This window comes from Adiantum capillus-veneris, chromosome 15 (assembly GCF_014529385.1).
Source record: "Adiantum capillus-veneris isolate H3 chromosome 15, ASM1452938v2, whole genome shotgun sequence".
Classification (NCBI taxonomy): Eukaryota; Viridiplantae; Streptophyta; class Polypodiopsida; order Polypodiales; family Pteridaceae; genus Adiantum; species Adiantum capillus-veneris.
The window spans coordinates 64,179,648-64,323,826 of NC_140945.1; the positions used below are offsets into that span (position 1 = coordinate 64,179,648).

At 42.0% G+C, this 144,179-nt stretch overlaps 1 protein-coding gene across 2 annotated transcripts; it reads right to left on the reverse strand.

Annotated features, from left to right (window-relative positions):
• Positions 1 to 18,076: 18,076 nt before the first annotated feature.
• On the reverse strand, positions 18,077 to 79,203 carry LOC147440791 (uncharacterized). Of its 2 annotated transcripts, none has more exons than XM_086482635.1 (7): positions 78,350 to 79,203; positions 20,735 to 20,923; positions 20,562 to 20,653; positions 20,318 to 20,377; positions 19,942 to 20,011; positions 19,568 to 19,708; positions 18,077 to 18,706 (listed from the first exon to the last, which is right to left on the reverse strand). In XM_086482635.1, exons 1-7 carry the CDS (start codon positions 79,178 to 79,180, stop codon positions 18,317 to 18,319), a joined length of 1,773 nt encoding a protein of 590 aa, XP_086338761.1. In that variant the 5' UTR covers positions 79,181 to 79,203; the 3' UTR covers positions 18,077 to 18,316. The 2 variants fall into 2 exon arrangements, with proteins under 2 accessions (XP_086338761.1, XP_086338760.1); XM_086482634.1 differs by having other exon boundaries at positions 19,505 to 19,708; positions 78,350 to 79,199.
• Positions 79,204 to 144,179: the final 64,976 nt, after the last annotated feature.

Below are 144,179 nucleotides of genomic sequence, written 5' to 3' on the forward strand. Positions count from 1 at the left end.
GATTTAGTTAATTAATTAATGCAACTAAACCCTCATTGGACCCCTTTGTCTCCTGGCCAATAGGAATCAGGCAAGGCATTGGGCTGCTGAATGCTCATTGGACCCCTTGGAGACTATCCAATAGTCTTCTAGAGAGCTTAATTCTTATTGGTTCTTTTATTAAGTGTTTCTAAATTAATTAAACTAGATTTACTCTAGCCTAATTCTCATTGGTCCACCTCTATGGCCATCCAATAGGATTTGATCTTGTGGGCATCTGGGCTAGGGAGCTGACATGTATCTCTCATTCCCTTTGTGTAGAGGAGCTTGTGAGTATGTGTTTGTGTTTCTCTCTCATCTCCTACTTCTAGGGCTTGCCCCCTCCTATGTAGGGATGCATGAAGACTTTTTTCGTACACACATAAAGCATCCAATTTCCCTAGTGATGACCTTTGGACACAACATTTGAATTTTGGAACCTTAGCATTTTGGAAGTCTTAATGGGCTGAACCTTAGGGTCTTTTAAGCCCATTGTTGCACCTTGGTCTTTTGTAGATGGCCCCCCCTTTGGATCCCTATTTTCCTCCTTTGGATCCCTACAGTGGCTGATCTGCGAGCTTAACCAATATTCTAGCTTTTTCTCCCCTGGCACTTCTCCATAATAAATGATCGGTTTAACATGAGAAAAGCATTTAGGAGAATTAGATATTAGTCAATATGACACCTCACTAGTCCAATTTCTTGTTCAGGATTTCAAGAAACTTACATGAATCGCGATCCATGTTGGGAAGACAAATTGTCTTTTCTTTGTACCATTAGGATCAACATGTTTACTCGATGCAATGGTATCAAAAGTTTTGGATTTGAACTAGTTTTTGTCAGCCAAAAGTGAATTCTCAAGTATATTCTGATGATTTTTGACAATCTTTTTTTTTGCCTTTTTCAGTACTTTAGTAAATTTTTTTGCCAATGGCTCTTTTGGAAAAAAGTGTTTCAAGTTTTATTTGTTACCCACTTGTCAATTTTCAGCACAGGATCATGATGAGGTACATGGATCGCGATCCATGTTTGACCTCATTTAGACATGAAACTTGGTCAAATTATAGTCCTTGTTATGGTGACACTCTTCCCCAAATCCTTTTGAATTTGAATCACTTTTGCCCAACCAAAAGAAACATTTTGTGTCTGCTTTGTAGTTTTTGGCTATTTGACAAAATTTTGGTGTTTTGATCAACTTTTTTTACTTTTTTGTTGTGGTCCCTTTTGCCAAGGTTGTTCCACTAGTTATCAGGAATGTATTGGTCTAATAATAGTCCCAAATGTCAAATAGGTACATGGATTGCGATTGTAACATTTAATGGCCAAGTAACTTGTGTGTAGTGAAAAATAGCATAAACATAGTGAGCATTTCATTAGAATAGATTCCTAATGAGCATAGCAAGAGTGCTGGATGGAGAGAGCAACAAAAAGCATAACACCTAGTTAGATAGGCATGAACAATACTTCAAAAGAGAGATAAATTAAGCTATTGACAACAATTGAGGACCGGATTTGCATGGAGCCGGTCCCCCCTCCAAAAGGCTTTGTATTATAGGTTTTCCCCATCAATGGAGACATTTTACAATACAATACTTTGTGTTCCTTCAATAACTTGCTGGTGCAATGAAGATGGGAGCTTCAAGCACCATGCACACACTTATAAAACACAACATCAATTCCCTCACGGTCTCATACCCAAGACCTCACACACCTTCGAAGATGGTGAGAGCTAGCGGGATATGAGAGTAGAGGAAGAAGAAGTATTCTTACGAGAAATAAGTATATCTCCTCACATAATCACTCATAAAAGCTTAGTATAGCTTAGTAATTAACATGGTAGAGGAGATGAGCATGCATTGAAGCTTGGCTCTTGGTTGGATTTGCATCACAAAGCCAAGAGTTGTTGGTGTAGGCCTCCCTTCTCACAAGCTTGGAGTAGATGATGAGCTTTTCATTAAAGCTGAGAAGGAGAGAGAGTCTTCTTTGCTTCACACATGAGATTGTGTGAGTGTGTAAATGATAATGCCTTGCCAAAATCAGCCCCCTCTCTCTCTTGGTCGACCCCTCTTGCATTTTACTCATGCTGGTACCCATTGGACCCTGCAAAGCTTAGCCAATGATAATCAAGAAGCATAAGTGATAGCCTTGTGACATGTGTCCCCCTTTCCCCTTTTTCAAGAGCTTTAGGTAATTAAATAATGCAATTAAACTCTCATTGGACCCCTTAGTCTTCTGGCCAATAGGAATGAGGCAAGCCATTGGGCTGTTGAATCCTCATTGGACCCCTTGGGAGACTGTCCAATAGTCTTCTAGAGAGCTTAATTTTTATTGGTTATTTTATTAAGTGTTTTAGAATTAAACTAAATGTACTGTAGCCTAATTCTCATTGGTCCACCTCTATGGCCATCCAATAGGAATTGAACGCATCTTGGGGGCAACTGGCCGAGGGAGCTGACATGTGTTCCTATTCCCTTTGTGTAAAGGGAGATGTGTGTGTGTGTGTGTTTTTTTTCTCTCTCATCCCCTACTAAAAGGGCTCGCCCCCTCCTATCTAGGGATGTGGGAAGACTTTTGAGTCTCCCCACAAGCATCCAATTTTGCCCTAGGTTTTGACCATTGGATCTAACCTTTGAATTTTGGAACCTTAGCATTTTAGAAGTCCTAATGGGCTGAACCTTAGGGTCTTTGAAGACCATTGTTTGCATGTTGCTCTTTTGCAGATGGCCCCTCCTTTGGATCCCTACTATGGCCGGTCTGTCAGCTGAACCAATATTCTAGCTTTTTCTCCCTTGGGACTTCCCCATATTAAATGATCAGTTTAACATGAGAAAATCATTTAGGAGAATTAGATATTAGTTATTATGACATTACCTCTCTCTTGAATCATAGTCGTCCTCGACTATGGGGTAGAAAAGATAAAGCCTTTTCATTAGTGTTTTTTTCTAGCGGGTAGAGGATCCCTATCTTACCCTACGACATCGTTCCAGAATGAATGACTAATCTATGTGGCGCTTGAGAGCCTAAGCTGCAGCAAGCATATCTGCGCATTAGTCCTATCAATCTTCCATAGTAGAATGACAAGCTCTTCTTGGTGTTTGGGAGACGTCGTCTCCGCAAATAAGCATGCATACTTCTTAACATTTGTGCACAACAAAGGAAAAAAGAGTCTTATAAGACAAAAGCTTTGTTCATTTTAAACATTTGTACATTTGCTTACTCGAGGGAAGCATTGTAAGCATTGACAAGGTTTATGTTATGCATCCATCTAGGATCTTCAAAAGAATAGTTCTTAAACTTAATAAGATACCGTCGGATAATCTTACCGTCTCTCAATACCTTGTCTTCATGTTGGAGAATGGACTCGGACTGCAACGCCTCTTCGTGGTCCTCAATCTTCAGTGGGTCTTCAATAGTTGGTTCTTGAGGTGGCTCTCCTTTGTAAGGCTTTAGTAGGCTCACATGGAAAGCATTGTGTATGAGCCAATGACTGGGCAACTTAAGTTGATAGGCCATCTCATTGATTGGTCTAAGAATCTGGAAGGGACCATAGTACCTTTTTGCTAACTTAGCATAGTACTTTTGGTGTCCAGTAGGATTCTTTCCTGTCGTGTGCCTTAATCGAGCCTTGGGACATTTAAGCAAGACCCAATCATTTTCTTTAAAGGCTTGGGCTCTTCTGTGCTTATCAGCAGCAGCCTTTTGCCTTTGTTGTGAGATAGAAATAGCATCCTTAATCTTTTGGAAAGATTCTTGTAGGTCTCGGCTATACTCATCTACAGGGAAGATCTTCCTGTGTACCTTAAGTAGCAGGGGACTTTTTCACCTTCCCTCAATTACCTTGAAAGGTGATTTTTCCATTGAGGTATGTACAATATTATTGTAGGCATACTCCACCAAGGGTCAGTACTTCTCCCATTAGGACCTTTGATCTACTTCCATTACGTAGGATTTTAGTAGATCAAGAATTGTTAGGTTAGCTATTTCACTTTGGCCATCCATTTGCGGGTGATAGGCCGAAGAGCAGTTTAGCCTTGTCCCTAAATTCTCAAAGAGACCCTTCCAGACATTAATGGTCATTCTAGGATCTCTATCAGACACTATGGACATCGGAAAGCCATGGTACTTGAAGATTTTTGATATGAAGAGGGTTGCCATTTGATAGTCTTTTTGACAGGTAGTATAAAATGATCTTGTTTGGTGAACCTGTCTACTATTGGCCATATTCCCGTATTCCAATGGATAGACTTGGGCAATCCAAAGATAAAATCCATGGATATGCTCTCCCATGGGGAATTAGGGATTGGCAAAGGTTGAAGCAATCCAGGTTGCTTCCCTCTATCAAACTTCGTCTTTTGGCATACCAAACATTTAGAAACATACAATTGTATGTTTGCTTTCATGGCAGGCCAATAGAAATATGTTTCTATCTCTTTTAGGGTACACTGAATCCCTCTATGCCCTGCATAAGGAGGAGCATGGGATTCATACATTACTTTCTCACGTAGTGAGTTAGTAACGGATAGTCTATTGCCATAGAGAAGATAACCATCTTGTAAAGTAAATGGTTCCTCTTTCTTCCCTAATGCAAGGGCTGAAATCACATCTCTAAAATCGGGATCAATAGTATACTCATCTATCATCTTCCCTAATGCAAGGGCTGAAATCACATCTCTAAAATCGGGATCAATAGTATACTCATCTATCATAGAAGATAGATCATTGTAAGTTGCTATGGAAACCGCATTCACTCTCGACCATCTTGAGAGTGCATCGACTACTTGATTATGCTTGCTAGCGATGTGAAGAATATGAAAATGACATTGCAAAAGGAAAATTTTCCACCTCATTTGTTTATCGGAGAGCCTGGTCTGCGTCATGAAGTACTTAAGGCTTTGGTGATCCGTCCACAGAATGAAAGGAGTTCCCAGTAAATAGTGCTTCCACAAGTCTAAGGCATGTAGAACTGCGAGTAGTTCCTTTTCATATATACCTAGAGCTTGCTCAGCAGGGTCGAGCCTTTGACTTTCATAGGCTATGGCGTGCCCTTCTTGAAGCAAAACAGCTTCAAGGAAATCGCCACAAGCATCACATTGGGTCTCAAATGGCTTTGAGAGATCCAACAGTGTAAGCACAGGTTGAGAGATAAGCTTTTCTTTAAGCTTTTCAAAAGCATTGTTCTCCTTGGCAAACCATGTATACCTAACGTTTTTCTTTGTTAGGTCATGTAATGGTTCCACAATTTGTGAGAACTTTTCTATGAAGCGTCTATAGTATACACACATACCTATAAAGCTTCTTAGTTCATGAAGATTCCATGGATTAGGCCATCCTTTTATTCCTCTAGCTTTGATGAATCCATTTGGATGCCATCTTCAGAGATAATGTGACCTAAATACTGAATCTCTTGTAAGAAAAACTCACTTTTCTTTTGATTAATATAAAGTTTAAATTCTCTCATAGACTTGAAATATTACATGGAGGTGTTGCTTGTGTTCGTCTAGTGAATTAGAGTAGATGAAGATATCACCAAAGAACACTCAAGTAAAGGTTCAGTGAGGCGTGAATAGCTTCTCTATCAAGCGATTAAATGTGGCTGGTGCATTGGTCAAGCCAAAAGGCATGACAATATGTTCGTAAAGGCCAAACGTAGCGCGAAATACGATCTTTACAATGTCTTGATCAACTATCCTTATTTGATGGTAGCTACTTTTTAGGTCAATCCTACTAAAGTAGGTCGACCCTTACAGCTTATCAAATAGGTCTTCTACCCGTTGAACGGGAAACCTATTTTTGATAGTGAACCTATTTAGTGCTCTATAGTCGACACACATACGATATGTGCCGTCTTTCTTTTCCACTAATAATACGGGTGAACAAAATGGAGATGAGCTAAACCTAACCATGCCCTTCTCAACTAACTCATGCACTTGCCGCATAATCTCCTTTTGTTGAGCTTGAGAAACTCTATAAGGAGGTTTATTAGGCGGTGAACTTCCTAGAAGAAGTTCAATTGCATGGTCATCATTGCCTCGTTTACGAAGTAGTTCACAAGGGATGTTATCAATAAAAACATCTTGAAATCCCTTGAGGAAATTGGATAACTCTAATTACTTGTGATTATTTATGTTTTCTTTTGCTCAAGTATTAGGTTTATTTTGAGAATCTTTAACAAAAATCATGTACACGGAAATAGAGCTCTTTATTGACTTATTGAAAGCTTGCGTATGTACAATGGGGATGTTGTTACCCAACTCCTGAACATCTATGTACATATCTTTTTCCAGGAACCTAAAGTAGATTTGCCTTTCAAGAAATTTAACATTGGCAACCATGCGATAAAACCATGGAGCCCCTAGGATTACATCCTCATGCTTGAGAGGAGAGATAAAGAAGTCCTCTTTGTCCACATAGCTTTGGACATGGAGCCTCAATTTCCCAATTAATGGAGTGACTGAAGCTTCTTGCCCCTTGAAAGCACCATCGGCGAGTAGGACATCTCCCATCTCATAGGCTTGGATGCCTAGCTTGGTGGCCAACTCTATGGATATGAAATTGTGAGTAGAACCAGGGTCAAAGAGAATAAAAGCATCATGTTATCTTACCTTTCCCCAAGCATGGCATAGAGGAGATCCTTTGTGGTGAGCTTCGTCTTCTTGGATTTCGACCAAGATAGCTCTAGGAGGCTCATTTCGTGAATTCTTGTGGGGGCAAGCACGATAAGCATGCCCTTGCTCCCCACACTTGAAACAATGGTTATATTTATGATAACGCTCAAGCTCTTAAGGAGAGCGTTTATTTTTGCCTTTATAAACTCCCTTCCCCTTAGCTTTGTTGTTGTTGGCATTGCTTTTAGGAGACTTTTGGACATTGTCCTTCCCCTTAGGCTCATTGTTATGGTCCTTGTTCTCCGTGGGCTTAAGATTTCTCTTAGCCCCTTGTTGGAAATTGATTTGTGAAGCCACCATGGTATGGTGTATGACCGCAGATATGGTGCGTGGCCTTTAAGAGTTGACATACTCCGCCATATCTTCAGTTAGATCCGCACAAAATTGTTGTTTTTGCTCTCCAAAATCCATCTCTTTGAAGACAGTGGCTTTGAGATGTAAGTCCCAAAACTTGTTTATACATTTGTGAATATATTCGTAGGGAGAGAGCTTCAAGCTTCGCCATTTGGTGAGTACTTTGTCTTTGGCATCGGTAGCCAAAAACTACTTCATGATGGAAGATCTTAAAGCTTTCCATGTTCGTGGGGCTTCACCGTTTTCCCGTAGGCTAGACCACCATTGCCTAGAAGAATTTTGAAAATGCATAGCTACATGGCGTAGCTTATAGGACTCCGTAAATCCCTCATCTCCAAACGCCGCATCGAATTGTTGAATGAAGGCCAAGACTTTGCCCGTAGCACCAAAGGTGCCATTGTAGGTAAGGAAGAGATGCTCTTTCCTTCCTTTTTGAACTTCTTGAGCTTGGACAATCTCTTCCACGCGGCATAGGATTTCCTATGGCCTCTTCTTTTCGGTGGTTCGAAAGTTGCACCATCACTTTCTTCAGAGGAGAAAGAATTTGCGGAGGATAGAGAAGAGGGTGACCTCTTTCTCACCCTTTTCTTCCCTTGTTCCTCCTTGTCTGCACCATCACTTTCTTCATAAGAGGAAGAGGATGAAGAAGATGGAGAAGAGGGTGACCTCTTTCTCGCCTTTTTCTTCTCTTGTTTTTTATCATCCCTCTTTGAACTATGGTGTGGAGAGGTGTGCGATGGTCTTCTCCGTTTAGGAGGTGATGGAGAGCATTTTGTCTGCCGTCTTCGTGGAGCCATCTCCAATGAGGTGGCAAGAGACTCACTTATTCTCATTCTTTTGGTGGGGGCTCTTGAGTTCTCCTTTGGGAAGGAGATGCGTCGTCAAGTAGTAGATTTTTGAGCCCTTCGTATGGATCCTCTTCTTCTTCCCAAATCGAAGAGAGGCCTCTTTTGGAAGTCTCACAAGAAAGCTTCCTAGGTACTCTCTCTTCTTGGTGGGGAGTTTGGAGAATCCCATGAGCACGAAGCTACCGTTGCACTTCACTTTGGAGGGATGGATTGCCCATGGCTTGTTGAAGTCTAGAAACAAGGTAGTTAACAAGCATAGGGGCATCATTAGTAGCCTGCTCATTAGAAAAAGCAAAGCTATCAACATTAATTTCACTCTCTTTACTATTGTCGGCCATTCTAACAACTTTTAGGTGTACTTTGGCACTTCAAACCCTAGTTGCTACTCCACTTTACCCCTTTAGAAAAGCACTCAATCTCCTATACGCGTGGCTTGAATATCATTAATTGCAAGAAATAGAATAGAGGGTCTTTCAACACCAATGTAACATTTAATGTCCTAGTAACTTGTGTGTAGCGAACAATAGCATAAACATAGTGAGCATTTCATTATAATAGATTCCTAATGAGCATAGCAAGAGTGCTTGGATGGAGAGAGCAACAAAAATCATAACACCTAGTTAGATAGGCATGAACAATACTTCAAAAGAGAGAGAAATTAAGCTATTGACAACAGTTGAGGACCGGGTTTGCATGGAGCCGATCCCCCCTCTAAAAGGCTTTGTATTATAGGTTTCCCCCATCAAGGGAGACATTTTACAATACAATACTTTGTGTTCCTTTAATAACTTGCTGGTGCAACGAAGATGGGAGCTTCAAGCACCATGCACACACTTATAAAACACAACATCAATTCCCTCACGGTCCTAGACCCAAGACCCCACACACCTTCGAAGATGGTGAGAGCTAGCGGGATATGAGAGTAGATTGAGAGGAGGAAGGAGTATTCTTCCGAGAAAGAAGTATATCTCCTCACATAATCACTCATAAAATCTTAGCATAGCTTAGTAATTAGCATGGTAGAGGAGATGAGCATGCATTGAAGCTTGGCTCTTGGTTGGATTTTCATCACAAAGCCAAGAGTTGTTGGTGTAGGCCTCCCTTCTCACAAGCTTGGAGTAGATGTGATGAGCTTTCCATTAAAGCTTGAGAAGGAGAGAGAGAGAGAGTCTTCTTTGCTTTACACATGAGATTGTGTGAGTGTGTAAGTGATAATTCCCTGCCAAAATCAGTCCCCTCTCTCTCTCTTGGTTGACCCCTCTTGCAATTTACTCATGTTGGCATCCCATTGGACCCTGCAAAGCTTAGCCAATGATAATTAAGAAGCATACGTGATAGCCTTGTGACATGTGTCCCCCTTTCCCCTTTTGTGAGAGATTTAGGTAATTAAATAATGCAATTAAACTCTCAGTGGACCCCTTAGTCTTCTCGTGAATAGGAATCAGGCAAGCCATTGGGCTACTGAATGCTCATTGGACCCCTTGGGAGACTGTCCAATAGTCTTCTAGAGAGCTTAATTTCTATTGGTTCTTTTATCAAGTGGTTTAGAATGAATTAAAATAAATGTACTCTAGCCTAATTCTCATTGGTCCACCTCTATGGCCATCCAATAGGAATTGAATGCATCTTGGGGGCAACTGGCTTAGGAAGCTGACATGTGTGCCCTATTCCCTTTGTGTAAAGGGAGCCTGTGAGTATGTGTGTGTATTTATCTCTCATCCCCTACTAAAAGGGCTCACCCCCTCCTATCTAGGGATGTGGGAAGACTTTTGAGTCTTTCCCACAAGCATCCAATTTGTCTTAGGTTTTGGCCATTGGACCTAACCTTTAAATTTTGGAACCTTAGCATTTTGGAAGTCCTAATGGGCTGAACCTTATGGTCTTTGAAGCCCATTGTTTGCAAATTGCTCTTTTGCAGATGCCCCCCCCTTTGGATCCCTATTTTTCCTCCTTTGGATCCCTACTGTGGTCGGTTTGCAAGCTTAACCAATATTCTAGCTTTTTCTCCCCTGGCACTTCCCCATATTAAATGATCAATTTAACATGAGAAAATCATTTAGGAGAATTAGATATTAGTTATTATAACAACGATCCATGTTTAAAAGCACTTTGTCATGAATTTTGTCATGTTGGTTCTCTATTCCCTGAAGAAGCCAAATCTCGTCCCTTTTTGAATTTGGAATAATTTTTCAATTCCCCCAAATTTTACTAGATTTTCAAGGTTTTATGCAAATTTGTCCAATTTCTTGATTTTGGATGTACTTTCGCAGCTATTTATAGTCACACTCAAGATTCTGATATTTGAGAGCAAGCTTTATCAATGGATGACAATTTCTAGTCAGTTGGTCACAAAGGTACATGGATCGCGATCCATGTTCCTACAAGCTTGTTTATCTCCTTTTACAAGGTATTTTTGAGATTGAATCAGCTTTGATGCTTTGACCATCAAATTTTTGATTTTGCAGAGTTATGGTCTTTTGTACCAAAGACAGTATTTACCATGATTCCTTTAGCCCCATTTAATGGTTGAAGTTGTTATTTAACCTACTCCTATGAACTTAAATGAATCTATGATCGAATGATAATGAATAAAAGAGTGCAAAAATAACAATGAAATGGATAGTGAAACAGTGATTGTCACGCATAGAGAAAAACAAATAATAATATGCATTTTGTATCTCACTACATGTCTCTTTGCTCATAAAGAGTAGACATGACTCCTAAATGCATCTCTCTTTGCTCATAGAGAGTAGAACTAACTCACTCACACTCCTAAAAGTTGCCTTTGTAGAAACTTTGAATTGTAGACCATACTACATCCAATATTTCTCAGTCGTGAACTGTGAACACATCACGTCCAAAATATAAAACTCCAAGATAATGAATTGTTGGAACACATCCTGCCCATGATCTGACCAACAACAATGAATTGGCTAGCCCATCCATAGTGTTTTAGACGTCTGATTGGTTCCCTGCTAGATGCATGTGCAGTGAACTCTGACCTACAAGTCCAAACACCAATAACTTGAACTCCAACACAAGGGTCCAAATTAATTATAGGGAGCATACTCACAAGCCTCTCTCTGGTTGAAGCTAATGGTGATACCTGCCATTTGTCTAGAAATCTGACATCGAGGCCACTATGGCCATCACCACGAGTGCCATGCCGATCTCCTCTGTCAAATCTTTATTTTTGTAATCTCTGTCCAGCTTGCCTTTGACTTTGTCTTCAAGTGAATTCCTCCTTTTGCCTTTGGCTTCAAACTCCCGAGCCAAACAAAGCGTCGAATCCCAATCATGATTGTGGTCGTACCTCGTGGGTACCAAGGCAGCTAACTGAGTACTGGTTTTGCCATCCTTGTCCAACTGACCTTTGCCATTGTCCTCTAGCAAACTCCGTCATTTTCTTTTGACTTCACAAACTTGAGCCAAACAAATTATCGGGTTCCTTGAGAATAGTTCCGGTGTACACGCCGCTAAATGGATGGTTGACAATCTGTTATCCATAGCTTTTGGTCATTGTTGTTGCGGGTCTCGTGCAAGGGGATGCCTCATTGAAGTTGCAAAACTTGGTATTTTGTACCTTCTTGCACTCCAATAGGCCACAAAAAATCCCAAGCCGGAAGTAACTCCCAAGCTGCACGAACCACTCCTTTGCACTAAAACCAAGCTGCTCCGCACCCTTTGCAATCCCTCCCTTCAACTCCAGTTTACCCGCTCCATAAGGCTTTGCTCCCAAGGTGCAAATCTCCAAGACAATCCAATCTAATTGCCTCCAAGTTGCCCCTCACGACACTGGCCAACACTGCCCTTGTTAGATTTCCAAGCCTCTATCTTGCTTTCCACTGGCCGCATTTTAAAACGCTGGCCAAGGAGGACTTGTCGTTCTCTTCAAAGTGGGGAAGGGGGAGCGTTTCAAAACGTAGGAATCCAGGGAGGGGAGGCGCCTAGAGCTTGCTACAGTGTGTGTTTCGAAACGCAGGGAGAGAGAGAACCGTCGAGACATGAGCATAAGTGGAAGGGCATGTCGCTGTTGGCCAAGCGTCTCAAAACGCAGGTAAGGAAAGAGGGGTCACCAAGACACTGTCAACATTTTAAAACGCTAGGTGGAAAGCTCTCGGCGCTGCTGTACACAACAACGTTTTATAACACAAGCAGGGAAGGGGGGGAGTCTTCGACGTTCTTCTCCGGACTTCTCCTCTACGTCAAGGGCTTCAAGCCGCTTGCTCTGATACCATGTCAAAGTCGATGATGCAGAAGCGTAGAGACAAAGGGGACGAGAGAGAGAGAGAGAGAGAGAGAGAGAGAGAGAGAGAGAGAGTCTCATGAACCAATCAACCTTGGCAATGAATAACTGAATGTATATACAATGGAAGCAAGGGGTTGCTTATATAGCACCCTCAATAAATTGCCCTGCCCAAGACTTTGACAAATAAGTAAAATAATACTTAAAAGCCAAACTAAATAATGGGATCACCATGGGCAGTTCACTTGAGATGCCAAAACTTTAATAGTTCTATGGTCACCTGAGAAGGTACCAAAATCACGATCCATCCCAAAAAATGTGCAAAAGAGTGCAACAGAACTATTGAAAAAGATAACTCTATGACTGAGAAACACTCTTCCAATGTCAAAACATCAAAAAATAACCATTTTAGCACTCAAATCTATGTAATTATCTCACAAACAGACTGTCTCGAACCATTGCAAAATTGAGAATGGTTACGTTTAGATTCAAGAGAAAGAGACAAGGAACACAATGCACTAATTGGAATCGATTTTTGATTACCAAACAAAGAGAAAGACATCCAAAAACTCCTTATAGATAATAATGTTACTCTAAAAATCTAGGGGTTTTGACCCAAAGACTTGGGACCCTTTCCCACGACCATTGGCCACTTTACAAAGCTTGTAGGTTTTGAACGAAAAATAGAGAATAATAGGCTTTGTGAATACACTTAAAGAATCATTACTTTCTAATCACAAGTCTTCTTTGGAAAAGAGAGTACATGAAGTGTGACTTGTAGCAGCTCTTTGGGTGCCCATCCGCTGCATCCTCCAAACATACAATTTTAGCTTGTACGGAGCTTGAGGTCTTTTGATAGATTTGAATAAAGAAAAAGCAGTGGCAATGAAGGCACGACGATTCGAGATCGACATCAACACCACTCTGTTGTGCTCTCAGGTTGGAGCATGGAGACGTTTACACACCCTTGCAGCGATCTCTTGAGAGGTACGATTTCTCACGCACACACTTGCTAAGAGACTAAGCCTTCTACATCTACAATACAGGTGGAGAACGTTGGAGTTTCGACTAAGGATCATTTTTTAGCTAAGATTTTCTACTCACAAAACGTGCATTTTTTTAGTGAAAATTATGATGCACAGGTTATGTACTCATGTATGAATGTGTGGGTTACTTTAGAGAGTTTTTTAGCATGGTTTTGTGCAGTTTTTTTGCTATGTATGCATATGCAGATACCAAGTGAGCTAGTTACAACTCGCAAATGATAGGTTTACAAAGATTTTGGACATATATAATTGTTCATGGAACTGCTCATTCAGGAGGTAGTTAGATTACTAGGATTTTGACAGTTTATGTATAGCATATGTGGATTTTCTATTGTGTCGATTTTTTCTTGGATTCTTGCCATGCTTTGTGTATATCTACAACTTACTCTTTAATGCTTTAATGGTCGATACATACTCCCTTACAATGATCGTGTTTTTACTCACTTTAACAGGATTTGTCAGTTTTCGACACAGATTGGTGTTCATGTAGTAGTCACAGGTTTTGGTTCTACAAATTACAGGTATAGGTTATGAGCACTTGCCAGATTGTGCATGCAATTTTATGGGATGCATCTTGAGCATCATGGTTATACATTTTATGCTCTAGTAAGAGCTGTTTATCCCACTCTAGTCTTTGCTACTCATTGTGCCTGCATTATCAAGTGGGGCTTGTTTATGCATTGACTTTGCTTGATTTCAAGCTAAGGTTGGACTTTACACTGTATGTCTATTATAGTCATTTTACGCATATGTGAGCATCGACTTTTATGCGGTTGATCATGATTATGATTGCGTAGTGGTTGAGTGATCTCCCATTTTATTTCCATTTTGACATGGTTTATGGTTAAGATTTTGCTCAGTTTACAACGAAGACTTTGTCAAATTTCTCCTAGGATTTTTTTGCCATAGTTTTGGTTCCTTGACACAAATATGTGCAACATTTCAATGTCTACAGGCATGACTCGTGAGAGATGGCGGTCTTGTAGTTACCGATATATGTGATGTTGGCATTGTGGTCACACAGGACACCTTAGACATCGCTGCTTCAACATATGATGCAACAACATAGATGTATGCGAGATGCAAAAGTGGTTTTGATACATGCTAAAGAAGTGGTTTCATATGCTGCTGACGAGGATGTCACATTCACCTTTAGCATCCTCTTACTTACATCTCTTTGAGGGCTAGCATTTATTCCCGTTGGTTGCTAAATGAAGATACAATTTTTCATGCCACACCACATCGTAAGTCGTTTAACACTCTCTAATGGGAGCTTTGGTCGTGTACACTTGATCGATGGTTCGACCTTCAATATTGCAGATGTAGGAGATATTTGTCTGTCATTAGCTAGTGGTGCATCCTATACACTAACATATGTAATATGTTTCTCAGCTGAGACAAGAGTTTCATCGCCATGAGATAAATAGTAGATTTGTGGGTGTCAAATAGTGCTTAAAGAGCATTCTTTTAAAATGCATTGCAAATCACTAGTGATTGACAACGGAGCACGAATGGCTTGGCCTACCTTATACATCTATCTGAGATGGAAGAAATCACGGTCTTGATTTCGCTACTTGCATGCAATGAGCGAGACGAGTCGTCTCCTTCGCGAGTGAGCTTCACCATGCTCACTAGACAAACCTTTTAGCTGTGCAAAACATGCCAGTCAACTCTATAGACACAATGGTATAACAACAGTGCTCCAGTGAGACAAGTGTCAAAGTTTGTGCAGACAAAGATAGAGCGGTTCTGCTCCCTAAAGAGACAAATAGAGATGACAGACATGGAATTCTTTGATATGCTTATGGTAGAAACTGATGAGTTGATACTAGGACACATAGTTACAATGGCTTGGCCTACCCTATACAAGTACCGGAGGTACAAGGTATCACAGTCTTGATTTTGTTACTGGCATGCAATTAGCGAGACGAAACAACTCCACCATGCTCACGAGACAGTGCTTTTAGCTGTGCAAGACATGTCAGTAAACTCTATAGAAACAAAGATACATCAACAATGCTCTATTGAGACAAAACAAGTGTCATCAAAATTAGTGCAGACAAAGATAGAGCAAGTCTGCTCCCTAAAGACACAAATAGAGATGACAAACATGGAATTCTTTGATATACTTATGCTAGAAACTGATGAGTTGATACAAGGACACATAGTTTCATGGATAGATAAGAAAGACATAGCCGTCCTAGTGCCAATAATGATACATCCATACATGATGAGTAGTCCTGATGATGGAGTGCATGCAGCTAGCGTTGGAGGCTAGTTTTGTGTAGATTCTGTCAACATTCGAGTATCGCATGTATGACCTACTAATGTACCCAACCTAATAGCTGCAATGACAGTAGGGAGTGTCAATCGTATGATGCTGACATTGCTATGATACATTGTGGAGCTATGCATATCATACCAAGATGCTTGTGGGATTCACATGCAACCTCTAGCATGGATACTCTCTCTCTCTCTCTCTCTCTCTCTCTCTCTCTCTGCACACGCACTACGTTTACGCTAGCCAAAGTCACTCTACACAACCCTGAGACACCACAAAAAGGCTCCTTAACAACCCTCAACACTCTGAATAGGTCCCTACATAACCTCAAAACAATATAACATGCCTTTAAATCCACCCCAAAAAGCCCTGAAACGCCCCTAAGAGGCCAAAGCCAACCACCCCCAAAGGACCCAAAGTTTCCTCCCCATAGGAAAGGGAGAACTGGACACTTTAAAAAACGACATTTTTTTCTTCTCCCACTTTAGCATGCTCTTTTGCTATTTAGAAGAACTTCAACTAGCTCATAAGAGTTTTGTAGTTAAGTGCCCTCCCGAGAGAGAAAAATTGGGACTGGTGACTTTTTGAAAAAGCTGGTATTTTAAAATTGTGGGGCTAGTTATGCCTCAAACAAAGCAACAGACACCCCAAACATATGAAATAGATTTGTTATATTACCAAAACACAAGCTCGGATGGGTGGCATCCCAAGAAAGTTGATATTTTGAAATTGTGGAGCTAGTTTTGCTTTGAAACTCCCCAAACATATAAAATAGGTTAAAAACCTTGTGTCAAGTTAACTGAACAGAATATTCTTATTATACTACCAAAATACACACTAGAATGGGTGACCTTCTATGAAGGCCGGTGTTCTAAACTTGTGAAGCTAATTCTGCCTCAAACAAAGCAATGGACTCCGCAAACATTTTTAAAAAAAGTTAAAATCTGACATTAAGTAAATAAAACATCAGATTTCACTTGTTACACTACCACAACATAGGCTAAGATGGGTGACCTCTCGTTGGAAGGCTTATATTTTAAACTTTTACAGCTAGCTTTCCCTCAAACAAAGCAAGAGACTCCCCAAACATATACAACAGGTTTAAAATCTTACTTAAAATTAATTAAACATGAGATTTACTTGTTATACCTTGTAGGCATAATCCATCGATTTGTGTGAGCATTTAGAGAGTTATGTGCACACAATCCCTTGTGAATGTTAAAGCTTGATGCTTATGTGCTGATTGCCTTGGAGGCTTCTTGGTCAAAAAAATTGCTTGAGCTGGTAGTTGACAATGAAGAAAGCAAGGTGCACTGAATAGGTTGTGGTGTGTGAATTTATGCTTTTTGAATGTTAAGGCTTTGAGGGCACCTTAAGGACGTGTCATATGCACAATTCAGTGTCAAACCACCGAGGGTAAATGTGAGCACCTTTCAAGGAGGAAAGACGGTTGAGAATGCCAATTCGTCTAAAAGGACCAAGTTTTTAAAAATTGGAAGAGGCTAGTAGCCTGCACTGATAATACTAATGGAAGCTATGGGCAACAGAAGCATGAAGGCTTTGAAAGCTGCTGACAGCCCGAGGGAGACAGTAGTGCAACCCTGATGGGGTAGGGAATGGACCTTAGGAGGGCGCCACGATAGTAGAGAATCTTTTCTGGAGTAAGGAAAAGTGAGAGGTTGGGGATCTAATACGGAAATTCCGCCAGTTGCAGGAGTGGATGACTAGCGATGGCTGGTGGTGGAAAAGGCTGACCAGCAATTGTGGCGAGGTAAGAAATGGTTATGTTGGTGACCATTCCCTGTGATGCAGGCAACTCCATGATGACCGGCGGAGGTCAGGAGACATGCAGGAGCATGCATTACAAGGAAATGGTCACCAACTGACCATACCCAGCCGTCACAGTCGAGGGTCGTGGGAAGTGGATCAACCCCGTCCATTCAGGTGCTATTCTGCTGCGGAGTTTCTACATGCAGCCGACCAACCGTTGCCACCTCAGCCTCGGAAAGCTTCAGCAGCTCAGCCCAATCAGTTGGTACCAAGTCGGCAGACGTCAACCATAGGCAGTCTGAAAAATTTAGCAGCTGCTGCGATGAAAAAGCTCCAACTCAGCGCTGGGAATTTCCGCAGAGCGCTGGCTAGTGCCCCCCCCCCCGGACTGTAACGGCCAGGAATGGTTTTTCAGGGACAATTTCCGCTTAATATGTGCTCCCACCATGGCTCTCGACCATTCCCCAAAAGACCATTCCCTACCTAATGAGTCGGCAGGGGGCGGGCCGGCCTACAGCAGTGCATGCAGCAACTGCTCACGTGACAAGTGGCAGCTCGTAATTGCAGGGGATTCCAACACTGACCTGGCAGACATCAAGCCACCTTCTGCTGACTTGATGGAGATCAGCCAGCTGTTACAATATGTCAAGGTGGGACGCTCTGATTAGGTGCTGACAAGGCATCGCAGGGTTGGCAAGCCCTGCAACTACTTTCCGTGGGCTGAGCTGGTGAAAGTCAGTCGGCTACTGGCTGGGATTTTGGGTAGGGAACGCTCGTCAAAAGACGGCAGTGATTAGCTGCCCCTCGACCCCCGAATTCGACGGAGATGGGCAGGTGGGTCCTGGGCACTCGGTAGAAAACTTTGAGATTTCTTTGCTTGTTATTACAATTTACACCCAACAAAATGGATGTACATCTCTCAAGTTTTACTACACATTTTGATGACTCAACTCAGTTAAGTGAATGCCCCCAAACCTAAACTGGTCAATTAAGCAGATTCCACAAATGCTTGACAACTTTGGCACAATTTTATAGAAGAAAGGGGCTTTTGATCAAAAACCTTGCGACCTTTCTTGAATTTGATCGCCTCACACAATGAGCACATAGTCGAAGTCATCCAGCTGCGGATTCTGCGTATGTTCATGTTCAGGTGGCAAAAACGAGCCTGTGCTACGAACCTTAGCATGCTGTTCAGCTGCCTGCTGAAAGGAATTCACCAATTGTTGCAACTCCAGCTTCCTTGCTGCCAGCTGTCTCTCAGTTATTGGTCTCCTCAATCCTAGGCATAAAAATCCAGCTCCCACTAACAAAATGCCAAGAACAAGCAGGCAGGCAGAGAATATAGAGAATGTATAGGGAGCTCCCGAGCTTCCCGGAATTCCATCCACGTTTATACCAAATAAACCGGTAATTATGGAGAGTATGAGCCCACAGCCTCCAAAAACCGTGAGATTGTGCGTAATCCGTACGCTTTTGTCCTACACACAAAACAAAATGAAATGAGATCAAACACATTATTATTGCAGAGATTCCTTTGTACGACTCTTAATTTACTAAAAATACATGAAACAGCTTAGAGTTCACAGATTGACTCTTAAGACCCCCCAGACCCCCACCCCACCCAAAAAAGGGAAAAAAAACTCTTCCCCTTCCCACTCGTCACTACCACTGATAAGTCAGCTCCTCTTAGGAAAAACTCGTTGAGATTTAACCCCCATCCACTTCCAACCTTCATTCTCCTCGACCTTTATTGTACCTATATTACATACTAAAGCATGCTCATTTTCGCAAGATGTTGCCCTCTCTTTCCTCTTAATGTGAGAGATTTACATGCTATACTTTTTTTGATATGAAGCTCTCTCTGGCTCGAGCCGATACACACACTGAGAAGGTAGTAGTACGAGCACCCAAGGCAGCTCAGACAGCATAAAAGACCGCACCAGGCATTTACTAGTTTAAGGCGGCTACGACCTCTTTCATGGTGATAGGTCTTCACTGGCACTACAAGCCACCTGTTTGGGTTTACCCCCCTGTCCACCCATTCTCTGATGTAGCCATTGTATATTCTTTGCCACTCATCTTGGGAGAGTCACCCAACATACACTTCACTCTCAAGGTAGGAGTGATACTGTCTGTTGGACAGATTTTGAAACTTAAAGAAGGACCATCTTTGCGACCCCTCAATTAAGTTTCTTTCTCTCTCTGCAGTTTTCTGGCTATTACCCACCCGCAAAAACACGTATCATCACAAGCACACAAAACCACTTATCACCCACCTGCAAGACAGACCGCACTGCATTTTGCATGGCATCTTGGACTGTAAAAATCCGATCACGCACCGCTTCTTGTTCGGCAATCATCTCTCTTGTGCCCCTCCTTATAGTTGTGAGTATCTCATGGGTACAGCTGCCTTTCAAATGTTGTGCTAGTTCAAATAAGATTTCCTCCCGAGCATGTAGAGACCACTTAACTCTTATTACCTGCATACCAAATTTACAGTATTCACGTAAGTGCGAGTTTCAAGCATGCAGTTGTGATGTCTTTCATCCAGAAACTTTAAGATATGATACCAATTACTGAGTCCTGAATGAGTACTATTTTGTGCTACCAAATAATTGCACGTGCGCGTGCACACACATGTGTGCACATTGCATAACAAGGTGACTGGCACTAAATCTGTAGAAAAGACAAGGTACAGCATCCCAAGTTATACCTGTGTAGACAATCTTCTGATCTCTTGATTCATGATCATGCTCAATAAAGCCAAATCCTCATTTGCCCGCCTACATAACAAAGGCCAAATTATCATGAAGAAAACGTGAAGTGTTCAGCTGCATGTACAGTAAATAATACATAAAGCATGTGGCATGCCCTTTCTACTGTAGGTACGCATGCACAGTTGCATGTAGGACGCATATGTATGCGCGCGTGTGTACATACATGCATAGCTGCATGCCCTTTCTGCTATTTAGCACACAAGCATGATGACCTTGTGAACATCCCAATACAACAATACAACCTGATGTATAATGCGGCAAAACGTAAGCAGCCATATTCTCAAGTGTCATATTATGTATCAAAATGCCCACCTGTTGACAAATTTCAGTTCAACTTCATCTGCTGCCCCAAAGACGTTCTTTCGAAATAGTCTACAAGTTCAAAAGCCTTCATTAAGCAAATCATATGTTTGCATGACAATGAAATAGCCAGTAACTTTTTAGTTATTTGTGCTTGGCTTGCCTAACATTTAGTGAAAACCAAAACACTCTAATAAATTATAGGGACAACACATAAGGTAAAAAACAGGACTAGACATAAGTAAAAAACCAAAACCTGTCATCCCATCTTGCAAGGCGATTAGCAAGGTGCGCTATCACCTCATAAATTGATTTGGGAGCCTCAGCTCCTCCAGCTCCAATTAATTCCTATAGCAAGAGGAAAAACCATATTTTCAAAACCAATAAAGCTTTGCAAATAGGACTTATCGCTAACCCCAGCTTTCATACCTGTACCTCCTCAATTCCAAGAACGTTTAGATTTTGAACTGTCCCTTTCACATGTAAGGATGTGACTAGAAACTTTTGTGCTTGCCAAGAACGAACCACCACAGGAACATCCTCTTCATTGTGATGTGGATCACCAACAGATTGCCCTAGCAACTCGAAGAGCAGACCACCTGCCACTCGAGTGGGAACCTATGTTTTAAAGATATAGGTTTAGCTGTACACACATAATAGTAACGTGTGTCGCAACTACAAATAAGAGGCAGGTGAGTCCATCATATACGAACAGAAACACAGCAATGAAACTACATTCTATTCTCAAATAGTAAGCGCACGCCCACATGCACGCACATGCGCCTAGTGCATCGGCGCGTGCGCACGCATTATGAGGTAAAAGTTCAGAAATATGACTTTACCATGTAGCTAATGTGTATGCTAGAAAAAATAATATGGTCCATACACAAATGACAATACTTGTGGCAAACCTCCTAGAGTGAGAAGAAATTGCATATGTTTAGCTGTCATTAAGGCAATGATAGAATAGCTGGTGAGAATAACGCCAGATGTGGTTCATGGGCACCCCTCCCCCTTAAAACTCTTGAACGACAACTACACCCCTAAGCCTTGTTTTGTGTCCCCCAAGTTATCATAGAGTCTTGCACAGCCAAGTGACCTGTGTTCCTAAACATTACGATGGGTTCCAAAGCAGTGTCTAGTAAGTGCAATGGCTCTCCATGTAAACACAACTTTAAAGTTAAAAAGGGCAGTTAAGGAATCCTATAAATAGGATCCTAGCCTCATTTGTGAGCTATCTTGTGTGATGACCACAAATAGACTATAGACCCTTGGAGGTCCTTGCACGGACAGTGTGGGCCAATCACGGTGACTCACCACTAGAGCTCATCGGATCGTCGTGGGTTTACTCCTAAATAGAAGGTGGTGGGAATCTATGGCGTGTCTTTTTCTTGTTCTTTGTTTCCATGAATTCTTGTGCATAGTGGTTGATGTGGGCAGGAGTCTCATGCTGATGGAGACCGGCTGTGCTAGCACCCCTAATGGCACAGCTAGGTTCTTACGGTTGGAGCACGTGATGACGAAGTAGCCCATCATCATTGGTTCTTGAAATATCAACCTCAACATTAGAGTCACTATACCTAGCTCCAAATTATGGGAAACCTCTCTTGCATGGCTTATTCTATGATATCATTGATTGGATCAGCATTGCTTATGCAGTAGACCCTTGTACATTGGCTATATAAGCCGCCTCTCTTTTCTCATAATCAACAACTAGAGACTTCTGCTGAGGATGTGTTCATTGTCTTGAATCTAGTGTAACAAACTGTTGACGTGTCAAAGCCTAAAGAATGGAGCCAACTTACAGATGTGGCTGAGGAGCCTAAACCCTAAGAAGAACAAGTAACAGAAGAAGTGTCACGAAGTGATGACGTGGTTGCCCGAGAGCAGAAAACCCTAACCCTAATTTCTGCCAGAAACCCTAACTGCTGAAACCCTAATTCTGGAAACCCTAACCCTAAAACCTGCAAACCCTAATTCTGGAAACCCTAACCCTAAAACCTGCAAACCCTAATTCTGAAAATCCTAACCCTAAAACCTGCAAACCCTAATTCTGGAAACCCTAACCCTAAAACTGCAACAGAGTGACTGATTTCCGAAAATTGCGCTGGCATGATGACGTGGCAGGCTGTACGGATTTCCGTGATTTACGCTTGCAGCTTTTGGCATTGCTTTTGGACCAGAAGCTTTTGAGTTTGAAAGCTTTTCATGAAAACTGCTTTTTGGACCAGAAGCTTTTGATTTTGAAAGCTTTTCATGTAAACTGCTTTTTAGGCCAAGGGCCTTTAAATATGAGGCTAGGCCTCATTCTTTGGCATGCTTCCTAGTGAAGGTGCAGAGTCTAGAGTACCGGCTTGTACTGTGTTGATACAATATAAAGAAATACCGAAAGGGGCGCCAAGGTTTGGGGCCAATACTCTCTGGGGTGGAATTCCGCCACTCCGTGTCGCGTGTCGTCTCTCTCTTTCAGTTCAGTTGTTATTGAAGTGTTAAAAGTCTGTTCAGTCTGTTCTTTTCTATTGGCACGTGGTGCCCGCCTTGTGACAGTGGTATCAGAGCATCAAGCGTGTGCTTTTTTGAAAGCATACCGGTCCTACAAAAGAGCAGACAGAGCAATTGGAATTTTATTTGAGGTATCTTCGCCCTCCGAGGCTGGACCTGTTAGCCACTCCCACCCTTCTTCATCGCGCACCGGGCGTGCTTCTATCTTCACCAGTTTGAAGGCTTTTCATGTAAACTGCTTTTCATAGGCCAAGGGCCTTTAAATATGTGCTCAGGGCTCATTCTCTGGCATGCTTCCTGAAGAAGGTGCAGAGTCTGGAGTACCAGCTCGTACTATGTGATGCAATATAAAGAAATACCAAAAGGGGCGTCAAGGTTTGGGGCCAATACTCTCTGGGGTGGAATTCGCCACTCCGTGTCGCATCTCGTCTCTCTTTCAGTTGTTGTTATTGAAGTGCTAAAAGTCTGTTCAGTCCGTTCTTTTCTATTGGCACGTGGTGCCCGTCTTGTGACAAGCCGTGTCGAATCAAGTGTGAATTGTGAACTGTTTTGAAGTGAATCTCCGCTATGTCGCGGTAGAATCTTGACTTGGAGTGTCCAAGTTTGTTACCGTGGTATCAAGATTCAGAGCGCGGCCAATTTCTCTTCTACCGGGAAATCCGATCCTTTTCTCACGACACTTATGGATTCCAACAAAGAACAGTCGACTTTTTCTGCATTTGGGGATGCGGGAAAAGATCACGAAGAAGATTCGCATGAAGAGTACAGCCCACCTCGGCCTACTCTGGCAGAGATTGAAGCGACAAAGATGATGATCAACATTGCGAAGGATCAAAAATATGTAAAATTTTTTACTCAGACATCCTTCGAAGAAGTGCACACCCAGTGGCAGAACGCCACAGAGCCACCCATCAAACCGGCACTCAAGAAACCTCCTACTCCAAGGATGTTTACAGAACAAGAATTAGAAGAGATGGTTGATGCACGGATTAGTCAACTTTTTCACGCGAACAACAAAGCCAAAAAGCACGGCAAAAAGCAGAAGAAAGGAACCGACGTCCCGGGTTATTTGGTTCGTCAATCTACTTTTGCCTCGGCAAGAAAGCAGAAGAAACGTGTGCGATTTGAAGGAGTATCTAGTTCTTCTTCTTCTTCTTCTTCTAACAGTTCTTCTAGCTCTTCTGACTCGAGCAAAGAAAACAAAAAAAAGGGAAAAAGCGAAGCAAAAAGCAAAGCTTCGGAAAGGGCAAGAAGGCAAAGAAGCCTAAGTTCCGCCTAGTTTTTGACAGTCCTACAGAGGACTCATCCTCAGATAGTTCGAACTCCGATGATCATAGATTTTACGCAAAGAAGAAGCATTTCTATAACGCCAACCAGTATGACTTCCTTGAAGATAAAAGCAAGAGAGTTAGAGAATTTAAAGAAGGTGGACAGTCAATTAAGTTTGACACTTTTTTTGGATTCCGAGATGCTTCGAGGGCTTTGGCCTTCATACAGCAGTTTAACATAGCTTTCTCTAGAGGGCATTACTAAGAGCACTCCAAGATTCGGAGGGCTACCTCTTTCTTCAAGGGAAATGCTCGAACATGGTGGTCCACCCTTCTACTGAACAAGAAAGCGCTAGTTAAATGGCTGAAATTCAAAAGGCTTTTTATTTCTTCTTGGCTAACTCGAGAGTACGAGCGAGATATACGAACTGCTTGGAATCATCTTCGGATGGCCAAGAGAGATTCTCTGGACGCATGTTGCGAGAAATTTTGGAGCTCTTTTCTACCAGCTTCTTCATTTAAGAAGATCTCGTTTACATAACAAATTGAGCCGTTTTGTTGCGGACTTCCTACAGAGATCCTAGTGTTACCATATACATGTGGTAGTGATGTGTGTGAACACACTAGGACTGCCGAGGCATTTTTTCCCTCTTTAGGAGGTTTCTTCCCCCGTGTAACGCCCATCACTCTAGGGCTATCTATCTTTCCATTGCATACTAAGAAACACACTCTCTATTGTGTGCCTTGAGCTTCCTTCGTCTTCTCCAAGCTGTATGTGTCTCTCTGAAACCCTAATTCCAACAATTGGTATCAAAGCAGGTTGCGTCCTCCCGGGCTTAGTCGCCAGCTGCTCCAACATACGCCTGCTCACTTTCTCCGATTTCAGTAAGATTTGCGAGCGTTCACAGGTCGACAAATATTTCGGGATAGCTCATTTCGGCCTCCGTTTCCACTACAGGCAGTACTGCACAGGCTATTTCGTCATTTTGTGCAGAATTTTTGTCAGTGCCGTTTTCTGCATAACATGTGCCTTATAGTCTTCTACGGTTTGTGCTCTATAGCACGTGTTGTTCCCGCTCTGTTTCTCCTATTTTCGGACAGTTTTCACATCAGGTGCAACATTTACCATGGCTGACAACAACAACACAGATGTGTTCAAGATGTTTGCTGCTAAGGACAGGTTGGATGGGGACAATTACCCTATGTGGGCTTATATGATGCAACATGTTCTTGTGTCAAAAGGTGTCAAAGAGGCTAAGAAGAAAGAGGGTGGTTCCACTGCAAATGCTAGTTCCACTACAAATGCAGCCATTGTTGAGTCTTCTGTGAAAGGAGACTATATTGCTGATGTTGATGCAGAATGGGCTTTTAGCGCAGAGTGCACTTACAATCCTGCTATCCATGATGCATGCTTGTCGGTTGCTGCAGATTCACGTGTGTGTGGTATTTCGACAGTGGTGCTACAAAGCACATTACCTCACATCGTGAATTGTTCACCTCTCTCGAGTCTGTCCCTCATGGGAATTCAATCACTTGTGCCAACAATGCCTCTTATCCGGTTCAGGGAGTTGGAAAGATGGTGCTTACTGCTGCAAATGGCAGTTCCTTCACACTTGTTGATGCACTTTATGTACCTGGGACCAAGAAGAATCTCTTGTCTGTATCCGCACTTGCTAGACTTGGACTTGTAGTCAAATTTGTGGACGACAGATGTACAATTCATGATCTCAGTTTTGGTGATGAAACTTTTGCATCTGGCCTCTTGTGCCGTGGGCTGTATAAGCTCACTTTGTATGACAAGTGTGGACAAAATTTTGCAAATGCTGTTGCAGATTCAAGGGCCATTTCAGATGCAAAACTTTGGCATGCACGTTTTGCTCATCTGAATTTTGCCAGTTTGCTGCGTTTGCAGAAATATGATATGGTTGCTTCTTTGCCGCCTCTTGAAACACTTGTCAAACATGTTTGTGAAGGCTGTATTTTGGGTAAGATGCAGTGTTCTAAGTTTCCAAAGGATGGTTCAGTTCGGGCCACATGCAGGTTGTAGCTTGTGCATAGTGATGTTTGTGGGTCCATGCAAACTCCATCCTTGGGCAATTATCTGTACTTCGTGACTTTCATTGATGATTACTCCAGGCATGCATGGGTATTCCCGCTTAAAGCGAAGTCCGAAGTTTTTATGTGCTTCAAACAATTTCTGGCTATGGCTAAAAATGTCTCGAAATGTACTATGGGCACCCTCCGTTCCGATCGAGGGGGGGAGTATATGTCGCATGAATTTAATGCATTTCTGGCTAGTCGTGGGATAAAACACCAATGTACAATGCCTTATACACCTCAGCAAAATGGTGTTGCTGAGAGGAAAAACAGGTCATTGACGGAAATGGCACGATGTATGCTCAAAAGTCAAGCTTTGCCGCATTCTTTTTAGCTTGAGGCCATCATGTGTGCCACTTATGTACTTAACAGGTGTCCTACGAAAGCTTTGCAATCTATTACTCCATATGAAGCATGGCATGATAGAAAGCCTTCTATTGAGCACATGCGTGTTTTTGGCTGTTTGGCATATGCTTTGGTGCCACAAACACAGCGCAGAAAATTGGATGATAAGGCTGTCAAATGTATATTTGTTGGTTATAGTGCTAAAAGCAAAGGTTACAGGTTGTATCATCCGCAAACAAAACGTATTTTGGTTTCACGGGATGTAGTGTTTGTGGAAGATTCTATTCAGCCCTTGCTGTCATGTACTAGAGACAGTAATGTAAGCTCACAGGACATTTATGACACTTTCTTGCCTCTTTTCAGTGGTGGAAATACGAATGTAATTTCCAATGAGGCAAATGTACAACCTATGGGGGTTTCTGAAAATGTTACAGATCAGCCTATTACTGATGCAGATGTACATGATGTACTTGATGAGGAAAGAGCTGAAAATGAGCACGCTAGAGGTATGCCAAAATGGCTGGTGCACACTTTGCGTGACAGTAAATTGGATGCACCTTTGTCTAGTCGTACTCGTTCAAGCTCTCGCCATGCATCTTATCCATCAGATTGTTATGCTTTGGCTGTGTCTAGCTTACATGATGTTGAGGAGCCTCTGTCTTTTGATGAAGCACAGAATTCAAAAAATTGGATGGCTGCCATGCAATCAGAATATGATGCACTTATAGAAAATGACACATGGACTTTATGTAATTTGCCTCCTGGCAAAAAGGCCATTGGTACGAAGTGGGTTTACAAGTTGAAACGCAAACCAAATGGTGAGATCGATCGCCATAAGGCTCGACTTGTTGCAAAGGGTTATGCATAGCAAAAAGGCATAGATTATGAAGAGACTTTTGCTCCCACTTGTCATATGACTACTGTGCATTTTCTATGTGCATTGGCAGCTCATTTTGGTTGGGATGTACATCAATCAGACATTGTTACTGCTTTCTTGAATGGTGACATATTTGAGGAAGTTTATGTAACGCAGCCTCGCGGTTTTGTCATAAAAGGACAAGAGGACAAAGTGTGCAGATGTAAAAAGGCTTTGTATGGGTTGAAGCAATCTCCTCGTGCTTGGTATGAGAAAGCTGACACTCATTTGGTTAAACGAGGCTTTCGTAACAGTCCAACAGAAAGCACATTGTATGTAAAGCGTGAGGATGATGTACTTCTCATTGTGGTTCTTTATGTCGATGATTTGTTGATGTCACTGGACTAAATGAGAGACATATTGTTGAATTTAAGGCTGATTTGAATGCTACTTTCAAGATGAAAGATTTGGCGATCCTGCTGATGTCACTCTTTACCAAACTGCTGTTGGTTGCCTCATATATGTATGCAACAAGGCCAGATATTCAGTTTGCAGTCTCACAAGTCAGCAGATTTATGCATAGCCCAGGGTCTAAGCATTGGCAGGCTGTCAAGAGGATTTTCCGCTACCTTAGTGGCACTTTACATCTTGGCTTGTTTTATCCCAAGAGGGGATCATTGCCGCCAGACTTACATGCTTTTTCGGACTCAGATTGGGCTGGTTGTTTTGACACGCGAGTGTCCACAAGTGGTTTTTGTTTCATGCTTGGCAGTTCATGTATATCATGGTTGAGCAAGAAGCAACCTATTGTGGCCACTTCGAGTTGTGAGGCTGAGTACAGGGCAGTCTTCACAACTATGATTGAGTGTGTATGGCTCAGACGCCTTATGGCTGATTTGGGTGTTGGACAGGACACTGCCAACACTATCTACGCTGACAGTCAGAGCGGAATAACAATTGCGAGGAACCCAGTTTTTCATGCTCGCACAAAGCACATTGAGGTGCATTACCACTATGTCAGGGAGAGGCTCTCAGTAGGAGAGATCAGCTTGGCTTATGTGCCAACACAGGACAACCTTGCAGATCTTTTCACAAAGGCATTGTCTCGTGAGAATCTTGAAGCTTTCCGAAAATCTTTGGGCTTACTCCCCTTTGTGGACTGATCATGTCCTTAGGGCATGGCACTTCCCTTTACTCATGTGCCAGCTCTCGTTCACCGCATCACTCCAAGGGGGATTTGTTACCATATACATGTGGTAGTGATGTGTGTGAACACACTAGGACCGCCGGGGCATTTTTTCCCTCTTTAGGAGGTTTTTTCCCCTGTGCATTGTATATACGCCCATCACTCTAGGGCCATCTATCTTTCCATTGCATACAAAGAAACACACTCTGTATTGTGTGCCTTGAGCTTCCTTCGTCTTCTCCAAGCTGTGTGCGTCTCTGTGCAACCCTAATTCCAACACCTAGATCATTGCTTAGAACAAAAGTCAAATTCTATTCAAGAATTGATGGGTCATGCGAAACGGGGTTTTGCCATACATTTAGGTAATTTGACTTACCCCACATATGAGATCATGACTCAGAGAACCGAACAGACTTCTAATAATGAAAGTAGAAAGAAGAAGAGTCCCTAAGAAAAGAAAGATAAGGATTCACGACCCCGGCTCACTCTTCCAGAGAGGGCCAACTACATCAAAGAAGGGAAGTGTTTTGGATGCGGGGAACATGGGCACATCTCCGCGAAGTGCCTTAAAAAGGCACAACAAGAATAGAATGAAGAAAGGCCATAGAGTTCGAAAGCAACTAAGGAACGTGGACGAAAAGGCAAGATGAACGCAGGACTGGTTCCAGATTGCATGGGTACTGACCTAAGCACGATTGATGAAAGTACACAACTTTGCCAAGCTTGGGGCAAAGTGAAAGATCAAGAAGCCCTGATTTTCTTTGATGGAGGAGCCAAGGCCAACTTCATTTCACCTAAATTGGCGGCGCGGCTCGAGATTACACCCGATCGGATGGGACCACAAGCAGAGGCAGTTCTACCTGCACCCGACAGGGACATGGCCATTACACCTGTCATTGGCAAACTTCGGTTGCATTGTCAAGGGTATTTAAGGCACGAGGACTTTTACATAATACCCTTGGAAGGTTGTGATGTTGTCTTGGGAGTTCCTTGGTACCATAAGAACAACGCCATGATGTGAAACTGAAGGGCGAGTCTGTCCCTATTGTATCGGCTTCGGTCGTTCCGAAATTAATGGAAATCCAGTTTGTTTGTTTACTCGATCTTTTTGAAAGAGTTGAATGATGAACATAGGACAAATATGTTTGAACTTGATAAAGAACGGCATGATTTTCTCCACACTAATGCCAATTGCTTTTTTGAGGGCCTGCTAGGCGAGTTGCCACCAGCTCGTCCTAAGGATCATACCATTGATCTGATACTTGGAAGCACACCACCGAACCCGCCACCTTACCGTGTGAGCCGAGCCCAGAGTGAAGAGATTATGAACCAAGTGAAAATCTCTTCGAAAAGGGTCTTATCCAACCGAGTACTTCACCTTACTCCTCTCTAGTGTTGTTGGTTTTGAAGAAAGACGGATCTTGGAGAATGTGCATTGATTATAGAGCTCTCAATAAAATCACCATCAAGAACAGATTTTCGATTCCGAGGATCAATGATATTCTTGACCGACTACAGGGATCCTCTTGTTTCAGTAGGGTCAATTTGAAGAGCAGACATCATCAGATCCGAATCGCGTCGAGAGATGTCTACAAGACAGCTTTTCGGACGACCTTCGATTTATTCGAGTTTTTGGTGATGCCTTTTGGCCTTACCAATGCTCCAGCGACCTTTAACCGAATGATGGACAGGATTTTCCAAGATTACAGATTTTTTGTCGGCACTTTCTTTGATGGCATTATTGTCAAATGTGTAACAAACTGACGTGTCGACCTACTGAAGAACGGAGCTACCGGCCGAGGGGCCTAAACCCTAAGAACAACAAGTAACAGAAGAAGTGCCGCAAAGTGATGACCTGGTTACCCAAGAGCAGAAAACCTAACCCTAATTTCTGCCAAAAACCCTAACTGCTGAAACCCTAATTCTGGAAACCCTAACCCTAAAACCTGCAAACCCTAATTCAGCTGCCAAAAACCCTAAAACTGCAGAAAACCCTAACCCTAACCCTAAGGGCAGATTTCTGCGTTTTGCGCTAGCTGATGACGTGGCAGGCTGTACGGATTTCCGTGATTTACGCTGGCAGTTTTTGGCTTTGCTTTTGGACCAGAAGCTTTTGAGTTTTGAAGGCTTTTTATTGTAACTGCTTTTCAAGCCAAGGGCCTTTAAATATGACGCTAGGGCTCATTCTCTGGCATGCTTCCTGGAGAAGGTGCAAAGTCTGGGGTACCGGCTTGTACTATGTTGATGCAATATAAAGAAATGCCGAAAGGGGCGCCAAAGTTTGGCGCCAATACTCTCTGGGGTGGAATTCCGCCACTCCGTGTCGCGTGTCGTCTCTCTCTTTCAGTTGAATTGTTATTGAAGTGCTAAAAGTCTGTTCAGTCTGTTCTTTTCTATTGGCACGTGGTGCCCGCCTTGTGACAGATGAGGTGGTACATAGAGAACATCTACTACAGGTCTTTCAGGCATTGCGAGATCACAAGTTGGTGATCAATGTGAATTTTTCTTATCAGAGACACTTTTTGGAACACATCGTCTCAGTAGCAGGAGTGCAGATAGACCCGGCCAAGATTGTGACTATACGTGATTGGCCCGATTTGAAGAATGTCCATGAAGTTAGAAGCTTCTTGGGCTTATGTTCTTACTACCGGCAGTTCATTAGAAAGTTTGCAGAGGTTGCTTCCCCTTCGCATATTTTGACACAAAAAGGAGTCCCTTTCTCGTGGGGACCCACAGAGGTGACTGCCTTTTAGACATTGAAAGAGAAATTAACTACAGGACCAGTTTTGACTTTGCCGGATTTGCAGAAGTCATTTGAAGTATATTGTGATGCTTGTGGTCGTAGTTTGGGTGTAGTCTTAGTGCAAGAAGGCCATGTGTAACAAATTGTTGATGTGTCAAAGCCTAAAGAATGGAGCCAACTTGCAGATGTCGGCCGAGGGGCCTAAACCCTAAGAAGAACAAGTAACACAAGAAGTCCTACCAACTTATGGGAAACCCGTTCGATGGGGCCCCAAGTGACATAAAGGAAACCTAAGAAGAACAAGTAATAGAAGAAGAAGTCCTACCAACTTCTGCGGACCCCGTCCGATGGGGTCCCAAGTGACATAAAGGATTAAAATAAAGCAAGACCCACACACACACAAAGAAAGACTTGCGCCAAAAATTGACGACGTGGCAGTTGTATGGCAGTTTCTGCATTTTGCGCTGACAGTGCTGACATGGCAGTTGTACGGAATTCTGTGATTACGTTGACAGCTTTTTGGCATTGCTTTTGGACCAGAAGCTTTTGAGTTTGAAGGCTTCTCATGTAAACTGCCGAAATACCGAAAGGGACGCCAAGGTTTGGGGTCAATACTCTTTGGGTGGAATTCCACCACTCCGTCTCGCGTGTCGTCTCTCTCTCTCTCAGTTCAGTTGTTATTGAAGTGCTAAAAGTTTGTTCAGTATGTTCTTTTCTATTGGCACGTGGTGCCCGTCTTGTGACACCGCGGCATTGATACCACCAAGAAAGGTGTAGAGAGATACTTCTTTTGGCCGAGACTCAAGAAGGACGTGGACGATTTTGTACGCAGTTGCTTGCCAGAAGGTCAAGTCTGACATGCATAAAGCACGGGGATTGTTACAGCCTTTACTCATTCCCACCCGCCCCTGGGAAAGTATTGCTATGGATTTCATTTTTGATCTCCCGAAGACACTGAGTGGGCACGATGGTATCTAGATTGTTACTGATACATTTAGCAAGCAAGCTCATTTCATTCCAGTGAAGAAAACAGTCAAGCCGGATCTTTTAGCGAGATTGTTCATTGCTCGAATATTCAGATTACATGGCATGCTTGAAACAATTGTCTCCGACAGAGATCCCCGATTCACGAGTTTGTTTTGGAAGGCTATTTGGGAGAACATTGGCACACGGTTGCAGTTCTCATCATCTTTCCACCCACAGACAGATGGACAATCTGAGATTTCAAATTCAGTCGTACTGGATTTATTGAAGTCTTACATTTCGGATTAGAAGACTCAATGGGAAAAGTTTTTACCTTTGATGGAATTTGCCTACGATAACACGATTCACTCTTCGACGGGGAAGGAACCATTTGAGATTATTGAAGGTGCTACGAAGGTTCCACTCTTCTTAAGCACGAAAGATAAGATTCTTGAAGCCGACCAATTCACGTGGAACTTGGACTTTGTCCGGGAGGCTTTAGAGAAATCTCAAGATAGACATAAGAAGGCAGCAGATCGACATGGTCGCGATTTGAAATTAAAAAAGAACGATTGGGTGCTCTTATGTTTTGAGAAGGCACGCCTAAGAAAACGAAAAGGAAAGGAGCGGCTTTTTCCAAAACTTCGCATGAGATGCACCTTTCCAGATAAAAGAAAAGATAATCCTTTAGACTGAAGCTGCCCGATACTTGGAGAATTCACAATGCTTTTCATGCGAGTCTCTTGAAGCCTTTTAAAGGCGATGTGCCCGATGATGGGGAGCCAGATGAGCAACCCATAGTGGAGGAAAGCGAGGAGATACTCGTTCCATAACAGATACTGGCACATAAAGATGGAAAGATTAAAGGTATAGTGATGAGGCGGTTCTTGGTTAAATTCAAGAACTATCCCGCATTGGATGCGAAGTGGATGGAGGAGGAGGACCTTGCAGATACTCCTCAGATTGTGAACCTTTACCTTGAAGCATTCGGTTTAAGCATAGTCTACTCCGATAGAACCCCGATTTCACCATGGGAGTGCAGCGGGTTTGCACAAGAGGGGAGTCACTCCACTCCTTTGTCAACAGATTGCTCCGATATTTTGATATAGAGTCACTGATGTCCCTTTGGGTTTCAAGGATACTGCTGAGCTGACAATATTGTGTTGTATGACTTTATGAACTAGAATTCCCGATAATGAAAATGATACCGATTGATTTGTACTCGACTTGTTGAAGTGCAGGAATTGATAGACGAAATGACTGCAACATTTCGGTCTCATAAATCTCTATAGACATGATTGCACCATGGATTAGTTGATCGGGCATCTGTGAGGTCTCGACTCGATCTAGATGCCATTGCTAAATACGTTGCCGATTAATCATGGTTTGAGATTTGGAATGAATTTTGAACATGATTTGTCATGTGATGTCCAATAATGTCATGCGATGTCTTGTGATGTGACTGTCGATTGGTACATGTGCTAGGTGTGTTGTGCCTAGTGCGTCGGTACTAATAGTCAGCGTCTGCTAAGACAGTTTATGGTCTCTGTCTGTTTTGCAGGCGTAATCTAGGGCAACTACAATGCTTTCAAGAGGGGGGTATGTCACAAACCGGTGACGTGGCATGCCCGGAGGCAGCACCATAAAACGGGGAGACAGGCTGACGTGGCAGTCTCAGAAATTCCGGCGCCATTTCCGCTGAAAGGCCGCACGGAAGGTCCCGCTTTTTGCGCTGAGTTGCTAACGTGGCAAAGCGTACAGATTTGTTGCTTTTGCGCTACTGAAATCCTACGCTGGTCTGATTTTGAAGCTTTTGGATCAATTGCTTTATTTTAAAGAGCTTTTAAAAGAGAGTGCTTTTGGGGCTCTGCTTTTGGGCATCCCTTGTAACCTATAAATAAGTGGGCAGGGCCTCACTTCTCAGGGCATCTGGACGCAGAGTCTGAGAGTGAGCACCCTCCCACTCTCTTGTACTTTGAACACAGATCAATACAAAAAGAAATATCGAAAGGGACGCTAGTCTTTGGGGCCAATATCTCTAGGCACAGAACTACGCCGGGCTGTGTCAAATCAAGTGTGAATTGTGAACTGTTCTGAAGTGAATCTCTGCTGTGTCGCGGTAGAATCTTTGAGTTTGTTACAGGTGTGGTTCCAAGATCAGATCAATAGTGTGGTCTTCAAGACGAGATGGAGGTAACTCGCCTGGTAGGCCTTCCGAGAAACAGTCAGCATGTGTGTGCAAAAATTCTTGTCGTTCTTTGTCCAATTCAAACATGTTCGTTCGTTGTTCATCATTCAATTCTTTCAAATAGATCAAGTAAACAAAAACACTAGATTTCATTAATTTTGAAATGGTCGAAGACAATACAATAGGGACGGACTCGCCCTTCAATTTTACATCAAGTACAATTTTTCTGCTGTTCTCATTGGTCAAAGTCTCTTTCTTGGCCCGATAGTCGACCACGGCATTGTTCTTATGGTACCGAGGGATTCCTAGGAGGACGTCACACCCTTCCAAAAGCATGATGTAAAAGTGCTCGTACCCTAAATACCCTTGACAATGCAAACAAAGTTTGCCAATGACAAGTGTAATGGCTACATCCCCTCCGGACGTAGCTAGAACTGCCTCCGCCGGTGGCCCCATCCTATCAGGCGTAATCTCAAGTCGAGCCGCCAATTCAGGTGAAATGAAGTTGGCCGGCCTTGGCTCCTCCATCAAAGAAGATGAGGGCTTCCTGATCTTTTACTTTTTTTGCAACATGCGCGGCAAAGTTCCATACTTTCATCCATCTAACTTGGGTCGGTTCCCATGCAATCCGGTACCAGTCCTGCTTTCATCTTGCCTTTTCTGCCACGTTCTTCCGCTCCTCTAGAACTATCAGGCCTTTCTTCAGTTTGTCCTTGTTGTGCCTTTTAGGGGCACTTTGCGAAGATGCGCATTTCTTCCCCGCAACCAAAACACTTCCCCTCTTTGAGATGGTAAGCTCTCTATTCCGCAGTCAAACGGGGTCGTGCATCGTTCTTTTTCTGGGAGTTTTTCTTTCTTGTCATTTGCCAAGGTTTGTTTGGTCCTCTGAGTCAAAACTTCATCAGTGAGGTAGGTCAAGTTACCTGAATGTATCGAGAATCCCCGCTTAGCATGTCCCATTAGTTGTTGTATGGACTCAGACTTTTGCTCAAGGCAGCAATCTCGAACCTCTGTAGGGAGTCCGTAGCAAAACCATTCAATTTGTTCTTTGAAAGTGACCTTCTTAAACGAGGAGATCAGTAGAAAGGAATCCCAAAATCTTTCACAATATGCGTCCAAAGTGTCACCCTTGGTCATCCGAAGATGGTTCCAAGAAATTCTCACATCTTGTTCGTACTGCTGGTCAACCAAGAAGAAATAAAGAGTCGTTTGAACTCCAACCACTTGGTCGCGGCTTCTGTCACAAGACGGGCACCACATGCCAATAGAAAAGAACAGACTAAACAACTAGAGTCAAACATTTCAAATCGGCACCAAGACAGGTTCAAAACAGGTACCATCCATTTCAAACAAAGTTTAAAACAATACTTTCTTTAACAAAGTTCAAAAGTATCTAACTATAAAAAATGTCACGACACATCCAACCCTATGTGTCCGTGGACAAGCTACAGCATGATCAAGGTTCAGTCAGTCCAGTCAGTCTAGATTAGAAGTGATCTGGCACTTTTGTGAGTCTATTCGTAGACCGTGCATGCCCAGTCACTTAGTATAGATGCATATCCTCTGGTTGCACACAGCATAATCATCAGTATTCCCTTCAGAATCCATCAGATTCCATTAGGGGAATTTTCCATTGCATTTAGCCTATTTTTCCTATTTTTGACATTTTTCACTTAATAATTTAAGTGACTTCCCAACAAAAGTAGGTAGAGCAATTTTGCTAAGTTAATATATAAGCAACCCTAGACTAGCACTCTTGGGCAGATGAGCAAGGAGCACAACAAGCCCTCACGCAGCAGCCCTCACGCAGCAGGTACTCCCTCTCTCTCAGCAAGAACCCCTCAACACCCACAAGACTTGGCGTTTTCAGCTTTGCCGTCATCGCCAAACATCAAGCCTAGCGTTTTGGTGTCGCCCACAGTCCCCCTAGCCTGGCGTTTCAGCCCTGCTATCATCGCCACAGTCCCAGCCAGCCAGCGTTTTAACTAACGCTACCAGATCTGCCAACGTTTTCATTTTCAGCCTTAAATGAAGCATTTGCAGCACCGTTTTCAGCATTCCATACAGCAGTAGATTCAGCCCTAGAGACTTGCAGAGTATCGTCATTTTCAGCCTTCAAAAACGCAGCCAAAACAGCGTTTTTCAGCCACTTGAAACAGTCCCACATTTTCAGCCATAGCGTCTTTATGGACAGCAGATAGAAGACCGCAGATTTCAGCCCTAAAGTCGTCGTCGTCGTCCTCGTCCTCGTCACCGACATAGTTCCCAAGTTGAATCAATTTCCATGCATAGTCATTGTACCACTTTGTGCAATCAATAAGTAGACCACTCTCGCCGACGAGAGTGGGGCCTTCGGAGGAGGGTTTTACAACGTCTCTGGTGTCGTATCTCTCTATCTCTCAGTCTCATACACTTGCACGCACAGTATCCATTCACTTTGTTTGTGATCATAGCATTCTCTCATTAAGAACGGAAGGCTCTACCTTCCATAAGAACAAAAGGAACCTTGAGCACAGTTCGGAGCACTCATCTTGAGCAAAGCGCAAACATTCATTCCGCTGCACCTTACATTGGTATCAAAGCTTTGGCAGTGTTGTGTATCATTCAAGGAAAGAACCACGAGAATCACAAGAATTTTTTTTGCTTGTTGCGGTCGCACGAACCCAAGTTCGCTTGGGCGTGTCAATTCCTAATCGTGTTTTTAATGAGTGACAGGAATCCCAAGAAAGAAGGGCTTGTCCAGCCTCCCCTTGTGTCTCTTTTCACTCATTGAGAGCGGATCGTGCACTTAGCGGCCGGCCAATCGACGTGAGGTGGGAAAAAGCAACCTTGGTGTGAGCGCAAGGCCGCTAAGGGGTGCGCCCGCGGAAAGGAGTAGAACTACGGGTGAAGAGAAGATCCTTCTCAAACACGGTTTGCAAGCGAAAGAAAACCTCAAGAACCTCAAGACCCGCAAGAACCTCAAGAACTCATGAACCTTAAGAACCCAAGACCCACAAGAACCCACGACTTCAGTGGATGGTCATCACTCGAAGCGGAATGGATACTTCGCTTGGAGGTGATGAGCATGAGAGAGGCGAAGAAGAATTTTCCCCACCAGGAGGTTTTTCCAACTCTCCCCCTTCCCCATCTACGTCAAGGATTACACTAACTCCTATGGAGGAGTCGAAGCAATTGTTTAAGGAAAGACACTTAGAACGCGCAGAAAGAGAATCAGAAAGAAAGACCTACGAAGAACGAAGGGCAGCCATAGATCGTGACTACAAAGAAGGAATGGCAGCCATACAGCGTCAGTACGACTTGGAAGAAAAGGAAAGTCAAGCCAAATTTGATCGCGAGAACAAAGAAAGATAAGCAGAGAATCAAGCAATACAAGAACAGAGCGACCGACAAAACAAAGAGTTCTGGCGACTCTATTCACGTTCATGCACAGATGCACGAGATTTGGGGAAAGGAGACTCTCTCAGTCTCTTCTTCTTTCAAGCATGACACAGGATTTGCATGATTGTGTGAAGCATGATGATGATTTGATTGACAATGACTTGCATGATGATTTGGATGCCAATGACAAGCATGATGATTTGCATGATCAAGATGTGATTTCTCACAAGCATGATGAGTTGCATGAAGATGACGTGATTGTTCACAAGGATGATGTGTTAGTGGATGCTTTTTCTAGCGAACCTAACCTCGTTGTAGATTAGATCAATCACGAAGAACCGATCTTGGCTTTCGAGTCGAGGTCCAAAGAACCCCCACAGGACGATTCAGTCATTCAGGAAGAACCGATCTTGGCTCTCAAGCCTAGGTCCAAAGAACCCTCACAGGAAGTGTTATGTGTTCGCATGATTGATACGCACGCATTGTTCGAATGTTTCATTCGTGATCGTTTCCTGTATTTTAGTCACCATCTTTATGTGATCCCTTTTCCTAGGCATGACATATTGTATGTTGAGCACGTTTCTCTCATGGATAAGCACGAATGTATACGGATTTTTCATGAAAAGCTGAAAAGTATGTATGTAAGGAAGTCACATTCCATGTCTCTTCCTTGGCATGACACAGTTTCTGAACGAGCACATGAAAGTATGTGCACCGAGCGTGGGCATGTCCACTGTGTTTTGCCACAGTTGCTTGCTCCAGATCATAAGAGAAAGATTCGATCTCATTGTTTGCATGTGTTTGATGGACGGGTTGTCACTCCGTCTCTATGTTCATCTACATTGCATACACAGTCTTTAGCGAAGATAAGATTTTTTCCACTCACTTTACATGGAATGGGTATGTTCATGTTTTTGTGTTGGAAATGGTTTCAAGAATTTTCAGCCATAGAGATTCTTGAAGAAGAAAGAAGCAGGAGTCTCGACGAAGTTGAAGCATCGAAGGAGCCACAAAAGACTTTGTGTCGCTTTCGGCGCGGCCCAAAGAAGCAAGCGTTGCAGACCTTTATGAAGTTCAAGTACCGCACGACCCACACATCAGAGTAGGCCGACGAAGCGTCCCTTTCAGGATTCCGCATGCTATTGGCGATCTCCCTGGATGCCATACAGTTCGGTACCAGTACCTCGCTTTGAAAAGGAGGGGATGTCACGTGACACATCCAACCCTATGTGTCCGTGGACAAGCTACAACATGATCAAGGTTCAGTCTAGATTAGAAGTGATCTGACACTTTTGTGAGTCTATTCGTAGACCGTGCATGCCCAGTCACTTAGTGTAGATGCATATCACACAGCATGATCATCAGTATTCCCTTCAGAATCCATCAGATTCCTTAGGGAAATTTTCCAGTGCATTTAGCCTATTTTTCCTATTTTTGACATTTTTCACTTATTAATTTAAGTGACTTCCCAACAAAAGTAGGTAGGGCAATTTTGCTAAGTTAATATATAAGCAACCCTAGACTAGCACTCTTGGGCAGATGAGCAAGGAGCACAACAAGCCCTCACGCAGCAGGTACTCCCTCTCTCTCAGCAAGAACCCCTCAGCACCCACAAGACTTGGCGTTTTCAGCTTTGCCGTCATCGCCAAACATCAAGCCTAGCGTTTTGGTGTCGCCCACAGTCCCCCTAGCCTTGCGTTTCAGCCCTGCTATCATCGCCACAGTCCCAGCCAGCCAGCGTTTTTACTAACGCTACCAGATCTGCCAGCGTTTTCATTTTCAGCCTTAAATGAAGCATTTGCAGCAGCGTTTTCAGCATTCCATACAGCAGCAGATTCAGCCCTAGAGACTTGCAGAGTATCGTCATTTTCAGCCTTCAAAAACGCAGCCAAAACAGCATTTTTCAGCCACCCAAAACAGTCCCACATTTTCAGCCATAGCATTTTTATGGACAGCAGATAGAAGACCGCAGATTTCAGCCCTACAGTCGTCGTCGTCACCGACATAGTTCCCAAGTTGCATCAGTTTCCATGCATCGTCATTGTACCACTTTGTGCAATCAATAAGTAGACCACTCTCGCCGACGAGAGTGGGGCCTTCGGAGGAAGGTTTTACGACGTCTCTGGTGTCGTATCTCTCTTCTCTCTCTATCTCTCAGTCTCATACACTTGCACGCACAGTGTCCATTCACTTTGTTTGTGATCATAGCACTCTCTCATTAAGAACGGAAGGCTCTACCTTCCATAAGAACAAAAGGAACCTTGAGCACAGTTCGGAGCACTCATCTTGAGCAAAGCGCAAACATTCATTCCGCTGCACCTTACAAAATAACTAGAGAGTTCATTCAGGATTTTGTTCGGACAACCGAACTTTGAGGACGACTGGCTTGCCCTTCTGCATCACGGTGATAGTTCGATTCCGGACTTGGAGAGTCACATCATTCTTGTCATGCCAAGGCATGCCTAATAGAACGTCACAATTGCCCAACTTCATGATGTGGAAATTAGCTTTTCCATGATAATCTTGAAGTCACTGGAAGAGCACCAATGAGCGGTACTACTTTCTGAGTTTGCCCTATGGCTAGCTCAGCTTCAATTTCTCCACCCTCTGCATCATCATCAAAGTGCATCTGCTTTAAGAATTCTGGATGGATGAAGTTCTCTATAGCTCCGGTGTCAAAGATAATAAGGGCTTTGAAGCCATTGACTTTGCCATATGCTCGACACAACTCATTTGTACTCTCAAGGCGTATGCCATAAATATCAGGTAGTCCAATAGCGGGTCTAGCTCTCTTAGCAGGAGGTGGCGCTGGGGTTCTGTCGACCGTTGGTGCGGGCATCGGCTCCTCTGGTCTACCAGTGCGTTTGGGACAATTAGAATGATTATGCCCTGTTTGAAAGCATCCAAAGCATCGGCCTTCTTGTAGTAAGGTTTCTAGTTGTTGAGGCGTCAAACGAGGCCTTTGCGGTTGATTCTCACGAGACTCTCGAGAATTTGTTCGTTGTTGCCGAGAGTTGTGGTTAGTGGCCGGAGATTCTTCTGTGGTAAACTCTAGCTTTCCCTTCATCAGTTTGTAGCCGACCGCGGCATGGTCCATAAGTTCTTGCATGGTAGAGACTTGCTTAGATAGACAATATTCTTGTAATGGTGATGGTAGTCCAATGGTGTATCGCTCGCATTGGGCCTCCACGGAAACAGACCTAAAGAAGGACACCGGAAGGTACACGTCGAGAAACCTTTGGTTATATTCGTCCATGGTTTCAGTGACAAGCATTTTCAAGTTGCCCCACTCTGCCAAAATTTGGACTTCGAACATAGAAGTCATGTAACTACATGCAAAAACTGTCTTGAAAGCTTGCCAGGTCCTTGGAGCATGTGGTTGTGTCGCGATTGAACTCCACCACTGCATAGCATTATCTTTAAGAAATCCCGCTGCTCGAGAAATCTTGGATTCTTCTGTACAATTCCCTAAAGCATAGATATTGTCGAATTGCTGTAGGACTCCAATGCTTTCTTGCGATCTTTCACCCCCGGAAAAGGTGAAAATTTGACTGTCGTTGTAACAGACTTGGACACTCCAAGTCAAGAATCGACCGCAACAACACCAAATAACCACTTCAAAACAGTTCACAGTTTACAATAGATTTACAATGGCCCGGCAGAGTTCCGTGCCTAGAGATATTGGCCCCAAAGACTGGCGCCCCTTTCGGTATTTCTTTTTGTATTAATCTGAGTTCAAAGTACAAGAGTGGTTGGGTCTCACTCTCAGACTCTGCGTCCAGATGCTTTGCAGAGTGGGAGCCCAAACCACTTATTTATTTGTTTACAAGGGATGCCAAAAGCAGAGCCCCAAAAGCTTAAAGTCAAAAGCCTAAAAATAAAAGCAAAAGCTCTTTCTCTCACAAGCTCTCTTGAGCTTCCAAAATAAAGCAAAAGGATCTTCTCTCTCTTTCAATTAGCGTAGAAAAAGCATGTCAAAAAGCTACCGTAAATAGCCCGCAAATTCCACCGCAAAATCCGGGATCTGCCGTACGGTGCCACGTCATCATGTCTGCGCATTTTCCGGGATCTTCCCCTACTGCCTTTAGGGTTAGGGCAAGGTTAGGGTTAGGGTTTTTGGCAAAAATTAGGGTTTTTGCAGTCGGACAACCACGTCATCACTTTGTGACATACCCCCCTCTTGAAAGCATTGTAATCGCCCTCGATTACGCATGCAAAACAGACAGAGGCCATAAACCGTCTTGCAGACACTGACTGTTAGTACCTACGCACTAGGAACACACATCTAGCACATGTACCAATCGACAGTCACATCACACGACATCACAGGACATCACTCGACATGTCACCAGGAGGTGTATTTTTCTCGCTGCTTTCCGTAAATAAGTATTAGATATATTTATTTTATTTTTACTTGTTTGTCCCGGAACCCTTGAAAAGGTGCAAGTGGACATTGCATGGCCAGTGTGAAACGGCTGCAGCCAAATGGGTTTCTCACATCGGGGATCTAGGTCGGTCAGACAGGGACTGCCCGGGCCAGTTAGCACTAAATTCTGATGAGTATGGAAGCTCGTGTGCGCCAAACTGGAATTTGGGCCACTCGTCAAGTCACTGCAACTTTATAAGTTGAAAGGGGCCAATAAATTAACCCACATTGTAGATGTTGGTCAAATGGTAGTCTTCAATGATGGTCAGGAGACCGATAGGGACGCCATGGAAGCATCTCCTAAAATTTAGGGAACTGCTATTTTTGACCGGAAAATGTGTTCGCGTCATTAGCTCTGGAATGACAAGGGGAACATTTTATTGCTCTGCTGCCAAGTCAACTGACGCACCAGTTGAGATATTTTTAGCAGGGAAAGCCCAAACTCGGAAATTGGGCGACGTGTCAGTCTGTGAGAGATTCTGCCACTCTGGGAGGCAAAAACGAGCTGCATATCAACAAAGGGAGCGCCATTTTCAGCCTCAGGCGGATTGTAGCAGGTACAGAAGCTATGGAATGCTTACCTTGCCCTCTATGCACAGTATGGTGACGGGAGTGACGCCCCGCACGCTACATACTGCTCTCTTTCTCCCCTACGTACAGTATGTTATGCCCCACTAGTGGGCTTCTCATTTGACCTATGTACAGCTGTGGGGAAATATGCTTTCATGCCGAGGCAAGAGCCTCTTTGCACAGGAACCGGTGTAGCTAGCTGCTGCACCAAAGCAGGTCCACGAGAGGGTGATAACCTCTCGATTGCGCAGTAAATTCAGCACTGTTTGCTTGCTGTTTTTACTCTGTTTTGAGACTGTTTTGTGCCCGGGATGCTTCCAGAATCAAGGGGCACCAAGCCCAAGGTGCAGGGAACAGTGTAGGGACCGTCGTGTGCCCAAATCAGGTCAAAAACAGGACTGAACCAGAAATTACAGCGACCTGGAATTTACTGTTTTGTGCTCCCGACTGAGGGATAACGCTAGTCGGAAAGAGTCCTGAGCTTGGAAACTGATTCGGATTAATTTCGGTACCATTATGCTGCCGAAATTCTGCCGAAACTGGAGCGTACTAGCTGGATGCAGGTGTTATCTTCCAAGAACTCTCTTTTTGTAATTCTCTCTCTCTAAATTAAAGAAATACCGAAAGGGGCGCCAGTCTTTGGGGCCTACAGGGTGTCGGTCTCGTGTGCGCAGTGACATTCTAGTCGCTGGACGCAACTGTGCTCTCTTCCCTTCTCAGTGCTCTGTGTAAAGTTAACAGGTAATTGAAATAGTACCGCCCTCTACGTTGTATAGGCCGGTTATATGGTTCCATCGACGGGATAGTCACTTTTTCTTCAAAAAGTGCAGCGTGGATTGTTGTGGGTGAAAGCAACACAGAGCTTGTCGATATGGCAGAGAAGAGAGACCAAGTACCTGAAGTGGGATCTTCCTCACATGGCACAGAGAAAATTCCTTCAACTCTTCAAGAAGAGGACAGGTTGTTTAGAACTCAACTGTGTTGTTGCATGGACATGTTTCAGCAGTTGGCTAACAACCCAAGGATGCAGGAATTCTTACAGGCTCCGACACAGGGTTTTCAGCCTCCTACACAGGGCATGACTGAGCCGTTGCAGGAAAAGGAGATTTCCAATGCGCAGAGGACTCATGATGCTCGAGGGAAAGCCCATGTGGTTGAGCAACTAGCGGTGTCCAATGATCCAAAGCAACTTGCTTTAGCTGGACAAGAACCGTTTGTGAATGGTCAAGGGAGCAATGAACAGGCTATGCGTCAGACCCTTCCATTACCTAATACTTATCCTGGTTATTTTGGAGGTGGTTCAGTGTTTCAAGCTATGGCTGGACCTTCCACAGGTTATATGCCAGGGAATGTGTTCGGGACAATGCAAACAGGCATGGGGTAACCCTATGTATGTGAACATGGGTGTCCAACCAGGCTTTCAGGGTGCCTATGGCCACTTTCGAGTGCCTGGAACACAATTTGGTATGGCTGGTTTTTCGCAGCCATACGTACAAAATGCAGATATGACAGGGAAAACAGTTGATGCGAGTGCTGGAATGAACACTCATGGAGCACCACTGTTACAGGCACCTGTTTATGATAATGTGGCTCCTTTGAGTCAGCCTAAGGATTACAAGGAAGGTAGATAGGGAGTGAAGTTTGAAACTTTCAGAGGAACTGAGGACCAATTAAAGGCTTTGACCTTCATACAGCAATTCGATGCAGCTTATGCTGGAGGCAACTTCACGGAATCTTCAAAGATACACAAGGTTGCCACTTTCTTGAAAGGGAATGCGCTTCAATGGTGGACCGCATTGTTGAACCAAGGTCAAGCCCTAACAACGTGGGTCCAATTCAAACAACTTTTTGCGCCTGCATGGTTGACAAACACTTTTGAAGTGGATGTGATGACGGAATGGCACGAGTTGAATGCTAAACAGTGTGCGGATCTGGAAGAGTACAATAAACGGTTTTGGGCCGCACTGTTGCCAGTCACCTCTTACAGGTTTGTGCCTTTGTCAGAACAAATTGAGAAGTACTGTTGCGGATTGCCCAAGAAAATCAAGGACTACTGCACAAAGACTACTGTCATGAATATGTTTCAATTGATAGAGAATGCAAGAGTGGCTAACAATCTGTCGAAGGGAGATTCCGATGGATTTAATAGCCACAAGAAAGGGTCCCAGGGCAAACAGTTTTCAGCCAAGGGCAATGTTGCAGCAAAGCCTTCTGAGCCTCCCGCAAAGAAGCCCTCCACTAAAGAAGGTGATACGTCCAAGAAGCAGTTTAATCTTCTTTGGGACGAGGACAAGGACAAAAAAGGCATTTCTCTGGCAAAACTTTTGAAGAAAGGAAAGCTCTTAGGGAGGCCAAGAAATGCTACATTTGTGAACAGGAAGGACACTTTGCAAATGAGTGCCCATAGAAGAAGTCACAGGATAAGGATGACAAGTCAGACCATAAAGGGAAGAAGCCAAAGCCGAGTGCAGGACTTGTTCCAGATTTGGTTGGAGATCAGCCAAACACAGATGCCACGGAGCTGTGCAGAGCTTGGGGCAAAGTTAGAGACCAGACAGTGCTGGTTTTCTTTGATCTAGGAGCCCGTGCAAATTTCATATCACCAGAATTGGCATCAAAGTTGGGCATTCGTGCAAAGGAGATGGGTATGACAGGGGAAGCAGGTTTGGCATGCCCAGGACATTCAGAGCCTGTTACTCCCATTCTGGGAAAGCTTTGTCTGCACATTCAGAGCTATGTGAATGCGGAAGAATTTCATATTATGCCGCTTGAGTGGTGTGATGTGTTATTGGGTATCCCATGGTGTTACAGGTTGCATGCTATGGTGGATACTTACAACAAAAAGATTACCCTTGTACATAGAGGAAAGACTCATGTCCTTGATGTAAAGCTTAAAGGCGAGTCTGTTCCAGTTGTTTCTGCTTCTGCTATTTCATCTGTAATAAAGAATCATCTTTCTACGTACTTGATCTTTGCAAAAGAAGTACCTCAAGTTGTATCTAATTTGTCTACCTTAGATAAAGACAGGTCAACTTTTTTGAGTGGTTTCAGTGATTGTTTTTCGGACTCTTTGCCAGGGGAGTTACCTCCTGAGAGACCTGAGGATCATACCATAGATCTTGTGCCAGGTTCTAGTCCACCGAATAGACCACCATACAGGGTTAGTGCAGCCCAGCAGAAAGAGATTATGAGTCAGGTCAACGAGCTTTTAGAGAAGGGGCTGATTCAGCCCAGTTCATCCCCTTTTTGTTCGCCTGTACTCTTAGTGCAGAAGAAGGATGGTTCATGGCGCATGTGCATTGACTATCGCGCCTTGAATAAGAATACCATCAAGAACAGGTTTCCCATACCGAGGATAGATGACATTCTTGATCGGCTTGAGGGAGCGTCATTGTTTACAAGAATAGACCTAAAGAGCGGGTATCATCAGATACGCATTAGACCAAAAGATGTCCATATGACTGCGTTCAGGACAACATTTGGTCTCTATGAGTTTCTTGTCATGCCATTTGGTCTCACAAATGCTCCTGCCACATTTAATAGAATGATGGACAGAATTTTTAGACCACATAGAAACTTCGTGGGTACCTTCTTTGATGACATGATTGTCTACTCAAAGTCTGAAGAGGAGCATAGGGATCACTTGACCGCAGTTTTCAATGAGCTACGCAAGAATAGGCTACTCATTAATGCGAAGAAAAGTGAGTTCTTTTTGCAAGAGATTCACTTCCTTGGGCACATTGTTTCAAAGGATGGGGTACGCATGGATCCCGCTAAAGTGGAAGCAATTAGGTCATGGCCAGACTTGAAGTCCGTACAGGACATTCGAAGCTTTCTAGGCTTATGTTCCTACTACAGGAGGTTCATCCGAAATTTTGCTGAGATTGCTTCTCCACTCCATGCACTACAAGGAAAAGGAGTTACTTTCAAGTGGACAGCCAAGGAAATTTTAGCGTTCAAACACTTGATCCGGTAATTATTTTGCCAGATCTTTCTAAACCTTTTGTGGTTCAATGTGATGCGTGTGGCATAGTCTTGGTGCAGTTCTAATGCAGAATGGCCAAGTAGTCGCATATGAGAGCAGAATTCTTTTGAAGACTGAAAGAAACTTGCAAGTCTATGAGAAAGAACTGCTGGCAGTAATTCATGCTCTCACTAGTTGGAAACACTATCTGCTAGGGGCTGATTTTGTTGTCCAAACGGATCATCAAACCTTACGATATTTTCTTACACAGATGAAGTTGTCTGAGAAGCACATGCGATGGGCAAACATCTTGTCAATGTTCCATTTTCAGATTGTGCATGTGCAAAGGAAAAAGAACGTGGTGGCTGATGCGTTGTCACAAAAGCCCCAAATTTCAGCAGTGTCAATTCCGTGCCATTGTGAACTAGACGAAATGAAGACACAATATGCTGAAGATTCAGATTTTGCAAGGATCTATGACCAGCTTGTTGATGGGCAACATCATGAGCACTATATGCTTAAGAATGACTTTCTCATGATGCATGGAAAGTTATGCGTTACTAAACAATTACGGCCAAAGATTTTGATGGAAAGTCATGCTCCACCTTATGCTGGGCATCGTGGAATTGATGCGACAGTGAAAGGGGTTGAGGCATTCTTCTATTGGCCAGCTTTGCGTCAAGATGTTGACACATTTGTAAGATCATGCTTATTATGCCAAAAAGTCAAATTTGACAGACAAAAGCAACCGGGATTGTTGCAGCCATTGCCGATCCCTGATAGGCCATGGGAAAGTATAACAATGGACTTTATCTTTGATCTTCCAAGGACGCAAACAGGAAATGATGGGATTTGGACTATCATTTGTAGGTTCAGTAAGCAGACCCATTTCATTCCTGTTAGGAAGAAGATAAAGTCAGAACACATGGTCAAGATATTCATGAGCAATATCTTTAAATATCATGGGATGCCTCAGTCAATTGTCAATGACAGGGATCCACGTATGACGAGTCTTTTCTGGAAGGTATTGTTTGAGAACATGGGCACTACGCTCAAGTTCTCTTCTTCGTTTCATCCGCAAACTGATGGACAGTCAGAAGAGGCAAATTCTACTGTCTTGGACCTGCTCAAATGTTATGTCTCAGAGCACAAGGCAACTTGGGAACACCATCTCCCATTGGTTGAATATGCTTACAATAACACTGTGCATACGTCAACAGGTAAGGCACCATTTGAAATAGTGGAAGGAGGAAAGAAAGTCCCGCCCATTTTGCAGACTAAGGACAAGATATTTGAGGCAGACAAGTATGTGCAAGATATGGATGAAACATACAGGAAGATAAAGATTGCTCTTGTGAAGACTCAAGCTAAGCAAAAGAAAGCTGCTGATCGTCACCGTCGTGAACTTGTATTTTCACTTGGTGATTGGGTACTTTTGCGCTTTGAAAAGGCCAGGATAAGGAAAAGGAAAGGCAAGGAACGCTTGTTTCCTAAGCTCAGTATGCGATATTATGGTCCTTTTCAGATTTCAGAAAAGATCAGCAATGTAGCTTACAAGTTGAAGCTACCCGAAGACTGGAAAATACATAATGCTTTTCATGTCAGCCTTCTAAGACCCTTTGTTGGTGATGTGCCAGAGAATATGCTTGATGAGGAACAACCCGAAGTGGAAGAATTGGATGAAATCCTTGTTCCTGAACAGATATTGGCACATAAAGAAAGAAAGGTTAGAGGAAAAGTTGCAAGACGCTATTTGGTAAAGTTCAAGAACTATCCACTGTTAGATGCCAAATGGATGGAAGAGTCTGAATTGGTTGATTCACCTCAGCTATTGCAATTGTATCTTGAACCCTTTCAGATGGAACCCACAGTGACTTGATGCAGCCTTTTTGGAGCAAGGCAAGAGCATGGTTCATGATGCTCAAGAGAGTAGTTAAGCAATTGTATCTACTCTTTCCATACAAAATTTAGCTAGAGAAGTTTGTGCTCAAGAGTACACTAGAAGACTTCTATGCTTGATATATGTGTCGTAGCCAGGTTGGTGGGATTGTTTAATCATCCAACGCTACATTTCCGGAACCATGTATATCTTGGATTCCCATCATAGAATATATGTGATATCAGGAGATATCCGCATGTATTATTGGCATGCAAGCGAGGTCGCTTGTAGTATTTCAAGGGTGGGGTGTGTCACCAGGAGGTGTATTTTTCCTGTTGCTTTCCGTAAATAAGTATTAGATATATTTATTTTATTTTTACTTGTTTGTCCCAGAACCCTTGAAAAGGTGCAAGTGGACATTGCATGGCCAGTGTGAAACGGCTGCAGCCAAATGGGTTTCTCACATCGGGGATCTAGGTCGGTCAGACAGGGACTGCCCGGGCCAGTTAGCACTAAATTCTGATGAGTATGGAAGCTCGTGTGCGCCAAACTGGAATTTGGGCCACTCGTCAAGTCACTGCAACTTTATAAGTTGAAAGGGGCCAATAAATTAACCCACATTGTAGATGTTGGTCAAATGGTAGTCTTCAATGATGGTCAGGAGACCGATAGGGACGCCATGAAGCATCTCCTAAAATTTAGGGAACTGCTACTTTTGACCGGAAAATGTGTTCGCGTCATTAGCTCTGGAATGACAAGGGGAACATTTTATTGCTCTGCTGCCAAGTCAACTGACGCACCAGTTGAGATATTTTTAGCAGGGAAAGCCCAAACTCGGAAATTGGGCGACGTGTCAGCCTGTGAGAGATTCTGCCACTCTAGGAGGCAAAAACGAGCTGCATATCAACAAAGGGGGCGCCATTTTCAGCCTCAGGCAGATTGTAGCAGGTACAGAAGCTATGGAATGCTTACCTTGCCCTCTATGCACAGTATGGTGACGGGAGTGATGCCCCGCACGCTACATACTGCTCTCTTTCTCCCCTACGTACAGTATGTTATGCCCCACTAGTGGGCTTCTCATTTGACCTATGTACAGCTGTGGGGAAATATGCTTTCATGCCGAGGCAAGAGCCTCTTTGCACAGGAACCGGTGTAGCTAGCTGCTGCACCAAAGCAGGTCCACGAGAGGGTGATAACCTCTCGATTGCGCAGTAAATTCAGCACTGTTTGCTTGCTGTTTTTACTCTGTTTTGAGACTGTTTTGTGCTCGGGATGCTTCCAGAATCAAGGGGCACCAAGCCCAAGGTGCAGGGAACAGTGTAGGGACCGTCGTGTGCCCAAATCAGGTCAAAAATAGGACTGAACCAGAAATTACAGCGACCTGGAATTTACTGTTTTGTGCTCCTGACTGAGGGATAACGCCAGTGGGATAGAGTCCTGAGCTTGGAAACTGATTCGGATTAATTTCGGTACCGTTATGCTGCCGAAATTCTGCCGAATCTGGAGCGTACTAGCTGGATGCAGGTGTTATCTTCCAGGGACTCTCTTTTTGTAATTCTCTCTCTCTAAATTAAAGAAATACCGAAAGGGGCGCCAGTCTTTGGGGCCTACAGGGTGTCGGTCTCGTGTGCGCAGTGACATTCTAGTCGCTGGACGCAACTGTGTTCTCTTCCCTTCTCAGTGCTCTGTGTAAAGTTAACAGGTAATTGAAATAGTACCGCCCTCTACGTTGTATAGGCCGGTTATACGACATCACATGACATTCAACATTCATTCGAAAGTTTGCAGAGGTTGCTTCCGCTTTGCATATCTTCACACCCCTTTCTCGTGGGGACCCATAGAGGTGACTGCCTTTCAGACATTGAAAGAGAAATTGACTACGGGACTAGTTTTGACTTTGTCGGACTTGCAGAAGTCATTTGAAGTATATTGTGATGCTTGTGGTCGTAGTCTGGGTGCGGTCTTAATGCAAGAAGGCCATGTCATTGCTTACGAGAGCCGATTGTTCTCAAGGCCGGAGATGACAGCACATATTTATGAGAAAGAGCTTTTGGCGGTTACCCATGCTCTTACTCGGTGGCGGCATTACCTACTCGGAGCGGATTTTACTGTCTTTACAGACCATCAAAGTTTGCGCTACTTCTTGTCACAGAAGCAACTATCGGAAAAGCAGATGCGGTGGGCGAACATCGTGTCACAGTTTCACTTCCAGATTGTCCATGTTCAAGGACATAAGAATGTGGTGGTAGATGCTTTGTCTCGGAAGCCGTTGGTTCTTGCTATTTCCGCGATACATCATAGAAGCTTCGAGGATATGGTCGACAGTATGCCACAGATACAGATTTTGCTGACGTTTTCACACGGATACGGGATGGGGAGACAGTAGCGGGATATTCCATTCGAGATGGCTCTGATACCACTGTAACAGACTTGGACACTCCAAGTCAAGAATCGACCACGACAGCACCAAATAACCAATTCAAAACAATTCACAGTTCACAATAGATTTACACTGGCCCGGCGGAGTTATGTGCCTAGAGATATTGGCCCCAAAGACTGCGCCCCTTTCGGTATTTCTTTTGTATTAATATGAGTTCAAAGTACAAGAGTGGTTGGGTCTCACTCTCAGACTCTGCGTCCAGATGCTCTGCAGAGTGGGAGCCCAAACCACTTATTTATTTGTTTACAAGGGATGCCAAAAGCAGAGCCCCAAAAGCTTAAAGTCAAAAGCCTAAAAATAAAAGCAAAAGCTCTTTCTCTCACAAGCTCTCTTGAGCTTCCAAAATAAAGCAAAAGGATCTTTTCTCTCTTTCAATTAGCATAGAAAAAGCATGTCAAAAAGCTGCCCGTAAACAGCCCGCAAATTCCGCTACAAAATCAGAGATCTACCGTACAGTGCTACGTCATCATGTCTGCGCATTTTCCGGGATCTTCCCGTGTTGCCTTTAGGGTTACGGCAGGATTAGGGTTAGGGTTAGGGTTAGGGTAAGGGTTAGGGTTTCTAGCAAAAATTAGGGCTTGGCAAAAATTAGGGTTTCTGCAGTCGAGCAGCCACGTCATCACTTTATGACAGTCATGCCACCATCTTTGAAATCTTTGGGTTGGTTTGGCGCATATCCCGGGTATAGATAATAAGGGTATCCATATGGGATCCAACCATTGTAGCCTGGTGGCGGCGGTGGTGGAGGTGGGGGCAATGGCGGTGGCAAAGGCGGTTGCACTGGATCAGGGTCAGATGGTTGCACCATATTCCTGAAGACTCCCCCCATAGGAACAGACGATTGAGAGGGTTGCCGGTTGGAAGCTCTAGTACTTTCTGGTGCCGGAGGAGCAGGTACCACCTGGGGCATCAGAGGGGGTAACATGTAGTTCAAAAATTGTTGAAAACTTTGCAGCATCGGAAGATTCTGCTGAGGATGCCGCGAAAGAATGTCGTGGAGTTCGCTGAGCAAAAACTCCAAATATTCTGCTAAATCCATGAATTCCAAGTCTTGGGTTCTTTATGGCTTATGCCCTGTAAGACATGAGCGGTGAAGACAGGAGCGCGCCCAATGCGCGATGAAGTAAGAGTGGGAGTGGCTAATAAGTCCGGGTTGGAGGGAGAAGATACCTTAGATAAAAATTCCAATAGCTCTGTCTGCTCTTTTGTAAAACCGGTATGCTTTCAGAAAAGCACACGCCTGATGCTCTGATACCACTGTCACAAGACGGAACCACGTGCCAATAGAAAAGAACAGACTGAATAACTTTAAGCACTTCAAATAACAATTGAAAGAGAGAGAGACAACACGTGACACGGAGTGGCGGAATTCCACCCCAGAGAGTATTGGCCCCAAACCTTGGCGCCCCTTTCGGTATTTCTTTATATTGCATCAACACAGTACAAGCTGGTACTCCAGACTCTGCACCCTCTCCAAGAAGCATGCCAGAGAATGAGCCCTAGCCTCATATTTGAAGTCCCTTGGCCTGAAAAGAAGTTACAGTAAAAAGCCTTTAAAACTCAAAAGCTTCTGGTCCAAAAGCAAAGCCAAAAAGCTACCAACACAATTTACGAAAATCCGTACAGCCCGCCACGTCATTAGCCAGCACAAAACGCGGAAATCCGTACAGCTTGCCATGTCATCGCAATTTTCGAAAATGTGCCATGTCATCAGCTTTTGCATGTGTGTGTGGGTCCTGCTTTATTTTAATCCCTTTATGTCACTGGGGCCCCATCGGACGGGATCCCCATAAGTTGGTAGGACTTCGTCTTCTTCTGCTACTTGTTCTTCTTAGGGTTTAGGCCTCTCGGCCGCCATATGTAAGTTGGCCCCATTCTTTAGGCTTTGATACGTCAGCAGTTTGTGACAGCTTCTTTCCTCAAAAGAAGAGTGGACCACCATGTTCGTGCATTTCTCTTCAAAAACGATGTTGCTCTCCAGATCTTGGAGTGCTGTAAGTAGTGTCCTTTAAATTTCACTGACTATCCACCCTCTTTAAATTCCTTTGTCTTTTTTGTTCTTGTCTTTGAGGAAATCATATTGGTTGGCTCTGTAAAAGTGTTTCTTCTTTGCATAAAACATGTGATCGTCGCAGTCCGAACTGTCAGAGGATGACTCCTCCGTAGAACTGTCAGAAACTGGTCGGAATTTTTCATCTTCTTTGCCTTTTTCTTGTTCTCTCCAAAACTTTGTTTCTTGCTTCGCTTCTTGCCCTTTCTGTCCTCCTTACTCGAGTCGGAAGAGGAAGAGCTAGAAGAACTGTCTGAAGAAGAGGAAGAAGAACTGGGTAGTCCTTCCAGAAGCACATGCTTCTTGCTTCTTTTATTTTCATGCAGTTGCAAAAGAAGTGACGGCCCAAGTAACCAAGGTAGTCTGTCCCCTTGTTGCGCTTCTTCAATTACTTCTTCGATGATTTCTTCAATGGCTTCTTCGTGTCTAGATCGTGAAGTTCTTCTTCAATGACCATCCTCGAAGTAGGAGGTTTCTTGATTGCCGGTTTGATTGGTGTCTCAATGGCTTTCTTCCACTAAGTATGCACTTCATCCATCGAGTACTGGGTCAAAAAATTTGCATACTCGGGATCCTTGGCAAACTAAAGCATCGGCTTTGCACACTCGTCAACCTGCTGTTGACGTTGCATCTCCATGAGGGCCAAATTCACTTGAATTCGCTTGGTAGAGGAGCCAGTAGGGGGACGGGTAACTTGGGGAGCTTGAATCTCTCTCCTCCGAGCTTGAATCTCTCTCTACCCTAGCTCATTTTAATCGCCTTTTCACAAGCTTTCAGGAGAAATAATTTGGGATTGGTCGGGTTTGAGAACCGGTAGTCGCGGCGCGATTTCCGAAATCCAGTGTATCAAAAATTGGCATGAATAAGAACACCAACCAGGGCCAAAAGAGGTAAAATGCACCCACGGAGGCTTGAGCCCATGCACTGGCCAATGGAATGGCGTAACTTCAAATCAGCTAGCCGTTTGGGCTTTCTCTTTTTCGTGCCTTTTTTGGTCATCAAGCATAATATAAAAGGGCCTTATTTGTCCTGTTTCTGGGGGCCGTACCACAACTGGTCCCTCTACCCTACTACCTCTCGTCTCAAGGGTGGCAGATGGAGTCGTCTGATTCTCTTCGGAATCCGTAGGTGCCACGAGAAGAAGGATCGGATTTCCCAATAGAAGAGAAACCGATCGTGCTTTGATACCACTGTAACAAACTTGGGCACCCCAAGTCTCGGTTCTGTCACAACACGAGATTCACTTAAAACACTTCACAATTATTGAATCGACACGACCCGACGTAGTTCCGTGCCAAGAGAGATTGGCCCCAAAGACTGGCACCCATTTTGATATTTCTTTTTTGTATTAATCTTTGAGCAAAGTACAACTTCCGAAGGTCCTCAACTCTGAGACTCTGCGTCAATATGCTCTGAGAACCGAGGCCCCAAGGGCTCCTTATAAACTTACAAAGGATGCCAAAAGCAGAGCCCCAAAAGCAGGTAAACTCAAAAGCATTACCCCAAAAGCACCTGCCCTCACAAAAAAACAGCCAACGCAAATTGCGGAAATCCGTACGGCCTGCCACGTCAGCATGTCAACGCGGTTTACGATCGTCCGTACAGCTCTCAGCGTGATTCGCGGCCGTCTGTACAGTGCCACAGCATCAGCTCGCTAATCATCTTTGTGTCCTCTTGGGCCCTCGGCAAGGGTACCATAAGTTGGTACACCTTGCAAGCTTTAAAATCCTTTAAAAATAGGCCTTTCGGATAGGTTTTTAAAAAATGGTAAATCTTTATCTGTCCTTTTATTCAAGAGTTGGCTCTCCTTCTGTCTGGTGGTAATGCCACGTCATCGCTTTGTGACAATCTTGAAAATCTCTATAGACATGATCACAATAAGGATTAGTTAATCTGGCATCAGTGAGGTCCAGGATGGATCTAGATGCGATTACTAAATACGTTGCTGGCAGTCATGGTCTGAGATTTGGGATGAAATTTTAGGTGATTGATTTGATCTGTCATGTGATGTGATGTGACTGTCGTCTTTGTACAGGTACTCGATGTGTCTTGTCTAGTGCATCGGTACTTGGAGTCAGTGTCTACTACATTAGTGTCTACTAAATTAGTTTATGGCCTCTGTCTGTTTTGCAGGCGTAATCGAGGGCGAAAACCATTCTTTCAAGAGGGGGGTATGTCACAAACTGATTACGTGGCATACCAACTAATGGAAAAATGTCGAGGGGACACCTAATAAGTTGTCCCAACTTATGGATAATTGCCGAGAGGCCCAAAGGGACACTAGCATTACAAAAATGCGAACGAACTGGTGACGTGGCTGGCTGTACGGACGTTCGCGAATTACGCTGCTGACGTGGCATCCGTACGGATTTCCGCAAATTGCGTTGGTGAATTTGGGCACTAGCTTATGGCACCAGATGCTTTTGGAACATAAGCTTTTCATGTAAACTACTTTTCCCAGGCTAAGGACCATTAAATAAGACCCAAGGCTCTCCCTCTGGCTCATTCAAAGCTGACGAGCCGGTGAGCAGAGGAGTGTCACGATTGTGACTATGTTGCAGTAGTACACACACTCCTAGTTGCAGATACACAAAGTGCCATGCCAAGGAGATCCCCTACGCTTATGGTCACGACCCTTCGCGCAAGAGACGTGCCTCTTCACCAAAAGCCACACTCGTTTGACAACTGGTCACACCCCTTCGCTCTACGAGTGTGACTCTTCGCCCAATGGTTGTAGCTCTTCGCCGAAAGGATATGTCTTTACGTCTAAAGTCGTGTCTCTTCACCAGGAGACGTGTCTTTTCATTTGTCTCTTCATCTCCTATATAAGGAGCCCTTGTATCACACATTCAATCAATCAAACACAGAGTCTTCTAAGTCTTGTTTCTGAGTACAGCTCAAGTTTCTTAAGTCTTAATCATGAGTTTAAGTAATTAATGAAGGTTAGCAACTAGAATCCTTACAGAGGTATCACAGCAAATTTTTTTCCCCGGACCCGAAGGCTGTGAGCCTCTCACCCTCGCCGCTACACTCTACCCCCCCTCTCTCGGAGTTGCATGGAAGCAGAAGAAAGATGGTACATATGACCACATGAGGTAACTCTTACCTGTTCTAATTAATTCTATGAACATCATAGGAAAATAAAGAGGGCAGACAACAGTGTATGAGTGTGTGTATCCGGAGAGTTGCGCATTGCGTGTACCCGGAGGCTCGTGTGCACAGTAAGTACTTGGAGCATTGTGCCCCTTCGCCGCACCTCTTCCCAAGCGGTAGAGCAGCACTCACCAAGCGTCTGAAGAATTTCCCAAGCGGCAGCAACGTTTGACATTTTCTCGCGCTGGTTGAGTTTTTACGCTGGCAACGCTGATGTTTTCTTTTAACGCTGGCTGACCTTTATAAGCCTTATTAGTTAATTATAAGTGACCAGCCCGCCCCAAACTTGGGTGACCGGCCAAAGAACACAAATTTTTTAAACCTATGTGAACTCACTCACTTGACCATATAAATCCCCAAATAAACTAACTTAAAAAAAAACAAAGAGAAAACCCACGAGATCAACATAAATTTACACATTCGTTTATTGTTGGCGTCACTCTCTCTTCCTCTCAGCAACGTTGGCCTTGGGTGCCTCTCCTGCGCGCGGTCCACTTCTCAGCCATGGACAACGATGATTTTCGTGTGCTGATGCCGTTTCTCTCGTACATAGACAAGATTTCGGGCACTGTTCTCATGGAAAATTCTCCTGCACCTGAAGTAATAATTATTCTGGAGCCAGAACCAATCCCAAAGCCAGAACCCGTTCAGAATAGAGTTTCCGCTCCCAGAATACCTGTCCCAGCACCTGCTCCTGCATCTGGTCGAGAGTTCCCTTTGAGGCGTAACCATGCCGAATTCTCAGGACGGAGGTGGTCAATCTGACGATGCCCTTACTCTCATTAAGGAGCAGATAGCCACACTTTCCACAAGCCTCGCATCACTACACGCTCCCTTGGATCAGATGCAGACGCAAAACACTTCTCGAAGTCGTCCTGCTGCTTCTCGGACTACACATGCAACATCTTCCACACCATCGTCTAAAGCTTCAGTGGACGAACCAAACGAGCCAGATCCAACTAAAGAGGTAGACAATCGCGACCTTCAATTACTTTATAAAATTTTAATGCTGCACAAAAGACGAAGCTTGATGTTAAACTGCCTAAACCTTGTAATGGTCGCCGCGATAAGCGCGTGCTGGACCAATGGCTATTCAAAATGGAGGTCTACTTGTCCAACACGGACTTAGTAGAGAGTAAAAAAGGATACAGCATTTCTTTAGTGGCAGCGACGAGTTGTTGATGGTAAACACACACCTTCTTGGGATAAATTCCAGCGTGCTATTCACAAGCGTACGAACCTGCCAATGCCGATTTTCATGCCCGGTCCTCTCTTCGCCGCGTGAGCCAAACAGGTTCCTTGGCCGCGTACATCACAAAGTTCCAAAAGCTAACTCTGGAGATAGAGACCCTTAGTCCCTCGGATAAACTTCACAGTTTTATCGACGGACTCGAACCCAACCCGAAGGACGATGTGCACAAATACAACCCTATCACCTTGGATGTTGCAATAGCCTATGTGGAGCGTCTTGGAGATAATCGGCGCCTTACACGGAATTTTCTCCCTGGTGACAGATCTTCAATAGTGCTCGCTTTTCACAGCGTGATCGCAGAGAAAGCTATAGCCGAAGTCAACAGCAACAATCTGTTAGCCCTCACGCACATTCCTATCACCTATGATAGACGCCGTATTATTTATTTGGTAGAGTCAGGTACCGAGCTTGTCGGTTTAATAGGAAAAGGGTAAGAGTGATCACCGATGAGAGGCGCACTCTAATAGGAACATTCAAGGGTTAGTTGGCTAAGTATGGGCGCCCAAGTGTGAATGGAGCGAGCTCATATAAAAGTCACTTAAACCTAAAAAATCATTTATTCTCTCATTTGTGCAATTGAAAAGTGCTCTTGCTCCATCTCCCTCTTCTTCTTCTTCATCTCCTTGTGTGTGTGTGTGTGTGCGCGCGCGCGTGAGAGAGAGAGTATGTGTGCGATCAAGCATTGCGACGACGGCACGGCGGCGGCGATGCGGTTGAGCGCGGCACGGCGGTAGCTCCTTCTTCGCGGCGAGGAATCCTCCACGAAGGCGAGCGTAGGGCGGTGAGTGACATACCCTTGCTCTCTTGAGCTTGCTAGTTTAGTCTAGTTGTGTGCTTGGAGCCATTTATGGCTCGCACACAATGTATCGGCAAGTCCCTTGCATTGACACGTGCGACAGACGCGCACATTCTTGGCGCCGCTGCTGAGGAATGCCCTGCATTAAGCTCGAGTAGCACCCTATGCTACTTTATGGTGCATTTGCAAATGTAGGAAAGGTAGAGGAGGAAGGTGTGTGTGTTGAAAAGGAGTTTGTTTTGCTGCTGTGTATTGTTTTGTTAATAAGGTATTGAAAGGTACTGTGTTTTTTCTGTTCATGGTGTTTTCTCTGCGATAAGGTGTTAGGATTAAGATAGTAGATCCATAATGTTAGTTCTGTGTAAAGTACAGTAAGTAGTTCTGTTAGCTAATGAGTTGTTGTAGTAGTATGTTAGTGTGTAACAGTAGCTCTATTAGTTGTAAATAGGTAGATTAAAGATGTATGTGCTCGCGGGCACAGCGCGGCCGCGGCGACCTTATCCACAAAAAAAAAAATTTAAAGAAAAACTTTAAAATTTTTAAAGAAGGCCCAGGCTCGGGCTCGGGCTCGGGCTCGGGCTCGGGCTCGGGCTCGGGCTCGGGCTCAGGCTCAGGCTCAGGCTCAGGCTCAGGCTCAGGCTCAGGCCTCAATCCCCCTTTAAAATTACGTATTTTAGCTTCACGTATAGGTAAAAATCAACCTTTTTGAGGACCAACGGAGCTTCGGGTAACCGAACGCTGTGCTGTAAAGTACACCACGACCCCTTGAGTGATACGCTCGTTTCGAGCTATCACACACTCTAATCCAAAAACCGATCATTAAAAAACATCAAAAAACAAGTGAAAACGAACGCCTAAAAAAATAAGCGATTAACCTTCGAGATTATTCGCCGACGCTTGTAGGGTGCCAAAGGCACATGCATCTGCGCTCTGGTCGTATGCTAGAGGCAGAGCAACTAGCGAGCATTTCGACTTACGCGAGTTCTCATTATTCCTCTACCTTATGCTCTAGGCCCTCAGCAGGAACCCAAGGTAGTACCACTCAGGACCAGTCACAAGATCCACTCGAATGACAGAATCTTGGACCTGCAAGTAGACATGGTTTTTAGACCAGTCATGCACCATTTTTGCTTCCCTCATGAAAGGACGTCCTAAGATCATCTCCGATGCCATAGTGTGCTTGGAGAAATCCGTAACAATGAAGGTAATTCTTACTTTATGTCCAAAGATCTTGATCTTGAGATCTTCTAACATCCCAATAGGTTTAACAATAGACACATTGGCCATTTTCACTACTATGATTGTGGTCGCAAGGTGAGGTCTTCCCATAGTTTTCCAGCAATTTTTAGTCACAATGCTAACCCCAGCGCCACCATCAAGGATTTCCTTCACAGTTAATCCCTTAGTAGTAATTGGTATGGTCGCATTGGATTCATCACCCTCAAACTATTGTCCCAACTTGTTAACAGGTATTTCTACCACAAGGTTCTCATCTAGGTTGGATTGTGGATCTAAGTGTTCCTCCTCTATTGGCATCTCCCCAACTCCATCCATCTGTGCAAATTGTGGTACTCCAAACTTTAGTTCTCCGTTGAGGAAGGCTCGAAGAGCTGAGACTAGCTCAGGGTCTTTATATAGTTTGGACATGATGGTGGTTCTAACTTCTGAAGACATGAAATCCATCAATTTGACAATATTTAACGGCACCTTTTGGACTTCAGTCCCTTGACGTAGGGAAGATGGGATCTCCATTTCTTCGATAGGATCAGGTAGTCCCTCTGTAAACATTCTTTCCATCAAGAAGTGAGTACGCCCACTTTCCCATGACTTTAAGTCACTTTCTTCTTGGATGACACTTTCTTCTTGGATGACACTAGGTATGGCTAAGGGTCTATGGACTTGGTGAGGTTGTTGTGGTGTAGGGAACACGGTGTCTGTAATCTGAATCTGCCTAGGTGCTGGTTCTAGATCCCTTTGGGTATCTTCTACCAAACTCCTTAATTGCTTGACTCGCTCGATCTCCTCTATAGGGTTTGGATAAGTGCTTATCTTCTTCTTGGATCCTGGCCATTATGGCTCATGAAGATCTTCCTTGTTGGTTTCTATCTTAGTGGTCGTTTTGGTCTCCATGGTTTCACCTGAATCAAAATCCTCTTCAGTGTTGTTCATATATACGGGGTCGTCACCAGTCCCTATGTTGGTCTTTAAACTGGGGTCTGACTTAGCTGCTTTTTGCGATCTCTTCCTTCGTGTTTTCTTCTTTTTCTGAGATTGGGCAATTCATGCCGTGTCTCTTTTCTCAAGAATATAATTTTTGTTTTGAAGCATCAATCGTGTGAGTACGTTTACTGGTACCACAGGTGTACTTTGTGATGGCTCCTCGGTAACCTCAATCAAGTTTAATAACGTGATCTTCAGTGCATTTGGATTATTTGGACATTGGGCAATCAAATGATCTCTGCCACATCGATTACACATGAGTATCGACATTGTAGACGTGCTCGCTTGATTGGTATGCATTAGTGTGGCGTTCCTTTGTAGCCTAATAGGACACTCGGCCACATGATGTGGACCTCCACACTCATAGCATTGAAGAGGTGGCCTCTTAGCAGTATAACTGATATTTTGGCCTCTTGCAACAAGAGCAGCTACTTGATAGACAGGTTTGACTTGTCCCCAATAGTCCTCCATGTAGTATTGTGGACTTTCTTCAAGCGCATCCATCCCATAGGCAATATTAGGGTCTATATCTTCCTCACAACCTTTCAAACAAGCAATAGATGACTCACAACCCACTTGATTCACTGAAGTGATTCTCGGATGTGGTGGTTGCGGTCCTAGCACTAGAGGTGGTAGAACAACATTTTGGGCCCTAAGGACCATGTGTTCTGACTTTTGTTAAGAGGTGGGGCCGGCATCAATGCAGGCACTCGAGGTGTGTCTGTCCATGCTAAGGTAGATCTATTGGCCATAGCGCGCTTGAATACTATGCAATCCTTAGCTTGATGACCATACCTCCCACGGACATTGCAGTTTCCATTGAATTTTATTCTAAAAGTAGAGCATTCACTGGTACTATGCGGTCCATAGCATATTGAGCACCATTGTTGCTCCCTTCTTGGATACATATGATTGTTTTGCGGAGCACGATTGTCTCTTAAGACTCTTTTGAATGGCCTTGGTGAGATCTGCTAAAGTAATCTCAGATATCTTTGACTCCTTAGCAATAGGCTTTAGGGTCATTGGTTGATGCCCACATACTTGCAAGCTAATAGATTTAGGCTCAGCAGACACTCTTTCTCCTTGAATCATTAAATTGTCCTCCAATTGGATCGCATTGGTGGTGACTGCTTCCCAAGTGGTGATAGTAGATACCTCTAATGACTAGGCCATTGTAGATATCCTCATGTCATAATCCCCTAATGAATTTATCAAGCAATTGATTATTATTGAAGTGCCCATTTGGATTACAACGAGAATTCAAATGCTTCAAGCGACTAATAAAGTCTCTCACCGACTCTCCTTCCTCTCGTTAGGCTTTTTGGAGCTGAGAGGCTACACCCCAAAGCACTCCCTCTCGTATGTATTCTTTTAAGAACAGTCTCCTAAGAGTAGGGTAATTTGTTTTTCTTCCACCCTTAGGGTTCTATACCAAACCCCAACCTTTCCACTTAAGGTTAGGCTTAAAGTATTACTCTTATGCAGGTCATTGTGTTCTCCTAGAGAATCGCATATTTGTTCAAACACTTCGATATGCTTTCTCACATCTCCGTCTCCACTAAATTTCTGTGTGAGCTTGGCTATTTGTATTGCCTTACTTCTACGTTCTCTATCAGCTGTGTTACGCATATTCTCAGCAATAGATCGACTGATAGCTTGAGCAAATGTTGCCAAGTCACCTAAGTGAGCAGGAACCGTGGGTGGAGGTGCTCCAGAGACTACATGTGGAGTAGGTATTGGCATTGGGCTTGGCGCGTAAGAAGCCCTTCGGCTCCACGTTTGGTACGGTGTTGTGTCATGTGGCGGTCCAAAGTTCATATGTGTGGCCCTAGGCATAGCAGATGTCGTATGTGACATGCTAATGCTAGCTGGTATGGTCCCATGGAAATAAGAGCTTGGGTGTTGTGGTTGTGGAGCATAGGTTGTTGAAACAATGGGAGCGGTAGGGGCTACATGAGTGCGAGGACCTATAGGTGTATACGATTGGTACACACTTGTAGGTTCTGTTGCAGGCATTGAGCTACTATATAGCGGTGCTTTACTAACAAATGAGATCCATGGCGTGTTTCTTGGCATGCCCATCATTGGGGTAGGCATGGTAGCTGTGGCGTCATCAAGGGAAAGATGAGCTAGACTTGGAAAAGTAAAGCTATCACTCGTAGACTCAGATTGCACTGAGACCCCTGGCGAAACAACATATGGGGGATCCATCGGACTTACCGAGGGAGTCTCCATTTGCGATAAGGTTGATTGTTTAGCCTTCCCTGTATCCAAGAATCTCATGAGACCGTTGAAGGCATGTGGATCCCCTTGTTCTCTCTCTCTAGCTCAATAACCCTATGGATGACCTCACAAACTCTTTGTTGTTGATCCTCCACACTACTAGCACCCGTTGTGGATTGTAAGACATCTAACCAGCCCATGTGATAGGTGTGACCTATGTATAGGTCGGTTACAGTTTCCGTTTGTAGTTCGTACTCCCAGTTAGGAACGCTCCATCTAAGCTTGAGGTGCTAGGGATATCCTTTGAACTAGATGCAATGTGGCTCTCTATGGATTGACCCTTAGTGGTTGCTAAGTCAGCAGCACTAGATTGCTCTCCTAGCAAGGATATTGACATAAGAACTTTCGCTTTTAACTCTCTTCGTTGCTCCGCCTTACGTAAGCTCTCAATTTCCTTTTCCCTAGCCGCAATGATATATCACTCAACCTCTTGCACTGTGGCAAGGCTTCTACCATCAGGTAATATAACATCGGAGGGAAATAGCTCTGAAGAGTCAGGGGGTGCAGTGAATGGAGTATTCACGTGCACACTCTTTAATACCATAGGGTCTACGTTGGTCATGAATGGCGAATTTACTTCCCCACCCCCCTCATTTACATCGTTAGCTCCATGTTCGGAGCGAGTGGCTCTACTAAAGGTTTCCTTCAAGTGGCTAAGCACGCTCGGCCCAGACCGTGGACCCATGGCATGCATGTTTTGGTTGAGCTATCGGGATTAGGCATCGGGAAACCCTCCATGACATCGTAGTCAGGGGAAGAGTCACTAGCCGCTATGTTTGGGTCTTGGTTTGTACTACTTTAAGTCCCCGTCGAGGACCCGGAACCTAAGGTAGGTGGATATTGAGAACTTGCGCAAGTCGAAATGCTCTCTAGTTGCTCGGCCTCTAACATACGACCAGAGCGCGGATACATGTGCCTTTGGCACCATACAAGCGTCGGCGAATAACTTCGAAGATTAACCGCTTACCTTTTCAGGCGTCCGTTTTCACTCGTTTTTTAATTTTTTTTAATGATCGATTTTTGAATTAGAGCGTGTGATAGCTCGAAACGAGTGTATCGCTCAGAGGATCGTGGTGTGCTTTATAGCACAGCATTCGGTTACCCGAAGCTCCGTTGGTCCTCAAAAAGGTCGATTTTTACATACACGTGAGGCTAAAATACGTAATTTTAAAGGGGGACTGAGGCTTGAACCTGAGCGTGGGCTTGTGCTTGGGTTTGGGGGATATTCCCGATCCCAGTCCTACCTTTAAATTTTTTTTATTTTTTTAATTTTTTGTGGGATAAAGTCGCCGCGGTCACGCTGTGCGCACGAGCACACACACACCTAATCTACCTACTTACAACTAATACAACTACTGTTACACTCTAACACACTACTACAGCAACTCATTAGCTAACAGATCTACTTACTGTACTTTACACAGAACTAACATTATGAATCTACTATCTTAATTCTAACACCTTATCGCATAGAAACACCTTATAAACAGAAAAAACACAGTACCTTTCAATACTTTATTAACAAAACAATACACAGCAGCAAAACAAACTCCTTCTCAATACACACACCTTCCTTCTCTAACTTTCCTACATTTCAAAATGCACCACAAAGTAGCATAGAGTGCTACTCGAGCTTAGTGTAAGGCATTTCCCCGGCAGCGACGCCAAAAATGTGTGCATCTGTCGCACGTGTCAATGCAAGGGACTTGCCGATACACTGTGTGCGAGCCACAATATGGCTCTAAACACACAACTATACTAACCTAGTAAGCTCAAGAGAGCAAGGGTGTGTCACTCACCGCCCTACGCTGGCCTTCGTGGAGGATTCCTCGCCGCGAAGAAGAAAGAGCCGCCGCTGCGCCGCACTCAACCGCTTCGTCGCCACCGTGCCGTTGTCGCAATGCTCGATCGCTCTCTCTCTCTCTCTCTCTCTCTCTCTCTCTCTCTCTCTCTCTCTCTCTCTCTCTCTCATACACACCCACAGAAGGAGATGAAGAAGAAGAAGATGGAGATGGAGCAAGAGCACTCTTCAATCGCACAAATGAAAGAATGAATGATTTTTAGGTTTAGGTGACTTTTATATGAGCTCGGCCCATTCACACTTGGACGCCCATACTTAGCCAACTAACCCTTGAGAGTGCGCCTCTCATCGGCGATCACTCTTACGCTTTTCCTATTGAACCGACAAGCCCGGTACCTGACTCTACCAAATAAATAATACGGTGTCTATCGTAGGTGATAGGAATGTGCGCGTCTGTCGCACGTGTCAATGCAAGGGACTTGCCGATACACTATGTGCGAGCCACAAATGACTCCAAGCACACAACTAGACTAATCTAGCAAACTCAAGAGAGCAAGGGTGTGTCACTCACCGCCCTATGCTCGCCTTCGTGAAAGATTCCTCGCCGCGAAGGAGCTACCACCATGTCGCGCTCAACCGCCTCGCCGTCGCCGTGCCGTCGTCGCAATGCTTGATCGCACTCTTTCTCTCTCTCTCTCTCTCTCTCTCTCTCTCTCTCTCTCTCTCTCTCTCTCACACACACACACACACACACACAAAGAGATGAAGAAGAAGAAGATGGAGATGGAGCAAGAGCACTCTTCAATTGCACAAATGAGAGAATGAATGATTTTTAAGTTTAGGTGACTTTTATATAAGCTCGCCCCATTCACACTTGGGCGCCCATGCTTAGCCAACTAACCCTTGAATGTTCCCGTTAGAGTGCGCCTTTCATCGGCGATCACTCTTACCCTTTTTCTATTGGACCGACATCTCCATCTCCATCTTCTTCATCTTCATCTCCTTGTGTGTGTGTGTGTGCGTGAGAGAGAGAGAGAGAGAGAGAGAGAGAGAGAGAGAGAGAGAGAGAGCGGTCGAGCATTGCGACGACAGCAGGTAGCTCCTTCTTCATCTTCATCTCCTTGTGTGTGTGTGTGTGTATGCGTGAGAGAGAGAGAGTGCGATCGAGCATTGCGACGACAGCAAGTAGCTCCTTCTTCTTCGCGGCAAGGAATCCTCCACGAAGGCGAGCGTAGGGCAGTGAGTGACACACCCTTACTCTCTTGAGCTTGCTAGATTAGTCTAGTTGTGTGCTTGGAGCCATTTATGGCTCGCACACAGTGTATCGGCAAGTCCCTTGCATTGACACGTGCGACAGACACGCACACAATCTCAGTTCAGACACCAAGCAACGAAGCCTTATTCAACTTCAAGGTTCTATTCTCAAGATCGACAATCTCAAAGCAGATCTTCTTCAAATGTTCTTGATCGTGGTAAAGGACGTGATTTTTCTCAAAATCGGCATTCCAATTCTCAGCAAGGCTCTTCGTCAAATGCATCTTCGACTTCAAAGAAGGAAGGATTATGTACAATTTGCGGTGGTGACCATAGATGGTATCAATGTCAATACATCTTGCACACAGGAGAGATTCCTGACAGCATGAGTGAGGGTCTGATCTACCTCATTTCCAAGGAGGGTGGCTCCTTGGATGAGATTCGATAGTGGCGCCCCATCACCATCCTCAACTCAGCCTACAAAATTCTTGCCAAGGCTCTGAGTTTGAGGATTCGGCCACTTCTACAGAGCCTTATACATCGGACTCAGACAGGTTTTGTCAAGGAGCGTAGTATCCTTGACAACATTTTTGCTTTTTGGGAGGCTTCTGCCCTAGCGCGGCTCCGTGGTGAGGACCTGGTGATTCTTTTTCTCGATTTTGAGAAGGCCTACGAGAGAGTTGACTGGGACTTTCTGGAGGGCACTCTACGCAGGATGGGTTTCTCAGATGCTTGGATCAAAGGGGTGAGCTTTGTACAAACAGGCACACAGTCAGGTACTTTTGTCAGGAGGTAGAGGTGATCGTTTCATACTCACACATTCGGATAGACAAGGCTGCCCTCTTGCCCCTTCCTCTTTCTGTTCTATGTTGAGGCGATGAGCAGGTTTTTGGTGTCACAACAGGTTGGTTTGCGTGGCTTAGCACTTCCTATTTGGGGAGATGAGCTACTGGACGCTAAGTTTGCAGGCGACTTAGCATTGTACTTGGATGGCCAAGAGGTTAACCTTCACACGTGTGAGCAGGATTTTGAGACCTTCTATTGTGCATCTGGCGCACTGATCAACTGGAGAAAGACAGTGGCTTTCTCGGTTTGTAGTGCTCCTATACCCGATTGGATGCCAGTTGAGGGTTTCAGGTGGATTCCCCCAGGGACAGCGGCTTCGTGCTAGGGTGCCTCAGGTTGGAGGCCCCTGGCGACCTTCAACCAAATGGATCTTCACAGAGATGCGCAGAGTTGGCTTGAGTAGGAGACTGGAGGACCGCGTTGCTGTGAGTTTGCTTCGATCTTGGGAGCATCTGCGGCGAGGCCTGGAGCAGCATCAGCCTACTTGCACGGAGGAGCGCCCGAGACAGCCCCCTGTTTGGAACCTCATGGTTAGCACTCAGAGAGGCCACTTGGTTGATAGTCGGCCTCATGTTTCCTAGGGTCCATGGCAAAGGGTCCAGCACGTTCTTTAGGTGACTAGTTACAGTTTTCAAGCTTGTCAGAGGAGCTTCAGGGATTTCAGCTACAAGGCAGAGGGGTGCAGAGCATGTGTCGGGACATCTCAGAGGCAGTACCAACTGAGTGGCTCACACCTATCGAGTCTGCAGCGCCAGATGGATGGGAGCCTTCACACGACTGGAGGTTCTCATCTCAGTTCGTGCTTGCTCAAAGACTGTTCCCTCCCTGTTTTTCGAGATACAGGGTGAGGGACGCTTACACCGAGTTGCAGTAGAGGCTCCGTAGGTGGCAGAGTGCTGTTTTCAGAGAATCCAAGTGGCGGGCATATGTGGGAGTACTTGTGTCATCGATCCTGACCCAGCAACTCTTGAGACTGGACAATGGAGACTGTGGGCTTGGGAGAGCTGTCCACTGGCACGAGTGCAGTGGGATCCTGGAGAGTGGCTTTGGAGGGATCCTTTCTCCTCTGCAGACCACCCAGGTGTCCCTTTCTTTCAGTACACTATTCGACTGGGATGTGACATACTGGCAGCACAGAAAGAGGCTCATCCTGCTGCAGCACCTCATTGGCGGGAGGAGGGTCTCACAGCTGAGTTCTTGGCAACTTTTTGGGAGAGGTTGTGGGACTCCAGATGGACGAGGCGAGTCACTTTGTTCCAGTGGCTCGTTGCACACAGAGCTACAGCAGTTGGGAGCTGGCTTGTACATAGTGGTCTCTCGGCCGTATGTGCAGCTCGTGACCATCTTGTGGAGAGTCAGCATCACTGTCTTTGGGACTTTCCTTTGGCACAGCAGGTGTGGCTTCGTGTTCTTCGACTGATGCCAACTCTTTCCACGGCTCGACAGTACACTTAGGGGGGCAGCTGCTTGGTCCACTCTCACGGGCCCGGCACTTCAGTTTGAGCTATCTTCCACCAACAGGATGATAGTGATGCAGGGGGGGCGTCCTACTCTCCAGCCTGCCACAGAGCTTACTCCACAGGAGTGGTGCAGTGAGAGAGAGGAGTGCTGGGAGCTCATCAGTGGCCTGACACTCTGGTTCATCTAGCGGGCCCGCTGCTTTCGCATCTTTGAGGCTCGCCCTGTACCACCAACAGAGACTATTCGCGATCTTTGGCTATAGCTGATCCACACTCTTAGAGGACGGTTCGAGAGACTCCAGGGCAGCTCCGACCGCTTACGGGAGCGCAAAGAGGACTTCTTTCGACTCTCGCGTCCTGGGCCTTTTTTCACCATGGTCCAGGGTGTAGTCAGATGGCACTACCGTCCACCTGTGTGGCTTTTCCCTCCTCCCATTTCTTAATTTAGCCTCATTATACAAATGCTGTTTTTTCATTGAAAGTCTCCCCATCATGGTTGTTGTAGCCCTCTCTTGAAGAGGTGGTTGTAGCCCTATGGGCAGTTTCATTAACTAATAGAAGGATTTGTTTCTTGGGAAAAAAAAGTCCGACGCGGAAACATCATCGAATGTTGAACAACCACATTCTGCTAAGGATAAAGGAAAATCAATGGTTAGCACAATTCGTGTCTCAGAGGATTCGACTATTCTTATGAAGCATGCTCAGTGTGGTTCTTCAATTTTGGAGCCTCTCGCAAAGCAGGTTTTGAGCCTTCTTGGAACTATCGATGGTCGCTCCATCAATATCTTGGTGGACAATGAATGCTCGAATAATTTCATCAGCTTTAGATAGTTCGACAGCTTGGCTTACCAACTCAGAAGACATCTCACTTATATGATGTGGAATTAGCAAATGGATCAATTTTGACTTGTGATCATCATACAGTTCAACAATTGCAAATCAACTGGATTTCAAAGTCATGCCTTTATCTTATTACGACATGATTCTTGGTCAAAATTGGTTCTTCCAATATGATCTAGCAATTAGCTTTCGAGGACATACTATTAATTTGTTCAAAGATGGAGGTGAACTGTTTTTACACCTGCTTTATCATACGGAACGAGTCATTCAAGCCTCACGTGTACATGTCAAATAACATGATACAATGAATTATGAAGCAAATATGATCTCTGATGTAGATCCAGAAATTATTATTGATGAAGAAGTTTTTCCAAGTGATACTTCGTTACTAGACAAAGATAAGGACATGGTTGCAGATTTTGAGTCTGAAGACGACTATGCTTTCTTTGATTCTTTGTTGGATGGTGATATGCCAATTGCAAGTCATGAAATGGCAATTTCTGAAGATAACTCTAAAGAATTTTGGGATTCGTTATTGAAAGATGATTACAGTCTCAAGCCAAAATCCTCTCCAGTGATTACTAAAGTTGAAGTTACCCCATCTAAAGAGTACCTTGAGAAGAATTCCTCTTCCCCAAATATTTCGCAGTTACTGGAAGATTTTGAACCAAAAATCTTACATCACATGAAGAAATTTGAAGATCAACCTCTTGTTGCAGTTAACCTGATTATGCCAAATTCCTCTAAAAAGTCTTTGAATAATGCAATGACATGGGATTTAGCAGTCAAAGCAAAAAGGTTTCGCAAGAAGCAAAGGTTCAAGACAAAGGTTTTCGATAACTCAAAAATTGAAAATTTTCGAAGATTCAATGCTTTTCTAGAGTTCCATCAACATCCAAAGTCATTGCTTTGACACAGGCTCTTATTTTAAATGGGAGGGAATCTCACGATTGTGACTATGTTGCAGTATTACATACACTCCTAGTTGCAAATACGCAAAGTACCATGCCAAGGAGAACCCCTACGCTTGGATGGTCATGACCCTTCGCTCAAGAGACGTGCCTCTTCACCAAAAGCCATACTCCTTCGACGACTGGTCACACCCCTTCGCTCTACGGGTGCTACTCTTCGCCCAATGGTTGCAACTCTTCACTGAAAGGATGTGTCTTTATGTCTAAAGTTATGTCTCTTCACCAGGAGACGTGTCTTTTCATTTGTGTCTCTTCGTCTCCTATATAAGGAGCCCTTGTATCACACATTCAATCAATCAAACACAAAGTCTTCTAAGTCTTGTTTTTTAGTACAGTTCAAGTTTCTTAAGTCTTAATCATGAGTTTAAGTAATTAATGAAGGTTCAACAACTTGAATCCTTACAAGGAGAGCCAGGGCAATTGTACTTGCTCAATTGTTAATACAAAAAGAAATACCGAAAGGGGCACCAGTCTTTGGGGCCAATCTCTCTTGGCACGGAACTACGTCAGGGCGTGTCAACTCAATTAAACTGTAATTGAATTTTGTGAAGTGTTTGAAGTAAATCTCTCTCCCCTGTCTAACACATTTCAGACTTGGGAGTGTCTAAGTTTGTTACAGAAAACCACAAAGTCTAGTGCTAAGTATTTGACTAATATAAAGTATCCACTATAAAAACATCCTAAGTAGCTCACAAAAGCCAAGGGACTGTGAAACCCACCTTGGCTATGCCTCCAAAATCATCCGCATCAAATTCTTGACTTTATACAAAAGGATGCAAATCTACTGCACATCCGTACAATGAGAGAGGCAAGAGGGACCCACTCGTCATCCACCACAAAAGCCAAGGGAAGGTACCAAGATGCACATCTCTCTAACCAATTCGACCTCCTTGAGGCCTCACTAAACTACTCTGCAAACTGTCTAATATTCATAAAGTAGTTGGCCTCAACCATCAGCTGCTCATGTATAGTATCATAAACAATCTCTCTCATCCCAAAGGTACCCTCGTGTAAAACTTGTACTCTAAATCTAATCATGGGTGCTCGAGCAAGGGAAATTTGACGTCCTGTAGTGGGATTGGCAGCACATGCTAGCTGAAAGAACAGACTTTAACAGACATTCAAAATTTCAAAACAACCGAACTAGAAGAAAGAGAATCCACACGAGACACGGAGTGGCGGAGTTCCACTCCTAGACTGCAAAGGCGCCCTTTACATATTTCTTTATATTGCTTCGACTAGGTACAACTCTGTGGCTCTCCTCTGCATCTCCCGCGGGTAGCATACCAGAGAGAGAGAGAGAGCCCACAACATGTATTTAAAGGCCCTTGGCCTGTACAAAAGCAATTACATGAAAGGCAGTAAGTCTAAAAGCTTCTGGTCCAAAAGGAAGCGCCCAAAGGGCTGTCCGTACGTTGTTGCCATATCATCAACTGTCAACACAATTTGCGGATTTCCGTACAGCAAGCCACATCATCGGCTTTACACAATTTGTATGGTGGATGTGTGTGTGTGTGTGTGTGTGTGTGTGTGTGTGTGTGTGTGTGTGTGTGTGTGTGTGTGTGTGTGAGAGAGAGAGAGAGAGAGAGAGAGAGAGAGAGAGAGAGAGAGAGAGAGAGAGAGAGATCTGCTTTATTTTAAGTTGGGCCCGTCGGCTAGAGTTTTGTAAGTTGGTGGGGGGTTCGAGTTTTCAATCTTAACCCATTATAAAATAGGGCCACTCGATAAGAACCTGCAGGTTAGTAAGAATCTCTTCTTCTTCTACTTTTGCTAGGGTTTAGGCCCCTTGGCCGGAATTTGCAAGCTGGCCAAGGTTAGGATCTGGGAGTCCTAACCCTCTAGGTCTTCAGTGGTTTGACACGTCAAAAATTTGTGACACGTCCTCTTGACAACTGCAAGAAAAACATGTCAACACAAAGTGGCCCACTCCTCAAAAGTATGTGCTCACTGGCCAGCAGCTCAAGATTTCACCCTCACTAGATGGCTATGCACACACCACAAATTGACCCAAGAAATCCCCTTTATTGGTCATTTCCCTTGAGCAGCGTAGATATTTACTCACGAGATTGGGCCTTTGTGTGCTCACTGGCCAGCAGCTGGAGACTGTCACCTTCACTAGATGGCTTTCTGAAGGAGTACGAGCGGAAGTGCGACGCGAGAGAGAGTGCGAGAAGAAGAGCACGACGATATGGTGAACTCGCTCTACTATAATGTGTAGAGCATAGTGAGTTCTTATTAGGTTTTTACAAAAGAATATGTGTACATACCTGGCGGCCCGCCCACTTACCTGGGCGACCACATTGGGCTTTATACCCCAACAACCTCCCACTTAAAGTCCAATGTGGTACTTTAAGTGTGAGAGAAGCTACTATACAAGCTAATATACAAGAGATGTAGAGAAGTGATGTACTACCCTACACCTAACTGCTTGCGAAAATGCGCAAAGCTCTCTGAGGGAAGTCCTTTTGTAAGTAGATCGGCAGGATTTTCTGTGGTGTGAACTTTGACAAGCTGAAGTTGCTTATCCTCGAGCATTTCCCTGATAAAATGATACTTCACATCCACATGCTTTGTCTTTGAGTGATAAACTGGATTGCGAGCCAATTGTATAGCACTTTGACTATCACAATATAACACAGGCATCTCTTCTTTGATTCCCAAATCTGTTACTAGTCAATTAAGCCAAATTGATTCTTTGCATGCCTCTGATGCTGCAACATATTCAGCCTCTGTAGTAGACTGAGTAACGCAATCTTGTAATCTAGAACGCCATGATACTGCTCCACCAGCCAATGTAAAGACATACCCTGACGTAGACCTTCGGTTGTCTAAGTCACCTGCATAATCTGAGTCTGTAAAACCTTTACACTTAGCTCCTGACTCCCATAGCATATACGCATACTCTTTGTAGCTTTCAGGTATCTCAATATTCCTTTCACTGCCTCCCAATGTTTCTTGCCTGGGTTTGACATGTATCGACTTACTACTCCCACTGCAAATACAATGTCTGGGCGAGTAGCAATCATTGCATACATCAAACTACCCACTGTAGACGCATATGGAATCTTATCCATTTCAGCCTGTTCTTCCTCAGACACAGGACAATCTTGTTTGTTAAGTTTCACATATGGTGGCAATGGAACACTCAGTGCCTTTCCCTTCTCCATATTGAAACGTTGCAAAACCTTGTCAATATACTCTGTTTGAGATAACCAAATCAACTTCTTTGATCTGTCTCTCTCAATGCGCATACCAAGTATATGACTTGCCTCACCCATGTCTTTCATGTCAAACGATTTTGCCATCTTTGACTTCAAAGCTGAAATTTCTTCCAAGTGCTTGCCAGCAATCAACATGTCATCCACATACAAAATAAGGATCAGCCAACTGCCATCCTTAGCCTTCTTTGTATATAGACAGTGATCGAACTCACTACATTTGTAGCCTTGAGAAAGCATAAACTTGTGGAATTTATGGTACCATGCCCTCGGTGATTGTTTTAAGCCATAAAGACTCTTTAACAACTGGCATACCCAATCTTCCTTGCCTTTCTCAACAAACCCTTCTGGTTGCTGCATGTAAATTTCCACATCTAAATCACCATGCAAGAACGCTGTCTTGACATCCATTTGGTGCAACACCAAATCTAATATGGCAACCAATGCAAGAAAGCATCTCAATGTAGTCATCTTGACCACCGGAGAGAAGACTTCATAAAAGTCAATGCCTTGTTCTTGCTTAAAGCCCTTGGCAACAAGCCTTGCTTTGTACTTTGGCTGACTATCATGAGTGGTGATCTTATACCTGTAAACCCATTTACAAGGTAGAGCCTTTTTGCCCTGTGGTAATTTAACTAGCTTCCATGTTTTGTTTTTATGCAGAGCTGTCATCTCTGACTGCATGGCCAATTGCCAATTCCCGGAGTCCTTCATTTGCACTGCTTCCTTGTAACATGAAGGCTCATTGCAATCAGTCAACATGACATAGTTCATAGATGGAACAAACCTATCAAGAGGTCGCGTGACACGTCCAGATCTGCGCACAATAGGTGACTCAGGCTCAGCCACAACCTGTGGTTCCACTCTATCCTGTCCTTGCTCCTCTTGAGCCCTGACATTTTGTCTTGCACGTGCAGGTCCATCTTCTTGGAAGACAACTCTTCTAATCTCCTCAACCCTCTCTGGTTTAGAATGATATTTGGATTCATTAAAGTGAACATCATTGCTGCGGACAACCTTTCTGGATTCGGGATCCCAAAGTCTGTACCCCATCTCACCAGAATTACCATAGCCTAGAAAGATGCACTTTCTACTCTTTGGCTCAAGTTTGTTCCTAAATTCCTTTGGAACGTGAGTATATGCCTCACAGCCAAAGACTCTGAGATGCTTGTATGAGGGCATTTTGCCTGACCATACCATCTCTGGCACTGAATCCTTCTGCAAAACCTTGCTAGGAGATCTATTTACAAGATGAACAGCTGTTGATACAGCTTCAGCCCAAAACCCATTTGGCAGCTGTGCATTAGACAACATACTTCTGACCTTCTCTTGTATGGTCCTATTCATCCTCTCAGCAACACCATTTTGAGGAGGATTGTAAGGAGCAGTAAGTTCATGTTTTATACCTTTTGACTCACAAAAGTCCTGAAAGGCCTTTGAAACATACTCTCCACCATTGTAAGTGCGTAAGCATTTAAGCTTCTTGCCACTCTGATTCTCCACAAGTGTCACAAACGTTTTGAAAACACTAAACGCTTCATCCTTGTGCTTGAGAAAGTAAACCCATACTTTCCTCGAGTAATCATCTATAAATGTCATAAAGTAAGAAACTCCCCCTAGAGATAGGTTAGGCATAGGTCCACACAAATCACTATGAACAAGTGCCAACTGTGTATCTCTTCTACTGCTTCTATGCTTATGTGGCTGCTGTGTTTACTTACCATACAGACAATGTTCACAGAATTCAAAATCATTAAATGAAAAGCCAGGCAAATAACCAGAACGAGACAAGATTTCCATTCCCTTCTTGGACATATGTCCTAACCGGCTATGCCACAAAGAAACGTTTGACTGCTCGGTTACATTGATTACATTTTTAGAGACATTTGATACATAAATCATGTAAAGTCCTCCAGACTTTACTCCATGTACTTCTGTCATAGAACCCCCTTGGATATCTTCCACATGTTTTGTCCAAAAGTGGTGACGTAGCCAACATCATCAAGTAAACCTGTGTTGATCAAGCTCTTTGTAATTGCGGGACCATGTCTCACATTCTTCAGCGTGAAAGAAGAGCCATTCTGAAACTTCAATTGAACATCTCCAACACCTAAGATCTCACATGTCTGCCCATTGCCTAGCCGAACATGATCTTTAGTGGGCACATAAGAGGTAAACCAATCCTTGTTTGGAGACACATGAAGTGATGCCCTTGAGTCTATAATCCAGTCACTCAATGCATTTCCATCAGATGCTGTAAGAAGAGTTGAGTCCATTGTATTCTTCAAGAAGTAGATGTCTCTTGACACTAGACTGTCATCCACTGCAACAATGTTTGTCACATTTATTTCTTGAATCTTCACTGAGGACTTGTTCTTCTCACCATGGTCTTCAGCTTTCTCTTTGCCTTTTTCTGCTTTCCATTCTCTGCGGTCTCTTTTCATGTGACCCTTCTTGCCACAATGGTAGCATTCTATGTCACTCTTGCCTTTAGCACTGCAGGACTTACTACGAAACTGATTCCTCTTTCCACCTTTGTACTTTTCTTTGGTCCTTCCCCTGACAACTAAGGCTGTTCCTTTGCCTTTGTCCATTGTCTTTCTATTGGTTTCTTCAGTAAGCAGACTTCCTTCTACACCTGCTATGTTCAAACCATCTAGAGGTGCAGAATTACTCAAAGCTGTGCGAAAAGTGTCCCAACTTTCCGGCAATGTGATCAACAGGAACATAGCTCTAACAGGTTCATCAAACTTGACACCTTGAGCTGACAACTGACTATAGATTGTGTTGAATTCATTCAGATGATTGGACATAGGTGTCCCTTCTTTCATCTTCAAGTCAACAAGCTTCTTAAGCCAGTATACCTGTGAAGCTGCACTCTGCTTCTCATAAAGATCACTCAGCTTTAACCATGCTTGATAAGCCGACATCTCGTCTGCTACATTGAAGTAAACGCTTTCTGCCAAAGTCAGCATAATGGTAGAAAGTGCCAATTCATCCATTTCGCTCCATTCATCTTCGTCCATATCTTCTGGTTTTATCCCCTTGAGCTTTATAGGTTTTATCTGCTTCTTTTGTACCAACACGTGCCAAATCTGCTTCTTCCACAATGGGAAATTGGTTCCATCCAGCTTCTTGATATTGTAAAGAGCAGTGTCCTGTGATCTAGCCATAGCTACGCTTCACAGTAGTTTACTTTTCTGGGAAAAAATTCGGTAGAGTTTCCCCTGTAAACTGACCTCTGAACCAATATCAACTTGTCAAATGAACCAAGAAAGCTTCAGATTCTGCAAAAAATTTGGCAGAGTCTCCTTTGTAAAATGGCTTTGGTGTACTAAAAACAGACCAAAAAACAACTCAAAAAACACCGTCTCTCTGACACTGTAAGCTACAGGTAAACCTGTCCTGCACCTGTACTGTCTCTCATTGTCCTGTCATTGTCCTGTAAGCATAGACTGCGACAATGCCTCAACGGCAGTAAAGCAAAGATGCAATCCCAACTGTCTAACTCACAGTCAATACATCCTAGCTGCCTATCTAAGGGTGCTCGAGGGATCACTCCAAGACCTGTATCACCGAAAGGATCTCAACATTCGAGAATCCCCCAGCTCAATAAAACCTCACTCGACCCTCAACAAAGGCTGCAGTAAATCTGACAGTACATAGACTTCCCACAAAGTCATACATCCACAAATTTCCCACTATATGTTGTAACCGCTGCGGCGGTTGTTTGCTACGCGACTCACAGCCAGCAAACCCTCAACAGACATACATCATCTCTGACAATACATCCCATGTGGAAGTACCTGCAATGTCAAGATGAAATCTGGAATATCAAGCAGCAAACACAAGCTACCTGATGAACTAGTGGATGTCGCCTATAGTCTGTGTGTAGATGCGCCCGTGTCGTATGTGACACGCCTCCAAGAACTGTGAGCCGTCCTTCGATGTGTAGACAGCCACAAATCAACACTCTGGGAGTGTCGATATCCTCAGCACCTGCAGTCGTAGGCCGAAAACCCCAAATTTGCAGAGTCGGATATGCACCCGTCGAGACCACGTAGCCGAAAATGGCCTGCGCAGACCTTTGTCGAAGCCGAACGGTGGCCGAGATGACCTCAGAATGAAATTCTGACAGCACCAAGGCCTTCGGGCGCTCCCACGAGATTTGTGGCCGTGTCTTCACCTGTCGAATTTCACTCCAATCTGAGCTGGTGACTCTAGCCTCTTGCAGTGCTGCCTCGAGCCTCGATCTGAGCTCTGATACCAGTTGAAGGAGTACGAGCGGAAGTGCGACGCGAGAGAGAATGCGAGAAGAAGAGCACGACGATATGGTAAACTCGCTCTACTGTAATGTGTAGAGCATAGTGAGTTCTTATTAGGTTTTTACAAAAGAATATGTGTACATACCTGGCGGCCCGCCCACTTACCTGGGCGACCACATTGGGCTTTATACCCCAACACTTTCCACACACCATAAATTGATCCGAGAATTCTCCTTTATTGAGTCATTTCCCTTAAACAGCGTAGATAATTACTCACTAGATCCTTCCTATTAACATGGTCCACTAGTAGACAACCATCTGAATAAGCTGGTTCCAGCATGAAACTTATTACTCAAGCTCATGAACCAAAGAGAGCCAAAAGTTGATAACAAACCCACCCACCAAGGTTTCCACGGTACTAAGGCAATTCGCTTGAGCAGCTTAGATTTTTCCTTGGTGAATCCTTTCTCTTAAAAGTGTCCTCTATAGATGATTACCTAAAAAGCTGGTTCAACATACTCAAGTTCCATAAACCAAAGAGAGCCACAAGTAGATAACAAAGTCTACCATGATGTGCTACGCAATTAAACATTAAAACCTTAAGAACCTTCACAAGACGGGCTTTGACGAACTTTCCCCTTGAGAGATATATGCTCCGTAAAAGTCTGCATTTATTTCAACTAGCCTTGCCCATTCAAGTCATTGATAACAAAGCCTACCTGACTGCCATCTTTTTCTCGCAAAGAGGGCTATGTGCATTAAACACTATTATTTGGAAATGGTGAAGATGTGCAAAAGTAAAACCATTCCAACTAAGCTATGCATACCTCGTAATAAAGATGCTTCATCCTTTCACTGATGAGTTTGCTCTCATCCTTAAGGGCCTCGCTGACAGCAGGATGGAGCCATTTTTGTGAATTACCAAGCCAAGATTTCACATACGGGTGACCTGCAAGCACATTACACCACCAAGTGGGACCAGCCTTAGGCTCCCAATAAGGGGCCGCCAAGTCAGCGACACTAACATCATACTCATCACTCATGTACAAGTGCTCTGAAGATCCCCATTGGGCATCAATTTGCACAGACTGGATGAGCTCGCCAAGTCGAGTCCACCCAATGGGTTTCCAATGGCTTCCCTCAAGTTTAGGCCCAACAAAAGGAGGCGGGTTGAGGTTGTGCTCTGCATGCACATCCTTTTTGTCTAGCTCTTCAATAAAGAAGCTTGAATGAGGACTCTGCTGATGAACAACTATCCCATCGTCAGGTTGCTTGCCCTTGGGCTGGAGCATTGCTGACTCTGGGAGAAGAACATCTTCAGTAGACTTCAGAGTGAGCTCCGCATCGAGGGATCCTTCAAAACATCCACCTCTGTGATCAAGCTTTCCCCCCGGGATAAACTCGTAAGCACACAAGAGGCCATCGACCCAGAGCTCGCTGCCCTCCGTGGCTCCATGTGTCGAGTGATTGGGCTTCTGGGCTTTCATGGAGGTGCTTTCCGACCGTGGAAATTCGTCACTATGCTTGCTTTCAGCAGGGGGTGGAGAGTGTTGCTCGCGTTGCGAGGCTCCATCTCCTGCTGCGATCGAAGTTTCCAGGTGCGCTGGACAGCTGTTCGAGTCCTGGCCTCCGACCGTTAAGCGCCCCGGGCTTTCCATTTGAGGACAAATTACCGAATGAGAACAATTCCAATGTTCTCTCCATTCGAGGAGAATGGCAAATTAAGTTCATTCTAAGCAAGGTTAACTTAAAACACTTTGTATAAGATGCTTAAATAGTGCCCTCAAAGTTGAATGGTCCAAAGGTTGAGGGTTCAAACATGAACTAGGCCCATCCCAAGTGATGCAAGCTTGTTGATTAGAGCAAAACTTGTTATTAAGTCAAATGGTTCATTTTTGGAGAGGCGACAACATTGGTCATTTTAATTGTTTCCTTTCATTGATTCGATCTACTTTTTTATGAACATTTTATAATTTATTCTTTCCTTACAATGGTTGGACCTACTTTTTCATGCAAACAATTGAAATGTTCTTTTGTTTTTTACTGCAGCAAAGCAAACGGAATAGAGGAAGCTAAAAGGGCCCTCGCCGAAGGTCTTGAAGATCGTGGAAACTCAAATGCAAGACATCATCTTGGAAGACATTCAAGAGGAGAAGCTTGATCTCCTTAGCCATTTGTGGGGGCTTTGTTTCGTCTAAAAGTACTAGTTTGGTCCAAAAGAAGAAGAAAAAGAGGAAGTGGCTTTTTCTTCTCTATATTAAGTTTATGTATGTATTGGTTGTTGGCTCCCTTCAGAAGTCAGGTATGTGTAGTACTTAAGTACCCATGGCAAAGCAACTTTGCATGGGTTTTGTTGTATCTTTCTTGTTTTTCTTACTACAACTTTATCCCACATAATGTGAAAATTGCAAAAAAAAACAAGGTGAAAATTCAATATGGCCTACATAAGTTAGATAACAATATATTTCAAAAGCATAAAAAATAATGATTGAAAAACCACTTGGAAGCATTGTAAGACAAGGTGAGGAGGCACGAAGGCCCACTAAGTTAAAAGGAGATGAGGGAGAGTAAGTTTAAATACGTGCCTACAATCACATGGAAATTTGATTGTGTTTTAATATAAAATTGTATTATCTATTATGTGTGTTATGTATGCACCGCATTAGAAAAAAGTAAATCAAAGATTCTTCATCAAATTTTGTGCCTACTCCGTTCTAAAATTAAAAGGAATCCAAAACCACCTCTCTCTCTCTCTCTCTCTCTCTCTCTCTCTCTCTCTCTCTCTCTCGTGCGACGTCTGCAACCCACAAGGCTTTCTGCCTCTGTCTCTCTTCGTTTGGACAATTGCGCTCTCTCTCTCTCTCTCTCTCTCTCTCTCTCTCTCTCTCTCTCTCTCTCTCTCTGCAACCCGCAAGGCTTTCTGCCTCTGTCTCTCTCTGTCTGCTCTAGAGTGTGTTTTGTTCGTGTCAATCCTCGGGCTTTCACTAAGGAACTTGAGAAGTCATCACTCATAGTTTCCCTTCCTAAGTCACCAGCTTTTTTTCCTACTTATCAAATGGCCTAAATGATGTCAACATTGGCTTGCACCTTGAGGTTGGTTAATATTATCCAATGCCAACATTTAAGAAGTTGACATGAATGAAAGAATTCATGATGAGATTCCTATCAAGGGCTCTTGGAGAAGCCCAAAAAACAAATTATGGTTGAAATGCTTTACTCAACATGTACACTAAGTGAGATCATGTACTGAAAAACCCACAACAAGCTCTCGATGGTATTAATGTTTGTAATTTAGGATGCCGCATATGTCAAGAAGGAAAAGAGTGAGGGTAAGGAAGTTGTGAGTAGTTTTCACACGAGGCAAGGTGAGAGCTCGTGTCCGACAAAAAGAAAAAATAGGCGTCAATTTTAGGTCTTAATCTGAATCTAGATCCCACTTTAAAATCTCTACATCTCTAACCTTTTTTTAAAAAAAACATACGCACAGAGAATTGAATTTATAAAACACCTTTAAGCTCTATACCCTAAGCTTTAGAGCCTTATGCTTTAGACCCACTTTAAAAATTCTACATCTTTAAGCTCTAGAGCCCCTTTTACAAATTTAAAATTCTAAATCCCTAAGTTGCAAACCACTTTAAAAACTCTAAAGTTCGAAGTCCTAAAACTCTAGCGTCTCGGGGTGACCCTCCTCCTACCTGTGGGTCCATGTAACCTTTTCACTTTCTTTAATTCAAAGTTTTACCTTCTTTATAAAAAAAAACTATGGATCCTCATTGATCATTGAAGACCTTACTTTAAAAGTTCTACATCTTAAGTTCTAAACTTAGCTTTAAAATCTCTAAAAATAAAAATAAAAAATCTCTAAAGATTAAAGCTCTAAAGAATAGATCCTTCCTTAAAGTTTGAACTAACAAAAATGACAACTTTAATCTTTCACCTCAAGTTTCAACCGGGGAAAGAACTTCTAAAAATGAAAAGGCAACTCTTGGGATTTGTGGAGCCTATAAGGCTTTATCATTTAACCTCTAAGGCTGTCAACTTGGGATTTGTGGACCCTCTAAGGCTTTATTATTTAACCTCCAAGGCTGTCAACATTTCATGCTTTCAAAGGCAACCCAAAATCCTTTGATAAATAAACATTCATTTCATACTTCAAAACTCAAGACATGTCCATCATTAGATTTACACACTCTTCATCTAAATGAGTGCCCACTATCTTATTTCAACCAATCAACATTTTTGGCCTATCAAAGAACTATTTTAGTCAACAAACAGAGAAGGCATCTCTATAGCCTTTGCCCTTTGGGCAGGCCAAAAATCTTATCTTTCGCTTGCCATGTGGTACTAATTTGCAAGGGTTATCCAATGGTCCAGAAATACCCCAAAATCCAACCCTTTACTAAGAACCAATTATACATTCCAAAAAAGGCCTCAAAGAATAAGGAATTAAAAAGTGCACTCATAAAAGTTTAATCCCATGGATGTGAAGTATTGATTCATTAAAATTTTCCTTAATATTTTAATTTATGAAAGAGTTTGTTCATTTTAAAACCTCATAGAAATCCATTTCATTAAATTGTTTTATGATTTCTTATCTTTATGAAGCCTATCTTTTCTTCTTTTTTTTTTTTTTTTGCAAAACTCACAATTGTGAGTGAATTATATTAATCAACCCAAAAAATTACAATGTCTTGTCATGCTCGTGTTGAGCCATGACATCAGCCAGGGACCATAATTACATCGGCTATCAGGGCAGCCATCCCAACCAACTCGCCCCCTTATCCTTGATACATAAGGTCCATTATCACGTTCTTTTGAGAACTTTTAATTGCCGATAGCCAAGATCTTCCCCCATACTAGGCATACCCTCTGCTGACAACAAGGCACAAGTAGTCCTAGACCAATCCCCTGAGTATTTCTTGCGTCCGAGCGTCCAAATTAGCACTTTGCTTTCTTGTATAATTTCTGCAAAGCTTGCCACCTCAAGACCTCCTTCAAACACACGACGGTTCCTTGTTTGCCATACATTATGCAAGAAGAAGTACCTGACGATTTGAGTGTTGATGAGGATGGTTGGACACCTTGAATTCTTCCCTCCAAGAAATAGATCAGTCTTGTAAAAACCAATTTTCAATGTTCTTTGGATCCACTTGCATATTTTCCCTGCGAGGCCTTTGATAGTTGGGCAATCATGAAGAGGTGGGCCAGATCTTCACTAGCCAACCTGCACCCTAAACATCGATCTGACCCAATCCCTCTTTCTTATGTTTATGAAGCCTATCTTTTCTTAAGAAAACTTTAAAATATTCTTTAGTTTTAGTTTGTCAATGGTCCCTTTATTTTGTTGTTTTTTGTTTACTTCTTTTTCATTTTACTTTGTTTTAAAATACAAGTGTGAGTCTTTTCCTTTGCTGTTAAAGTGCAACCCTTTGCAACTTATAACGCATTTGTGATTATGTACACATAATAAACAAAACAATTTTATATTAAAACACAATAAAAATGGCATGTGATTGTAGGCACTCATTAGGACTTCATGACTCCTCACCTTGTTAGTTTTTATAGGAGTCCTTTCATTCATAGCATTACATGGCCTGACAAGTCTACTTATCTTTCCTCATCCTTTTAGAATACCAATATTGAACCTTCACCTTGTTTAAGGCCTTCAAGCCACATTTCACTTTTCCAAAGAAATTAGACAGGGTGAGGTGTCTCTAGGTGGCTGCCTACTAACTAAGGTAATGTATTGAAGCCATCTCGAAACTTTTAATGGGCTTTTAACATCCATGTCAACCTCTTTAAGTGCTATCTTGCTAGATAAAGTTTGGTGTCATTGTCAAGTTGATTACTAAACAAGGTAAAGGCTCACTTAGGCATTCTAAAACAAAGAAAGTAAAAGGAAGTTAAATGAGTTCTTAAATGAAGGGAAGTACCAAGTTACATTTTTAGGCTAAAGCAAAGAAAGGATAAGAAGTCAATTGAGAGACAATTAACCTCAAGCACTAGATGTGCCTTAAGGGTGCATTGTTTTCAAAAGGGGGCTTGTTCAAATACGCAGAAGGATGTAGACATGGAGCTACTAATTATAACCTCTTGAGTAGCCTATGGAACTAAATGCATGTTTCCATTCTTTGGCATTAATGGATGTCCTTCTCTTTTTGAGCCTACAACATGAATGTGCTCAGTGCTCTCACGCACAATATCATTGAATTGATGCACAACATATTTTTCATCAAAGATGCAAAGGTTCCTAGCTCCAAGATCCCAATGCCGCCTTGGTTCTTGGATCTCGCCACCCATTGCCATGGATTCATGTATTTTGTGTTGTTCTTCCACAAAAATAATTTAATAGGTTTTAGAAATTCTCTCCAATTGCATTTGCCCATTTTTAGAATTAGAGACACAAATGAGATGTATGGGATCATGAAGGCGTTAATCACAATGACTCCATTGTGAAAAGGGAGGGACACATACTACCTCCTTCTCATTTTATTGTTGATCTTGTTCAAGAGACAGTCGAAACTTTGCGTATCCACCCCAAGTGGAGATTTGAGGTGTCTGAACATAGTGCCATTTTTTTTATAACTTCCCTTAACCATTCAGCCAGGTCAAACAAGTCACTTTTTGAGAGAGAAATCAATCTCAATTTCTTAATATTACACATCGAGATGGAAACAGTAGTGAATATTGAGAGCTCTTCTCTACATTTCTGAGTTGGCCTTTATAAAGGTTAGCAAATCATTCTGCAAAATTTTTTACAAGCAATTGCTTTCCCCCTAGTAATGACAGACCTTGAATTTCCTCTTTTGTTGCATTTTCCTTGAGTGAGGTTACCAAAGGGTGTAAGCCAATTGACAAGAGCAGTGGGGCAAGGGGGTAGCCTTGCTTGATATATCCTTTGACTTCAAAACATTCCCACAATCTTATTGTTGAAGAGGAGCTCATAGTAGCTTCCCTCCCCAAGCATGTGAACAATCACACACATTCTCGATTTAAAGCCCAACACCTTCATGACGCCAGTAATATATAACCACGAGAATCTGTCATAAGTCTTGTTTAGGTCAAGTTGAAGGAGGATACATTTTTGCTTGATGAAATTAGCATACTCAATGCTAACCATCACTGGAAAATTGTTGCCATATATAGATCATCCTTTGATGAATCCATGTTGATGGGGGACGATGGCTTTGTCCCCAAGATTGGAGTCACTCTTAATGCGATAACCTAAGCTACTAACATCATAGGAATAGGTGACCAATGTTTTAAGAAGGATTAGTAGACTAATTTGGGAATAGGTTTGATCAGCCCTTTTTTCAAGCTAGCATCAATTTGTCCCTCAAACAAGGCCCTCTTCGCTAAGTGTGTTAGTGGGATTTTAAGATCCTTCCAAAAGTCTTTGAAGAATTCTTGGTCTAAAGCACCTTGAAAACTCCAAGGCATTCAAGTCCTTTTCTTCTATGTCACACTAAGGAGTGCCTTCATCTTAATTGTTGCCCACCTCCACAACAGTCAATCGAGAAGTGGAAAACTCCAAGGCATTCAAGTCCTTCAGACTCTTCATCTGAAGGACTCCAATTTCTTCCATTTTCCTCTTGCATATCACACTAAGGAGCACCTTCATCTTAATTGTTTCCCATCTCCACAACAATCAATCGGGAAGTGGACAACTCCAAGGCATTCAAGTCCTTCAAATTCTCGGTCTGAAGCACCTTGATGAAGTTCCTCAAATTAATGGGAGTTTCTTGACTATCAAGAGGGTTCTCCTTATGGTGGAAATTGTTATGTGTCCAAGGTTTTTACTCGCTTACATTTTATTAGAGAGACTTGGTGCCAACCCAGTTGGAGACTATCGGTTTTGTGTAGGAGGTCACTTACACTTTTTTGCCACATCACTCATCATTCCATTTGCACACTTCAAATGGAAGTCTCTAGCAAAGTGATTGAAACCTTTGCATTTAAAGCATGCTCCAAAGAACGTGCCAAACTTGAGAGGGATCACTTTTAAACTGGCCCCAACATTAATTACCATACTCTTCGGAGGAGGTTTGCATTCATCCCAACATAAGCAAACTTTATTTGCGGCATTTCTAAGCTTTGTACATGTTGGCACAAATAGTGTTCTTAAAGTACTTGCAAGGTCTTTGAAATTGTCCCAAAACCACATCAGCAAGTTCACAAATTCAACCCACATCGAGCACATGTCCTTGAAGGGCTCAAAAGATTTGAAGGAAATTCCCATGGTAGAATGCAAACCAAGGACCGGTTGTCGTTGAACCAAACAGTAAATAAAACCTTGGTTAGATACTGGATATTGCAACAGATGGGAGTGGGACATGCCTGAAAAAACATGCTACTGTGATAAGATCTACAGATCTACATACCTGATGAACCATACTTGCACGTAATTGAACGATTGGAGAGAGACACAAAGCGAGACAAAGCATCTACATACCTGATGAACCATACTTGCACGTAATTGAACGATTGGAGAGAGACACAAAGCGAGACAAAGCACAAAAGCACGTGCTAGTACACCTCCTACAACAAACTGCTACACCAGCACAGAGAGAGGATAGGTGAGAGAAGAGAAGAAGAACACAAACATTGGGTGCAATCTCCCCCCATGCAAGAGTGAGCATTTTCCTCTTGCATATATTTACTTATAGATTTCTAGAATGCTCATAATGATTGCAAACTATTTGCTCAAACATGAAGTGACCATATCTCATAAAGAGCACTTTAATAAGTAAAAATCCATAATCTTGCTATCCTTTTGCATAGTCCATAGTTCACTTATGCTTTTGCCACCTACCAGCTACATTAAATAACTATTTATCAATTTTCATTATATACCTCTTCGTTAAAAAGAAATTGTCCTCAGTTGCTTTTAAGAATATGCAAATCATACTTGTCAAAAATAATGATTAAGATTATGTGTGAGAAATATCATGGAACAAAATAAAGAGTCATAAACAAACAAATTTTCTTATGCCTGCCGTCATCCACATATTGCATATTCTAGTGTCCCATACCACAAGAATAAGCAGCATATGTCATATCCTAATGTCTTAGGATATCATTGGACACACTCATTATTCAATAATCAATTTTCATAAATTTCAAGTCCAATTCCATACACATTGTCGACAACCAATCATCATAAACTGAATCCAAGTCCAATTCCAATTCCAAATCACTTCCATCATATAACGAGGTAACAAAATCATACTAGGGATAGTGGTGGCAAGCCACTACACCATGATTTTGTGATCGGTGTTGCCTAATTCAGTGAATTGAAACCAATGGGACGTGCTACCTAAATCGACAAATCTGCATTTATGATGCCTAAAATGGTGAATATGCACTTAATATTGTCTAAACTAGTGAATTTGTTGTTTGTTGGTGTGTGCTGCCTAAATTGGCGACTCTACACTTGTGCTGCCCCAATCGATGAATTTGCACAAATAATTGAATCGATGAGTTTGCACTAGGATAAGCATTTACACACTGTCTAAATCTAAAAATCTGTGTGCATGTGACCTATGGACTAGGCAAGGTATAAAAGACAAAAATATTTACTACCTATTTGATACCAAATTGGTGCAGATTGTAATAGTGAAGTACATGCAAAGTGTTGTCGATCATCCTCCCAAATCACTTGAGCCCATGTGAGTACCTTTATAGCTTAATGATAAATCATCTCGTTAGTAATTCTATTTATTACAAGTCCAATTGCTAATTCAAGAAATAGCACATTTCCACAGCTTAGAAGAGTTCTTTTGTCTAAAAGTGACCGATGGAATTCTTCCTTGTCACAAATGAATTGAGCTTGTCTCGTTAGGTAAATCTGCAAAGAAAAATAACTTACAAGAAAAGAAAGAAGGTTAGCATTATCATAGTAGTACATTAAGCTAATAGATTGCAGTATAAGTAGATGTTGTGATAGATGGTGCACAATGTGGAGATCTTAAGAAGGAAATAAAATAAACACTTTTATGATGCATTGTATATGGCATTTAAGCCTATAGATCAAGAGAATTGAGTCACCAAAGAAAATGCAAATGATGTTGTTAGATGTATATTAGTAAAATGCACAATGCGATTGCTTCTTTATGAATACTTTGTTTCTAAGGGTATGTAAGCAACAAGCTTAAAAGGGTTAGTAGTGCAAGTTATATACTTATCACAACATAGATAAGGATTTTAACCAAATTTATCTCTCTCTCTCCCAAATGCATACATTCAACACCTCGGCCATCCTTTATCAACTTCCCTCACCCCAAGAGCAGCCTGCCATGTCTCTCTCTCTCTCTCTCTCTCTCTCTCTCTCTCTCTCTCTCTCTCTCTCTCTCTCTCTCTCTCTATCGCATCCTTGTATGCATGCAAGCACCTCACAATATTCTCCATGTTTTGAAATCACGTGTCCTTCAAGGAGGTAGAACCCACACATGTTTAGGCTAAAATTCAAAACAATTGTTGGTATTTACACAGAAACTTGTAAACTTTATCGGTTTTCCTAAAGACAAGAACGTAATGATGCCAAGATTTTGCAATTTCCACCAATTTAAAGCATCTCTAAATTAATTGTCTCGTAAAACTTACATATTGTGGAGCGCTCATCAATGTCTGAACTTAACATAAGGTCAAATTATGGCTTTTTAGATGCAATTCTGACAATTGTACTCATCTCCCCCTAACAAGTACTAGTGAAAGAATTGGTGATATTCACAATCATTATACATCTGCAATTACTCTTTACATTCAATATTATATTACAGAGTGATTTTAAAATGTCCTTGGATGTCCACTTGCCTCATTGATTTGACTCTATCTAAAGGACATTATAATAAGATGTTGGAATTAGGGTTGCAAGGAAACGCACACAGCTTGGAGAAGATGAAGGAAGCTTAAGGCACACAACTAAGAGTGTATTACTTAGTGTGCAATGGAAAGATAGATAGCCCTAGAGTGATGGGCATATATACAATGCACGGGGGAAAAAACCTCCTAAAGAGGGAAAAAATGCCCCGGTGGTCCTAGTGTGTTCACACACATCACTACCACATGTATATGGTAACAAATCCCCCCTTGAGTGATGCGGTAAACAAGAGCTGGCACATGAGTAAAGGGAAGTGCCATGCCCTGAGGACATGATCAGTCCACAAAGGGGAGTAAGCCCAAAGCTTTGCAGAAATCTTTGAGCTTCTCACGAGACAATGCCTTTGTGCAAAGATCTGCAAGGTTGTCCTATGTTGGCACATAAGCCAAGCTGATATCTCCTGCTGAGAGCCTCTCCCTGGAATAGTGGTAATGCACCTCAATGTGCTTTGTGCGAGCATGAAAACTGGGTTCCTTGCAACTGCCCATGCGCTCTGATTGTCAGTGTAGATAGTGTTGGCAGTGTCATGTCCAACACCCAAATCAGCCATAAGGCGTCTGAGCCATACACACTCAACCGTAGCTGTGAAGAATGCAACTAGAAGTGGCCACAGTAGGTTGCTTCTTGATCAACCATGATATACATGAACTGCCAAGCATGAAACAAAAACCACTTGTGGACACTCGCGTGTCAAAACAACCAGCCCAATCTAAGTCTGAAAAAGCATGTAAGTCTGGTGGCAATGATCCCCCCTTGAGATAAAACAAGCCAAGATGTAAAGTGCCACTAAGGTAGCGGAAAATCCTCTTAACAGCTTGCCAATGCTTAGACCCTCGGCTATGCATAAATCTGCTAACTTGTGAGACTGCAAATTGAATATCCAGCCTCGTGTTGCATACATAAATGAGACAGCCAACAACAGTTTGGTAAAGAGTGACATCTATACGATCACCAACATCATGAAGACTCAATTTCAAACCTGTTTCCATGGGAGTGGTAATAGGTTTGCAATCCTCAAGTCCAAACTTACATAGCAATGTCTCTATGTAACTTTTCTGACACAAGGCAATACCACCATCACACTGCTTAAACTGTATGCCCAAATAATGATGCAACAGCCCCAAATCTTTCATCTTGAAAGTAGCATTCAAATCAGCCTTAAATTCAGCAATATGTCTCTCATTTGGTCTAGTGATCAGCAGATCATCTACATAAAGAACCACAATGAGAAGTACATCACCCTCACGCTTTACATACAATGTGCTTTCTGTTGGACTGTTATGAAAGCCTTGTTTGACCAAATGAGTGTCAGCTTTCTCATACCAAGCACGAGGAGATTGCTTCAACCCATACAAGCTTTCTTACATCTGCACACCTTCTCCTCTTGTCCTTTCTTGATAAAACCGCAAGGTTGCGTTACATAAACTTCCTTAAATATGTCACCATTCGAGAAAGCAGTAACAATGTCTGATTGATGTACATCCCAACCAAAATGAGCTGCTAATGCACATAGAAAATGCACAGAGTCATACGACAAGTGGGAGCAAAAGTCTCTTCATAATCTATGCCTTTTTGCTGTGCATAACCCTTTGCAACAAGTCGAGCCTTATGGTGATGGATCTCACCATCCGGCTTGCGTTTCAACTTGTAAACCCACTTCGTACCAATGGCATTTTTGCCAAGAGGCAAATCACATAAAGTCCATGTGTCATTTTCTATAAGTGCATCATATTCTGATTGCATGGCAGCCATCCAATTTTTTGAATTTTGTGCTTCATCAAAAGTCAGAGGTTCCTCAACATCATGTAAGCTAGATAGACATAACCAAAGCATAACAATCTAATGCATAAGATGCATGGAGAGAGCCTGAACGAGTACGACTAGACAAAGGTGCATCCAACTTACTATCATGCAATGTATGCAACAACCATTTTGGCTTACCTCTAGCCTGCTCATTTTCAGCCCTTTCCTCATCAAGTACATCATGTACATCTGCATCAATAATAGGCTGATCTGTAACATTTTCAGAAACCCCCATAGGCTGTACATTTGCCTCATTGGAATTTACATTTGAACTTCCACCACTGAAAAGAGGCAACAAAGTGTCATAAATGTCTTGTAGGCTTACATTATTGTCTCTAGTACATGACAGCAAGGGTTGAACATAATCTTCCACAAACACTACATCCCATGCAACCAGAATATGCTTTGTTTGCGGATGATACAATCTGCAACCTTTGCTTTCAGCACTATAACCAACAAAAATACATTTGACAGCCTTATCATCCAATTTTCTACGTTGTGTTTGTGGCGCCAAAGCATATGCCAAACAACAGGCTTTCTATCATGCCATGCTTCATATGGAGTAATAGATCGCAAAGCTTTTGTAGGACACTTGTTAAGTACATAAGTGGCACACATGATGGCCTCAAGCCAAAAAGAATGCGGCAAAACTCGACTTTTGACCACATATCCTGCCATTTTCGTAAGTGACTTGTTTTTCCTCTTAGCAACACCATTTTACTGAGGTGTATACGGCACTGCACATTGGTGTTTTATCCCATGACTAGCCAAAAATGCATTAAATTCATGAGACATATAATCCCCCCCTCGATCGCAACGGAGGGTGCCCATAGTACATTTCGATACATTTTCAGCCATAGCCAGAAATTGTTTGAAGCACATGAAAACTTTGGACTTCGCTTTAAGCGAAAATGCCCATGCATGCCTGGAGTAATCATCAATGAAAGTCACGAAGTAAAGGTAATTGCCCAAGGGCGGAGTTTGCATGGGTCCACAAATATCACTATACACAAGCTGCAACCTGCATGTGGCCCTAACTGAACCATCCTTTGGAAACTTAGAACGCTACATTTTACCCACAATATAACCTTCACAAACATGTTTGGCAGGTGCTTCAAGAGATGGCAAAGAAGCAACCATATCAGATTTCTGCAAACGCAACAAACTGGTAAAATTTAGATGACCAAAACGAGCATACCAAAGTTTTGCATCTGAAATAGCTTTTGAATCCACAACTGCATTTGCAAAATTTTTCCCACACGTGTCATACAAAGTGACCTTATACAACCCACATCATAATATGCCAGATGCAACAATTTCATCACCAAAACTGAGATCATGTACTGTACATCTGTCTCCACAAACTTGAGTACAAGTCCAAGTCTAGCAAGTGCAGATATAGACACGAGATTTTTCTTGATCTCAGGTACATAAAGTGCATCAACAAGTGTGAAAGAGCTGCCATTTGCAGCAGTAAGCACGGTCTTTCCAACTCCCTGAACCGGATAAGAGGCATTGTTGGCACAAGTGACAGAATTCCCATGAGGGACAGACTCGAGAGAGGTAAAGAATTCACGATGTGAGGTAATGTGCTTTGTAGCACCATTATCGAAATACCACACGTGAATCTGCAGCAACTAACATGCATGCATCATGGACAATAGGATTGTAAGTGCACTTTGCACTAAAAGCCCATTCTGCATCAACATCAACATCACAATCTTCTTTCACAGAAGACTCAACAATGGCTGCATTTGTAGTGGAACCAGCATTTGCAATGGAACCACCCTCTTTCTTCTTAGCCTCTTTGGCTTTCAACTTAAGACACTGCTTGATCAAGTGATCGTTAGCTTTACAATAATGGCAATGCATCTTATTTTTGCCCTTATCACTAGAACTTCCAAACGAATTGCTGTCAGTGGAAGCATTAGAACATGCGATTTTCCACTTGTAGAAGAACCATAAGAAGTGGTTGCATTGCTGTTACCACCCTTTCTTTGAGAAACAATAAAATCCTGTTCAACTGCACGCTGTCTACTCCTGTTTTTTTTGGGAAGTGACTCTCTGCAATAGCAATGTGCACAATGCATCAAACTTGACAACTTCAAGATTTCCTTGGGTCATAAGTCTCCAAGTACTAGCAAAAGTTTGGTAAGAATCTAGTAAGGCATCAAGAACAATCTGCACAAGGGAACTGTCTGAAATGACTTCACCTGAAAAATAATTTGCTCATTGATATCCTTGACACCATCAAGGAAAGTGTCCATATCATCTTCCTCATGCATAATCTTCGACTCTAGCTCTTTAGGCAGCAATGCAATTTTTGCCTCATTGCGGCTTGCATAAAGACCAACCAGAATATCCCAAGCATGTTTTGCAGATTTCGTTGAACAAATGTGTTGGGAGAAGAGATGGGGAGACCGATTGCTTAAATTATCCAACACATGCTCACAAACATCACCATAACCTTTCCACCTCTTTTCCCAATTTCCAAGCGCGCGCACACACACACACACACACACACACACACACACAGACCATAGAATTGACATAAACAAGCTTGTAAGAGTGTGTAAGAGAATTGTAAGAGATGGAGACTTGATTAGAGAGTACACAACAAATAGAACATAGCATAAGAGAGTAGAGAAGAGAATCTGCAAGAGAAAGGCCTAAATCTAGCCCCAAACTCCATGGCACCTCTCTTGTGGAGTTGGTATTTAATATATTATTTGTGAGTTTAAAGTGCCAAAAATTGAGGCCTCTCTTTTTACAACCACTTCACTTTGTAAATGAGTGAAGCTCATTAGTTCTTGCATGACCCATAAGGGGAGTTCCCACTACAATTATTTACAGAGCCATAGTGGCTTATTGAAATGAAATTCTTAAATAATGTGCGAATATAAAATGGCCAAGAGTAATTGCTGGCGCCTCTTCATCAACTCTCTGCATTCCACTCTACAAAATCATTATCATCAACTCAATTATAAAACTAAATAGACAGCACATAATTAGCCATTACGTCAGCTATCCCAATTGCAGCTAACCACTACAACAGAGGGTGCCCAATCTCGTAACATCCCTCCCACCAGGTATAGCAACTGTCCTCAGTTGCTCAAATAGAGAAATCAACTGGACCGTGAGTGATGGAAACTGTGGAGAAGGTCGGGGAAGTTGCGGAAAAACTTTTCAGGCATGCATTTGGCATCCTCTCTAGGGTGGCCCTTGAAATTCAAAAGGTAACGGTTATAAACCATGCCAGTGCGTGTAGTGGTGGTCTTGTGATCAACTATTTTGTCAGGGACAAGTTGCTCTTCTTGGTCTAAAAGTGAAGGTGGGTCTTCATAAATGTGGTGTGTAGGTAGGGGTTCTCTGAATGGTCGTAAAAAACTAATGTGAAATGCATTGTGAATGTGCCAATGTGCAGGTAGGTCTAAATGGAAAGAAACATCATTAATGACAGCTGAAATTTTAAATGGTCCATAAAAACGAGGAGCAAGCTTAACAAAGACATTTGTATCATCACTTTTGATCCTTCGTTTTCAATGGGAAGTGAAACATAATCACCTTCTTTAAATTGGTGTGCCTTGCGGTGCTTGTTAGCATGCTTAGTGTAAAGTTCTTGTGAGTGTTTAATAGAAAAATGCACACTTGCATAAATATCATGAAAGTTAGTAGTGAAATCATTAGCAGCAGGCACAACATTAGAAAGACGTGAAGCAGGAGTAGGAAGAGAGTGACCATATACAACTTCAAATGGAGATTTACCCGTGGCAGTGTGAGTGGTGTTGTTATAGGCAAATTGTAGAATATACAGGTAATCATCCCATTTCTTAGGTTGAGAAGAAACATAAGCCTTTAACAAATCAATAAAAGTGCGGTTGGTGACTTTGGTTTGACCATTAGATTCATGATGAAATGCAGAAGTGAAGTCAAGTGTAGTGCCAAAATTTTCAAACACAGCAGTCCAAAAAGCACTACAGAATTTTGAATCTCGATCAGAAATAATCACTTTAGACAAACCATGATGTAGGAAAACAGTCTTAAGAAATAAAAGTGCAGCTTGATGTGCTGTGAGTGTTTTCTTACAAGGAATGAAATACGCTTGTTTAGAAAAACGATCAATAATAGTCTAAACCATGTCATGCTTGTGCAATGTGAGTGGAAAACCAGTAACAAAATCCATTGAAATTGTTCCCAAGGTCTTTCAGGAATGGGGAGAGGGTGTAAAAGTCCCAATTTCTTACCTGTTTTGCTGCTTTGATCTTTTGACAAATCAAACAGGTGGAAACATATTGTTTAAAATCCATTCTCATCAAATGCTCTATGTCCAGCATAGGGTGGTTTGTGAAATTCTTCAATAATTAACGCACGGAAAGGTTTAGTCACACACAATTTTTGTTTGAAATAAAGGAAGTTTTGTTTAATAGTGTATTCGAGAAACGCGTGCATAAAATTGTCAAGCATATACAACCATGTCGTTTTGAAGTCATCATCATGTACATAAGTGTCAGACATAGTGTCAAATGAAGCTCGCGTAATGGTTGATAGATGATTAAGTGAGGGTCTTCTACTCAAAGCATCAGCTACAACGTTTTCTTTACCAGGTTGGTATTGAATGTTGTGCTGAAAACTTTGAATAAAAGCGGCCCACTTAATATGTATATCATCTATTAAGGGCTGAGAAAGTAAATATTTGATACTTTGTTGATCAGTTTTTATGATCAAATCAGTACCCATTACATAGTGTTTCCAAATTTTCAATGCATGTACCACAACAGTCAACTCTTTATCATAAGTACTGACCTTTGTTTTAGAAGGTTTGAATTTACGGCTTTCAAAAGAAAGTGGAAGGACTACACCGATACCTTTTCCACTAGCATCAGTGACTACCACAAAGAACGGTCTTTTAAAATCAGGCAATTGCAATACAGGTGCATTAGTCAAAGCATGTTTAAGTGCATTAAATGAGCTTTCTTGTAAATCAGTCCATTCATAAGGTGTGTTTTTCTTCAACAGGAGAGTCAAATATGTGACTTGTAAGCAAAATTACGAACAAATTTCCTGTAATAGCTACAAAGACCGATGAAAGAACGTAGCTCATGCAAGTTTTTGGGTCTAGGCCATGACTGAATGGCTTCAATTTCCTTACCCGATACAATGTATCCCAAATATTTAATTTTAGATTGAAAAAATGAACTCTTTTCAAGATTCAAATACAAGTGATTATGTGCAAGCAGATCAAATACACATGTTAAGTGCTCTTTTATGCTCTTTTTCAAATTTACTGAATACCAGAATGTCATCAAAAAATACAATCACAAAATCTTGATGGTCAATGAAAATTTGATTCATCATGTGTGTGAATGTGGCTGGTACATTTGTCAAACCAAATGGCATGACAAGGAATTCATAGTGTCCAGTTTGTGTTCTGAGAGTAGTTTTGTAGACATCATGTTCAAACATTTTGACTTGGTGATACCCTGATTTAAGGCCAATTTTGCTAAAGATGTTTGCCCCTTTCAGTTTGTCTAATAGATTATCCACTCTAGGAATAGGAAACCTACTCTTAATGGTGATCTTGTTTAAAGCCCCGTAGTCGATACACATACAAAAGGTTCTATTTTTCTTCTTAACAAGAAGTATTGGAGCTCCGTATGGTGAACTACTAGGTCGGATTAGGCCTCGGTCAAGTAAATCAGTGATTTGAGTTTGTATCTCCCTGTGTGCGGTTGGATTTACACGAGGTGCTCTACAAGGAGGTTCACTACCCGGTATAATGTCAATTTTTTGGTCTTCTGGGTGTGAAAGTGGAATTCTAGGTGGCAGATCATGCATGAAACAATCTTTAAATTGTGAGAGAAATACATCATGTGTGGAGTTATGTGAAGTTTTAGTTTCAGCCGAAATTTGATTTATCAACACTAGATATGTTTTTCCCTGTTTTTGAATTGCTCTTTTGGCTTGAGTGTGAGAGAGGAGTGGAAATTTTTGATGTGCTAGTGTTGCTTGGATGGAGAAATTTTGATTATTATGAGTGAGAGACATCGTACGTGTTTTTATAATTAATCAATGGGTGGCATTCACAAAATCATATCAAGACTATGCAATGCTGCTACCAGAAATGTTCGTGTTTGTGTAAATTCACTAAAGCAAACTTCAACAGTGACTTAGGTTTTACAATTAAAACATTAAATATTAAAAACAATTTTGACTTTGTGAGTTAATGAGATTTTAGAGAGAGAGTTGTTGTGCCAAGCGTGTAGAAATGAAATCATGGCTACTATCATCATCTAACAGAATGGTGACACTTTCACCCTTAACAGTGTCTTGCACTTTTACAAAGTGTGAGGAGTTATAAGAGTACCTGAAGATGGCTTGTCATCGTTATCATAATCAGGATCATATCCCTCACCGTAGTTAGCTTCCACTTCATTGCCGTCGGGAGTAGCATCTTCAATGAGATTAAGAGTAGCTCCGTTGGGGCGGTTATTGTTGGAGGGTTTTTTACTTGAATTTCTATTGACTCCATTGGAATGGCCATTGGATTGACCATTGCCCTTAGCAGGACCATTTGAGCACTTCTCTGCATAGTGACCATACTAAAAACATTTAAAACACTTCACCTTTTTGTTACCATTAGCATTTGGAGTAGGATGTTGGTTGAAAGAATTTTGGTTGACTCGTTGCTGCGTGTTGTTGTTGTTGCTTGTATGAGGTTGAGTAGTTGTAGGAGAATTGTCAAATCTGCCTCTCTTGAAAAAGATACGGCTTTGGTATTTGTTTCTGTCAAAGTTAGTAGAGAAGGGAGGTCTCTTGTTACGGTTAGTGTTAGCAGTTTGATCAGTGTGAAAGGGTTGTCCACCTTTTTTCTTTTCTGCTTTGAGAGCCAAATTAATAGCCTTTGACAGAGAATCTGGTTCGAACATATCTATCTCAACACCAATTTGTAGTGCCAAGCCTGATATGTATTTACACTTCAATTTCCTGTGATTAACATGCTCAATATCTTGCAATTGAATCAAACAATTCCAAAAATGGTCAGTGTAACCCTGTACATCTTCATTTCGACCCTGTCAAATTAAATCCCATTGTCGTCCTGCTTTAGCTTTGTACTGTGTGGGCAAAAATTTGGGTAAAAGCACTTTTTTAAATGCATGTCAGGTACGTGGTCTTTTCCCATGCTGTTTGGTGGCGTTCCACCACAATGCAGCGCTGTTAGTGAGATGATTTGATGCACATTTTATCATTTCACGCTCGGGGAAGTCTTCATCCCATGAAAGTAGTCATCTAGCTGACTAATTTATGCTAGAACCGTTGTGAGCGGGATGGAAACAAACACAACGCCTCTATAATGACCCGACACACACTCTTGGGATGATACACACACACATTATGGGGCACCACTCGGCTTACACAACCAGCCTGGCCGAGACAGGAAACACACAGACGGAGTGAGAAGAGAGAGATTTCCCACTTGCCCACTCAACACTCACACATACACACTCACACACACACTCTCAATTCAGCTCAAAGGAGGCAAATTTTTGTTGTTTAGACTCAATGAAGCTCAGCCCAACACCAATGGGGCAAATAGTTTACACAGTATTGAGGAAATACACCAGATACAACCACAAAGTTAAGCAGAGGCTTCACTCACCAGAGAAGATTACACAGAAAAACAACAAAAAAATTGTGAGGAATTTGGCAAAATGGACAGCGCCATTGCGTCCGGAACGGCCCAAAACCCCAGTCTACAATGTCAAAGTGCTCAAATACGACCTCGGATGAGCAGTTTACGGCCAAAACAGGCTCCAAAAACCCCAAAAACACACCTGCGGCTGTTTCTCCTCTCTTCTCCACGTTTTTTTCTGGTCTTCTCTCAGTTTTTTCAGTTCCCACACTTAGCTTTATTAGTTGGGCACTCGTGGCCTTTTAGATGACCTCAAACGGACCCCGAACAGGCCAAAAACTGACCTCGCAGTGCATAGCTGTCACCTTTTTTGCATCATCCGCACACCTGGCACTCAGTTTTTCCAAATAATGCATCCCGCAACCACGTGAAGTGGCCCCAAAAAGTGGTCCTCATGATGACCTTTCTGCATAAGTATCACAAGAAAACACCCACGTCGTGTCCATACTTCTCCGCGTGCAAGTATTGACCCCGTTCGACCTCCTGACGCCACTCGATGCCATCTGATGCACCTGCTTACCTCATGTCGTCGGCCCGCGGATAGCTTCCTCGAGAAGTTTTACGCGCTACCAACTGCTTCTTATTGTAGAAAAAACACAGTGGTACTGGTAATAGTGAAAATCGATGCACTATGTACACCCTGTCCTACCTGTACACATGTGGGTCCCACGTAACCACCTGGCTCTGAAAAATGGGCAATTCTTTATTTGATGCACCATGCATGTATATGTACATATGCGCAATCCCTTGCTCCAAAAAACTCCTGACATAATTTGCCTATCCCCTAGCCTGCTAGATCATTCATGATCAGCAGCAGCAAAGAGAGATATGAGACTCGCCGCATCACAGGTCTCCTCATCCCTCACCAACATTGCTTGATCCACAGATAGCTCATCTTGCTCCACCATCATCAATCTAGCATGATACAATTTAAGACGCAATCCATTTACCCTTGACTTATGTAGAACACCATCCAGGTTAGCTAGCTGATATGTGCCATTTGGAAAACACTCCACTACCTTGAAAGGGCCTTCCCACTTAATTTGAAACTTCTTTTGGAAGGTGTTGTCCAACTTACTGTTGTAGCGCAAAACCAAGTCATGTTTCTTGATACCCTTACTTTTGACCTTTTCATTTATCTTTGCCAAAGCTTTATCCTGCATCTGCCCATAATGCTCCAATGCGCTCATCCTATCCAACTGGACCTCTTGTAACTGCAAGAGCCTCTCTTTGAATGCATCACTAGGTGGCCCAAGCAACTTCTCTAACATCTTGACCGCAGGCAACTCTACCTCCACAGGCAATAGTGCTTCCTTTCCATACACCAAATGAAATGGAGTAAACCCTGTACCTGTCTTCACCGAAGTACGGTAAGCCCATAATGCACTAGGCAATTCCAAATCCCAATTCTTTCCTTGGTGCTCTGTCACTTTAGAAAGAATTTGTACCAACTCACCATTGAATCTTTCATTTAAGCCATTACACTGCGGGTAATAAGGAGTGGTATGCTGGTGCCTAATCTTCATCTTTGTGCATAAGAAGTCTAGCAGTTTAGCTCTCAATTTGTACCTGTATGCTCTACACACAAAGCCATACTTCTTAGACTTCTGAATCTCCTTTGGAATGATTCCTGTTAGCAAAAACTCCTCTTCTTGAGCCAAACTTTCCCGGCCATGATAAAGAGGTAAAGTGGTCCTCAACACAAATAGCTCCCCAATCATGCCTTGAGCTGCTTCATGTGCCTCTCCATTTAGAGCACGTTCAATGTGTCTGATGATCCATGCTTTGAACTTTTTTAACAGGCCTTTAATTCTGAAGCACATTTCCTTCAATGAGGTGTTCTTGCTCTTCCACACACCCAGCACTTGCTTCACCACTAACAAGGCATCACCTTTTATGCTCAACCTTCGAACCCCATGCTTCAAACAAATGTGTAATCCGGCTTCCAGAGTAGCATATGCAGCCTCATTGTTACTATGAGCATCCAATTTGAACCCTCTCTTGCATACTAGCTTCCCCTCTGGATCATAAAGTGCTATATCCTTTTCTGGTCTTCTCTCAGTTTTTTCAGTTCCCACACTTAGATTTATTAGTTGGGCACCCGTGGCCTTTTAGATGACCTCAAACGGACCCCGAACATGCCAAAAACTGACCTCGGAGTGCATAGTTGTCACCTTTTTTGCATCATCCGCACACCTGGCACTCAATTTTTCCAAATAATGCATCCCGCAACCACGTGAAGTGGCCCCAAAAAGTGGTCCTCATGATGACCTTTCTGCATAAGTATCACAAGAAAACACCCACTTCGTGTCCATACTTCTCCGCGTGCAAGTATTGACCCCGTTCGACCTCCTGACGCCACTCGATGCCATCTGACGCACCTGCTTACCTCATGTCGTCGGCCCGCGGATAGCTTCCTCGAGAAGTTTTACGTGCTACCAACTCCTCCTTATTGTAGAAAAAACAAAGTGGTACTGGTAATAGTGAAAATCGATGCACTATGTACACCCTGTCCTACCTGTACACATGTGGGCCCCACGTTACCACCTGGCTCTGAAAAATGGACAATTCTTTATTTGATGCACCATGCATGTATATGTACATATGCGCAATCCCTTGCTCCAAAAAACTCTTGACACCGTGCTAGCATCTTTAGTGCCATCAAAATCCTTGAAAGTGAAGGCTTTTTTGCTAATTTTGTTTTTCTTGGGTGCCTGTGTAGATTCGGTGCTTGCAAAATGCAATATTTTATCTTCAAGTTCTTGCCTTAGCATGCGTTCATATGCGAGAGATTGTTGCAGATTTAGAAGTTGTTCAGCAATCGTGGGTGCCTGAGGAAGATGTGCCATGATTGTGTGCTTTTTATATTTTTATTTTTATTTTCATTTTTTTCTTTTCTTTTTGTTTTTTCTAAAGAAAAAAATTATAGATAATAATGTTCAAAAGGGCTATTTGATGATATTTACAGATGCAATATGCGGAATAAAAGAGTAAAATAAGTAACAAAAATAAAATGAACTTAGCTGAGGAATTGTGGTGGCGTCCAATCCGGAATGGCGATGCGCTAGGAAATTGCCAGAAAAGTGAACGGTCCAACGGTGCGTCTGCGAGTCGGTCAAATTTTGTAGCGTCCGATCTCCCGTATCTCCAAAATTAATGGTAATACAATTGGCAATTTTACGTTATGGTCACTGCCCTATCCGCTCCCTGCTGTCGTAGAGGCTAGTTATTGATTATGCGTGGCCTTTGATCACCACCTGCTTCAATCTCTGGATGTGATTCTTGGAAGACTGTGAAATAAAGCGATTAAAAATAACCGGTCGTAATTAAGGGTGACTGGGCGATATCAAGTGTTGCGGAAGGGCAATCGAAAAATTTATAAATAGAAATATCTTCATCTTCTGCTGGTTGTTTTGAACCTTCGACGGCCGACCGGTGGGGGAGGTATGATTGCCCGCTTTGAGGTTATAAGGGGGTTAAAGTTAAGGTGACTGCAGTGGGCAGCCAAGGTAGCAAGGTAAAGCCTTTGGAGGTTAAATTTAAGATGGAATTGGAGACTGCAGTGGGCGGCCAATTTGCATGAGGTGAGTCACTTTTAACCATAAAGTGTGAACAAATTAATGGGCAGCGCTGCAGACAGTGAGGACGACAGCGTGCCTTGCTTTTGGCTAGCTCACGGCCTGCAGAGGTCATCTCGACTCGTGAGGAAGAAGAGAAAAGTGTTCACCATCCTAGGGCGACCAGCTTGCGAGCGAGACTGCAGAATTTGATGATGGTCGGCACAGGTGGTTGTTCTGCAGCAAGGGTTAGCTCCCACACAATCTTCATGCAAGATGCAGTTCCCACAGGATCTCTCCTTCTTCTTTCTCTTTATTTACACCTCCCGACACAGTTTCCCCATGTCAAGCCAAATTACTGACATGATTTAACTCCTCAAGATGCAACCTCTTTTCAATTCCTTCTTTGAAAACCCTTGCAATTTGTCGTAGCTTGCAAAGTTGATGTCATAGATCTCTTTTTGAGACTGACCTAGATTGCCAATTCTTTTTGAAACCAAGACCCTTCCGAATCTTCAAGCTTTTCTGCTTTCTTCAACTCTTGCTCTCTTTCTCGCCTTCACAATCCGCACTTATTAGGCATTAAATTTAAAATTTGAGACTTGACATATAGTATCGGAACCGTCATGAAGCCGAAACTCGAAATTGATTGCCGATTAGTGGCCGATTCGCCGCCAATTAATGACCAAGCATAATTTGTTTCGCAATTTCGACCGATGAAATATTGAATTTCCACGGATCCTTGAATCTTTGAATTGTAATTTCGATGAATTGCAATTCGAAGATTGTCGATTCGAGGAACTCCTTCTTGAAATTGAAATCTAATGCCGATTAAATCGAACTTGTTTGCTCTGATACCACTGTTGGGAGAAGAGATGGGGAGACCGATCGCTTAAATTGTTCAACACATGCTCACAAACATCACCATCAACTTGCCCACCTCTTTTCCCAATTTCCAAGCACACACACACACCTAGACTATGACACACACACACACACACACACACACACACACACACACACACACAAAGAACATAGAATTGACATAGACAAGCTTGTAAGAGTGTGTAAGAGATGGAGACTTGATTAGAGTACACATCAAATAGAACATAGCATAAGAGAGTAGAGAAGAGAATCTGCAAGAGAAAGGCCTAAATCTAGCCCCAAACTCCACGACACCTCTCTTGTGGAGTTGGTATTTAATATATTATTTGTGAGTTTAAGGTGCCAAAAATTGAGGCCCCTCTTCTTACAACCACTTTACTTTTGTAAATGAATGAAGCTCATTAGTTCTTGCATGACCCATAAGGGGAGTTCCCACTACAATTATTTACAGAGCCATAGTGGCTTATTGAAATGAAATTCTAAAATACTGTGCGAATATAAAATGGCCGAGAGTAATTGCCGGCGTCTCTTCATCAACTCCCCGCATTCCACTCTACAAAATCATCATCATCAAGTCAATAAGAAAAATAAATAGACAGCACATAATTAACCATTACGCCAGCTATCCCAATTGCAGCTAACCACTACAACAGGAGGGTGCCCAGTCTCATAACAGAAAGTGACGAGTAATGGTGTGCTTCACAGACAACGCAGTCAATGCATGAGCCTGCACATCCGTTACATCCCAACGAGCTTGTTCTGCTGTATGTAAAACAACTCTAATAGCAGCAATCCTTGCAGCAAGACCTGCAACATCCTCAACATCACCTACATTCTCAAAACTAGGACGTACATCAATGCCTTGCACAATATTCCAGACGCCCTTTGACACAAGGACATGTTGCATCATATAAGCCCACATAGGGTAATTATCCCCATCCAATCTATCCTCAACAGCAAACATCTTGAACACATCTATGTTGTTGTCAGCCATGGAAAATGCTGCACCTGATGTGAAAACTGCTCGAAAAGAGGAGAAATGAAGCGGGAACAACACGTGCTATATAGCACAAACAATAGAAGACTGTAAGGCACCTATAATGCAAAAAATGGCATTGACAAAAATTTTGCACAAAATGACAAAATTGCCTATGCAGTTCTGCTTGTAGTGAAAACGGACGCCGCAATGAGCCCGAGTAAGAAATCTGCGCAGAGTAACCTGTACGAGCTCTCCCAAAATATTTGTCGACCTGCGAACGCTCGCCAAACCTCCCTAAAGTCGGAGAAAGTGAGCAGGCGTGTGCTGGAGCAGCTGGCGACTAAGCCCGGGAGGACGCAACCTGCTCTGATACCAATTGTTGGAATTAGGGTTGCAAGGGAACACACACAGCTTGGAGAAGACGAAGGAAGCTCAATGCATACAACTGAGAGTGTATTATTTAGTGTGAAATGGAAAGATAGATAGCCCTAGAGTGATGGGCGTATATACAATGCACCAAGGGAAAAACCTCCTAAAGAGGGAAAAAATGCCTCGGCAGTCCTAGTGTGTTTGCACACATCACTACCACATGTATATGGTAACATAAGAGCTCCACAAGCATTTTCTTAAGAAGTCATGGTGGCAAGGGTTAAGAGAGAGAAAGGGAGAGATTGGATGGGTATGATAAGATGGTGAGAAAAATGGGTGGTGGGATAGGTGTGGATGTGTGGCCGCTCAAAAGGGTGGGTTGCAGGTTGGTGCCCCTTAGAAAGGGATGAATTGCTAGCTTTATGTGGTTTGCCACCATAGAACACTGGGTTGGTGAGGGCTTGTGGTATGCATGGGAGAAAATTACACGGCAAAAAAAGGGGGATGTTTGTAAAGGTAAGGACCACCATTTGCATGCAACGAAAAGAGAGGTGGTGGGAGAGGTAGGGGAATAGTTGCCTGTAGCAATCATGCGATCTTGTAGAGTGGCACAAAAAGAAAAATAAGTGTGTGACACAACAAAAGGCTGCATGGACAGCTGGATCCACATGTAGAGAAAAATGGGACCCTAGCCAAAAAAAAAGACCCTCATGAAAATTGAAGTAGGTGTGATTACACACTATTGTTGGCTAATGTTGGATTGCTGAAGACTGGAACCATAGCTGAATTTAGTTGAATGGCAACAATCAAAGACACATGGGCTTTGTTGTTGACGTCAAAGCTGATGATGCCTTATGATGACAAACAGTAGTGCATGTTGCATGCTACATCTCTGCATGCTTCATGCTGATATAATTAAAATGCCTTCATTAATAATTTTCCAAGCTAACTTGGGGTTCATTCCCATAAAGTGAAATCCAACAAGCTTGCTTCTTTTGTAAGCATTTCTACTATTTTCCTTCTTTTGAGATGACCCAAGTGTGGTAGCATGGTTATTGCATGTCTCTTTTGTCTGTTCTTTACAAAATCATGTGAGATTTGTTTTGGGTTTATTTTGATGATGTTGGAAAACTCAACAAATTTTTCATTTCCACCGGCCTTTACCTCTCTAATTCATCTTTAGCTCCTTCCTCTTGGAACACGGACATATCTTACAAAGGCATATTTTTCCTATAACATGAAACTTTTGTAGGTCTTCTACGACACCAATCGTAAAAATTATGAAGATGTTTATTTTGTTTTGCGATTGTGTTCTATAGCGTAAGAAAAGTCCTCTTCTTTTTCTCTACTTTTATTATTACTTCAAAACCCTTCTCTACAGATGCCTCTGAATTATTATGCATGTGATCAAGTACTTGATAATATTAATAACAAGTATCCTGCTAACTACATTATGAACATTTTTTAGATCACTCTTTGCTATTTTATTGATTAAGCCTTCCTAAAGATATATTAAATGATGGATGTCTTCATCGATGTCGTTTGAGACTCCAAAGAATGGAAATATTGAGGAAGAAAATGAACAAAAGCAAGAAACAAACAAAACTTCAATATTCACTGATGATCTAGGTAGTTTCAAGTTGGATCATCCACCTTGGTTGATTTGGTACGAATATTAGCTTTGCATGCTACATCACCAAGAGCGTAGCCATGGGCTCTGATACCATTGCTACAGGTTACAGTGGGGCATGCCTACAAAATGTAGAAAATAACATGCTACAAGCGATAAGATTGAAGCTTACTTGCACGTAATCAAAAAATCATATATATATATATATATATATATATATAGAGAGAGAGAGAGAGAGAGAGAGAGAGAGAGCACAAAAGATTGTGCCAATGCACCTCCTAGAATGGAGTGCTACCCATGCAAGAGTGAGCATTTACTTCTTGCATGTATTTACTTATAGATTTCTTAAATGATTACAAGTTGTCCACCTAGCATAAAGTGACAATATCTCATAAAGAGAACTTTAATAATTAAATATCCATAATCTTGCTATCTTTTTGCATAGCCCATAGTTCACTTATGCTTTTGCCACCTGCCAAGTGCAATAAATAACTAATATCCATAGGCCATAGTTCACTTATGCTTTTGCCACCTGCCAATTGCAATAAATAACTAGTTATCAATTTCCATTATAGATATAGTCAACCCTCTTGCCATGGTTGAGGACCGCATGCCAGATAGATAGTTGATGAGCTCTATTTTTTACAACGCCTTGCCCATAAAACCAAGCACTAACGACAAGTTGGCCACCACCACAAGCTCTCTTTAAATCACTGCAGATGAGAGTGATATTGTGCTTGTATTTTCCACATCTATCATAAGTGGGAGGCTTTTCTTTAAAGTTTGAAAGGTCTTATCCCCGCTTGTTAGGTGTGTATCAACTACAAATCTCCTTGAATCCTCAAATGATCTTTTGTTGCAACCTGGTGCTCCTTTTGATGGGTTTTTTTGAATCTTGAACAACTTTGGTTCTAGGTCAGCCTTGCGCTACCTCAACTCCAAGCATTTTTCCTGCTTGCAAATTAGCTTCTAAAGAGTCAACAAGATTGGGAGCACTAACCTCATTGAATTCCCCCTTGCTAACCCCACCCTTTTTCCACCTTGCACTACCTTGACAAAGGAGGGCTTAATACCCAGTGCCATCGTAGACTACAACCCTTTCAACTTCAAAGGCTCACCAAGCAGAGCCACTTCTATGACCTCGGGGTCCTTGATGACAAGCCCTAGGCAAAGCCAAGATCTGGTGGGGCCCCAAGATTTTTCCCAAGGAGCTTTAGACAAAAACAAAAAAACGCTATATAAGACTAAAGTTAGCATGCACAATTAGTATGAGCAATTGTGAGAAGCAAAATAATAGTGAAGTACTGGGTGCTTTCTGAGAAGTAGGAAACAAGGCCTTGGCTAATGTAGGCCAAGGAAGCAAAGTATCACAAGCCTTGCACAAAACTTCAAAGGCAACCTATTGAATTGCCAAAGGCAATAGTGTATGCAAGGCTTAGGTGGCATAGCACCAATAAACCTGCTCCACTCACCTTAACCCCCACCACCAATCCTCACAAACCACTTGGCCTTGAGCTAGCAAAATCTTGTCTTTCTCAGTCTCCCATAACGTCTTGGAGCTTTCTATAATCTCACCCAACTTCAGTCAATTAAGGCCGTAAATGGAAAGAACTGTGACACCCATTTACAATATAAAAGGAAGGCATACAAAATTTTGTAGGCCTTTCTCTTTATCCTCTAAGGTATGTTTTAGCATGCCAACAAAGAAAATTTCAATCTTTTCCATCATATCACATGAAAAGGTAGGCCCAATAATCAAAGGAGATGATTAAATTTCAAATTGATGCTTTTGTCTTCTTCTCTAAAGCTTATGCTAGAAAGCCAAAAAAACTTGTGCATATTGAGCACTAGGGACCAATTTATAGGTTTCCTGCCAAGCCGGTGTCGGGGATAATGGGTTAGAAACATGATCCAGGTTAGCGCCGCGCTGCTTGCTATGGGAAATAAAAGAGACAAGATGCACGACACAAAGCAAAAGACTTTGACGACACTTTAAATGCTTAAAAATTGACAATTGGAATGTTTAAGCTGCTAATGATTAGCTGAAGTGTAATTCGATTACAAATGTTTGTCGTTAACAGCAATGATGGAGTTAAGAGAGTTTAATGCTCTTGAATTAGACTAAGACTGTAAAATTTCCACTTATGTCTGCCATTAGAGCCTTTTTAAGTTGATTAGGACGTTAATATATGGTAAAATTCCCTGCTTGATGCCCTTGTATCTCCCAAATACGATAGAGAGAGGTTATCCTCTCTTCTTCCTGTCTTACTACTCCTTTGCGTTCTTCTAGATTACAATTCCTGTTATTAGTAGCACCTAGGGCAAATCTCCAGCTTATGGAGCTTAATCCTCACAAATCTGACCAAGGGTATTGATATCCAGCTTCTGCTTGCAATTAGAACTTTAAACTTGCCATAAGGATGTCTACCGTCATAGACTCGCCTAATCTCCTTCCCTTGCCAAGATTTGCTTACTCTAGCGGGAGAGAGTTCCCTCTTCCTTATGCTTGACTTATGCTCGATGAGAGAGAGACACTTCCTGCTTGCTCATCTGCGAAAGAGAGAGAGGGCTACTCCTTGCTTGCCATGCCTTATGCTTTCCTCTTGCTTCTTTAGGTCGAAAGAAAGAGCAAGTCCGTCTTTGCCATGGCTTGAGAGAGAGAGAGAGCTTGTATCTTGCTTTAAGGTCCCCATAGAGAGAGAGGGAGAGAGAGAGAGAGAGAGAGAGAGAGAGCGTCCTCTCCTAGCTTATGCACGAGAGTGAGAGGAAGAGAGTGCTTAACTCCGAGTCTTTTCCCTCCTGCTTCCTCCGAATACCCCTTTCTCTTGTTTCATGCCCTTATTTTTCCTCTGCCCATCAGTCACGGCACCGTGACTAATGTGGCACGTGACCACTTAGTGATGATGTGACAGACTAAATTGGGGACATCATGTAAATTGACGGAATTGGTGCCAAATGAGGTTGCCATGGTCTTCTCTACACTTTTTGCTTTAGAGCCGAACCCGCCAGAGGCCTGCAGCGCCCGCTACGAGTGCTCCTTCTCCCTGATGTGCTACTCACTGCTGCCGCCGACCCTCCTCCTTCTATTTTTCTTTCTTTCCCACCATTAAGCTTGGGCGGCCAGCCTTTTTGGCTTATGGGCGGCCTTGCCTTTAATTTGGGTGGCCACTGGGTGACCATTGAGCCTTAGGTGTTCCACATTTAGACACATATATCAACCAAAGCATTGCCTAACAGCACACTCAACCCACAAACTCAACAAGAATTCAATGTGCTTCCGTACGGGCGCCACATTAGGCATACACTTCATGCTTTCGTAAAGGCGCCACAATTGGTATACATATCGGGCAAGGCATTGCTAAGCACAACATCTTTCTCTAGCAGCCCCTGTCGAGCAATATCATCATGAGTTTTGGTGCCCGTATCAAGAGACGACCTTAAAATAAATTCCACTCAAGCACTTATTGTGCTCTGTGAAGTGCCTGACATTCGGTATACATCTCAACCAAAGCACTACTAAAGCATTGTATTAAGCATACTTATTGGCCAAATCATCATCCAAGCACCACATTTGGCTCAGATCTGGTTGATGCCAAGCCATCCGTAGCTTTATTTCCTTTCGTGCCCCATCAATGTACTGCAAGATATGGCATACTAATCGAGCGGACCAGATTGGTACAGAACCGGCCCCTGGTGAAATTTAATCTGGCGATATCTTGGTAACTATAACTCCGATCACTGGTCTAAAAAGACCAATGCACTTCAAATCCATACATTCACTTCATCTCTGTCCCCTCAGTTGCAGTTGCCCAATCCGGTATGGATCTACAATCGACTTAAACTTCAAATTGCCATAACTTTTTCATCGTAGCTCCAATCGACGAGCTGTAAAGATAGGCCGGTATAGCACTTCAAGCACTACAGCTCTTAATCATAATCTCCCAACTGTGCTCACTTTAAGCATACTTATTTTTAGCATCAAGGCATCTTTTGGCCTTTTAAAGCCGCATTTGACATACATTACCTATAAAAATAGCTTGTTACCAAGCCCTGAACTCTGATCATTAATCAGGTAAGCTTCAAATAAGCTTGACGTGCATTTTTTTGGTATCTTTCTTAGCATGGGAGCGGAGCTGCACGACATCGGCTTGCTCCCCAAGCAAAAAATAAGGTGCCCCCTCTTTGGCGAGGAATAGCTGCAAGTTTTTGGGCTTTTTTCAAAAAACAAGGCACTACTTTTGGTGGTCAACTCTCACCCCTTTCCCTTCAATCCAATTGGGAGAGTATCCCAACATAACTAATGAGATCGTTAACTGAACTATATTGCACCAGGATGCCCCATTATAATTATGACTCTCCCATACTGCCCCAACGTATTTATTATGCTGCTTTTTATCAAACTAATCCTTGTAAAAATTCCATTTAATTATGCTTCTTCACCGAATGGTTGTTTTTATACTCGACGATGACTAGAATTAATAATTTTAGGTTAGGTCATTTTAAAAAGCACATTACTTTTTGAAAACGCTGAAAAGCATGAAAAGCTAAAAAAAAGCATTAAAAAACATCTAAAATTGAACCATGGGTTTCTCTTGTTCACCCGAACAAGAAAGCGGACTCGTTTTTCACTAAAAAACACCAAAAAACATGAAAAGCTAAAAAGAGTGTGAAAAGCATCTATAAATTTTTTTAACATAATTAAACCATAGCATCCTCGGGACTTGTAGATTAAGTATCCAGCTCTGGTTTTCACAAAAAACCACCGAAAAGTATGATAAAGCTTTTTGAAAAAAGAAAAATTTGTCAAAACCAAATTTATATGACCTATTGGAACATGAAAACGACATTGCTTTTCATTATAAAACCTTACAACACTATCAAACAAGTATACTAGACAAAAAAATTCTCAAGTGATCATTGAAATCTTTTTTTCTTATTTTTAAAAGAGACCCCAAAATCGAGGATCTTACATTCTCCCACACTTGAAAAATTCAAGGTGTCATCACCTCGATATGAAGTATGGATAACTTTATCTTAATATATCATCACATTCCCAAGTAGCATCCTCCTCATGACATGTTGCCCACTTGACAAGGTATTCAATGATGGCCCGATTACAAAGAGATTTATTTCTACTTTGAAGAATATATTTTGCGTATATTTCAAAAAAACCAGTAGTGGAAGTAGATAACAAAGAATCATCAAGAATGTGATTTGGATTAGGTACATACCTCTTGGGTAAGTTGGTGTGACAAACATCATGTACCTTGATATTTGGTGGCAAGAAAATTTTGTAAGCTTGGTCATTGATTCTCTCTGTGATGATAAAAGTTTCACAATATCTTGCACCAAGCTTCTTGCACTTTCCCATTATAAAGAATTATGTTTAGGTTTCACTCTCAAAATACCATATTCCCTTCTTCAGAGATTTAAATAGATAGTTTGAGGTCAGTATAACTCTTCTGTCTATTCAAAGCAGTCTTTATGTCATGGCGTATGAGATCTGTCTACAATTACATTTCATTCCACATGTCTTTGGATGCTTGAACTCTTACGAGAGGGTCTATCCACTTTAATGGAGTAAGACACACTTATCTATAGTATGCTTGAAAAGAAGAAATCCCAATTTAACGTTGGAATGAAGAATTATACACAAATTCAACCAAATATAAATATCTGGTCCACTTATTATGTTCATACATACAATAAGCTTATAACATATTCCCAATGATTTGATTGATTCTCTCCGTCTGCCCATCGATTGGTAAGTAGTACTAAAGGCTAATTAGATTCTTGTGGTTGAGAAAAGAAGTGAACTTTGCATAACAATCCAAAATTATATGCTGAGGTAAACCATGATACATGAAGATACCTTTCATGAAAAATTGAGCTATATCCTTAGCTGTAAATGTTGTCTGACGAGAAACAAATAAGTCATTTTTGTAAAGCATATCAACAACCAAAAAAATAAAATCATATCCTAGAGATGTAAGAAATTTTGTGATGAAATCCATGGATATATGTATTCCCATTTTATCTGTGGTGTATCAATTGGATGAATTGTATCAGAGTATCAAACTCACTTGGCTTTAATACATTGACATATTAAGCATTTTGTAACATAGATTAATAGACCGCACTTTAATCATGGCCAAAAGAAACTTTTCCTTACAGTAGTATAAGTTTTAATGTAACCTACATATTCTACAATTGGTATATCGTGAGCTTTTTGCAATATTTGAAGTTTGATTCCACCGTCATTTAAAATACAAAGATCGTTATTGAAATAAATATCATTATCTTCAACATAAAAGCCTTTGTCTGTACGAGTATCTATGCTTAACAAATATTGGACCTTTTTTGTAAAATGGATCCACGGGTATACCCTCACGAATAAGGTCAATCAAGGAGGTAGTCAAGATTGTAATAGCCACTACTGTACTTTTCCTGCTTAAAATGTTGGCCGCTAAATTTTCCTTTCCAAGTTTATATTCAATACAAAAATCATATTCACATAATAATTCCATCCACCTCTATTGTTGCATATTAAGGTCATGTTGAGTGTAAATCCACTTGAGGCTCTTATGATCTGTATGTGATTCACATCGCCTTCCAAGAAGATAATGCCACCACACTTTAAGAGCATGTACAGTGGCTAATAATTATAAATTGTGAGTAGGGTAATTTAACTCACAATGCATAACTTACAAGATTTGTAAGCTACCAATCTTCCTTCTTGAGATAGAACGTCACCAATTGCTTGTCCACTTGCATTAGTGAGGAAAACGAATGTCTTTGTGAAGTCAGGAAGCCGTAATATTGGAGCATTTACCAAATCTTCCTTGAGTTTCTCAAAGCTAGGTTGAGCCCAATCATTCCAAGCAAACACTTTAGTCTTTTTAAGGGTATTAGTCAATGGAGAAGTTATCTTAGCATAGCCTCAATAAAAGTACGATACCATCCCATTAATCCAAGAAATTATCGTACTTCTTTGACAGATTTAGGTGTAGGCCAAGCTACAACGGCTTCAATCTAACTTGGGTTAGTAGAGACGCCATCCTTGGATACAATTAATCCCAAGTATTCCACTTTTTCAATGAAGAAGATGATTTTTCAACGCTTAGCATAAAGCTAATTCTGATGTAAAAGTTCAAGTACTCATCACACATAATGTTGATGTTCTTCCTTATTCCTTGAGTAAACCAATATATTATCAAAGAAGACAATAACAAAATCATCAAGGTGTTTTCTAAACACATCGATCATAAGGCGGTTGAAAGTTGTTGGAGCGTTTGTATGTCTATGTTGAGCTGCAGGTGCTCTAGGTCTAATAATTCATGAAACTTTGGACTGATGGTCAAGATCAAGGAAAGTATAGAATAAATGATCTCGCGTAGCCTTCATACACAATAAGTTCTGCCTTCTTTGTTGTGAGTTTCAAAATCTTTGCTCATCTCCAAGATGAGGTCTTTTGATTTCATGAACAGGAGTAGGTTCTAGTGTCCGCTTCCCATTGTTAGATAATTTGAGTTCAAGGGGTGTATTCACATCAAGAATGTCTACAAATTTTGTAAGGCGAAGACTCTGAAGTCTATTCTTCATAGGATTGTGTAACGCTAACACAAATCATGCCACTTTGACTTCCCGAGTCATTCTCGTTAAGGATCAAGAATGCTGATAATATGACTCCAAGTCTTTAGTTCCCTGAGTATAATCTTCTTTAGTTCCCTTGTTTTGATAGTTCTTCTTTAGTTGAGTCTTAAGGTAATTTCAAGTTGTTGCATAAGGGTCCATATTGTTTTCAATACAATGGTCTCTCCACCAGCACTTTGCTATCTTTTCTAGAATTGGGACATTGGTATTTGCAGCCACTATATATCCTCTAGGAGGCATGACCGATTATCGCATCATGTCAATTCAAAACCCTATATTAAATGGTTGATAATTTAAATTAATCTCCCTACACTATAAGTCAAAGGGTGGGTGAGAGAAAAAAATATAAACCATAATTTTCTAAGTAATGAGTAGTCATTTACACCTACTCAAAAGACAAGATCTAGTTATGAGGTGTCATAAGTCAGTTATACTCCCGTTATACTATCATCAAAACCTTCTATCATTTTGCTAAAGGAATCAGAAGTTACCTTAGGAGCCATTGCTAATTGCAAAACAAACATTCAAAAATCCTTAATATAATTGTAGGGCACTCCAATCAATTTGTTGTGATGCAATCCCATGAAAATTCACACAAGAAGACAATTCAAGCATGTATCACCAATAAATGTTACTCATAAATGCTCATGAATACAATATTCTTTCTCAAACAGCATGAATGAATGTGTGGCTAATGCATCACTAACCCGACTCGTATCAGCTTCAAGCTATCCCTATAACCTTAGGCTTTGATTCTAGGTAAGAGATACCCCTCCCTAGGGGTCTATGCAAAAATTATACAATTTACACTTTTACACAATTTCAATAAACATTAGAGTTATAGAAGCATTTGCATAGGGAAGGAGTTCTCAACACCGCACCTAGCATGGAGTTTAAGCCATGATCCGAAGTGCGTCCAGAGGCACCTAGCGACTAGCGCTACCTCTGAATGGGTGGTATGAATGAAAGTGTACTCAAGAAAAATGACAAGCTGGATGGTGAATCGATGTGTACAGTGCATTGCAAGAATAGAGAGAGAGAGAGAGAGAGAGAGAGAGAGAGAGAGAGAGAGAGAGAGAGAGAGAGAGAGAGAGAGAGAGAGAGATAGATTCCATTATCGTCCTTGGAGGTCAAATATGACCCATGGGACCGAAAAAGCATACATGGTTGGACCTCTTACTAGAAGAGTACATGGAAAATCATAGCTAATGTGGATACAATCAACAAAATTGTGACATATGTCACTTAGGGAGGGGAGAAGGGGAAGGTGGCTTGGGAGTTTTTGGAGCCCGAAATTCCTCGATGATGGCTTTGCTGCCTTGATAGACGGCCCATTTTCCGCCTGCTTGTGCTTCTCAAACCTTTTGAAGTTCTTGCTTCTTGACTTTGAGCTGGGTGGTGTTCAAGGCTTCACTTATCCATATTTTATTGCCCTTGAGAAGTTGTGCTTGTTGTAGAAGTGATATGCACGCCTCTTTAGTTTTGAAGACCAAGATTCCTTGATTGGTGCGGTTGTCATGGTGAATCTTCTCAATTGTGTTGAGATCGATCTTGATTGGGTGAACGTCTTGGTTGAGCTTGACTACTATCGATGCGATGTCGTCGTTCTCTCCCCACCAAGTAGAAGGCAAGGTGCCGATGCGGACGGAAAGTGCCAATCCTTCCCATCGACGACGTTCTTGCAAGCATTCTTCTACCTGGGAAGAGACTACAATGATTGCTTGGTGAACTTGGGTGGCAAGGTTGGCCACACTTGTGGTGAGGGTAAGTTCAACTTCTTTTACCTTGGCGAGGGCGTGTTGACTGAGAGAGAGAGAGAGAGAGAGAGAGAGAGAGAGAGAGAGAGAGAGAGAGAGAGAGAGAGAGAAGAGTAGAGGGTGAAATAAAGTGTGTAGATACATTGAAGAAAATCAAAGAGAATCTTTAAATTCTCCATCTAAATAAAACAAATAGCCATGAATTAATGCAATAACAAAATTTGGGTATACCATAAGATCAAAATATAAATGACTACCAGAGCACAGACCTTGTGTAGAGATCAATTGGTCCACCTATCCACTTTTGCTCTACTATAGACAAAGAGAATTTGACTTCACTAGGAGCAAGCTAGAAAACCTCCAACTTACCGAAGGCAGACATAGGTTGAGGCCGCTTCGTCTCCTTCCATGAACGCGAGATCTGAAAGGATTCCAAATACTAACAGGTGGTAGAAAATAAACACCAACCATACCAATTTAGGCACCACTCCTCTTTGATGCCCATCATTGGATGTTTAGGCAAAGCCAAGGAAAGATCCTTGACGTGTTTTCCATGTATGGCCATTGAACCCCCGACACACTAACCGTGTAGATGAGCCTAACAAAAAAGATCTAGGAAACACCCCCGATCCAACAAAGTGCCAGGTCAACGACCCTTTCATCTACAATTAAGCGATGTAGGTGATCCTAATCTTCTATGGATGCTATCATTAGAAACATAACACATAAATCCAATCACAATAGCATTTTTCATATGCACAAATAATATTTTCTAAACACTTAGACGTGTTTTCCATGTAGGTCATTCAACCCTCGACACACTAACCGTGTAGATGAGCCTAATAAAAGAGAAGATATAGGCAGCACCCATGATCCAACAAAGCCCTAGGTCAACGGCCCTTTCATCTACAGCGAAGCGATGTAGGTGATGGTAATCTTGTATCGATGCTGTCATGAGAAACATAACACATGATTTCAATCACAATAGCATTTTATTTTCCAAGCAATCAGACTATACATAGTCTCTACCCTTACAAGTCCACCATAAACCTTCAATACCACTTCATAATTCAATCCAAGACCATAAACCATAATCCAACCCCATCACATGGGTGAATACTCCACCCAACTTAGGGTGATGCACATCCAATCCTGCAAAACTGCTTTAGTACACAACATGGTTGCAAAGTTTTGGCATCATTTTTGCAACACAACCATATCCCAAAAATCCAAGAGCCACACTGGCTTCCACCATCAAAGATCACAACCATATTCCATGAGGAATCTCATCCCTTTGACCATAAACCATATTCCTTAAACCGAACCAACTCCCACACTTGGAGTTTGATTATACTCATTGTAATCAAACTGAGCCAACACATGGCCCTTAAAGAATGAACTTTTTATGCATAAAAGAAGTCAGACCATGGACTGGACATATCTTCACAATCACATTTTAACAATGTTAAACCATGCATAAGTGATGTACTATGACCGCACCTCACCCCTTAGCACATAGAGCCAATTTTTAATGTAGAATGATGGATACACATGCACATGAGGAATCCACATTCAATGACGAGGTTCAATACATCATACGCCATTATCCTATCAACTCAACCAAGATACAAAACAGCCCCACCACTTGGTCAAGCACATGCCTTAACTTCACGCATATGCAAATAATAACTTTTTACTATTTTTGAGTGCACAAATAATATGCAAATGAAAGTATTGGACCTCAAACCAATGCATCAATATCAGTCCCATAACATAGGCTAACACCTTATCACATCACTTTGCCCATCTGAGACTTATGTAAACAACTATTACACAAAAACAAAACCCCCTTCTTTATATTTTCTAGTACATATATGGTTGACTAACCATACACCCCCATATAAATTTATGGACATTAAACACTTAAATATACTCACCGAAACAAACCATAAATGATACATGAACCATCATCAAATTCACGATGCTATATAGTGCTCCCCCTAGGTAGCACCCCTACACGTGTAGGCAATCCCATACAAGGAACAATTATTAATAGCTTGCACTCATGAAGTGATATCGGTGATTTAAATACATTTAGCAGCAAATCAAGGTGGTTCTCGAAGGAGTCTGGGGTCCAAAATTTTGACTAAGGGCAGTGGGAAGCAAGCTTCATTTTTATCACAACTCTTTGCTTGTGCGGAATTTTCACATGACACTCGAGAGAAAATGTTCTAAATGATGTGTTTAATCTTTGGTTCAAAATGTTTGACCTGATTAATATCAGTTTGGGAGATACGATCAAAACAATGTTCCTATCGTCTATATGACGTGAAATAAAAGTCCTTTTTTTGCACCGACGTGACTATAACACATCGTGTGCATAAATCAATGATCTAAACATGATGAAACAAGCATGGAGCATCCTCGTGCACATTCAACAAGCCCATACATGCTCTCGTATATGAAAAATCAACCACTAAGAAACAAAGTAGAGAGAGAAAGATAGGATAGTTGTAATGGAAATGGCCTATGAACTTTGAGAAAAGCAGAATTAAGAGAATTAGAGTGAGAATTTTTGTGAGATTACTTTGAGAACATAGAGGGTGAACTTAATTGATGGTAGAAACATGAACATAGTACTTAATTAACTTGGCATGAACAATACTTTTGCAAGAGAGAGAGAGAGTATAAGAGAACATGACAATAGTTGAGGATCGGATTTACTTGGAACCGGTCCCCCCTCGAAAAGGCATTTGTATTATAGATCCTCCCATCAAGAGAGACTTGTTAATACAATCTTTGCATTCCTTGTGACCTTGGTGATGCTATGAAGATGGAAAGCTTCATGCATCACGAGCATAACATAAACTTTGCAAATAACTATCCCAAGACTCAATCCCAAGGGCTTAAACACCTTCGAAGGTGGAGAGAGCTAGCGGGGAATGAGGGTAGGGAAGAGGAGGAAGAATCATCCAAAGGAGAAAGAAATCGTTCCTCACTTATCATCACTCTTCTTGCTTAGCATAGCATAATAGCATAGTAATGAAGATGAAGAAGATGGAAAGCTTAAGCATTGAAGCATGGCTCTTGGTTGGATTTGCATTCCATGGCCAAGAGTGTTGGTGTAGGCTCTCCACTTCTCAACAAGCTTGGAGAAGGAGATGGAGCTCTTGCACTTTGCACTCCACACAATTAGAGAATGTGTGTGTGTGTGTGTGTGAGTATACCCCCCTCTCATGCGTGGTCCACACCTCTCTCTCTCTCTCTCTCTCTCTCTCTCTCTCTCTCTCGTATTATTTAATTATTTCATTTGGACATGTGTCCTCTTTTTTCTCTTTGAGAGAAAGAACTTAATGATTTATTTTTATGTATCTAAATTCTCATTGGACCCCTTTAAAACCTATCCAATAGCATTCAAGCACATCATGAGGGCCACATGTGGAGGATCATTTGAACATGTGTCTTTTATGCTTATTAAGTCATTTGGTTTGAATCGAATTCTTCAAACACTTAGTCAATCAAGCATGGAAAATTTGATGCCTCTTGAGTTTATCTTTGAATTGAACACTTCAAGAACCTTAGTCATTTAAGCATATGAGAAGCACCTCAAGGTGTTGGGCAAGGTTTCCACTAACACTTAGCAAGCCGACAAGCACGTCATGCTTGGATAGGAATCCCACCTCAAGCTCAGCCATAGCTTGCCTAAGATCAAAGGACTTTTTAACACTTAACTTTTGGAGGTCTTTAATGAAGATAACCCTAAGGTCTTTAAGTTCCAATAGGTAGCATTGCTCTTTAACATACCATCTCTCATTTGAACCCCTTTAACCTTGGCGCCGTGTTGAGACATATCCATAAGCACATGTCTATATTCTAACCCTTGTTCCCATTTATTCTTCCACATTAAATGATCAATTTAATATGAGAAAATCATTTGGGTTGGTTAGATATTATATTTTATGACATTAACTCTCACTTGAAATCATAGTCATCCTCGACTATGAGGTAGAAGAGATAAAGTCTTAGTCATTAGTCTACGTTTCTTGGCGGCGGGTAGAGGATTCCTTTCACCCTGCGACATCATTCTAGAATGGATGACTAGTCCAGGTGGTCCTTGGGAGGCGTAGCTGCCGCAAGCATGTCTGCTCTTTAGTCCATATCATACTCTCAAAGTAGAGTGACAAATTCTACTTGGTGTTTGAGTGACGTAATCATCACAAACATGATTCCAAGCATGCATACTATTTAAATTTGTGCACAAAAGAGGATTAGTCTTATAAGACAAAAACATTGTTCATTTAGAAAGCATTTACATTTTCTTACTCTAGTGCAACATTTTAAGCATTGACAAGGTTCATACTATCCTTAAGATGTATTCCTTGCATCCATCTAGCATCTTTAAATGGATAATTTTTGAACTTAATAATATACCGGCGGATAATCTTACCATGGTGTAGTACCTTATCTTCATGCCGAAGAATAGCTTCGGGTTGTAGCACCTCTCTTGGTCTTTGTTTTCTGGAGGGTCTTCAATGATTGATTCGATTGGTGGCTCTCCTTTGTAGGGCTTAAGTAGGATCGCATAAAAAGCATTGTGTATGAGCCATTGGTTGGGCAAATTGAGTTGATAAGCCATGTCATTGATTGGATTCAAGATTTGAAAAGGACCATAGTATTGTTTTACTAATTTAGCATAATACTTTTGATGGCCCGTAGGATTTTTGCCCGTTTCCTCAATCAAGCCTTGGGAAACTTAAAGTAAGACCCAATCATTTTCTTTGAGCGTTAAGGCCCTTCTATGCTTGTCAGCAGTAGATTTTTGCCTTTGTTGAGAGATGGATATAGCCTCCTTAATCGTTTTGAAAAGATTCTTGTAGGTCACGGCTATACTCATCAGCAAAACAAAAATATTCCCATATACTTTAAGTAGCAAGGGACTTTTAGGTCTTCCCTCTATGATCTCAAAAGGTGCTTCTCCTATAGTAGTATGGAAAATATTATTGTACGCATACTCTACAAGGGGTAAGTACTTCTTTCCTTGTGATCGTTGATATACTTCTGTAACATAAGTCTTTAGTAGATTGAGTATCGTAAGATTGGCTATCTCACTTTGGCCATCCGTTTGTGGGTGGTAGGCCGAAGATAAATTCAATGTTGTACCTAGATTTTCAAAGAGACCTTTCCAAAAATTACTGGTCATTTTAGGATCTCTATCTGACACGATGGATATTGGTAATCCATGGTGTTTGAAAATCTGAGATATGAAGATGGTTGCCATTTGGTGTGCCTTAATGGCCTTTTTGATAGGAATAAAGTGTGCTTGCTTGCTAAACTTGTTGATTATTGTCCATATTCCCGTATTCCCATGGATAGACTTGGGTAACCCAAAGATAAAATCCATGGATATACTCTCCCATGGTGAATTAGGGATGAGCAATGGCTGGAGTAATCCAGGTTTTTTCCCTCTATCATACTTAGTCTTTTGGCACACCACACATTTTGAAACGTACCCTTGTATATCCACTTTCATGGTAGGCCAATAGAAGTACATCTCTACTCCTCAAAGAGTAGGTTGAATGCCTCTATGTCCCGCATAGGGGGGAGCATGGGATTCATACATGACTTTCTCACACGAAGGGAGTGGGTAACCCATAGCCTATTTCCATGGAGAAGATAACCATCCTGTAAGGTGAATGGTTCCTCTTTCTTCCCCAAAGCAAGGGTTGACATTACATCTTTAAGGTCAGGGTCAGTAGCATACTCTCTATCGTAGAAGATAGATCATTGTGAGTTGCTATAGACACCGCATTGAATTTTGGTCGTCGTGAAAGTGCATCGGCCACTTGATTGTGCTTACCAGAAATGTAAGCAACATGAAAATAAAATTGTGAAAGGAAAATTTTCCACCTCATTTGTTTGTCGGAAATCTTGGTTTGCGTCATGAAGCACTTAAGACTTTGGTGGTCTATTGGTAAAATGAATGGAGTCCCCAATAAATAGTGCTTCCATGTGTCTAGGGCATGTAGAAAAGCTAAAAGCTCTTTCTCATAAATGCCCAAGACCTGTTCTGCCGGAGCCTTTGCCTCTCATATGCTATGGCATGCCCTTCTTGAAGCAAGACTGCTCCAAGGCAATCACCACAAGCATCACATTGGACCTCAAATGGCTTTGTTAGATTTGGAAGCATCAGGACTGGTTGAGAGGTAAGCTTCTCTTTGAGCTTGTCAAAAGCTTTTTGATCCTTAGCAGTCCATGAATACTTAATGTTCTCCTTTGTTAAGTCATGTAATGGTCCTGCTATTTGAGAAAATTTTGCTATGAAGCATCTATAATATGCACACATACCAATAAAGCTTCTTAGATTAGGCCATGCTTTTATTACCTCTAGCTTTGATGGATCCATACGGATACCATCTTGAGAGATAATATGACCTAAGTATTAAATATCTTGAAGGAAAAATTTGCCTTTCTTTTGGTTGAGAAAAAGCTTGTTCTCCCTCAATCTTGAAAAATCACTTGGAGATGTTGCTTGTGTTCCTCCAAGGACTTGGAGTAGATGATGATATCATCAAAGAACACTCCAGTGAACTTGCGATAGGGTCTAAATATTTTCTCCATCAAACGATTGAATGTAGCTGGTGCATTGATCAAGCCAAAAGGCATGACTAGATAGTCATAAAGACCAAATGTTGTATGAAACGCGGTCTTTAGGATATCTTCATCCACTATCTTTATTTGATGATAGCTACTTTTTAGGTCAATCCTACTGAAGTAGGTAGAGCCTTGTAGCTTATCAAGGAGATTCTACCTGAGGCAAAAGAAATCTGTTTTTGATAGTGATATGGTTTAGTGCTCGATAGTCCACACACATACGATATGTACCATCTTTCTGTTTCACTAAAAGGACTGGAGAACAAAAGGGAGAGGAGATAGGCCTCACCATCCATTTGTCTACCAATTCTTGTACTTGACTCATGATATCCTCTTGTTGAGCTTGGGAAACTCGATAAGAAGGCTTGGTAGGCGGTGAGCTTCCTGGTAGGAGCTCAATTCGATGGTCATCATTTCCTCGTTTTGGAGGTAAGTCCATAGGGATATCATTGATGAAAACATCTTGGAATCCATTTATAAAAGTAGACAAGTCTAGCTCTTCTTGATTCTTACCATTTTCATTAGATAAACCGTTAGCATCATTAGTGGATTCTTTGACAAAAATTATGTATGCAGAAATCGAGCTTTTCATTGACTTATCAAAAGCTGATGAACTTACAAGTTGTATAGTACTACCAAACTCATTAGCATCTATATACATGTTCTTTCCCTTGTAGGTGAAGTAGATTCTCCTTTTAGGGAACTTCATGTTGGCAGCCATGCAATCAAACCATGGCGCCCCTAGGATAGCATCCTCATGTTGGAGAGGAGAGATGAAAAAGTCTTCTTTTTGTCGACATAGCTTTGGACATGAAGACTCAACTTCCCAATCAAGGGAGTAACGGAGGCTTGCTGTCCCTTGAAAGCAGTGTCAGATGTTACAATATCTCTCATCTCGAAATCTTGAATGCCCAACTTGGTGGCCAAGTCCCTTGATATGAAGTTGTGAGTAGAGCCAGGGTCAAACAAGATGAAGGCATCATGCTCCCTTACCTTTCCCTAAGCATAGGAGAGAGAAGATCCTTTGCAATGAGCATTGTCTTTTGGAGCTTCCATGGTGGAAACCCTAGGAGTCTCATTGCAAGCATTTTTTCTGGGGCAAGAACGATAGCCATGTCCTTGGTCCCCACACTTAAAACACTTATGGTCCTTGCAAAAAGCTTCAAGCTCTTCATAAAAGAGTTTTTTTTTACCTTTGTAAATTCCCTTCTCCTTGGACCTATTGTTGTTGTAGTTGTTGTTGTAGGAAGTGCCTTGGGAAGAATTTTGGGCATTGGTTTTTCCCTTTGCATCATTTTTGTCTTTGTTTTCCATGGGTTTGACATTTTATCTAGCCCCTTGTTGGAAATTGATGCGGGAAGCAACCATGGTGTGGTGGATTACGTCGGTGATAGAGCCAGGCCGTTGGGAGTTGACATACTCGGCCATTTCTTCAAGTAATCCCGTACAAAATTGTTGCTTTTGCTTGGCAAAGTCTATCTTTTGGAAGACAGTAGCCTTGAGATGTAAATCCCAAAACTTGCTCACATATTTGTGAATAGACTTATGTGAGAGTAGCTTCAAACTGTGCCATTCGATATGTACTTTGTCCTTTGCATCGCTTGCAAAGAATTTCTTCATGATGGAAACTTGTAGAGGTTTTCCATGTCTTTGGGGTTTCACTGTTGCCATGCAGGCTAGCCCACCATTGACGAGTCAATTTTTGGAAGTGCATAGCTACATGGAGTAGTTTGGAGGACTCCGTGAAGCCCTCTTCTCCAAAGGCTGCATCAAATTGTTGGATGAAGGCCAATACTTTGTTGGTGGCACCAAAGGTGCCATCATAGGTGAGAAAAGAGATACTCTTTCCTCCCTCTCTAAACTTCTTGAGTTTTTGTGATCTTTGCTATGCAGGGTATGATTTGTGACGTCCTCCTCTCTTGTATTCTCTAGGAGAATAGCCATAGCTTTCGCCGAAAGAGGAGGAAGGTGAAGAAGAAGGAGAAGAGGGTGACCTCTTTATTGACCTTTTCTTCCTTTGTTTCCTCTCTTCCCTTTTGGAGAGATAAGGAGAAGGCATGGGAGGAGTTGGCAATCCTCTACACTGCCGTCTTCATGGAGCCACATCTTCAGAGGAACTTAGGGACTCATTACTTTCTTGTTCTTTGGATTCCCCCTCTCCTATGGGAGAGAGTCTTCTCTTGGGGGTCTCATCAAGAGGCCTCCTAACCTCTCTCCTCTTGGAAAGGAAGGGAAATCTTATAAGCACGAAGTTGTTGAGTAACTTCGGCTTGCAAAGTAGGGTTGTCCATAGCTTGATGCAACCTAGTAACAAGATAATTGATAAACATGGGGGCATCATCATTAGCACATTCATGTGCAAAATTGAAGTTATCAATTTTCATTCTACTCTCTTGGTTATTGTCAGCCATGCTACGTATACTTATGTGTTTACTTAGTGTATTCTTTGGCAATTCAAAACCTTAGTTGCTCCTCCTCTTAGCCTTTGAAAATAAGCACTAAAGTATCTACATCCACGGCTCAAATTGGAGTGGGGTGGGTCTAACATAACAAAATTGCCGAGGGATAGCTCCTTTTAGACTTCTTATGGCTCAAAAATGGTAAAGCCGTAGGCAAGTCTAAAAAGACTCCATGATTAAGACCAAAGCTCTCGAGGTGTGCACCATATCTCACATAGTGGGCTCAACAAAATCGATAATAGATCCCAGTCCCACTAACTCTAATATAATTAACAAAATCAACCATTATTAGGCTAATTAAGCACCTTTCTTCTTAAGCAAGAAAAGAGAAACCAAATGCTCTGATACCAATGTAATGGAAATCACCTATGAACTTTGAGGATAACAAAATTAAGAGAATTAGAGTGAGCATTTTTGTGAGATTACTTTGAGAACATAGAGGGTGAAATTAATTGATGGTAGCAACATGAACATAGTACTTAATTAACTTGGCATGAATGATACTTTTGCAAGAGAGAGAATATTAGAGAACATGACAATAGTTGAGGACCATATTTACTTGGAGCCGATGGTCCCCCCTCCAAAAGGTGTTTTTATTATAGATTCTCCCATCAAGAGAGACTTGTTACAATACAATCTTTGTGTTCATTGTGACCTTGGTGATGCTATGAAGATGGAAAGCTTTATGCATCACGAGCATAACATAAACTTTTCAAAAAGCATTAACTATCCCAAGCCTCAGTTCCAAGGCCTCAAACACCTTCGAAGGTGGAGAGAGCTAGCGGGGAATGAGGGTAGGGAAGAGCAAGAAGAATCATCCATAGGAGAAAGAAATAGTTCCTCACTTATCATCACTCTTCTTGCTTAGCATTGCATAATATCATAGTAATGAAGATGAAGAAGATAAAAAGATTAAGCATTAAAGCATGGCTCTTGGTTGGATTTGCATTCCATAGCCAAGAGTGTTGGTGTAGGCTCTCCACTTCTCAACAAGCTTGGAGAAGGAGATGGAGCTCTTGCACTTTGCACTCCACACAATGAGAGAGAGTGTGTGTGTGTGGGAGAGTATACCCCCCTCTCATGCTTGGTCCACCTCTCTCTCTCTCTCTCTCTCTCTCTCTCTCTCTCTCTCTTATTATTTAATTATTTTATTTGGACACGTGTCCTCTTTTTTCTCTTTGAGAGAAAGAACTTAATTATTTATTTTTATGTATCTAAATTATCATTGGACCCCTTTAAAACCTATCCAATAGCATTCAAGCACATCATGAGGGCCACATGTGGAGGATCATGTGAACACGTGTCTTTTATGCTTATTAAGTCATTTGGTTTGAATTTAATACTTTAAACACTGTCAATCAAGCATGAAAACTTTGATGCCTCTTGAGAGTTTATCTTTGAATTGAGCACTTCAAGAACCTTACTCATTTAACCATGTGAGAAGCACCTCAAGCTTTTGGGCAAGGTTCCCACTAACACTTAGCAAGCCGACAAACACCTCATGCTTGGGTAGGATTCCCACCTCAAGGTTAGCCCTAGCTTGCCTAAGATCAAAGGACTTTTTAACACTAACTTTTGGAGGTCTTTAATGAAGATAACCCTAAGGTCTTTAAGCTCCATTAGGTAGCATTGCTCTTTAACATACCATCTCCCATTTGGACCCCTTTAACCTTGGCCCCCTGTTGAGACGGATCCATAAGTACATGTCTATATTCTAACCCTTGTCCCCATTTATTCTCCCGCATTAAATGATCAGTTTAATATTAGAAAATCATTTGGGTTGGTTAGATAATAGATTTTATGACAATAGTTATGGATTTTAGAGCTTTTTATCGTGCTTTCAAAGTGATTACGAACTGTGAGAGGGCTTCTTGCTTTGCTGCAAGAGAGCTACATAGAGTTTCTTGCCACAAAGTCGTTGAAGAGCGTGTCTGCGATGAAAAAAGGGGAGAGAATAGTAAGTAGAGAGAGAGAGAGAGAGAGAGAGAGAGAGAGAGAGAGAGAGAGAGAGAGAGAGAGAGAGAATTTTTCTTCTCCTTCTTCCCGTGAATGAGATAGTAGATATTATGGAGATGGTGAGATGAAGAGCTTGCACCGCTCCGTATAATATGTACATATAGCCGTACGATAGTTGACGCAAGTGTCGGCCCTGAAAATTGAGCACTAGGGACCACTTTATGGGTTTCCTGCCAAGCCGACTTGCTCCTTCCCAAGTAGAAAAGAGGGCGGTCCTTCTTTGGATAGGAATAGTTTCAAGCTTTTGGGGATTTTTCTAAAAATATGGCACTTCTTTTGGTGGTCAACTCTCACTCCTTTTCCTTCAATTTTTAATGGTACTTGGTTAATTGAAGCATCATCCCAACAACTTATGAGACCGTAATTGAACTATGCTGCAGTGTGATGTCCCGACATAATTATGACTCTCATATAGTCTCGAGTAATTGCGGTGCCTCTTTTTATACACGACGATGACTATAATTAATATTTTCACACTTAGGTCATTCAAAAAAGCACCTTGCTTTTCAAAAATGCTAAAAAGCATGAAAAGCTAAAAATTGCATTAAAAAAACAAAATATTCTAAAATTGAACAAGAAAGCGAACTTGCTTTTCACTAAAGAGCACCAAAAATAATGAAAAGCTAAAAATAGTGTAAAAAGCATCCGAAAAGCAAAGTTTTACAAAATTGAACTATAGTATCTCCGAGACTTGTAGATTAACAATCCGGTCCTGGTTTTGAGAAAAAAACCACAAAAAGCATGAAAAAGCTAAAAAGAGCAAATTTTTTCAACCTGAACCAAACATCTGTCTTATCTATTAAAACATGAAAACGATTTTGCTTTTCATTTTAAAACTTACAACACTGCCAAACAAGGATACTAGACCAAATTTTTTATGAAGTGAGCATTGAAATCTATTTTTCTTATTTTTAAAAGAGACCCAAAAATTGGGGATCTTCTAATTGATGCAGAGAGTGTTTGAATTTATGCCAGAAAATGAAGATGCTTATGGCGAGGAATCCAATTTTTCAAGCTCCGATCAAGAGACTTAGTTAGAGCACACACTTCATGGTTGTAGTATTTTAGCTCTATGCTTTTTTGAGATCCTTAACACCAAAATAACTTTGCACTTATTGCAAGCCCATACATTTTTGTCAATCATCCTTATAACACAAATCAACTTTGCACTTATTGCTAGCCCATACATTTTCGTTTTTGTGAGTTGTAAATCATTCTCTATTAATTTGTAATGTTTGTTTGTAGATTTGCAAATAGGATACCTATTTGGATGCTCTATTTGGTGGGCCATTTAGTTACGTATCTTTATTTTTTAAATCTCTAAGCATGACTATGTATAAAAGTATAGATGCACCTATGCAAGCTGACATAGGAATGATTATAAACTAATGATTATACTTGTGTATATAGTTGATGGTCAAGAATCGAGCTTATAGTTAAAAAAGTAACCACTCTGCCAATATTTTTCTCTCTCTATCTCCTTTGTTATTTTGGTTGCTATTCTTGTGCCAGCAATCATGCACAAGTGAGTTACTATTGAAGCAAGAGAGAGAGAACACCATGCTTTGCATGGAATGCAAAAGCCATGACTTGCATAAATTTTCTCTCTCCTTTGCTTTGATACCACTCAAAAGATAGGAGTACGGCATCTTGGCACTTCTCCAATCTAACCCCCTATTTATACCAATAGAGGCCCCATTGCCACCGAACAAGAGTTGCACTTGAAAGTTCTCATTGCCTTGATAAAGCACGACAAATAGTTCCACTAGCAAAAGTTTCTTGTAAAAATTCTAACAACACTAGCTCATGGCAAGTGACACATTGACAGACAACAAAATAAGTAGCACACAAGGCAGCCATATCGGCGATGCGTTCATTATTGTTTTCTTCATAGGTAAAAATAAACCGCAGTAGGCATTGTTGAAACTCTCGGGCATGAGGATTTCTTTGATACCAAACTAGAAAGAGAGATTAATTGAAGAATAGGACTGGATGAAAATGAAAGAAGGGGACTACCCTTCTGAATATCCACTAAGGCTTTACAAAATGCATGCTATTTGATAGCCAAGGATTTAAACATTCTTCTACTACATGTTACAAGGGTTCTAACATCCTTCTACCACATGCTACAAAGTTGTTGGTCCTGCGTTTCTTACTCCTTCAATGTATGACATGCAAAGCATGTAGTAGGAGACTCATGGGTATAGGAGCGTTTGGAGAGCAGCCTCATCGACGTAGAGACTGGTTGATAAATGAGGATGTGGGTGCTTGGATTAAACCAAGAGAGGGAAAAATTAGGGGAATAGGGGGACGTTTGCATCTTGTGGCCGCACAACACTGCTACAACTTGATTTAACAAAACGCGATGAAGAGGACTAGTGGACTCCTATGTAATGTAGTGGTCCATGCCTACAATAGAGATGCGTGTGAATAGGTGAGGCTCCATGGGACTATTTTCAAAGTACAGACAAAGGGCGGGACACATACCATGAAATCTTGAAAAGAGCGTTTTGATGAGCAAAGGGTATGAACCTCAGCACTATGCACTACAAGAGGTTGTGTGCTCTTGTAACGCTGTTAGCGACGGAAATACATTGGGTTTTTATAACCCCCGGCGTCGCTAAGAGCATCGCTAACAGCATCGATATAGGAACGTCGCTATAACCGTCACTATATAGCGACACCTATAGCGACCATTATAGCGACGTTTACAGACCATCTATAGTGACGTTTATAGCGACGCTGCATAGCCTTATGTAGCGACGGTCATAGCGATGCCCGAGAGAAAATGTAGGGCACACCCATCAACCATATTGAATGTTTCATTAATTGATTCACCTTTGAAAAAAAGTGCAAGGGTAGATATAGACCCAAAATAGTCACCCACAAGACAATATAACCATTAACTCCATCATCCATAGTACGTATTGTTTGCAAAATAAAGATACAAAATTGACAAGCGTAAATTGATGAAAGCAAATAAATGACAATTGTACACATCATAGGCAAAATCACTCGATTGTTAAACTTTGCAAATATAATGGTTACAACACCATTGTCATTATTGAAAAAACATACATGGTTTTCAAAAAGACGTATAAAAGTCGTCTCATGATACATAAGCTATGACAAAAAGAAACTAATGCTATCTAGCTATGGCTAGACTAACGTCGTCTAATCAGACGTCTCATCGCATCCAAGCGGCGTATCTGTCGGATTTTGCAAAAAAAAACAATAAGACAGCTTTCTGTAAGTATAAACATATAGCGACGTTTATAAAACAATACAACAAATAGAAAAAACTAAACCCTAATACTAACCATGCCGCCGCGAGAACTCAGAATGTCCATCAAGGCGTTTAACCAGCCACAATGCAACATAAAACAATGTTTGACAAACAATGTGTCATGCACTTTGTCATCTGATATGAAGAAGTGGATTGTCTTGACTACTTCCCCTTCCCTGCGGTAGTATGTTATGTGCACAAAAATGGTTACTTGACTTGAGTGCCAATGCATGGATTGTATCTCATTTTGCTCCTTGACTGCATAGTTTCTGCAAAGTCTACAACCGACACAACCACATCGTCACGAAATCTAAGAGTACAATCCTTGAACTGTTGTGCTTGCCATTGAGCAATATAGTTATGTTTGATAAAAACCTTTAGCTTGGTATGTAAGAGTTGAAGAAACTCCCAGCACTGCATTTCTTTAGTCACAAGATCTTTTCTCTTTTTTTTTGTCTCCGTGCTTACCTATTGCCTCCGCATATGCAAACAATTTTACCAAGATATTATTACCTGGGCTTTGTGTCTCTAAGCAACATGTCTCCAGCTTTTTCACACCACATTTCTTACATTCGCCCATCAAACACTCACTGTTGTGGTAACCAGCATCTATCTGCTTCGGGCATAGAACTGACTCCCACAGATGTGTGCCACCTTTTAAAGTTTTAAATAAAGCCATGCAACCCATGCTAGTTTCATCACCTCTGACGCAAACGTTGCATGTACATCTGCATTGGGCTCCATGTAGCTCGAATGATTGAGACCGTATATGGTTAAATGTGTCCTTTAAAAAGGACATATGCACATGATATTTGCAGCATCATGTGTATCTATCTTTCAACCGCCGTACAAAAAATGGCTTCATCATCTCAAACATTCTCATACCTATTTTGCAATCTGGATGCTTTTCTTTGAATCTGTAGAAGAGCTCAACCTGCAATTATGAGAGTTAGAAGTCGGTTATTACGTTAGTTATGCTAATTAGTATACATGCCATGCATGGAAGCATATTGTATGTAACTAGCACTTACAGTATGCCTCCATGCATGTGCAGTATGCTAACTAACACATTCAGTAGCTAATTGGTACATTCAGTATGCTAAGTAGCACATTCAGTAAGCTAATTGTTACATTCGGTGTGCTAATTAGCACATTCAGTATGCTAACTAGCACAAACAGTATGCTAACAAGCACATCCATAATGTTAACTAGCACATTTAGTATGCTATGTAGCACTTAATTAGCACTCACAATATTCTAATAAGCACATATAGAGTGCTAACTAGCACTAATCATATGCTAACTAGCACTTATAGTATGCTAAGATGCACTTACATTATGCTAACTAGCACCTTGAATATGCCAACTAGCACTTAGAATATGCTAACTAGCACTGACAGTATGGTAACTAACACATTCAATAGGGTAATTGGTAAATTTAGTGTGCTATTTAGCACATTCAGTATGCTAATTAGCACAAATAATGCTAACTAGCACAAATTATGCTAGTTAGCACTTACAGTATGCTCACCAACACTTAAAGTATGATAATTAGCACTCATAGTATGCTAGTAAGCACATACAGAGTGCTAACTAGCACCTTCAGTACAAAGGGAACTTAAACTTAGAGTATGCTAACTAGCACTTATAGTATGCTAAGATGCACTTACATTATGCTAACTAGCACCTTGAGTACAAAGGGGGCTTAAACTTAGAATATGCTAACTAGTACTTACAGTATGCTAAGATGCACTTATAGTATGCTAGTAAGCACATACAGATTGCTAACTAGCATTACATTATGATAAGATGCACTTACATTATGCTAACTAGCACCTTGAGTACAAAGGGGACTTAGAGTATGCTAACTAGCAGTTACAGCATGCTAATCAGTACCTACCATATGCTAACTAGCATTGATCGTATGCTAACTAGCATTTACAGTGTGCCTCCAAGTATGGCTTGTATACTAATTAGCATTACTATATGATAAATAACACACTTTGTAAGGTGATCAACATATTGAAGATTTGAACTAGCATATACAGTATAGCATGTTCTAGCTAGAGTAAACCATAAGCAACCACAGTGTAAATAACAACCACTATGCTAGCTGTAAAGTTTCACATGCTTTTTAGTGTACTCGAATAATGGTGCTTTGATTAGATCAATTACCTGAGGTTCATCAAGGAGGTGTACAAGGTGCTTTATGTATTTTTTTCTCCCCATCCTCTTTCAACAAACATCTTTTTTGTTGGGGCTTACACGGGTCTCTTCCCTCCAAAATGTGTAAACCAACTCTTTCAATTCATCTATGATTGTGCTACGACGAGCATGTTTTTGACATGCAGCCAATGAAAACATTCCACTGTCAACATTTGATGTCACCCGCAATTTAGCCTTGTACAAGGATCGATGCGAAACTTTAAGAAGTCTTGAAACTTTTGACATATGCATGTTCCCCTTTGAATTCAACATCATGGACAATGCTTTATGCTTCAAATACAACTCCTCATTACAACTTGGCTGCTTCACAAGCACCAAGGTGTTACAAACATTGCACGTGATCGCACTTTGAATAGTAGACTCCTCTCGACACACTGCTTGCACGACAGGATGATGAGATACTAGATTCCAAATTTCTTGCTTGTATTTTGTACTAATTCCTTCAGTCCTCCTCTTGAATAGTGCCACGATCTCAGACAAAATTTTCTTCTTCTTTTCCTCCTCAAAGGCAAGCTCTCGAACTAAAAGCTGCTTAAGTTTTATCTTCTCTCCTTGTTTCCTCTTTTTTTGTCTCTCATAATCCCTAATGACAGTAGAAGTTGGGTCCTCAAAGTTTGAATTCATTTTCTGTAAAGGATTCCTTTTGCTACCTTCATCTGCTTCCATTGAACGTGCAAGTAAACCTACCATATCAGATTGCAAGGTATAGTTCACAATAACTGTATGAGATGGGGAGGAAGTGGGCTACACGGAGAGAATGTGAGGCAAAGCGAGAGGGTGAGACTGTTTGAGAGAGAGAGCGAGAGAGAGAGAGAGAGAGAGAGAGAGAGAGAGAGAGAGAGAGAGAGAGAGAGAGAGAGAGAGAGAGAGAGAGAGAGAGAGAGGGAGCTTGGCTTACACAAAGCATAGATAACGTTAGGGGAGAGAGAGAGAGAGAGAGAGAGAGAGAGAGAGAGAGAGAGAGAGAGAGAGAGAGAGAGAGAGAGAGAGAGAGAGAGAGAGAGAGAGGTCATCCACTGCCCCATGACTTTAGTAACTAAAAAAGATGCCATGTTTGAACTTGGCACCGAGTAAATTTAACATTAATCTTGGCTCTCGAATGTATGCTAGCAAGCACTACTAACTAGCATTCTAGGACATCATTTTTTGTGCACGTTAACATGCTTCTACCCTAATACAAAGAAGACCTCACCAATGCTTGGCTCTCATGTTGTTTAGCTGGTTGAGTATAGGTACTCTACCATCGTTCAAAAGAGGCGGTTGTTTTCCTAGCATACATTGTGGTCTCGACTGAGTGTCACACCATGGGGTGGGATGATCCCCTCCACAAGTCTCCTGTCTTCTCAGTTGAGGTTATCGTACATTTGAGTTTTGTCTATACCCTTGGTTTATCCTCCTTACTGCTTCTTTAACCACTAGATCAATATCAGCATGGTAGGAGTTTGAACATCATGCTTTGTTGTGGGTTCAATCATTGTAGAAGACACACTACTAGTCATGTTGTTTATATTGTCCATCACCTCTTTGTAGGCCTTACAATTGTCAACTAGGTATAGAGCTTTTGTAGTGACTTTCTCAAACGTCATGCATGCTTTCAAATGCAAGTTTTCTTTTTTTTGAGTCTCATTCCTCAGCCCCTCTATAAGGATAACTAATAGACTCTCATCTTGTGGCAACTCTCTCACATGACATCTCTCAATTGAATCAAATCAAATCTTCCTTCACTTTCTCATTCTCTTTTTGTTTGAAAGGGTAGATCTGTGACACTATATTATGCTCGATCCCCCTTTTGGAGAACTCCTCTGCAAATTTATGCAAGAGTTTTTATATGTGTGTTCCGTCAAAGCTGTTCCATCCAATGTCAGCTCAAATCCTTTGTATTGGGTGTGGAAGTCCACCAATAGCTCTCATAACTTTCTTGAAGAGTGAGAAATGAGCATATGGATCCCCTAACCCAGTGTACTTTGTCTTGACACATTTGGCCACTTGAGAAGCCAAGCAACAAAATACATTCAGGTCACAAAAATATTGCTTCTTGCCATGATAAGCCTCGTATGGAGTGATAGGCTGCAATACTTTAGTGGGAGACCTAATTAGTACATACACAAGAAACATGAAACCCTCATGCCAAAACACATGTGGAAAAGGTTGGAATTAGGGTTGCAGGGAAAACACACATAGCTTGGAGAAGATGAAGAAGCTCAAGGCACACAACAGAGAGTATATTGCTTAGTGCACAAATGGGAAGATAAGTTAGCCCTAAAATGATGGACATATGTGCAATGCACAAAGGGGAAAACCTCTTAGTGAGGGAAAAAACGCATCGGCAATCCTAAGTGTGTTCACACACATAACTACCACATATATGGTAACAATTCTCCCTTGTTAGTGGTGCGATGAACAACATGTGGCACATAGTGTACAAAAAGTACCACGCCCTGAGGACGTAATCAATTCACATCGGTATGATCACCAGCATCATGAAGACTTAATTTCAAGGCTATTTCCTTTGGAGTAACAATAGGTTTACAATCCTCAAGACCAAACTTACATAGTAATGTCTATATGTAGCTTGTTTGACACAAGGCAATACCTCCATCACACTACTTAAACTCTATGCCCAAGTAATGACGCAAAAGCCCCATTTTGAAAGTAGCATTCAAATTAGCCTTAAATTCAACAATATGTCTCATTCGGGCTAGTAATCAGCAAATCATTCGCACATAGAATGACGATGAGAAATCATCACCCTAGGGAATGTCATACAAAGTGCTTTCAATTGGATTGTTACAAATGCCTTCTTAACCAAAATAGTGTCAGTTTTTGCATACCAAGCACGAGGAGACTGCTTCAACCCATGCAAAGCTTTCTTAACATTTGCACATGAAAGGGCAGTGGTAATGTGTGTGCTAGTCTCCACCCAACCGTGCTATCTTATAGCCTCCCCCTAGCATGCACACTGTTCGACCATGCCGGTGGCCTTGCCTGTAGGACCCGTGTCCTTACACTACCCCCCCCCCCCCTTGGAGAATTGTTTTTGTCCTAAAAAATGAACGTAGGAAAACGTTTCTTAAGTACGAAGACATTCTCCCATGTAGAACCTTCTTCAGGTTTATCTAGCCATTTTACCAACAACTGTCGTCTGACATGCTATTTGGTGCAAAGCTCATGAGAATCCAAAATCTTTTTGGGTTCATGAGGAATGCTTGGCGGTTCGATAAGGTCAACTAACACACCTGTGTCAATGACATTATCATTTTGTCCTAGCTGTTTTTGTAAATGGCTAACATGAAAAACAGGATGAACTCGTGAGTGCTTTGGAAGAGATAACTTATAGGCCACTTGACCTATACATTTGAGAATGGTAAACGGTCCACAATAGCATGGTGAAAGTTTAGCAACTTTTCCCGTCTTCAGACTTTCTGAATGCTCCAAAACTTTGAGGAAAACCTTGTCTCCTTCTTTGAAAGTAGCAAGATGATCTTAAGCTTGCTTAACATTCTGTCGAGGAACTCGAAGCATGTCAAAATGGTCTTGGAGAAAATCCTTCGCTTGTTGTATCTTCTCCTTACCCAACCACACCGTAACGAGTGATCTAGGTTGAAATCCATACAAAAGCATAAATGGACTAAACCCTGTAGTCACATGCTTTGAACTATTATAAGCAAATTCTAGTATAGGCAAGTATTCTTCCCAATTGGTTTGCTTCTTGCTAATGTACGCTCGGTAGCATATCCTCTAGCACTTGATTAACTCTTTCGGTTTGACCATCAGTTTTTGGATGGTCAGCTGTACTTAGATTAAGTTTAGTTTCCAACTTTTGGAACACAGCTCTCCAGAAGTGATTATCGAACTTTTTGTCACTAATGATACTAGTTGGAAGATCGTAGAGTTACTATATATGCTCTACAAATAGCCGTGCTAATTCTAGTGTCTTAACCGTAGTCTTAGTGGGAATGAATCGACCCGTCTTTGTGAGATGGTCTACAATTACCCATATGGCATCATGGCCATGATTTGTAGTAGGTCGTCCTACTACAAAATCCATAGAGATACTCTCCCACTTACCTTGTGGAATCTCTAAAGGATGTAAAAGGACACCTACCTTGAGGTGCTCTACCTTATTAACTTGGCACTGTTGGCAGTTTAGTACGTACTCTTGAACATCATGATGTAAGAGTGGCCAATAAAATTGTCGTCGAACTAAGGCATACGTCTTACCAATACCTAGATGACCGGCACTTTGACTATCGTGACACTCAAATAAGATTTGGTGCCTAGTGTCTGAGTCCTTTGGCACACATACTCTACCCTTGTGGAGTAAGTAGCTCTTCCTGAGTAGGGGTGAAGCTCTGTGTGTTGGAGTTTTTATATGTGCATGCCGAGACATGTTGATCTGGCTGTATGTTAATTGTATACTATCTACAGTGTATCAATTGTAACTAGCATACAATATATGCTAACTAGCATATAGTGTATGCTAACTAGCACAATATATGCTAATTGGATACTCACTACCATACAATATATGCTAGCTAGCATATAATGTATGCTAACTATCACAGTATATGCTAATTGTTTACTAACAAACTTCTACATAGTGTGCGCTAACTAGCAACCATTATATGCTGACTAGCGTATACAGTATATGCTAACTAGCACAATATATGCTAATTGTATACTAACAAGCTTCTACAAAGTGTGTGCTAGCTAGCATAAATCGAACTAGCATACAATATATGCTAACTAGCATATACTATATGCTAACTCGCACAATATATGTTAACTATATACTATCTACAATGTATCAATTGTAACTAGCACAATATATGCTAACTGGATACTCACTACCATACAATATATGCTAACTAGCATATAGTGTATGCTAACTATCACAGTATATGCTAATTGTTTACTAACAAGCTTCTACATAGTGTGTACTAACTAGCAAACAGTATATGTTGACTAGCATTTATAATATATGCTAACTAGCACAATATATGCTAACTATATACTAACTAGTTGCTATATGGTGTGCTAACTAGCATACAATATTATGCTAACTAGCATATAGTGTATGCTAACTAGCACAATATATGCTAATTGTATACTAACTAGCTAATATATGGTGTGCTAACTAGCATATAGTGTATGCTAACTACCACAGTACATGCTAACTATATACTTACTTGCTACTTTATAGTGTGTGCTACTAACAAAAAACCCAATACATAATTCTCTAACACATAAAAATGGAATAGTAGGAGGAAATTGTTTAAAAGATTATCTCATCATTAATTTCAAGCATCAAATAACATTACATAGGGTCTAATTTTACAATGAGAGTCACACCTCCCTAAAAATCTTTAGGCCTCCTCACAGGGCGTATGTATTGGCCGTGCTTTTCTGCTGCCTTTTCCTTTGCTTTCTCCTTTTCATCTGATTTTTCCTTTCTCTCTTCTTCTAGGTCACCTCTTTGCTGCTCCTTTTCTTTTCTTTCCCTCTCCAGCCTAGCTTTCTCCTCTCTCCCGTATGCTAGGTCAGCTTCCATTTGCTGCTCCTTTTCCATTTGCCTTCTATTTGCCTTTATCAATTGTTTGAGGACTTCATCAGAGAAGTTATCAGAGTCTGTATCAAAGGTATTGTCAGCCACACACGTTGCTCAATTATCCTGACTGCATCCAAAGAAAAAGCCAGTCTTTCATAGTTTTTATAAGAAACTGTTCTCTCTCCCCACCACTCTGGTCCTCTAGCTTCGGAGCAACGAGCCAAGCTTGTGATGGGTTCTCAGACACTTTGTAGAGGCTATCATCAATTAGAAGCGTGTTTTGGGCATTGTACGTTGGAGCGTGTTTCCAAAACACGGCTAAATCTTTCATAAACACAAGTTTAAATTAGCCAGGGTTGCCTCTGCACTGCTCTTGTGCAAGAATACCGGAAATCCTTGGCACCTGCAATTAAAAACATCCCTGCAAATACTCATGACTTTATGCTGCATGCTTGTGCTCCAAATATACACACTAAACAACTGAAGACACCAGTCCAAAAACTTGTGGTTGTCCTTGCGACAGAACACATGCTGGCCCTCTACATTGTATTTTATCATTTCATCTGCATATGCAAGGGGATTTTTGCCAAAGCCAGTCTCTACCACCCTTACCAAAAGATCGTTGAGATGTAGTAAAAGAGCTCTTTTTTCATCACACGGTCGCTTAGGCACCAATATTGGGCCTGGAGGAGGATACCATTTAGCACATATAACCTCCCCAGATGGGTGAACATAATTTAGGAGCTCAAAAATTCTATGGGCACGCTGTGAATATCGTCCGAGCCGCTTTTCAATCTCCAATTTTCTCTCCTTATCTGCATGGCTTTGTAGACTCGCCTTTTTGAAACTTTCTGCCATTGCCTGACCGCATTTACATTAGGCAAGGAAATTAATGCTAGTTTCTCTTCCTCTGCAAAGAAACAATGATACAAAGTGAAGAAGTTCATAGATTGGCAGAAATTATAATAGACTGCTAATCAACATTATATTACACAGACATTTTCACCAAGAAAATAAAAAAAGTTACAACGTCAGCCACAAGAGGCATTAGTTTTTCAAAATGGCATAGCCATAAGAGTGAAGGGCACAGGTATGGGAACACTAAGTAAAGGCCAAACAACTGAACAGTGATAGTTGCTTGCTTACAATACAGAATCTAAGGAAAGGTCATTGACACAATGTTTTGCAAGCTCTTGAGTGGGTGGCTTTCTTTTCACCTTTGGTGCTTTCAGCTTTGTCCTCCATCTTCTTTGGGGAACCACAGTCGTTGCTTGTAGTTTCTTCAGGTACCTCTTCAAGGTCTAATTTTCTCTTTGCCTTAGCCTTTCGCAAAAAAACTCTCGAGAGGGCTGTTATCACCAACTTCCTGCAGGTCCTCTATGCTGTTAGTCTTCAAAGATTCCCCTGAGGCACTGGCACTAGCACTAGACATTGTCTGCTGAGAAGTTTTTCATGTTTTAGTTGCAGCAGGCATGTTATCACCAGCTTCCTACGGGTCCTCTATGCTGCTAGTCTTCAATATTTCCCCTGAGCCACTGGCACTAGCACTAGCCATTGTCTAATGAGAATTTTTTACTGTGTCATCTGTAGCAGGCATGTTATCACCAACTTCCTATGGGTCCTCTATGCTGTTAGCCTTCAATGTTTCCCCTGAGGAACTGGCACTAGCACTAGCCATTGGGTCTGCTGAGAAGCTTTTAATGTGTCAGTTGTAGTAGACATGATAGTCAAAGGGTTCTCAGTTGCAGCCTTTTCCTTACCTTTGGTGTCATGCACACTACCCACATCATGCAGGGGCTTTGAGAGGCCTGCAACAAAAAAATCTTTCATTACACCCTTTACAAGCATGTCAGGTATGCTACATAGTATGTTTGATATGCTGACTATGTGTGCAACTAGGCCAGTATGCTAATTACCATTCCCGTGTATATTAGCTAGCATAATTATATATGCTAACTAGAATATCAAATATGCTAACAAGCATACCAGGTATGCTAAGTAGTAAACCTTATAATCTCTAAGAAATTCAAGTGTACCCACAAGCTTCTGTGTGCTTGCTAGAGGACAACATATGCTAATAAGCATATCCAACATGCTTAATAGCATATCCAGTATGCTAATTAGCATATCCAACTAGCATATTGGACATGCTAGTTAGCATATCCTGTATGCTAACTATCATTCCAGCTTGCATATGCGGTATGCTAGTTAGCATATCCAATATGTTAACTTAGCATACCTAGTATGCTAACTAGAAAAAATTATAATCTCTAAGCTAATCCAATATGCTCCAAAATGCTTACTAGCATATAAATATTGGTAATTAGCATATCCAACATGCTTAATAACATATCAAGTATGCTAACTAGCATATTCAGTATGCTAATTAGCATTCCAACTAGCAATCCAATATGCTAACTAGCATACTGGATATGCTAATTAACATTCAATATGCTAACTCCAGTATGCTAATAAGCATACCCAATATGATTACTAGAATATTGGATATGCTAATTAGCATCCACTCATCTAACTAGCATATCCAATGTGCTAGTTAGCATACTGGATATGCTAATCAAGTAGGCCTACTAGCATATCTAGTATGGTAACTAGTATACTGGATATGCTTTAGCATATCTTGTATGCTAAAACTAGCATACTGGATATGTTGATTATCATATCATGTATGCTAACTATCATTCTAGCTTGCATATCCGGTATGCTAATAAGCATATTCAATATGCTAACTAGCATACCTAGAATGCTTACTAGAAAACCTTCTAATCTCTAAGCTAATCCAATATGCTCCAAAATTCTTACTAGCATATAAATATTGGTAATTATCATATCCAACATGCTTAATAGCATATCAAGTATGCTAACTAGCATATCCATATTGTAATTAGCATTCCAACTATCAATCCAATATGCTAACTAGCATACTGGATATGCTAATTAGCATTCAATATGCTAACTCCAATATGCTAATTAGCATACCGAATATGCTTACTAGCATACTGGATATGCTAATTAGCATCCACTCATCTAACTAGCATATCCAGTGTGATAGTTAGCATACTGGATACGCTAATCAAGTAGGCCTACTAGCATATCCAGTATGCTAACTAGTATATTGGATATGCTAATTAGCATATCCAATATGCTAACTAGTATATTGGATATGCTAATTAGCATATCCAATATGCTAACTGTCATACTATATATGCTAACTAGCATACCTAGCATGCTAATTAGCATATTCATCATGCTAAGTAGCACACCTTTTATTCCCAATATGATCAAGCCTGCAGACTATATGTCTTGTATGCTAGCTAGCAAGCATACATTCAAGTATGGTTTCTGATGTGATTGGATGTTGTCGTGTTGCAAGGTTGCACAACCATGCGGTAGGTATGCTTCTTTTGTAGGAGGGAGCAACATAGGTGGTCCGAAGGGAGCATGTAGCAGCAAAGCAGAGAAGGTGATAGTTATGCTCACAAGGGAGCTTGACCATTGCAAGGAATGGTTAGACCTCAAGGGGCAGGCAGTACACATGTTTGTTGCAATGCTGTCTTGCACTTCTCTATCCTTCATAAAACTAGCAAGGGCTAGATTAGTTAGGGCAGTCTGGAGAAATGAGCCCTGCAGCTTGGATTGCATGTGCATCAGAAGTTCAATTTGGCTTTCAGAGTTCTGCACCTTTGATTTTGCAATGTCCACCTCGACCTACAAAACCAAGACAAAAAGCGCATGGTAAGTACATGAGTTAGCTGAGCACATGTACCAAATATAAAGTTCAGAGATGAAACTTACGGACACTTACCAGTTTACAAGTTATGTCTATGTCACTATCTATGGGGTCATCTTCAACAGGAGGAAACCCCATAGCCTCTATGGTTTCTTTGGTTGTCTCTATTCTAATTTCAAGCTCCATCTTTTGTCGGGCATCCACATCATTGCTTTGCAATAGAGCCTGCAACTCCATCTCAGCTGCTTGCAACCTCTGTCTCAAGGCCGTGACAATAGGATTGATCTTCACATTTTTTGCATTCAAAGTCCTAGCAAGTTCCATGGCCTCTTCACATTGTTTAGATTCTGTTTATCATACTATAGCTGTGTTTTCATATGAAGGACAACTGCCTTTATGCACTGCCATTTATCCAACCCACAAAATGAAGAAGCTTCCTATTGACTATCTTGATGAGGTAGAAGTGAGGCCTTGGTAGATTTGGCAGTACTCTTTCCTGCCAATGCCATGTTCTCCTCACAGATGTCAGCAGACTCATCCTCAAGTTTTGAATCTGGAAGCTGAAGATTGCGTATTCTCCACTTGTTAACATGGTCCTCATAATAGCCCTTCTCTCAACTATCCTGGGATCCTTTGTTTGTTTGAACACACTGCACCATTCGGGATCGGTGACCTGCTCCCACCTAACCATTTTGGGATCTAAACCCTCCATGGAAAGGCCATAAGCAACATTGAACTCTTCCAAAGTTGTACAGAATTTGTCTTGCATGGGGATCATGACCTTCGGAGCTTTCCATTGGCCTGTACACATCAAAGGAAGATGTGCTCAACTGTATTCTATCCAGCAAAGGGAAATGTGATCAACTGTATTGCATGGAAATGTGCATGGAAATATGCTCAAATGTATTGCATGGAAATGTGCTCCACTGTATTGCAGGGAAATGTGCTCAACTATATTGTATGAAGCTTCTTGTGGTAGTAATGAAAACACACAGAACCCGCACGAGAGAGAGAGAGAGAGAGAGAGAGAGAGAGAGAGAGAGAGAGAGAGAGAGAGAGAGAGAGAGAGAGAGAGAGAGAGAGAGAGAGAGAGAGAGAGAGAGAGAGAGAGAGAGAGAGAGAGAGAGAGAGAGAGAGAGAGAGAGAGAGAGAGAGAGTACCTGATTCATGCTTCTCCACCTTTGCTGCCTGCCTAAAATGGGACATCAAGGAACCTTGAGATGAAGATAGCGTTGCCCTTTTGCAAGGAGATGGACAAGCAAAAGGGGTTCTGTGTTTTCTGCGTATAGGATGTGCAGTCGGCTCTTTGGAGCTCTTTTCTTTGAGCTATGAACTCCCTTTCTGCTTAGTAGTTACTACTGCTGGCTATTGAGGAGAATGCAAATGCCTTCCATGTGCCGCCTTGCTTGCAAGCTCTACGCTGCTCCGGCCCTTTTGCTTCATCACTTCCCCACTCTCTCCTCTGTAACGCCCACGGGTGCCAACAAACAGCTTCAAAGACTAAATTCAATAGGCCACCAATTTTGATTATTCTATTGTACTTTTTACTTTAGGAGGTTTTAAATATGATTACTAATATAGTGACTCACATGCCTAAACTTATGCTAACTAGGGATGCTTGTTCACACATGTGAACTAGCATAAAAAGCGTAGCACGTTAACATGCTTCTACCCATTATGATAGGCCTAGAGACGCATACAAAATGATGCTAGAGAGTAGCTCTTATGCTAGAGATACCTATCCATTGTATGTGCCTCAACCCATGAGGAATCATTATTCCATGGATGCGAATACCTTGATGTTCATAGCCAATGAAGAGTATGGTTCAAAGACCATTCTTACCAAGCAAGAACAACCATGGGCTGCACCACCAACTATGCAACAAATAGGACTAAGCAAGCCTTCTACACATACAAGACCAAGGGTTGATACAACTTCCGGTGCCAAGGGTGGTGATTCAAGCAAGTAAGTAAGAAAGTTAAATTTACAATTTACAATTTTGAACCTTTTAATTCTTGCAAAATTTTCTACAAAGCCACTTTGGCAAGCAAAAGTTGCTTCAATCAAGAAGGGTTTGGAAGTTGGATAAAGTTTGATAGCCAAGTTTCTTGAGCTATCGACTGTCAACATTGGGCAATCTAAGGTACTTTTATGTTCTTCAATAAGATGTACAATTCAACAAGGTCGACTATATGTGAATGATCAACAAGGTTGATTTTATTTTGCCATGACCTAGGTATGTTGGCAGGAGCATCCGTTAGCTATGAGCATAGATAGAAACTTCATCATGTTTTACAATGTCCTTATGTGAAGCACGGCTTCCATTTTACTCATATTTCATAGAAGCTTCCAAAGTTTGGAATATGCTATCAGCATATAAACTTAGGGGGCATGTGTTAGTATGAAACAAGACAAAAGGGCATGCATGGTACATATGACAACTCTCAATTTGCTAACATACATGGCTATGAGCTAGATTCAAGCACAAGGACAAAAAAATCACACTAAAATTCACTCTTAAGCGAACATTTCCTTCTAAATTTTAGGACAACTAGCCACAGAGGGGTGGCAAGGCTATACAATTTCAAGTTCTTTTTTTTTTCTATGTTTTCACCGTTAATTTGGAAATGATTTCTTGTTGTTTCAAGTAAAGTGTGGAGAAAGACTTAATGAGAAGCAAATATTTTACCCCATGCCAAGCTGCTACCCATTGACTTTGGATCAAGGGCACTAGCACACATGTTTGGGGAATTGGCAATATAGGGATATAAGCTCACATTTTACATATGGAAATGGTGAATTGTGATGTATCCATGCTAGTACAGATTGTGCAAGGCCTTTACGGTATCGGCTCAAATTGTTGAGGCCGTCATTGTAGCCAAGGGCTTATCGCTTTATTTTTCAGATTGGCATGCATGGTGTGCAAGTCAAGGACAACGTAGCTTGTTTTCAATGGTTTTTCTTTATTCTTCTTCTATTGATGTTATTTTAGGGGTTACCCATAGTTGTAATCTTCTACTCAATAACAATTGAGGTTGGTATATTTGCTTATGTTTGTTGTATATGATTGCAAGGGAAAGCACTTTATATAATTGGTTACATGTACAAGGTGCATGCACTACAGATGATGCTTTCCATTGGCAGAAGGTAGGCATGGACTCACTATCAAGCAACTAATTTATGTGGGATGACATGAATCTGCTAAGAGAGCCTCAAGGCAAGTAATCTTTTGCTTTAACAAACCAAATAATATCTAAGATGAAAACTTTTTTATTGGCGTTTGGGAATCTTCCTCTTCTTTTCATGGGGAGATATGATTGTTTCAATATTCGATGGTGAATAAGATTCCAACTTGAGAGGATCTACTATTTCGTTATAGCATTGATTGTGTTTATAGAGTGGTATTCTCAGGGGTACGACCTAGCTAATGAAAAAATCACTGGGTCATTGATTGACCTCTTCACAATTGTACAATCAAGGAAAGAAGTTCTCAATCTTCCAAGAAGTAGTAGATAAGTTC

Coding starts and splice junctions, on each gene's coding strand:
- LOC147440791 (XM_086482634.1), bottom strand. CDS start 79,180: ATGGAAAGCCCGGGGCGCTTAACGGTCGGAGGCCAGGACTCGAACAGC. Junction 20,378..20,561: donor CTTGCAAGATGGGATGACAG/GTTTTGGTTTTT, acceptor TTGAACTTGTAG/ACTATTTCGAAAGAACGTCT. Junction 20,012..20,317: donor GAACTGAAATTTGTCAACAG/GTGGGCATTTTG, acceptor TTTGTTATGTAG/GCGGGCAAATGAGGATTTGG.